Source organism: Psammomys obesus, unplaced genomic scaffold, assembly GCF_907164565.1.
Source record: "Psammomys obesus unplaced genomic scaffold, mPsaObe1.curated_primary_1811, whole genome shotgun sequence".
Taxonomy (NCBI): domain Eukaryota; kingdom Metazoa; phylum Chordata; class Mammalia; order Rodentia; family Muridae; genus Psammomys; species Psammomys obesus.
In genome coordinates this window covers 4,346,086-4,450,952 of record NW_026585685.1, presented here as the reverse complement: position 1 = coordinate 4,450,952, position 104,867 = coordinate 4,346,086, and the positions used below count along the sequence as shown (strand labels likewise).

General features: G+C 48.5%; 1 protein-coding gene and 1 non-coding gene across 6 annotated transcripts; both read right to left on the bottom strand.

The window, feature by feature from the left end:
• Positions 1–603: 603 nt before the first annotated feature.
• LOC129692668 (small nucleolar RNA U13) lies at positions 604–708 on the bottom strand. The gene has a single exon (XR_008722751.1). It is a non-coding gene; the product is annotated as a small nucleolar RNA U13 (small nucleolar RNA).
• Positions 709–22,379: 21,671 nt separating this feature from the next.
• On the bottom strand, positions 22,380–79,894 carry Syt6 (synaptotagmin 6). Of its 5 annotated transcripts, none has more exons than XR_008722671.1 (8): positions 79,732–79,786; positions 69,847–70,112; positions 67,705–68,263; positions 36,665–36,785; positions 31,619–31,790; positions 30,347–30,497; positions 26,754–26,821; positions 25,101–25,165 (listed from the first exon to the last, which is right to left on the bottom strand). XR_008722671.1 is itself a non-coding variant. In XM_055628667.1 (7 exons), the coding sequence occupies exons 1-7, from the start codon at positions 79,892–79,894 to the stop codon at positions 25,094–25,096; spliced, it is 1,587 nt and encodes a 528-aa protein (XP_055484642.1). In that variant the 3' UTR covers positions 22,380–25,093. The 5 variants fall into 5 exon arrangements, 3 of the variants coding, with proteins under 3 accessions (XP_055484642.1, XP_055484626.1, XP_055484636.1); XR_008722677.1 differs by having other exon boundaries at positions 30,368–30,497; XM_055628667.1 differs by lacking the exon at positions 26,754–26,821 and having other exon boundaries at positions 22,380–25,165; positions 69,847–70,195; positions 79,732–79,894.
• Positions 79,895–104,867: the final 24,973 nt, after the last annotated feature.

The following is a 104,867-nucleotide window of genomic DNA, read 5'->3' as shown; positions in this document are numbered from 1 at the left end:
CACACACACACACACACACACACACACACACACACACACACACACACCAAGAACCAGGGAAAGATTGGTGACGATTTCCTTTGTGGATTTTTATATGTGGTTTCCTAGCCTCGACATTTCAGGTTTATTTTTTCAGTATTTAGCTAAGGAACTTCTAACGTCCCATTATACCGGGAAGCAAATACATTAAGGAGAATGTAATTTCAGACAGTAATAAACTCCATGAAGAAAGGGAACAAGGTGATGTGATGGAGGGCAGCCTGGGGGAAGAAGAGCTAATTTATCACAACGTGTCAGGGAAGTCATCTGTTTCCCATCAGGCACCTGGGCATGAAGCTGTTTCCATCAGATGTGAACAGAATAAAGCATTCTGGGCAGTTGGAGAGGGAGGTACGGAAGCCTGGGTAAAAACAGGTTGGGGTGGACTGTGCTGAGTCAGCACAGCAATAAGAGAGTGTTGAGAGCCTTTGTGGGGTGGCTGGATGGCTGCAGATCAAGTAGGGCCAGGGTGTGATGAGAGTCTGGGCTTTTAGTCTGTCTGCAAGGAGAGTCTGTTGTGGGGATGAAGCCCAGACTGTCCGGATACGATTTGTATTTTTTATATGTCAGACAAGTAATGTCCTGATGCTATAACACAGTTTGAGAGGAGCCTATCCCTCATAGTGACACGAAAACTCAATCATCACATTTACGCATCACAAAAATGATCTCAGTGTATATTTCAAAGAGAACAATGACATGAAGACACAGGAGGAGGGCTGTTACAGAATAAAAGAGCCTGCGGGACAAAAGCAAGCACCATGTCCTGTCTCATTTACATCCTTATGGAAACCTCTTCGGAACAAACCCTGGAAACCTCAGTAGAGGTCAGTGTTCAATAATATTATTACTGATTTTTGTTAGGTGTAACGGTACCGTGGTTTTTAGGTTAAAGTCTGTAGTAGCTGGAGATACATAATGTGGAGATATTTCTGAGTGATGTGTCTGAGGTTCTCTTTGACATAGTCCACACACACACACAAAAGTAACTGTGGTTTCAGAGTCTCCCTGCTTGAGGGCTGCTTTCTTTTTTATATTTTGCTTTCTGTGTAATTGTGTGTGTGTTATGTGTGTGTGTGTAGTGGGTGTGCATGGTCATGAGGGCAGTGTTCATGGAACCCAGAATAAAGTGTCAGAGCCACTGCGTCTGGATTGGCAGGCAGTTGTGGGATGTGGGTGCTGGGAACTGAACTCACGTTCTCTGTAAGAACAGTATGTGTTTCTAACTGTTGAAACAGCTCTCCAGAGCCCTTCTCCCCAAACATAGTTCTAGGATAAGTTATAAATAAGAAGCTGTTGCATGGGGAGAATGACATGCAGGGGCCCGATATTAAAAAGGAAAACAAACTGCAAAATCAGTTTCGTCTATGACATGCTCACAACACAGATCCTTTTGTGACTCAAAAATGTGCAGGGCTTTCCCTTCACTGGCCAGCAGTAATCACTCCTGGAGCAGATTCTGCAGGAGGTCCTCTAAGTCAGTTCAGTTCCAATGCTTTCAACCTGGTGATAGCGGCAGATCTCAAAGCCCCCGGGGCTCATGCTGAAAGACCGTTCTCAGCGGAGATGCCAGCTGCCAAGTCTGGGCCTTTGGAACTTCTGATCAACTGGCTACAAACTGAAGTCCTTACAACCCCTTCTATGGGTTTGGTTAATTTGCTAGAGAGACTCAAAGAACTCAGCGATAGACAGTTACTGTTTTACTGTAAAAAATATTTTAAAGGAGACAAATAAGCAAAAGATGAAGAGACACAGGGACAGAAGTCAGGAAGCATCCTGAGCCCAAGATCTCACCCTGGAGGAGTTGGGAAGGGTGAATGAATGAATTCACCTGAATGAATTCCTGTTCATCTTCCTGTCAGCCTCCACATGTTCAGCCAACCCAAAGTTCCTCCCAGCCCTGCCTTTTGGGGCTTAATAGAGATTTCTTTGGATAAGTGGAACTGAAATATAGATGCCAATGTGGGAAGGTGATTAGACACAGAAAGGAGGAGCTAATGCTAACAGATGCAGTTGGGAAGCTGGCAGGGGTGTGTGTCCAGAATCCTCTGAGCTCCTTTTCTGTGCAGCTTTCCTTCCTCCAGGGCTGAGGGTGGGGGCCCTTCCAAAATGGACATCTCACAAACCGCTGTTAGAAAATTTTCATGTGGCCTGTTCTGAGACAGAAAGGCCTATGGTCCTCTTTGGGGAAGGGAAATTCTAACTTCAGAGGCTCGCCTTGCAGAGAAAAAGGAGTAGGTTAGAGGGAAAAACAATGCCCTCTGGACCACTTCTGGGGACTCAAACTACTTTCTATGCTGTAAAAGAAGGACTATTTTTTTCATTTTTATTGCTCTGAACCAGCTTCAGCCACTAAGCATAAGGTGCTTTTGTTATGATTCAACAAAAGTGCACACTCATTATTCTAGTCATTCAGGAAAGCAACAAGGGTTATCATGGGAACTGAGAGCCAGGACCTGTGGTAGGGAAACAAAATGTATATATCATGCTATCACACGGGGACAAGCGAGTAGGCAGAGGCTGGCTAACCGCTCTTTGCAGTAATCTAAAAAGGCCAGGGAGTGGGTAAGACTGGTAGGGGTGAGCCGGAGAAGGCAACAGTGATAGAGCTGACAGAGCTCGCAGAGCCAGTGTGAGGAACGTGATCACAGTCCTGGCAAGACTGATATGAAAGTGGCTTTGGGCACAACGCTGAGAAACACAGGTCTTCAATTTACTCATGGTTAGATCAATTATGCAAACACGTGTTCATCTCTAGAACTACGACGTCAGCATTTAGGAAGCTTTCATTCAGCCCGAAGTTTTGGACCCAGCAAAGGAACTTCAGCCTGCCTGAGGTCTACCTATTGGTGGCTGTCTGTTGGTGAGCCATTTGTTTCTGGTGTCACTTTTCTTTTCCTATCGGGACAACTGGTAATACAAATGCAGTTTGTCACCATGTACCTGCCAGTGGCATGGGTTCCCTGGACAGAACCTAATTTAATTAATGTCTTTTTCCCATGAGGCTGTCCACCCCCTGTATGGAAAGTGCTTGTGTTACTAACATGCCCTGATTTCTTAGCACTAAATAATAATAAAAACAACAACAATAGCAGCAGTGCTCTTATTGATAAAGAGGCTCTGAGTGGCGCCAGGAATCAGATAATGCCGTGAGACAAACAAATCTCACTCCTCTCAAGCAGCCACTGTTTAATCCACTCTCTATTTATTCTGCCATCCACCCTGACCCTCAATTTCCACCCTCTGCTTGGCCTACCTTGTCATGCTGTTCTCTAGAAAATCAGGTCACCCTGTACCTAACTTCTCCCTGGCCAATGATTTTTTAGCTGCTTCCTGAGCCCGCTGTGTTGTATCTGATCCTCGCTCAGCCCCAGCTATGCGCACTGCCATTAGGAACATTATAAATCACCACTTAAGGACCATGATACCTACATTAATGGTTGGAACAAAAAGTCACCCCCTCCCTGTGTCCAAGTGGCAGTTACAAGCTCCCGGAACAGGCTCTCCGCTGTCTTCTTAACAAGTTCAGCATCTTGTGAGTTAGGGTCTCAGTTTTTCACACCACTCACAGCACATCTCTCTTCAGAGCACTCTTGCTTCTCCTCTTCTCTCTGCTACCAGAGATGGGGACCCGCTTACCAACCACGGGGTTTTCCCAACAGGAACCAGACACAGCCACTTGCTAGCAGATAAAACACTTAATATATTTAGAGCACATTTTCTTATAAGTAAATAAGAGTGTTGTTTTCTTCTTTACTTTTTTCCTTAACATTGTGCCAGGGTTGGAAGACTTTGGGGATGATCCCAAAACATACTTATATCTTTCATAGGAAAAATAGGGGTCCCTATATAGTCATGAGCAATCGTTGTAATGATGAAGTATTTACATGGGGCATGTTATACATGTATGTGCGCATGCATATATGTGTTCTTTTACAACAATGAATAGCATATGCCTCAAGTATAATGATAAAAAGACAGTTTTGTATATCTTTATTATCTCCCCCTCTTTTTTTGAGACAAGGTCTGATGTAGTCCAAGGTGGTCTTGAACTTGGTATGTAGCAGATGATGACATTGAACTCCTGATCCTTCTTGCCTCTGCTTTCTGTGTGCTGGGATGATTGGCATGAGCCACCACATCCACCTAAAAAGTTCCTGTGACACAGACAGGCAAAGGAACAGGCACTTGCAATACAGAATGATAGGAACTATAATAGTAACAAGTCCTTTATGAGAACACACAGAAAGCACACTAATGAGGTTCAAGGTGGGTCAGACAGGGACTCCTGGAGAGGCTGTGGGCTTGGCGCATCTAAAAAGATGGAAAACAGGGATTCTGGGAGGTAAACAAAACAAAACAAAACAAAAAACTATTCAGACAGGGTCTATCTAAGAGTGAAGCCAAACAGGAAGGCTTAAAAGTAGGCAGAAATCACATGACAAAAGGGGCTAGAACACTGGCGTGCCACTGAAAGTTTTAAGCAGGGGACCATATAAGCAGATTTGTCTGGATGCCGCATGGGAAATATCCGTCATGAGAAAGATGAGCTAAAAAAGATCACCTGGAAGGCGGCTAGGGTAAACTAGTCAAGAGTATAATTGCCTGGTCCAAGATAGCGCTGGACGGTTGCACAGAATGACATGGGCTCAAGAGATATTTGGGAGGTAAAAATCAATAAGACTTGATGTTTACTTAGATATAAGGGCCGGAGCAGAAGAAACAGTGAAGGGCAAAACACTCATTATATTTGGATAAACACAGGGCCAGTGGTGCCACCTACCGAGATCACAGTCACGGACAGAGAAGGGGGGCTGGGAGTGGAGAGGTGATAATTTCAATCTGGGATGTAACATGGCTTGGTGGACTTTAGACTCTGTGAGATGTACATACATGCAAAGACAGCTACTGAGACATTCTGCTATTTATATTTTATGATGAATTCTTGGATGCCCATAATTCCAGAAAAAGGACCGAATTACAGGCTGTGTGGCTCTCCCATGACTGCCAGTGAGGACTAGACGTGGGACAACAGCAGCAGAAACAGCAGCAGCCAATACGCTGGCTAACCGGTAACTTGTGTGGTCAGGTTCGAGTAAATGAATGTCAACCAGTCTGTCTCTGGAGAGTTTCAACCAAGCTACCCAGGACTTCCAGACACACAGATAACGGCATGAGACTCTCCTTTGGGCTTGGGCTGTGGCAGCTGTCAGAGGGATTTGTAATTTGCTGAGATGGCAGCAAGTTGCCACCTTCTATTGTTTTCCTAAGAGACTTGAAAAGAGAAAAAGATTGGAAACCAAATCACCACCCCTGAGTCTCTGAAAGAGAAAGACACATAGACAGACAGAGACAGGAAAAGAGGAGACACCTGGCTTTTTTGTGGCTTTCAGTATCTGATTCTTTAAACATGACTAAGTGTGCACGTACATACACACTTTCTTACACGTATTACATGTTGAATACTGTGATGGTTATTTGCTTGTCAACTTGGCTACGTCTGGAATTAACTAAAACCCAAGAGGCTGGGTACACCTGCGATGAATTTTTCTTAATTACATGATTCAAAGTGGGAAGACCCTCCTTTAATCCGATCTTTGAGGTGGGAAGATCCGACTCAAATCTGGGTCACACATTTTGTTGGCGGCCTATACAAAGGACATGGAAGAAGGTAGGTCTTGTTCCTTGCCCGCCTGCCTACACCCTTGCTAGCAAGTTCATTCCTTGACTGGCATTAGAGCCTACTTCTTCAGGATTTTGGCACATACTGAAGACCAGCTGAGACAGTCAGTCTCGTGCACTGAACAACTACTGGATTCTTGGGATTTCTGTTAGATAGGCATTGTTGGACTAGCTGGTCCACAGCCTGGGGCCACTCTAATAAATCTCTCTCTCTCTCTCTCTCTCTCTCTCTCTCTCTCTCAGACACACACACATAAAACAAATACTTAATTTTTTTCACTTTAGTTTTTTTTTTTTTTTTTTTTTGTGTGTGTGTGTGTGTGTATAACCAGAGTTCTCATTTGAACAGAAATTGGTACCAACTGTGGGGCTTCAAGTGCTAAAGCCTTAACATCTAAAATTAATGTATTATCACTGGAATGATATATAATAAAAACATACTACAGGATGGGAAGTTTGCAGCCTATGATTTTTGGTGAAGAAATAAAGAATAGACACATATAAGCCCTGGAAATCCAGGTCATATGCATAGGTAAACTTATGGGAGGCTTGATGACTGAATTAACAGAGGATGCAGAAGACTGTTCATTGCCTACGACTTTAGCTAAAGGCTAGAAGAAGAGAGACAGACATGTTTCTTGAAAGCCCGTCTATCAGAAAATAAGGGCAGGGTGATTATATAATTTTGGTGCAAAGAGCCCATTTTGCCTGTAGCTGGAGCACTCTGATTACTGAGAACCAAGTTCAGAAACTAATGGTCCTTGCTAAACTGTGGTCTAGTCCTAATTTTCTGTCTCATTGAGTTTCTAGTGCCAATGCTAAATCCCTGATTGACAAAGATAGATTTTTGGGCCATTGCAAAAGGGCTGTTGGGGAGAAGTTTCTGGGCCACAGCATCCTCAAAAGCTCCTCCAAGATATTTCTTATTCTGCCTTTCCCACAAAACAAGGAGCCCCTCTTCCCTTTCACTAAGTAGCTAAGGTTAGACTGTGGATGAAAGGCAGATGGGAAAGAACACAGCCATGCCTGTCAGCTACACGGCATATATAAAATGGCATCGCCACTTGAGAGAAAGAAAGTCAGGTTGAGGAAGCTAATCCTACATTCTAAACAGCAGGAAATTTATGGGCATGATACTGGAAATTCATTTCAACTATTAAGAACGGGCAGTATCCCAGGGACACTGTGCTTGCAGAACCAGCCAAGGCTCTTTGTAGCAGTGGTATTTACTGTATACTTGAACCAAAACACTATGCTGTTGTTTGTTCCTGAAGAGCTTTTCCTTTCTCCTCTTTTTTTTTTTTTTCCCTATGCAGACAAATGTTTTAAATTCTGCCTTCCTGCTTTTACAAACTATGCTGGATGCTGGGGGTATTGCCAAGGTTAAATTTATCATTTACTTCACAAATTGAAGACAAAAGTTGCAGAATCTCACAGAATAAAAAAAAAAAAAAAAAAAAAAAGGAATGGATCAAATTTGAATATGGTGATGACCTCTTGACACCGCCTCTCAATGAAGAGCAGACTATACCTTCAAGCTGTCTTCTGTGGGGAGGAGAGGTGTGGCTTGAAGTTATAAACGTGATCGAGTTAGACATAAGCATCCCTGAAAAGTCTGGAACAGAGAAAAGGTTCTATGCGTCAGGCAGGTGTGTAGCAGAATGAAAATGCCCTGTCCAGTGAGGCTGGAAGGGACAGCCCCGTATCACATGAATGTCTCCCTCTGTAATGCCATAGCTATGGAATGTGGAAGACCTTCTGCTGGGGAGCCAGACCTGTGAATGAGCAGGCTCCTCCGAACACGCTCAAAATCTGAGCACAGAGACCTGGAGTCTAGAGAGGGCTCTGGAGTTGGAGTCTAAAGCCTGGTAGGTAACTTGGTGAGCTGAGGAAGGTGGGGGAGGAGAACAAACCAAATCCTCGGAGCTGATGACTGCTGAGGGGAAGAGACAAGGGCTTCTACCTTGCGCCTAGCCAATTTCTCTGGTTTCCAGGTCTTCTGAGGTCCTTGAAGTTCACTGCCTTTCTTCTTCTTCTTTTTTTTTTTTTTTTGTATTTTATTTTTTTCTTATCAGTTACATTTTATTAACTATGTACCCCAGCCGTGTCCCGATCCCTCATTCCCTCCCAGTCCCTCCCTCCCTCCCTCCTCTCCACCGTGCCCCTTGCCAAGTCCACTGATAGGGGGGACCTCCTCCCCATTCCTCTGATCCTGTTTTATCAGGTATCCTCAGGACTGGCTGCAAAGCTCTCCTCTGTGGCCTAACAGGACTGCTCCTCGCCTTTCTTCTTTCTTGTACTCAAGCATAAGTATAATAATAAGTATAAACTGTGAGCTCAAGAAAAAGAAGATCTAGGGGAACATACAATTTCCAGATCCATCCACATTTCCATGAACAGTGTAGGAAATTACACAGTGAAAATATAGATGAAAGAAACACTTCTAATTCTGGTCATTATAAATGCCTTGTATTACGAAAGTACATACAAGAAAGTAAACACTTGCCTTTATTAATCCTGTGGAGCCTTCTAAGCAGCTCTATGAGGTGGCTACTGCTGCTGCTGCTGCTGCTGCTATAATTTTACAAATGAGCAAAGGGATGGAAAAAGGCAAAGTTAACTATGCCTGGGCCACACAGCCTACAGGAGTAACTGTAAAAGCCTAGGATGAGTCCATCTTTCAGTTCCTTAGCAACAGAAAGGACTCTAAATTCAGAGGGCATCGCTATGTGCCCTGGGCCAGAATCTGGGGAAGCAATTCTTCTCTTAAAGGGAGTACCACTTTGTAGTCACCAGGATTGGTATGACTTGACGTTTGCAGAAATGTTTGAAGGGAGCAAATGAACGAAGGGGCGTTTATGCCCTTCTCCTTTTTCTCTGGGGGGTTCTCTTCCCCCCACTCTGCCCGCCATCACTAGCCTCATTGCTCTCCAGCCTCTCTGGAGGAGACCCGCTCATTGGAAGTGGGCAGTGGTAAAGATGTTAGTAAATAGTATTTTGTGGGAAAATTTTTGCATAGTCAAAATCTTTGGGAAACACTGAGTTGAACAAAAGAGAATGTCTGTTCCTAATGCATTGACACACAGCTCCTAGACAAGCACATGCCAAGAATGTCCCAAACATACTTGACCCCAGAACAGCTTTCTAATGTGGCAGTATTTTAAGCAGTGATGGAGAAGGGGAGAAAGACCTTGTGGAGGTGGAAGGCGGGAGGTGGGAGGCACACAGGAACATTTCAAATCCACCTCGAGGGCTTCCAACCACCCACTCTCTAGTCATGTACAACTGACCTTGGCTGGAAATCTCAACAGGTAGGTGGGGATTTGTTTGTGTGGGTTGGATGTGTGGTACAAGCAACTGTGTTTGTGCAGCCGTGCACCCACACACAAGCACAATTGCTGGCAATCAGTTCGAAGGCACGAACCAGGTTGGTTTTTTTATTACTTGGTGTTTGACGTTGCCCCTCACCTAATATTTGCTCAGGTCTCTTTGGAGACCTTGAGGTAGCTGTCGCTTGTTTGCCCTAGGTGGTGGGAGCTCCTTATCAGTCTTAAAAGTCTAAGGTCAGTTGAGGAGATATATGTTCTGACACCGTGTTCTTACCCCTCTCCTGCCCTACCTACTGAGGACATGTCTAAGGAGCCCTGAACTTCTTTCAACTTGACACCCTCTGTTTATTTTTGCACTCCTAATTACCCTTTCAACTTGCCCTGGTTTATTTTTAGAGGTTTCCCATCCACCTCATTAACATCTTGCAAAAGCTCCTGTCTCATATTTCTACCATTTATACCCTTCATTAAACACAACGGCCTTTGTTATCTCCGAGCAGGGGCCTTGTTAGGATTTAAATGGGATGACTGGAAGCTACCGCCTAACTTATTTTCAGGCATGCCTTTCCATTCCTCCAATCCTTTTGTTTGCCTGGGAGTCTAGAGCCTGTCTCCCCAGGGTTCACTCTGTTCTCGTTTGGTTGTTCTTTTTAGTAATCAAAGGCTGAGCTTGAAGAAGAGGCTCAGCTTCTGGCTGCTCTGCTTTTGTCTTGTTGATTTGGGGGGCGAGGGGGGGGGGCGGGCAGCCCTCTTTCCTCTGTTCCCCCCAGGGGTTGTGGGAAAAGAGGTGGGCGGGGGTTTCCCCCCCCCCCCCCCCCCCCCCCCCCCCGACCAAGCCTTGGCAGCCAATGTGTGAACCGAATGGTGATACTTAATTAAATGCACACCAGGACCCTGGTCCCTGAGCTTACACCTGCTGATCCTCCCACCTCATCAGGAAAACTCGGCCTAATTACCCTTTTCTGCAGGCCCAGTCAAGCCTTCCTAGTGGGACTTGCCAAAATATAGAGAGCATCCTTCATCAGAGGCACCGTATCCTAGGTACTATCCCATGGAGGAAGGGAGGCTGTCTGGGCCAGAGGAGGTGCTTTCAGTATAGTGACGCTCAATGGTCTGAACCAGGTGTTCTGGGAAAGGTTAGTCTGGGATGGAACCTGTAGTTTGACCAGAGCACAGAAAACCTGGTTAGCGACCTGTCCTTTCTGCAGGGGCCCAGTCTCTTTTGTGAGACTTCTGATGTCCCTGGCAAGAAATGAGCCTGCCATCTGTTTTACTGGCTCTGGACTGATTGGTATGGAGAGAAGGAGCCCAGGGAGTAGAGGAAGGAGAATGTGGTTAGGATCCGACTCTTCTGTGTTGGAACCTTAGCTTCTTTCGTGGCCTGGAACGCTCCTTCCTTCTCTTGCTTCCTCATATATGTGGTAGGACCATGTTGGAGGAGATATCTCCCAGGTAACGGCAGAGCATTTGTAGTAACGTATGGAAATGGACGGGCAAGGTGCCTGGCACCTCATCATCAACTCAGCAGATGGCAGCTGGTATGATTAGTGTCATTGGTAGATAGAAGCCATCCTGGCTCTAAGTGGCTTCTGGAGAACGTAAACCCAGCACCATTAAAAGCGAGCCTGGGCTGTGTGCACAGCGCAGGGCAGCTTGGGTTTATTACGATGCTGCTAACTTGGCCCATAGGAGAAGTTATCTACTCATTCTTTCCCAGTTCTCTTTAGAGAATAAACATTTGGTAAGCACCTATTCCACGCTGGATACCTATTCTTTGCAGTATGGGAAACTTCAGTTCTCCCAAACTTCAGCTCCTGGAGGGAGAGACCCTCCCTAGATTATACTCTGGAAAGAAGGCACAAGCGTGAAACTCAGAGAGGGACAAAAAGGAGCTATTAATTTTGATCTCAAAAGTACAGAACTCTGGGCAGACCTAGGAGAGATGTTTGAGCAAGAACATTCTCTTAGTTCTTTTTTTCCTGTTGCTATAACAAATATTCAAATTCTAATAATTTATTATGAAAGTGAATTTATTCAGCTCATGGTTCTGGGGGCCGAATGTCTTAAGATCAGGCAGCTGCGGTTGTCGAGAACCTTCTTTTAAGCCACAACCTGACAGAAAAGCATAGCAAGTGTAGTCTAAGAGGCAAAATGGTGACTTCACTTTATAACAACCTGCCCTTGCTACATGAGCCTCCTGTGAGAAAGACACTTCCTCCTTATGACTGCATCTCTCGAAGGACATGCGGCCACAGTGGCCGCCAAACTTCACAAAACATGACTATCAGGGAGGACAGACCATGTTCAACCACAGCGAATGTGGAAGATGACTTCTGAAGGGCAAAGGCGGGGTGGAAGAACATTCTAGAGTGAGGAAAGGGTTTTAGTGAACTCCTGGGGGAGTGAGAGCACATGGGTGTTTGGCAAACACAGCCTGAGCGAAGCGAGGGAGTAGCGCACAGGGCTCAAAGGTGTGGTGTGGGAACGCCATAAGGAAGGCCTAAGAAAGAAAACGCTAGGCACTTCTTCCCGAGAAATCACCAACTAGGACTGTGTGAACACAGATGGACAATGAGTCCCAACATTCTACTGCCAGGAAAACCCTGTCAACTTTCCCCCATAGATTTGACAGCTTAATTTCAACATTTAATACAGTGGTTCTCAACTCATGGGTCGCAACCCCCTTTGGGGTGGGGTTGAATGACCCTTTTACGGGGGTCACCTAAGACCATTGGAAAACACTTCCAATATTTACGCTTCGATTCATAACAGTGGCAAAATTACAGTTATGAAGTAGCAACAAAAATAATCTTATGGTTTGGGGTCACCACAACATGAGAAACTGTACTAGAGGGTTGCAGCATCAGGAGAGCCGAGACCCGCTGCTCTAACACATTACCTTTCTTCCTAATCACAGTTCTTTCCAACACTGATGACTTCTAGCTATGGAGAGGGCTAAGTTGGGAAGCAAGGAATAAGCAGTAGACTAGCAGGGGTCTGCACACCCCTCGGTCAGCCCCTGCGCTGCCCAGAGCCAAAACGAAGAGGCCTGAACTAAGGCATGTTGATGTCCAAATGGTGGGGACAAGTCTAGAACATTCTTTGGACGGGGGTTAGGATTTGACAAGTAGCTGGGCCAAGGAGAGGGTGAGGTGGGATGAGAGGTGCTGGGTTTAGGGTTGAGAGTAATAATGGTGCCACAACCAACAGAGGAGACACAAGAGACTGGGAGTCCGTCAGGGCTGGCATTCTGTGTAAACTTCCTGCAGAATCTGTGTGGGGCTCTCGAGCAGAAAGCCGGGAGCTCAAGAGGGAGGTTGTGGCCCTGGAGCAACTAAAAACAGTTTCTCATGGGCTGAGAGAGGTGGAGGCTCAGCCAAAGTCCCGTTCTTGGACTCAGGGGCTAAAGCCAGTGTCTGCCCAGGCCCTCACCCTTGCTTCTACCTTTTGTACCCACAGGTTCCTTATTGTCTAGCATCTATGTAGGCACTAGTGTTTTAAACTTTTCCTTATTTGGGGTTCCTAAAGCCGTTACTTCCCTTCCAACCTCCCTACCCCAAGTAGGAGAGGAAGATGGTTAGAAGGGAAAGGGGACCCCTTTACTTCTTCCAGCTGGGTAGGGTCATTGGGCTCTTCTTGGGGCAATACCAATCGCAGTCATCAGGATATCGAGCAGTCCAGGTAACCAGCAAACCAGCGAACAGTCTTTTTCTTTCTTCGAAGCATTCTCGAAGTGTTCTCTCCATCTGTCTCCCTCAAGCTGCCATGCCACCTCTCTCTGGACTCTCATACCCTTAAGAGTCCTCAAAATTCAACTAACTCAAGCTGGCAAAGACCACACCCCTGCATGAGTCAATTATCAGCTGTGGACAAACTAAAGGAAAACTAAAAACTCACACCTGGGATTAAAACAAAAACATGTTTATATAAGATAGCTGAGTTTTTAAAGAAATTCAAACTCCCATTACACGTCCGCTTCATCAAATCCTCCGGGATTTGTCTCTTGGAGCCTGTGCAGTGCTTGCTGGCTGTGGGAAGGTGAGGATTGGCTGAAGGAGATGGACAACTTGGAGCGCAGCCAAAAAGAGCTGCCAGGCCAGGGCAGTACTCCCCAACTTCCTGTTATTCCTGTTTGTCCCCAGACTGGGTTATAGACAGATGTTCTCCGTCAGGACCAACTGTCTGTCTCAGTTTTCAGTCTGGAGGCAGAAGTAGAGAGGTGGTCTTGGGAGGCAGATGGTTCAGCCTGCCATCATGGAGGCTGAGGTAGACAGCACTGAAGAGAGTAGGAGGTAACCTCCAGGATCCAGGACAGAGCTTCTAGGGTGGGCGTCTCTGCCAGCCAGAGACGCTGGCTGGCAGAGCGTCTCTTTTTTTTTTTTTTTTTTTTGTTCATCCTGTGAACAAGGGCTTCCAGACAGATGCCAAGGCAGAGGAAGTAATCACACTCTAAGACTGGGGTAGACTCAAGCCCCTCCTCTCCTGTGACTACCCTGCTGGGCAAAATTCAGAGCATAGCACTATGGGAGCTGGGGCTGGGTAACAGTCTTCTGGGGAACCACCATTCACACTCAAGTCCAGCCTCTACTTCTGAGGCCAGATGTTCCTGGATGCATGTGCCTGGACTTCACCCTGCATCGGAATGAGCAGCCAGGAGTTGAGATACAGATTGCTAGGCTCCAGCATAGAACTGCCACATTGCAATCTCTGGCCAGTGAGTTCCATTTTTACCAAGTTTTCCAGTGGTTAGGTGCACCTACAATTTCAGCACTGCTGAAATTGTGACAGAGACTTGTGACATGCTCTGAATGGAAGATGAATGCGTGTCAGTTTCACAGGAGGCAAAGCCCTTGCTAATTTTTAAAGCTCTCTGCAAACATTAATTATTCCATTCTCTTCCTGTGGGCAAGAGGGGAGTCAGTAAAGTTTCTTGGTTCACAGAGAGGTGTACACCAAAGTCTTATGGTGGATGAACTACCAGAAAAGTACGGAGAAGTGTTTGGGTGTCTAGTCGTTATCCAGGGGCCAAACATGATTACTTTGCTCAATGATGCTTTAACAAAAATAACTTAGCTGTGTTTGAGCAGGGCCTTTACTCTCTAGTTCCCCCGACCTATAATTCTCTCTTGATGTTATGGCCTTACACACCCATGCCACCAACCCAGCCCCTGCAGGTACTAGAGTTCTCAGCTCCCGGATTGGCACCAAGGAAGGTGAACAGCTGAAATTCCAAGTAGGGGAGACTGCGGGAGTAATCCAGGAGGGATTTCGTAGCTCCTAGAGACAGAGCAGGAGAGTGAGGGAAGAATGACAAGAAAGACTAAATAAACATGGCACATGGAGATTGTGGGAGGGGAGCCAAGGGTTAAACCAAGGAAGAGCGTGGCAGGAGTGCCCAGAAGGGAAGCCTGTCTGGGTACCCTGGGAGAGAACTCAAGGGGAACAGGTTGGGACTGCTTCCTGTAGTCATAAGCCACCAGTTCTGCAGGCCGGAGAGAAGGCAGCGGAGTGAATACTCAGGTCCCTAGTGAGTGTCTTTAGGAAGTGGAACTTCAGTGCCTTTGGCTTTAGCTGCAGAGCTGGCATGGACTCCCCAAACACCTGGATATAAGCCCATCCATGGAAGGGCATGGTTGCTTTTCTACCTGTCAATGTGTACTCTGTGAGAAGCTGTGCTTGGTCAAGACTGAGCTGCTACGTGGCCTGGAACCACCACAGCCCTTTGCTTCTCTAGCCAGAGAAGCTGTACTCCAGTACATGAGCCGGGGTTGCTGGAGCTCCTTTATCTGCCCAGGCCACTCCAACTTGCAGGTTGGCCAAACACCAGCCAGCTTTCTGTTTTGCCTCAGCTGTTCCTCCTACAATACCTCAAGGAGCCTGTAAAGTCAGAGAGACTGGCTCTCAGCTGGGGCCCCCAGGGAGAAGCTCACTTTCAGGGATAGGGATTGGGTGTCTGGGATGAGAACATTTTTTTGTACCAAATGTGTCTTCACATTTTCCCCTAAAGTGAAAATCCAGCTGGTGTGTTTCCCCACTAGGTCTCTGAAGCAGAATCTGGTATTTATAGGGACCAAACCAAGGGCCAGTCAGCTTCTGATGGGAATTCCGGAGCCCAGAGTTCTCTGGAGCGACCGTTGCCTGGCTTTCTCCCACTGGAGTTCAGCTAAGGTCTTCTCTGGAAAATGCAAAGCTCTGGGAAGAAAGAGAGAGACACAGAAACAGATACACAGAGACACAGAACAAGACACAATGAGACAGAGGCAGAGAGACAGAGAGAGACAAGCAGCACCAAGTGTGACCATGCTTATGCACACAGAGCCCAGAGAGGGGCATTAGGTATCGTCCTCGATGGCTTATCTCTATTACTTTGAAGCAGAATCTCTCCCTAAACCCAGAACTTGAGTTCTTCAGCTAAGTCCCAGTAACCCTCCTGTCTCCACAGCCTATTATCACTGGGGATTCAGGCTCAACTGAGACCATACTTGGCTTATTACTGGGTGCTGGAATCCGAGCTCAGGTCCCCACGGTTGCACAGCAATGCTCCTGGGCACAAAGCCCCACCTAGTCTTTCTTGATGAATGAACATATGAAAACAGGTCGTGCGTTTTTATAGTTGGTGCCAAAAGGGTGGGTGAAGGGCTCGGAGAATGAGTCAGTGGGGACAATGAACAGCGGCTCAGCTGCTCATTGAGCTCTCAAATGGGCATTGCCTCTTTCCCCTGCAGCTGGCAAGACCCTCTGCTTCTGAAATTGTGTCTAAGCTAACCCACCGGGCAGACGGCTGGCCTGGTGGTTGTTGCTCACACACACACACACACACACACACACACACACACGCACACTTTTCAGCTGCAAAGAAAAGAAAATTGTGAGATAGCTGACATTTTAAAAGACAGCTGGAATGAGTGAGATATCGACTGACGATTCATTAAATGTCACCACTTTTGTTTCTCCTTAATGCTCGGCACTTAAGTTATTCTAAATTAATTACGCAGCCACTTGATTTATTCCTCGCCTGCATTCCTCCCCCACCCCTCCTGCCCTTCCTCAGCTTCAGAGCAGCATAGTGCTTTCTCCCCTTTGTTCTCAAGTTACTCAGTTGTGAAAGGTGAGTGCAGAGAGGCCTTCAAAGACCTGGGAGGCTGTGCTGGTGTTGAGGGGCATGGCGTCCTCCTCCCTATCCATGGCCCTGCCCCTCCTCCAGAAGCTCAGCTGGGCAGTGCTGCTGTCAGGGGACACAGATGAGGCTGAGAGAGGCTCAGGGAGCCCCCGGAGAGGCTTGTCATCTCAGTTCATTTTCTGATGCTGTAACAGACTATCACAGACTGGAGAACTTATAAAGAAAAGAAATTTGGTTCACGGTCCTGGGAGCCAGGGAGCCTAAGAATATGGTGATGGCATTTGCTTGGGTCATGTTGTGATGGAAGGGCAAGTGACCACTTATGGTGGAGCAGAAAATCTAGTTCATTTTTTGTTATCAGGAATCCATCCTCAAGATAACCAGCCCATGCCCATGATAATATCCCTGATCTTTTCATGAGGACACAACACTCACGGATCTAATAATTTCTGGCAGGTCTCAGCTTTTAATACAATTAAGAGGGCAGTTAAGTTCTGACAGGAGAGTCTGGGAATGTAGCTCAGTGGTATAAAGCTCACATAGCATGCATAAGACTGGGACTCCAATCCCCCCCCCCAACCCCCCTTCCATTTCAGAGGGGACATTCAAACCATAGCAAGATCAAAGAAATCCAAGTCAGGAATTTACCCAGATCTTCTAGAAGACCCTTAGCTCCTGAGTTTACCAAACAAATTGGTATCATAGAGATGAATCCATTCCTACCAGGAAGATCTGGCAGGAAGCAACATTGCATAAGCAGGTGGCCATTGGGATTCAATAAGTTGGAGAATTCAATTGTACCCTTGCTTCATTGGTAGGAGAGTGAGGAAGCAAAGGGCATGAGGGCAGCTGTGCGCATATGGGCTTCCGTGCAAAATGAGTTAGGCATATGTGGATCATGTGAAAGAGAACGTTATTGATAATTTAAGGAAGGCGGTATCTGAAGCTTGTACGGCTCTTTGATTTCACAATCTATTTTAACTGCAGTGTGTCATTGTCAGCAATTTTCTGGGGAGATGAAAGACCAGGGTACAAAATTGGCTCTGTCCCTTTCAACGATGATTTAGCAAGTCCCCTGTCATCTCAGGGACTCACGTTTCCATAGACTCTTAGAATTTCTAGCCACAAGTTTCTCCTCATCGCTGCCCCGGTCTGAAGGGGCTGTCACAAACCTGGCTTTGACACAGACTGCAAAAGGGCAAGCCACAGAGAGAAGAAATGTTTTGTGTCAGGAAAGCCTGAGGCGCCTGCCTAGGTGGGTGTTCTTTGTGTGTCTGGATAGTCCCTGATGTGTCACCAAACTCCCCCAATCTGCAGGAGTTAAAAAAAAGAGCCACAGGGCACACAGTCATGTCTGCTCACAGGGCCTCTCCACAGCACTTGTGTCCTGAGCTGGCTGTCTTCAGCTGGCTGTCTCCTGTGGCAGGAGAGTCAGGATCTGGTACTGTGGGGAAGGGGAGGTGCGATGGCTGGAGACTGAGTGGACCTGGGGAAGTGCCTTAGCTCGAATGATTTCCCCCAGGTCCCCAAAACCCTGTCTTTCCTGATCATCCAGCCGGAGCTACCTCGTGTACAGGAGTGAGCATGCCTGTCTTTGTTGAGCTCCGTGCAACTTTCCGGTCCAGCTGCCAGGGTAAACCAAGGCTTTGCCTTCCCAGAATCATCCATCAGAGAGCATGTCTATGGGGTGATCGACTAGGGTGGCATGTGATGAGCACATCCTGTGACGTTTTATCAGCTCCTGACCGGACAAACTGCTGTTGGGGACCAAGAGGCCACTGCAGGGCTCTGTCGTGGAAAAGATGAGACTGAGGTTTCACAGTTTTAGTTTTAGAACTCTAAACGACAGACGTGTAGCTGTCTGGATTAGGCAGTCCTTCCCTGGGAGGCCCCCCAGCTCTAGTATATCCCTGGCATTACCCTTGCCATATTACAGAATCCATATTTGGATTCGGTTATACGACCTCAGGCAAGCTCTTTAATCTTATGGGGTTGAAGGAAGACTTGAATGAGAGAATGCCTGTGAAGCACTTTAAATGTAGCCTGGCACACTATTCAGTCCTTAGTGAATGCCAGCTGTTATTGTTCTTGATTGGCACATCCTCAGCCTTCACATGGCATCAGATGCTCAGTAGGTGCTCAGCCTGTTTACTCAGTGAGGAAGTAAATATCTGGGTGTTTGCAGAAGAGGTTGACCTACTATGATAGGAATTAGGGCAGCTGAAGCGGTTGAACATTTGGGCTTGAGGTAGGGCAGGAAGAAGTTGGGCTGCAGAGTTGAATCCTGTTGGCAGTTGTAGGAGATGGTTTCCACAGGACAAACAGCGGGTGATTTCATGTTCAAGGTCTGGCGAGCTGAGCTTGATGTCGGTAACTGTGCTTGGTCCTGAACCAAGGGTTACAACCTGCAGCATCCGCAGTGAGGTGAGGCGACTTGGCAGACAGAATGTGGCATATGGTACCCTGTGGGAGTCACTATAGTGCCCTCAAGAGTTGGGTTCCTGTTGGCATTACTCAGAGCAATCCACAGATACATTGCAACCCCTATGTGATATATCCTGCCAGAATATAAGTGACGTTTTCTTAAAGAAATGGAAAAACTCACCCAATATATGCACGTAAGCACATATTTGTGGTGCTGAGGATCAAACCTACAGCCTCATGTATGCTCTACCATACAGCTATAACCTTAGCCCTCAAAATAGTTAAAAAAAAAAAAAGAATAAAGTTGGAGGAATAACACTTTCTGATTTCAAAACTTACTACAAAGCTATGATAATCAAAAGAGCATGGTACTGGCATAAGGACAGATATGGGGACAATGAAATAGATCAGAGGCTCTGAAATAAATTGCTGCGTATGTGAGCAAATTATTTCAACCAAGATAATCCAAGGTAAGAGAGCCAGTCTTTTCAACAAATGATGCTGGGAAAGGGGGTATTCACATGGAAGGAATTCCTACCTGATAGCATACATAGAACAGAACTCAAGATCTACATGTAAAAAAATACTTAGAGGAAAACACCAGGAACATTGGGTTTGGCAATGATTTCTTAGATATCAAAGGCGCAAGTAACAGAGTAACAGAAGAGCCAAACAGTGAAACTGGACTTTATCAAAGTTAAAAACTTTTGGGTATTAAAAGCCATGGTCAGTAGCATTAAATAGCAGGGCCCTGAGAGACGGTTCAGTGGTTAACAGCAGTTGTGGCAAAATAACCATGATGATAGGAGTTCAGATTCCAGTACCAACCTAACAAGTCAGGGGTCCCACCTGAGATGCCTGTGGCTCAGTTCTGAGGGATCTAGTGCCCTCTTCTGCCTTCTGGGTACCAGCACCACCCACCCATCATACACACAAAAGCAACACCCAGAAGAGGAGATAATTTTGCAAAAGATATACCCGACAGATTACTAGTCTCCAGAATATGAGGAGAACCCCACAGCTCAACAACAGACCAATTCAAAATGGGCAAAGAAATTGAGTAGATATTGTTCCAAAGATGCTAAATGGCCAATTAGCGCATTGATGCTCGGTGCACTAATTACTAGAAAATGCAAATCAAAGCCATGATAAGGCTGTGGCTTTGTGGGTAGCCTAGCGCACACAAAGCCCCCAGTCTGACTGCCAGCGCCATAGAAAACAAGGCACTGTGGGGATGCCTGCAAATTTAGCAGTGGAGACAAGAGGAGGAGACGGTCAGAGCAAGTTCTAGAACAGCTTGGGTTACATGAGACCCTGTTTCAATTAATTAATCACCATACTAAGATACCATTTCACACCTAACAGCAAGGCCTCCATAAACAACAACAAAACTGCCCTGGCCAAGATGAAGACAAATCAGACATCTTATGAGGATATTAAAGGGAACTGTTGCCATGGAAATAAGGATAGTAGGTGAAAAAAATATAGACAGATTTTTATAATACTGCAATTAATTCTGCTTTTAGGTGTATATGTAAAAAAGAATTGAAAGTAGGAAATGAAATACTTTTGTACACCAGTGTTGGGGAGAAGTGTTATTCACAACAGCCTAGAGGCAGAAGAAACCATGTTCCCACTGACAGAGGAACGTACAAGCAAAATGTCCTGTCTACACATAATGAAATATTAGCCTTAAAAACGAAGTGAGTTCTAACATATACCGCAACACAACGAATCTCGAAGTCATGCTAAGTGAAATAAGCCAGCCACAAAATGGCGAACTCTACGATTCCACTCGAGTGAGGGAGCCAGACTGGTCAAACTTATAAAGACAGAAAGTAGAGTGGTGGTTGCTAGGCACTGGGGGTGGTGAGTGAGAGGTGATAAGCTTCAGTTCTGCAGGATGAAACGGGTTCTATGGGCAGATAGATGGCAGTGACAATGGCTGCAGACCACTGTGCACAGTGGAACTAAATTGCGTACCTAAAAACTATCAAAAATGGCATGGGTTTTGTTATGTACATTTTACCAGTTTTTAAAAGGCAAGGGCAGAACAGAGGGGTGAAGGGGAAGAAAAAGACTTGCAAACATGAGTGAAACGGACTTCTTCGAACAGGGCTATATGTAAGCTGAGCGTGCTGTGAAGAGCCATCTTCCAGAGCCCTTAATTGATCTGTTTTTGTTCATCAGCATTGTCATTGATCGGAGCTTCACGGCCACCTCTCCATCACGGTTGCATCGCTTTCCTTTCCCCTCGATCTCTGAAGACTGACGGTTCCTGATGAAAATCTCTCTCAGGCCCTCCCTGCCTAAATGGCACCCGCTTAGCAGTCAGCCTGCCATCTTCCCATCTCATTCCGGGTATGCAAGCTTTCAGTAATTAACATCTCGTGCCTGACCTCTCTGCCAGGCCGCATCTGGAACTGCAGCTGTCTGCTGGACTCCGCTCCCGCATCTCCAATTGTCTAGCCCGAACTGAATTTGTTCTGCTGTTCCTGGCTGGAGCGGAAGGCACAGATCACTTGGATCTCCGGTGTATATAGACATACACTAGGAATCCCTTTCCCCCTGCCTGGCTCCCCACCATCAGCCCCGTTGCTCACCCCCTCTGCGACCACATGTTTCACAGGCAACCTGGTTTCCCCGGTTTCCCCATCTACTGTTTGCACTTGGCTCCGGTCGGTAGCTGCCACACCCTCCACCGGGTGGTTACGTTCGCTGTGGTCTTCCCTAGGGCCACTCAGGAAATACTTCCTGTCTTCTTCCCCTGCGCTCTTGAACCTCGTGTGTTCTGGGAGGTCATGGCACGGGTAACTCTGGCAATGAGTCGTGAGGACCGCGTGTCGCCTTGCTGGAGCACATAGGGCAGTATGACCCCAGCGTTCTCTTCCCTCGGGCACGGTGACTAGCGAGGCTTGCGATGCGAGCTGCTCTGTCATCTCGTGCCTCTGGAGAGATATAGGGAGCAGGGCTTCCCTTGCTGACATGGTGGGCACGGAACAAGAATGAGAGATGCCCCTTTACCGTTTCCAGCCTCTAAGAGCCGAAGCTTGTCAGTGGAGCACAACCCAGCCCGGACCGATGATTACCGACCCTGTTAGTTGGTAACGCCCTTCTTAGATCCGGTGCACCCGTGGACTCTGCTTGCTTGACCCCTGCCCGGGCATCAGCGCTCCTCTCACAGCAGCTTGGCTCCCTGTAGAGCGCCAGTAATTTAGATGCGGTTGTGCAGAAATGGATGCACCCTCCAGCTGCCTCTCTACAGGCCACCTTCTAAATTAATTAGAGGCTGGAGGTGAGCAGAGAGGACATTCTGCGAAGCTGCAATGAGCTTTTAGAAACCTCAAGTCTACGATCCGACCCCAGGCTTTGCCAAGTTGTGCTTGTATGGCAGCTAGCAGTTTTTCTCTCCTGGTGGGTGAAAACATTGTGCTTTCCGGCTAGGAGTGAGACCCATTTCCTCACAGCGGCTTCAGCCTCAGTAGGGGCTGGGGGAGGGCTTCCTGTCATGCTGAGTGGCTGAGGGAACCGTCAGGCCCATGGCCCAGATGCTCTGTGAGCTGCAGTCTGACGGAAGGCAGGCGGGACCCAGCCTGATGTGGTGCCCAGTTGTCCCCTGAGCAGAGTGAAAAGCCGATAGGCCCTCTGCCTGTCTCCGACCAGGGAACTGGCTAGCTATGTGAACGAAGAGAAAAACACAAGCTCTGCAGTGCCCTGAGTGTCTGTGTATGCGCGCGCGCTGCCCGCTGAACCCCAGCAACATAAAATGACAAGAGAAATGGGCAAAAGACAGAGATTTAATTGAATAAAAACTCCAGGCTGTGACAGGGGTGGGAAGACACAAAGCAGTAATTAACAACATAATTTTTTTAAATGATGATACAATTAATTAACATCCCGGGTAAGTGCAAAGAGGAGGGGAACATCTCTCAGCCAAGAAACACTGCTAGATAAAGGAGAGGAGAACCTGGTGCCTTCAGCAAACCTCTGTGCAAATGGCCCTGGTTATCACAGCGTCAGCAAAGCCCACCACCCACAGAGCGTTTCTTGTACCAGGGGATGCCAACAAGAGAGTCAACGTTGAATTTCAGTTTATTCTGCAACAGATTTCCGTTAATTCTCATCCGTGAGGGAAGGATCCTGGCTAATAAGAGAAGCCTGTTCCTATCGTTCATGCTCTAGGACGAGAAGGAATGGTCTGGCCGCTCTTGGTGAGGACTTGGGGGAGGGAAACCCAGGAACTGGAAACCTTTCTGGAGTGGGCTTCCATGCCTGATGGAGTCAAAGTGGTCAACTCGGGTGACGAGAGGGCTGGCCATAACCAGGGCATGGTTTCCTGAAACTGTTGGGATGTTCACTTCTGGGAATGTGTAGCTGGGACATGGAAGGGTCTCTCAGACAGGCCGTTGCCATCCCGTGATTCATACAGACCACACCCTCCTCTCTAAAAGCTTATCATGGAACATCCCACCTGCCTAAGGGTTTAGGGGTGGCAGCTGGGCATACATTTGGAACCCTCTTATGGGAGGATGGAGACTCACACTAACTTCTGTGCTCCTTATGACCCAGAAAACTCAACTGTCCCCTTCCTACTTGCACTGCTGTGTGGCTGCGGGGTCCTTAGCAGTCACCTTAGTGGGGTCCATCTAGGGTCAAGAAACACAAGGAAGTTACTTGCTTGCTGATACTCTGGTCATGACCTTGTGGGTTTTCTCCCTCTCAAGAGTATGTCCAGGCAGGGGACTCCCTGGCTAGAAAGACTTATCAATTCTAAGATATTTGGGGAGAAAATCCATCTGTACAAACCAGCTCCTAGCCTAAGGCTCATACTCGGTGGAATGTCGATTCATCTGCATTTTACTAGAAAAGTGGGCCATTTTTCTTGACACAAATACCCTGTTGGCTCATGTCCAATCTGGTCATTCTTCTGGCAAGCAGACGCTACATCAAGTTAGGTCAGCAGAGAAACCTGGTGGCTTGACTTAAAAATCAGAGGGTTACTTTATTAAGTAGCTACACCTACAGCATGGGGCATCTGTAGAGAGTAAGACACGAGGTATGAGGATAGCCTTTGTGTTCTTGACCTTCTGTTGTTGAAAGAAGGACTATTCCAAGTCCTTTTCCTGAAAGTCCTACAGCGCCGAAAATCGGTACTGTGTAGCCACAAGTTGGAGTAGAAACTAGCCTTCGTGTGCTCAGAGTGCTGTTCAGACTTCAGGCTGATCAGACCAACCTAGTTACAGGGCCTGGGAGGAAGGCCATAGCACTCTGTAGAAATGTGCTGTTATAAATACAGTCATTCATTTTTGTTTCCTAAACTGAATTTGGCCTAAGGTAGAGATCTAATGGGAAAACAAACAAACAAACAAACAAGCAAAGATCTTCTCACTATGACTGAAACAAACAACACAGAATACACAGAATACTTATTCATTTATAGAACTAAAGTTTAAAGTGAATTATTGTCCCAGAGTCTATGGGGCTGAACTAGTCTCTGGATGTCTGGGTTTCAACTAAGAGAAGGCTCTTTGTAGACAGACAGACTCAAAACTGTGGTTTGGATTTCAAAATGCCCCATTTCAGAAAAGAACATGTAATCTAGATTTTTCTTTGTTCTGTTTAGGCATTTTAAACAGCGGCTTGGTACTTCGTGGAATTATAAAGCTATGTATAACACAGGAATCATTCTGGAACATATGCGCCTCCTTTCTTTACAATGAAGGTTATTTTTGAGAACCAAGATCCTGTTTTCAAACAAATGTGATCATTAACTGTGGTGTGTCGGAAAGCATATGGCATGGGTGGTTTCAGCGAGATTGCTCCTAACGAAAATGACTAAGTTCCCACAAGGAATCAAAATGCTTCCAGTTGGGGAAAGCCAACAGAGGGGAGCAGGGATCCCCCGACAGAGTCACAAACATGGCAGAGGTCTCATGATTTCAACATGGGACAAGAGGGCCACATCTTGGCTTGTGTCCCAGCAGTGAAGAGCTTCCAAGAAGAATAATTCACTTCAGAAAGGCTCCTAGATTGACAGGTTCCATTCTTGCAGGAGACTACGGTACAGCCATGGCCCCATCCTAGTCTGCCTTCTCCAGGGGTGAACATTAGGTGGAGGCACAAAATTTCAGAGAGTCAGTCTGTCTTCCCCCCCAAGACGGCTATTTTACACTGTATTTCCCAGAACCGACTTCTGGGCCCTCCAACTCTTTGTTTTGTATCTCTAATCATTGCGTTTTTCTTTCTTTCTTGACAGCAGACCCAAACAAAGTGAAAAACCACAAAAACATCACCTTGGGAGACAGAAAAGACTAAGACAGATCTGATCACACATGAAAAGTGTCGGGGCCTTGTCCTGCACGAGAGCAGTTAAGACCACGGGCTGGCAGGCAGTGGCTGCTGCGGCTGCCATCACCGAGACTGCACGAACACTGCGTTTAGACGACTGAAACAAGTGTGAAAAGAACATTGCTGAGTCCCGTCGGCTCCGCCGTGCAGCTCATGGTGTCGGAGGTGGTTTCGGAGATGGGCATGAGCTCTCACTGTCGAAGCTGGCAGCTCGGCCCTGCCACTGTAGGGAGGAGAAAAACCTGGTCATTTGTTGTCAGTGGAATCGACAGCTCAGATTAAACAGCCCATGCATTGTGTCTGCCTCTCCAGGCCTCAGGAAGCTTTCTAGACTTTTGCTGTCAGCCATGCAGAAACCTAAGGGTACAAGCTCAGAGCTTCTTGTTTGGAAGACTTGGTTTTCAGAAAAGATCTACTGCAGACCCAATTTCACCTTCCTGTACAAAAGCGTGTACAAAAGTGTGTGTGTGTGTGTGTGTGTGTGTATGTTTTAATGAGCTATGACTGGACCTTTTCTGAGTGCTTTGGCCATTTTTCACACACTGAAAATCAGATTATGTTAGCAGTGAAGAGAGGCAGTGTGTGCCCTTACTGCCAAGAACCTACGGTCATGAATTATTAGTAATTTGTCTGGGAGCTGTTAGCACAGGGGAAAAAAAAAAAAACCAAAAACCCAACCCTGATGCTGCTTTCATTGGGGCTCTCTTCTTCAGTCTTAAAGTATCCTATGAGCATTTGCACCAGCTTTGTGAAGGGGTAGGAAGTGAGGAGACACAGCTCAGCCCTGCCTCTCCCCACTCCTCTAACACCTTTCTCTTCCTCACCTCCTCCCAGGGCCCCTCTGAGCCCTGTTGAAGAGGATGATGTAATGAGGCATAATGGAGAGCAAGAGCTGGCAGAGGATGGATGGACCTATGCCTGGATCCACTAGACCCTTCTTCCGATGAAACAGTCAGTCATAACTGCGTGATGTTTGCTGGCCAGAGCTCTGACCCCATCAATATTGCTGACCTACCTGACAGTGCTCTAACTTCAAAGTGAGTCAGTGACTACTGCTCACTCACTCCTAGGGGGTCTAGGAAGAACCAGTACTCTCCCACTGCCTGCAGGATAGGCAAGAGAGAAAGAGAGAGAGAGGGAGAGAGAGGGGGGGAGGGGCAAGCCAAGTGGTCAAGATGGCTTTCTGAACCACAAACGCAGCCCCGTTCTGCTTCTCATGAGCTCTAGCGATCTTTGTTGTGGAGCTATGACACAGAGAAGGCATGCTTCGATGACCGTGGGAGTGAATCGGGGTTGGGGGCAAACATTCCCTTTCTCAGTAATTTCCAGGCAGAGCAGAGCTGCGTGAGAAGTAGACCATCTGACTTGCAGTACCGCCAGCACCGTGAATGGAGCGCCTTTGGGGTCAAGGAGAGCTGGGGGCTCCTTTCCCTTTAGCACTCCCTGTGCAGCCACACTGAAGGTTTCTACAACTAACTGCGGACTGTAGACGTGTGGATAACAGACACGGCATGCGCCCAACCTGAACACTCTCAGTGTGTCAGAACCAGAGGTGAATTTGGGACATCACCCAGTCTAGCCCTCTTAGTCTTACAAGTAGGCAAACAGAGACACAGAAAAGTCAAGACACAGGCAGTTAAGAGCAGAGCCAGGACCCAGTCGGTCTCCTCACTCTCAACTCATTGTCCTTCCTATTGTCCACCTTGCCACTGTGTGCCACCGCGCTGGCATGGGACCACGCACTAGGGGAGGAAAGAGACACAAAGTGTAACCGGAAACCTAAAGTCTTCAGGGCCACCCCAGGTACTTACTCCTAACTCCTGTGGCTGTCTCTCCGCTCGCAGCATCCACGTGAATGAAATCACAACCGAGGGGTTCCCTGGTGAGATATTTTAGATACATAAATGCCTGGTTCTTGAGCCCCCTGTGGCTTCTGGCTCCAGGGTTTCTTAAGGTGATTCCTGGCGCTATCACTCAGCAACAACGTCAAGTTTCTCCTTTACTACCTTCAGACTCTGCGATTACTGGCTTCTCCCCTGGGAAAGCATGCCACTGAGACAACCTGACCCGCAGGTCAGAGCAGAGACCATGAAGTGGCCAGGAGGAGCATCTTTTCACCTAACAGCCTGGAGAGTAATCACACAGAACAGAGCTGTTCATTTGGAACAAATGAAGAGGGAACGCTGGCTCCCCTCCTAGCCCCTGATTTTCTCCTCTGAAGATAAACAAAGGGAAGAGATGGGGTTCATGGACAATGTGAATGACTCCAGCAGGCTTCTCAGGTTGGTTCTGAAATAGCAAAAAACCTGGCCCGGCACAAAGGGAGCTTATTGTTCTGGGGCAGCTGTGTCCCACTCAGGTCCCTTGCTGTACCGAAACGGGTAATGTTCCAACCGAGAGCTCAAATCTTATGTCAGGTGATCTGAACAGGGCCTTTTGTTAATGAAGCACCTTGAGTAAGGTCACTGGCCAAATCAGCTCCCGGGTATGTGTGTGGGTGGGTGGGTGGGGCGCAACAATGACACTTAGCAATGACTAGGAGGGAAGGGATTTTTATTCATGAGGGATCCCAGTAGGGAAAAGATACCTTTCCAGTTAATTTGTTTCCCTCAACCTTAATTTTAAACCCAAAACAGTCAAGCGTGCGGGGTGCTCTCTGTTCTCATTAATTAAAAAAAAAATGATCACAGCGCTTGCAACTCTGCTAAGGGAGGTGTGAGACAAACATGGGGGGCTGAGTAGAGGTTAGGCCATGTATCATCTCAAGAGCCGGGAAGATTCCTTTCCGGGTTACACAAATACAAGATCTGAGCTTCAGGCTAAACAAAGCCCCATAGAAGGCAAGGTGGGAGGACACGGGTGAAAAGAACCCAAGGAACACGGACTGACTAGGTCATATTAGCCAGGTTGTAGGCGCAGTTTTGTAAAGGTTCTTAAGCTGTGGGTGCTCAGAGGGGCAGTGGAGACCACCCCACGAGTTCTGCCCAAACCCGAAGTTGCCAAAACAAATGCCATTTTCAGCCTCTCCTCCCAGAGACAGCCAATCCGCTGAGAATAAAACGGAGAGCAGAGGGGGTGGGGGAGGGGGGTTCTCCAAGCTGCCAGGTCAAGGAAAAAAAGTAAGCCCAAAGGATATGTATCAATTTAATCTCTTTTTTCGTTTTTCCATATACAGTTACTTTCCCTTTACCGTCTCATCAAATATTCATTTTCAAGGGCTTCTCGCCACTTTATCTTTCTTGCCTTTGTCATCTGGACTAGCCAGTTGGAGTTTCTCAAAGAAAAGGCCCTTGGACTCAATCATTTGGCTTAATTAGACAGTATTCATCATGATTCCAGGATCAAGGCCTGTCACTTTTGGGGTACCTTGCATTTCATTCCAGTCACTGCTCTGATGGTTTCTTTCTCTGCCAGAGGAAAGGGCCTGGCAATGGTGACCCACTATTGGAGAGCCAAGATAAAGAGATGCAGCGTCGGTTCCTGAGCCCTTTTGTCACTGAGCATTTGTCAGAAAGGCTGAGATGGGAGTGTCTTACCCTCTCGTTTATCAACCAGAAAACCAAAGCTCAGAGGAGGACAGGGAATGCCTGAACTGTCTCGGCCTGCCAAGGGCCTCTTAGCTCTCATTCCACGCCAGGCCCCCAAACCACCGGAAACTGGTTACTATGCCTATGCTGTTCTTACATGTCTCCACAGCATTGTAACGGGAGCAGGGATTAAGGCATTACACCTGGTGCCTGGGTTGAATCCACAAGGACTTTGGTGAGGTGTCAGAGCGGGTTCAAGTTGGCTGGCACTCTGCCCAGTAATGCCTACTTGTGACTGGAGCAGGACCCTCACCCACACCATGAAGAGCTCCCTCTGGCTGAGAGGGTAGGGCTCTACAAAGGGTGAAGGAGCCCTCAGAGACTGGTCACTCACTGAAGTGCCACAGCTGTGGTAAAATTCCCTGCAGCCACAGTCACAAGACTGGATGGAAAGACCAGAGTTGACAGGAGCTGTGGCCTACATCCGTGATACCGCCTCAGGGCCTGAGGAGGTAAACTGACTAGTCTGACTCCCTGGAAGTCACTGTCTCCCACAGATTTCAACAGGTCTCATCCCCTTCGCTTTTTCTCTTTCTCGGGGTGGCACCTCAAACCGTGGTCAGATTGCTGTACCCACTCTGAGAAGGGAAGGAGGTCTGTAGGTGCTCAGGAGTGCTGTGCCTTTTCTGATCAGAGTGGACACAGGGAGGGGCTTTTAAAGGCCATGTGACAGAAGAGAGAAATCTCTGGTTTTCGTACTGAGTTTTCTGTTTTGTACAGTTCTCTAGACCTAGTGGGTGCCTCCTAGGATGAAGGAATCATCACCCAGATTTCCAGGATGGGCCGGTGTGTATGAGACACTGAAAACGAAGCCCAAGGCTTGACTGACCACCCCATCATCCCAACACACTCAAGGAAAAGCAGCAGGCCTGGGGACCGTCAAGCTGACAGATGCCAGGATCTTCCATTTGTTGGATTTGGTGTAGATGGGACAGACAATAAATATTCCTCAAGGTTTCCACCAAGAAAGTGATGGGCTCAGGGGAGGCCAAGGTTGGAGCCCCAGCTTTGCTAGGACTCGGGCCCCCAGCTTTTCCTAGGTGTGATATCTTGACACCATACCCGCTCTGTCCCGGTGATGGGGAGACACAGCGTGCAGCAGAGAGGACTGTGGTCTCCGAATATATCATCTAAGACGTGAAAACTGTCAAGTGGCAGCTGTCTGAAACCTCGGGGAACCTACTGTTCTGACTGGGGCAGAATTTCTTGCCAATTCTGATCTCACCCTCCCCCCGCCCTCCCTCGGGGCTTTACTCCTGCAGGACTAAATTGGCCCAGGAGCTTTGTTGTGAAAGCTTTCCAGGCCCCGCACAGTAGACTGCTGGGAAGACATCTCCAGAGTTCTCACTTTCCATTAAGAACTCTGTGTTGCATTTGAACTTTGCTTCTTCTGCTTCTTCTTCTTCTTCTTTTTTTTTTTTGAGACAAGGTCCTATGTAGCCCACATTGGGCTCAAACTTGCTATGAAGCTGAGGATGACTTTCATTGAGCGTTAAACCCTCCTGCCGAGCACTGGGGCTTCAGGTGTGTGCCACCACACCTAACTTCAGGCAGTGTTGGGGATGGAACTCAGGGCTTCATGCATGGTAGGCCAGGAGCCTACCCACTGGATGACACCTGTAGCCCCGTCACTGTTACTTTTGAAATGTTCACAACTTTTGCCAGGCAGCCTCTATCTTCTCCCTCGTTTGTTCTACACTAGATGCTCCCCATGCCCCCTTTCCATTAAAGGCCGAGGACTCACAGCAGCCGCCTGCCATTCTGCAGCCCACGCCACCATGCAGTAAGCATGCCAATGACCAGGCAACCTCACCCACCTCTTTGAAGGATTTCTTTACCTCCACCAAGGAGTGCCAGTGTGCAATGGGCTTCCGTGGATATGCCAGCATCTCGTTCCAGTGGTCCCTGCCAAGGCCTTCGGCATTGATCCCCACTCTACAGACTCCTATGATCTCATTGTGGCCAACTCTGAGGGAGAAACAAAGGTCTTAGCATTCGTTGGTCATTCAAATGCCCCCAGAAAGGGAGGTCTCTTGGGGGTGGAACTCTGTTTAGTATATCTAACTCAGAACCACGAGCTCTTGGGGGTGTTAGGATTCCGGTGGCCCTGAGGCTTGGCCCAACCTCTTAAGTAAGGTAAAGGGACTTAAAGAAGACAGCAAAGGCTACAAACATATTTGAAATCTCAGGAAACAGTGGCAGAAAGCCTGGCTGGGTGTTAAGAGTCTGTCTTTTCCCTTATTTGACTTGGGAAGCATGTTATGAGTCCTCTGGAGATTCCGGCACTTGGAAATAAACCAACCTGCTCTGAGCATCATTTCTCCATACCACTATTGTCTAGGCTGTGATTTATTAACTCAGCAAGAACATAAATCATCTCTCAAGTACTTGAGTCAAGCACCTACTATGCCAGAGAGGTTGAACTAAAAACTGAGGGTTGAGGCTTTATTGTGTGATTTCTGTATCCTACAGCCAAAATGATTCAGGGAGATATGTCATGAGAGATGGAGTAGTTGAAAAAATGTTTCTGAGCAAACCTTAGGAAGTAAAAATCAAAAAAGAGGTGAAAAGGGAGGGGGGATTTAGTGGAGTGGTCATTTGGGGTCCAGAGGATGGGAGGTCTGTGCAACGAGAGCCAGTGGTGTTTTTTTCAGAAGGGCAAGACCAGGAGAAAAAGCAACCAGGCAGATGTGTTCTGAGTCTGGAGGCTGACTTAGGGCAGAGAGTGATGGGGGCTTCATCGCCATCCTACAGGAAAGGAGATGCTAGAGCTGCATTTGAAAGGACAGAAGGCAAGCAGAAGAAGAGAAGTAGTCGGGAATGAATTCAGGGAAGCTGAGAGCTAGAGTTACCCCTGATGGGACCAGGCCGGAAAGGGAAGCTGTAGCATTTAATACGGGGAGCCCGTGCTCTTTTTTTCAAATCCCCATACTAAATGCTACAGCTTCCCTTTCCGGCCTAGTCTCCCATCAGGGGTAACTCTAGGGGTCATATTTGAAGCCAATGGGCCCCGAGTAGCAGGTCTGAGATCAAGGGCCCCTGTGCTGTCTTCGAGGAGAGTGATCAGACCCCTCTGGGCAGGCTCCTACCGATCGTAGTCCATCACGGAGATGAGCAGGCTCACTTGGTCCATGTTTTCTGGAGGGATGTCAAAGATGATGGCCTCATTGTAGACGGGGTTGAGGGTGTTCTTTTTGATGGTTGTTTTCTTCTTTTTCAGCCTCCGCCCATCACACAGCAGGGAGACTTTAACATAGGGATCTGTGTCAATGAGGGCAATGCAAGAAGACAGTACATTAAGCTGATTTTTGTTCTTGCTGTTGTTTGGTGGGTTTTTGACACAGGTTCTACTCTGTGGTCCAGGCCAGCCTCAAAGTCACAACCATCTGCCTGCCTCAGCCTTTCCAAGTGCTGAGGTGACAGGTGTGAGCCATCATTAGACAGATGTTTGTAAGCAGCATTTGCCACAGAGGGACTGGATCCCTGGACCTAGTGCTGCTCATCAGACAGGATCAGTGGGTTAAGATAATTAACTCACCTTGTATTTATGTAGCACACCTGTCTCTGAGGACGCTCCACGCTTAGTAAACTCGGTCTTTAGCTACCTTTGTATTTTTGGAAGAGCGCCTAATGGAGTGTCACTAATTAGGAAAAGCAGCCCCAATTTAGACAAGACTCTTGTCAATGGTTATGTAGTTCCTCGCCCTAAATCTCAGCTGCTCTCTCTTTGGCAGGAAAGCTCAAAAGATCATTGAAGCTAACAAAAGCACTGTTTCTTTCACCTATACAGAATCATTTTTTCCTCTGGAGTTCTGCCAGCTTTGTAACCAAAGGATAAAGGGGTCAAGAATCGGATGCAGTGATGCCCAGGAGATGGCCACAAGTTAGAAAGAAGCGATGGCACCAGTCACAATGCTGTTCCTGTCCTCTCTACTCGAAGACATGATTTTGGGTCTCACTGTCCCAGTAATCTCATTTCCATTTGGAATCAAGCAGCAGGGGTGTGGCCCTGCTTTGCCACTTCCCTGGAAGCCATTTCCTGGCTACTTCTGAGCAGTGAAGCAAGGAGCAACTGTGGCCAGGAGAGGGAGCGAGGCAGCCCACCTCCACCCCCAAAGACTCAGGGCAGCTGGTTGACATTTTATTTCTCAGTGGGATCTTGGATTCTCTCCATGCTGCAAAGAGATGTCTTTTTTATTAAACTTCCACATACCTCCTAATCTTCTCTCCCTTTAGCTTTGTGAATGGGTATTTCACGGTCATCTTTTTACCCTGAAATTTTCTACTCATCCAAACAAAGGGACACCTATTATATTGCATAGCACAGGTGTCTCAGTCGCCATCATAATTATTATTTGTGCTGCACAGCTGAAGAAAGAGGACAACTCACAGGCAATAATAGCTTTGAGACCTTGATGTGTTCAGACGCCTTCTTGTCCAGAAGCCAGGGCTCATGTGAACCTGTCGGGAGGCAGGAACCACAGTCGCCCCTCTCCTGGCTCTGTAGTTCTGAGGTGTGTGGTTGTGCCTCCTGAGCCCCTGAGCACCCCCTAGGCCTTGTACCGTTTGGCGTCATGCTGGGGAAAGGGCAGATGATGGCTACAGACAGAGTAAGAGATAGAGAAACTGTACCCCTGAGAGGTGAGCCCAACCACGCTCCGAGCCTTGAAAGCATTTTCACAGACATCCAAGTGAGCTGCTGACTAACCAGTGTGATGGTGGCAGCTGCGCCTTAGCCATGGGGATGCTTGGGTTTATAGAGGAACTGGGGAGACCATGAGGAGTTTAATCAACCTCCTATCTCTGACTATATACTTTCAGGGACCCCCACTAAGGGGAGCGTTGAGAGTTTGTATGACACAGCTATCTGGTTTTCACGGGCTCCTTTCCCTATAGCTATTCTCTAGGACAACAGTCAGGTCTCCTCGAGTGAAAAGAGCCAGGCCCAAGACCCATCTTTAATATTCAAGTCTTCCCAGCTACACATTGCTTCATCTCTGGCTTTGCACCACTTTGTTCCTCTTCCATTCCTGGTTCCAGACACTCCATTCAGAACACACTTCCATGTAAGGAAAACACAAGCGTAGCCACTCCTCCCATAAGCCACTGGGCCAGTGCCTTCTTCCCCGGCTCTGTCCACCATTCCCGTAGGGAGTATCTGGTTTATAAGCAGAGTTCTTTCAGCAGGAATCAAGCTTTTGCCAGCATCCAAGAGGCTAATCAGAAATCAGAGGTGAGTGCCAGAGGCCTAAAACCCAGCACCACATTCCTGCGTCACTGTGCGGGACTCATCAGAATCCAGCATTGGGAACCTGCTCTGTGCTAAGAAATGGCCATTATCAGGCTTACTGCACATTTACAGTGTAAACCATATATCATTGGTATCTCTGTTTCATAGACAGAAAAGAGGGATTAAATGACTTGCCTGGGAGTTGGCCCCAGGCTTGACCCCAAAGGCGCTTTTGACCACTGGATATAAAGCAGTATAAACCAGAGGCAGCAGAGACAAAAGGGTTAGCCCATACTTTCACAGCCTACTGGTCTTTATTATCACTTTGTGCTATTTTTGTTGTCATGGTTCTAGGAAATAGGCTTAGATAGTTGATTCTGGGCTAGTTTAGGTCAAAGAGAACAGGAAGATCGTTGGCTTTAGAGGTCAGTGCTGTTGTGAGTCTAGAAGAGAACTTATGGAGCTCCAATTTTTTCCCGTGTTGGTCCAATGGCAGAAGGCAAGGACAACCTCAGCCTCAACAAACAGACGAGGTAGCACAAGGTGCCCTGGGCATGCTGGCATCTACTCCATCACCTTGGGCCAGACTCACATGCGCTACGTAAATTCATTCATTCACCGTTCACTCATTCGTTCATTAGTCCGTACTTAACGAATGCCTATGACGTTTCACGCATTGCTCCAGAGGCTCTGATGTTTTGCATTTACAGAACCCAGCCAAGATTTAACAGGAGATTCCAGACCCGGGAAGGGAAGAGGGAGAGCTGTGAAGGGAGAGGTTGGAACTTTTAACATTAAAAACAATGCTTTCGTCCAAAACCATCTGATTTACAGCAGCCCTTGTCATTACCTACGGCTTCACTCTGAGATCATGCTTTAGCACACCAATTTGATTACTACAGAGAAGACAGTGTTGGGGACCAGAGCAGCAAAATCCTATTTCCCTCAGCCGCCTCGAGAGTCCTTAGTGAATTTCTGTCCTCGAGTGCACTTATTTTGGTATTAAAATGAAATCTACATTGGCTGTATTTGAGGGAAGCTGGCTTGTTGTTGCCTGAGAGCTTTTTCCCATGTCAGCAGAGGTTCATGGCGCTCTCTGCGGCATCCTGATGCGAGTCAGCTGCTTGGGGGGGGGGGGGGGGGGGGAGGGGTGCGGGGGCCCGCGGGGGGGGGGGGGGGCGGGGAGGAAGAGTTCAGGGGCCCTCAGTGAGGGCTTTTGGACTGAAGTGGGCACTGCGGTGACTGTTGGAGGCTGGAGCAGGGACTTGAAAGGAATAAAAACAAACAACAAAAAAAACAAAACAAACAAGAAACAAAAGACCCAAACTTCTAAGCCTGAAACCTCTTTCTCCATCTTCATAAGGCCTAGGTCCAGAGGTTTTCAGCTGGACCATCATCTCTCTTTTCTTTTTAATCTCTGCGATGGTGGGTACTGAACGCAGGGTTTTAGTCATGCTAATCAAGTACTCTCTTTAGCATGTGCTACTGTACCTAGCTCTTGTATTTTTGTGACAGGGTCTCACTATGTAGCTCAGGCTGGCTTTGAAGTTGCTATCTGCCTAGACTGGCCTCAAACTTGCAATTTTCTTCCTTCAGCATCCCAGAAGCTGGGAATTTAAGTGTGTGACACTGTTCAGTGTCACCATCACCATTCTTATTTTCTAGCACTTGTAATCATATTCCCAGGAGAAAAAGCAATGAATGAAACACCTGGGAAATCCTTTACTGCCTTTTTATTCAAGTTCAGAGGTGCCTCCTGTGTGCTTTTACACTGATAATCAGAATGGTTTGAAGGGCCTCTGGGAAAACAAACTGAGCCTTTCCCCACCTTCAGCTTCCTGATGCAGCCCCTTCTGGTCCGGGAAAACGCTTTGGAAGGCTTCACCTCTACACACCTCCAGACAGTCTGAACTGTGGGGGAGGAGCTTTCCAGACCTCAAACCACCGCTTTGTTAACTTTCCCCTAGGACAACCTGCAAAGTGGCAGGAAAGGTCAAGCCTCCTGTACTACTTCAAGCCTGCAAGTTTCTGCTGCTGCCTTCACACAAGCATCTCCCCGTGGCTGGAACTGCACTAGATTTTTCCTTTATGCTGTGCTAAGGCCAGTGCAGGGGCTCTGCAAGAAAACCACAAATATTCGAATACAGAGACGCTTTGCTTTCCAGCACGTTCACTCCTTTGGCTGAGATTGCAGACAGTTGCCCTAGGCCTGGGTGGACCTGCCTACACTGACTGACATTCCAACTCCAGATAACTTCTGTAGGAACTGGGAAGGCAGCTGCTGCTAAGAGTGACACTAATAAAAATAGTATCTACCCAGTGCCTACAAGTTCATGGATCACTGTGGATATTCTGAATCCAACCAGCGCCCAGCATTAAATTAACCAAAACAAAACTGCTACAGTTTAGATCTTCAACGTCCCTCAAGGATATGGAAGCCTTGGTCCTGTGACAAAGTCATGGTAGAAACTCTTAGGCTCTTGTGGACATGCCCTCGAAAGGGATACTAGGACCTTGGCCCCACTCCTTCTCTTTTTGTTTCTTAGCTGACGTGAAGGAACAGGTGCTCCTAACAGGTGTCGCTGCCATGATGTACTGCGCTACCATAGGCCCAAAGCAAGAGGGTCAAATGACTGTGGGCTGAAACCTTTGAACTTGTAAGCCAAATAATCTTTTCCTTAGCCAAGCCGGTTATCGCAGATCTATGCCCACACAGAGGCAGACCCTCAGTACAGAAACCACAGCTTTACATAGGAAGGAGGCTGGCAGAGTGGGCATAGATACAGGCAGTTTGTCTTCCAAGAACAGTGGCAATTCTTGCCCTTTCTCCCTGAATTCTCCTCTAAATCCCACTGTTTGGACTTCAGGGAGGCGAAACGATAACCCCCGGGGGTAAGAGAGGTACCTGAGTAGCCTGTGATGTCCATCGCCTTGAGATTGCGACACTTGATCACTGTGAGGGTCAGCCTGCCTGCTGTGGGCAGGTAGCAGAGGGAGAACATTATCTCTCCCAAGTCCACACTTTCCTGCGAAAGAAGCAGATGAAAGAGCAGGTGAGCGGTGTTTGCTTTCTAAGTAAGGGCTGTGGGGGAACTCTGCAGCCCAAAGCGTTTGGAACTGCAGTAGTGAACATATTTAAAACCCAAGGGACTGGTCTAGTCCGGTACTTGGGAACAAAAGGCAATTACGACGATGTCCCTTCAAGTGACCACCTCTTCGTTATTGTTTCTTCTCCTTTTTCCTGCCCTTCCTTCTTCTTTCTCCTTCTTCATTTAAATTTTGAGGCCAGTTTGAGGCTGACCTCAGACTTGCTCTGCAGCTAAGGATGATCTTGAACTCCTCACCCTGCTGCTTGTACCCTCTGAGTGCTGGCCTGGCTTGCAAGCTGGCATCACCATACCTAGTTTATGAGTTGCTGGGCAAGCATTCCGCCAACTGAGCTCCAGCCCATCCTTCTCGCCTTTGATTAGATTCTGGTACTATCATTGTGTCTGTCCCTGCTGTGGATACTAGCTCTCTGTGTGCCACTGGCTGCAGACTTCTGGTGTCTTTTATGTCCTGTTACTGACCCTCTGACATCCTGCCTATTCAGTCACGTGGTCAGAACACACGCTCCAGCCCCTGAATCATCCTTCTTCCAGGACATCTGCAACTCTTTTTTTCCTCTGTTTCTCAGCTTATTTGTCTCTCAGCACCCGGCTGCCTTGGCCCCAGGCACTATCTTTCTGTCTAGAAGTAGACGTGCCGGGAACTGATACCATGCTGAGGCCATGCAGCCAACCAGCCAGATGTACACTGGTCATCCTGTGCTTTACGACCCTCCTCACATCCGCTGTCTTCTTCCCTAAAATATGATGATCCTTCAGAAATCCATGCACACTCTGTTGCCTCTCCCACCCCAGAATCATCCTGCCTAGGGATTCCCAGAAGGATTCTGAGAGAGCAGAGAATGTCCCTTCCTAGAAAGTCATAGCATCCTTCCAGAGAGATGGCAAGCATGTCCATCTGTTGTATGAGAGAGCACCTTGGCAGATTGCTTTCTATGCCTGCTTGTTGAAAGGGGGTGGGGGAGACAGCTCAGAATTCAAAGATGCTGAACTGTCTCCCAGAGGTAAGTTAGTGGGGGGAGGAGGTGAAGAAAAAAGGGAAGGTCAGAGTTTGAAGTGGTTCTGATTCTAGATGGGGCCTTCTACTTGTTCATTCATCCACCCATTTATTCAGCCAGAAATATTTATTGAACATCTGTTATGTGCTAGGTGTTGATTTATGGAGAACAACGAGACAAAAATCCCAACCTTCACAGAGCTTGCATTTTATTAGGGTCATATATACTGTATATGATTTTTTAAAGGCAAACAAGTTAGTCAAAAGTATTAAGGGGAAAAAGGTCAGGCAGAGAAGGGGATTAAGAAATAACTGTGAGGAGGAGGAGGAAATTTTAGCCAGGTAAGGACTCCCCAACTACACCCATTTGTTCATTGGTTGGTTCATTCTTCTCTTTTTTTTTCAGATTTATTTATTTATTTTTTATGTGTGTGTGTGTGTGTGTGTGTGTGTTGCCTACATGTACATATATGTAGCATGTGTATGCCTAGTGCCTGTGAAGGTCAGAAGAGGGTGTCACAGACTTTGGAACTGGAGTTACAGGTGGTTGTGAGCTGCCATGTTGGTGTTGGGAATCACCTAGGTCCTCTGCAAGAACAAGTGCTCTGAACCGCAGAGCCATCTCTCCATCCTGGGTTGGCCATTTCTTATTCGCTGAGTGCTTCCTGGAGGCATTTTTTCAGGGCTGAATGGATATAGCCCCCACACCCACAAAACGTGTATAGTCTGTTAGGGCATAACCGGTTCAAAGATGGTACTAGAATTCCCATCTTTCTCAGATGGTCTCCCGTCTTCCTAGACCCTTCATCAAGGGAGGAAGACACAGAAACTGCCCTTTGCCCTGACACCGGGGGAACATCACCATTCCCTTCCATGCCTGAGGTCCATCTGTGAGGTCACGACACATCTGGACAATGTACCGTCTTTGTCTGAAGCAACGAGATATAAGCAGAAATCTCTCTCTCTCCTTCTTTCCCTTAATAGTACTTTAAGTCTGACCCTGCCCAAAGTTCCAGAAATGGTTCCACCCCTACTACATGCAGTAACGGGAACCATCACTGTGTGCTGTTTGCTTGCCTCCTAAGTCCTTTGCTGATTTCCCTCAGTGAGCCTTGGCATAGCCCTGCAAGGTGGATGCCCCATTATGCCTGCCTCTCACTGGAGGAGATGAATGTTCCCGAAGTTAAGGACTTGCCGGAGGTTGCAAGTACTTTAGTGCCAGACATTCATATGTCAATGTCCCTGCTTAGACATCTTCAGCTCTTCCCCAGTTCAGCTTCTAAATCAAGACTTTACATCTTAGTTTGTTTGGAGGCCTTGAGCAATTGAGGCCTTTCTTACTTCCTCGTCTTTTTCTCTTCTGTATGCCAACCTCTGCTCCACACAACCTGTCTAGCTTTAGTTACTTCTGCCGAAATCCTTCTCCCTCTCCCCCTTGCTTAGATAATTCTGCACCTGATGAACAGCTTATGAGAGTCACCGAGTCACTCTCGTCCTCCATTGCGCCCTCCCCTATCATGTAGTAACTGACAATAGGCCCTTGTGGTGTGGGATCCTTGCCTTACAAAACATGTATGCTTTGAGAGAGCAGACAGCACACACGAGGACCTGCAGATGCCTGCAAGAAGTGATTTCAGCCAAAAGAATGCTGGCAGGAAGGATTCTCTGTATCCATGTCATGAGCAAGGCAGGGCCACGGGAGGACTTCTGGAAGCCCCTCTGGCTCTGCTAACAGGTAACAGGCTCTGCTAACAAAGGCGGCTGTCGCCATGTCCCCATCATTGCCATGCTACCATAGCAGGGTGACCCCTTCATCAGCTATTTCTTTCAGGGAGTCAGAGCTGGTTTGTTGATGAACTGGGAGATGGGCTTTGGCTACATGGAATCCATCTCTGTGAATAGCTCTCAAGGAGGGTTCCCTCTAGGGGAGCACTGGCCCAAAGGGCCCCCTGTTTTCAGGTGTGTCCTTTCTTAGGGGACTGTGAAGGCATGTGGGTATTGGGTTGTGGTACAGTATGGAGCCCACAGGCCCTGTCCCCAACGGTGACATTCACTCTCCACTGATGGCCCAGACAATAACGGGAACTGGCCCAGATTCCATCATGATTTAAAGAGGAAACGAGTCTGGGGCAGAAGCCCAGTTCCAGGGGCTCCTGTTGGGTCCCAGGCTGCTGGCAAGCTGGCTGTTGTGATTTAGTGGGCTGAGGGGTATTGTTCCGCTTCACAAGCAGGCAACACAGGACTGGGTTATTTGCTGAAGCAAAGCAGGTTAATTCTGAGTAAACTGAGGTGAGGTAAACAGCCAGCCAGCCTCTGCTGGAGCCGCCCTACGTGGTGGAAAGCTGGGCCACCACCCCTTCTCTGCTCTGACCTCTGTCACAGGTTTCAACCCAATGCTACACACCTTGCCAGCCTTTTATTCTTATTGAGACTCTGCCCTTTAATAAAAACCAGGGTGACAGGGGCTGCAGACCAGCTGGTGCCTTTCTGCTTCCATCTCCACCTGACGTCAGAGGCTGCCGCAGGGCAGACTAGTAATGAGCTCAGTGAGGGAGAGGTCACTGATGTCCACAAAGTAGCAGAAATGAGCCCTGCCCTCCTCTACCAACCTAGGGGCTGATAAGGCTAGTCTGAGCTCACTAGCAGCTGGCTTGCCGTCTTGGCTGAAGCAGGGAGATGGGACTGCCCAGAGAAGAGGGGAAGAAACTGGCTTCTGCCCATAATAACAGCATGCTTCAGGCTTCAGGGTCTGGGGTGCCTGGACAGCAAGATTCTGAGGCATTGTAATGTTGCTTTCATAGGCTCCACAGTGACAACCTGCCACAGATCATGAAAACATTTCTTACTCCTTGATGCACTTAATGTAGCCCTAGACATAGTAAGTGATGATGATAGTGGTGGTGGTGGTGATCATGATGATGAAGATGATAATAAATCCTATAGTGTGCTGACCAGGAAAGAAAGAACAGTGAACCACAAACCAAGAGATCTAAGCTTTTAGACCCTCTGCTGTTTATTAGCCATGAGACCTTGAACAAGTCATTTTACATCTCTGAACTCTCACCTGTGAAATGAAAGGTTGGTATCTGATGATCTATCCTGCAAGCCACAAGGCCTAAGAGTTCACCTTAGAGAATCTAACCTATCAACCATCAACTGCTGAGATGGTCCAAGGATGCTGAGCTATTGTCGACTGCCAACCTCAAGGAACCTAGCGGTTTACAGTCCAAATACTCTCAATTCTTCAGCCCTCACAGCCTCCCAAATGTTCTGCTGTTCTCCAGGGCTAACCACGCTGCTTCCTAAACAGGCAAGGAATGGCGTCAGCGCCCTAAGTCTACCTGGGGAATCCAGGCTGAGCAAAGCAAGAACGATGCCTCCCTGTCTCTTAGAGAACACTTCTATTCTCTTAGTCATTAAGTAGCTTGTCTGAATCTCTCATCATCAGCAGAGAGGCATCCACTACACTTTCAGGAGAGCCACGGGAGACCTAAAAGGTTCTTGGAGACACTGGCCAGGAAGTGCTGTTAAGTTACTTTGGGCCAAGGGGAAGGGAGGATGGAAGCCAAATTGGCTCTGATGGGTAATGAAGCATGCAGTGAGGCTGCTGAGGCCTGAGGTTTAGGGCTGACATACACACATGAATGAGATATGGAGACAGGACCCTGCAAGCCAGGCTAAGTCCCCTGGTATCCGTGTCTTTCTCTTCACCCCATTGGTCACAATGCAGAACTTGAACATTAATTTGGGGATGCTATGATGGATGCTTGTGTTTCTCACCACTGTAGGCCCTTTGAGACTAGAAACGGAATCTGGCTTCACTTATCATTTCACCTTTCATGTCTAGCCCAGGGCCTGATGGATAATAGATAAGAATATGGATTTTGGATCAGGAAGCTCTGGGACCAAGTTCTAGCTCTGATTCACGAGTAATACAACTTACGCAACTTTTCGTAGACTTGGGGCTAATATCCAACCTACCTCCTAGGGTTATTGAAAAGATTAAATAAGGTGATTCATGCAATGTGCTTGGCTTAGTGTTCAGCACTGAGTAAGTGCTCTCAGTATGGATTCGCTGTTGTAATTATTACTTTTATAGAAACTTCATGTTCCCCAGAGACAGAGGAGAGGAAGGCAGTCAGTGCTGGTTTGTGTAATAATACAGGCACAGTAACAGAGCTGTGGACCAGATGTGGGAGAGCAGAAAGAGTGGTAAACCCAGGCAGAAGTTTCAGGTCAGGCTTCCACCGAGGGGCTGATGCTCGGCATGCTCTGGGAACCTGTTAGCAGACGTAAGCAAGCAAGACCCTCCAGGCATGTGGATCTGCAGTGCGTGACGACACGGTGGGACATCAGAAGTTCTGTAAGGCCAGAGGGTGTGGCAAGGGAAAGGATGGAGATAGATGGTAGCCCAGATAAGGTGGGAACAGGAGCAGGGCCCATCCCTGTGTGCCTCCTGGCCTACACATGAGCCTTTGCCCTTGATTCTTCAGGTGATGAGAGACTCTACATCCATTTCTTCTCTTCCCTTCCCACTCCTTACTGTTGCCTTCTCCCCAGACACCACAACATAGACCATTCCTACGTGGGTCTCTATTCATCTTACAGATACGAGATGTGTGTTTGTGGGGGTCAGGTAGGGAGTGAGACGGTGTGATGGTAAGCCAAAACTAAATCCCTCTGGGTAACTGTATTGTAGGGGATGGAGGCAAAGCTAGATGAAGCCTGATGCACCCCAGGGCATGAGGGAGCCAGCGACACTATAGAGGGCAGAGAAAGGTTGTAACAGACAGAGTAGCTTTCAAAGCTAAGGAGGAGATGGTAGCCAAGAGCGGAAGGAGAGCACTCAGTAAAAGGGCAGCAGGCCAGGAGCTTATGGGCCTGGTGCCCAGAGAAGGGGCTGCTGCTTTGCCCTGGGCATAATTAGGAAGGAGGAAGAGGCTGGGGGAGGCTCTGGAGAGATGGAGGAAGCCTTGATAGTCTTCAGGTATCATCCCCTATGAAAAGCAGAGTCCCTGGAGGAGCAGAAGGAGGTGGGGGAGAATCTCAGAAGGTGGGGAAAGACTGTGAGGCATCAAAAGAGAGTGACCCTAGATTCCCACATGGTCATGCAGGACCTGTTTTCACTCCTCTAGGTGACCCTAGACCCTGAAAGGTACCCCTTCCCAATGGCACTGTCTTAGCTCTGAGCCACAGTATCTCTAGGGCTTCCTCACCACCCCCTCTGCCCACCCATCAGATCTGTCCTCTCTGGAACCAAGAATGTTCTTCTCTTACTCAATACTCCCCAATGACTCCCCACTTCACGTTTCCTGTGTAGCTGGGCAACCTCTTCTTCATGTACAGTGTTATCCAGAAGCCCGAATACCCACAACAGATGGACAGTGGCTCTGACAGGGGGTCCAGAACCTCCACCCTCCGCCTCCTGTGACCTCCTCGGAGCTTCTACGGGTCAGTGTGAAGGCCACATGTTCATAGAATCAAATGGCATCAAGCTTCTTCCTGAGCTGGTCCTGACTCACCTTCCACCATTTTCTCCCAATTGCCCTACACCCAGCCACAAAACTAGAACCTTTATAGAGAACTAAACCTTTATAGAGAACCATCCCATCCCAGGTGCCTATGTCCATCAAGCTCCATCCACAGTCGAACAAAAGCCTCATGAGATGGGCACTGCTGGCATTCCTCCCTCCCCATCTGAGTTACTCGTTCTGTTGCCATAATGAGAGACCCTAGCAAAAGCAACTTAAGGGAGAAATGGCGACCTGGGCTCACAGTTCAAGGTTATAACTCATCGTGGCAAGGAGGTCGTGACTTGTAGGTCTTGAGGCAGCTGGTCACAGTGCATCCTCAGGAAAGAAGGAAAGAGCAGTGTGTGCATGCCAGCTCTCAGCTTGCTTTCTTCACTTTACGCCACTCAGGATCCGTGTCCAGGAAATGGTCCCTCCCACAGCTACGATGCGTGTCTTCCTATATCAGTCAACTCTATCAAGACAGCCCCTTCCCAGGCATTCCCAGAGGAAAAAGCTAAATAATCCTTCACAGGTGTGTCTGGTGCCTTGCCTCCTGATGGTTCCAGATGCTGCCAAGTTTGTAGTGAGCACACCCTGTTTCCTATGTGGGCACACTGAAGTCAGAGGTGATACAAGGGGCCCCAGGACACAGTTCTCAGTGACAGAGCTAGGATGTGAACTCAGGCTAGTGAGCCCACACTTTCAGCAACTGGACCAAATTGCCTCAATTCTCTCCCCCTCCTCAAACTTTCCTCAAATCTTCTGCGCCTCAATATCATCACCTTGTTTTTTCCATTGACTAAAATGAAGACTCATTGCTTCTTATTGTCATCCCGGATAACACTGGTCCTCCCAGACCAGCTGTCCTGTGATCTCCTCTTGGATCACCTTCTGTGACCGCCTGGCCTGGTTTGAGGGTAGGTTCCCATGGCCCTAAAGACAAGTGTGGCACATGCCATAATGAAGAGGCGGGCTTCGCTCTAAGATAAAAGCAAAAGGACCTAGTGGCCCACTGGATGACGGGGCTGGTGTAGAGGGAAGTGAGTGGCACCTAGAACGCCCCACACCCGCATGGCTGGCTTGGCTTCCTGCTGAGGAAGAGCGAACCAAGGAGGTGGGAACTCTTTCTCAGGGTGACAACTGGGGCTGCCTGCTGTGAGCACCAGGCCTGGGGGATGGTTGCTTTTCTGTGTCCCTCAGGCCTGGGTTTCCAGGGCTGCAACAAGAAAGCAGAGGTGGAGAGATGGGCTGTTCTGCTGTGTTGCAGGCTCTGCTTGCTCGCCGCTTCCGGCTGGGTGTTGGGGCAGGTTCTGTTTGTTCAGAGTTCCCTGCCTGCTTTTCTCTCACAGGAGCTTCTCTGCCCCAGAGCCCTTGCAGCGTTATGAATAAATGATCAGTTAGAACAGAGGTGCCTTAAAGGAACTCAGTACTCTCCCCTCTGCTTCAGTGCGGATGCCAAGAGCTTGGGGTGGCTGTAGGGGAGCCAGTGACTCATGGGGAGCAGAGATACAAGGAGCAAGAGTGAGGTCACCCAAGCTACACTTGATCTTAGGGGACCCACTGAGAGACTAAAACACATCAGCGGGTGGCAAATATTTGAGTATCTGGACATCTTGGGTGACACCTAGGAAACTTCCTCAGCCTCTCTTTTGAACTTCCCATTGGCAAGAGGTTCAGAGTTCCACACATGCTGGGAAGGCAGCTCTCTTCCTAATGACTTCCAGAAGGTGGATGGAGATGGGAGAGGGGACATTGAGCATGGGAGGAAGGGGGCTTGAGGATAGCACAGTTTGGGGAAGTTCTGGAAGAAATGGAGGAAAGGCCTGCTAAAGCCAGGAAGATGATTTGTCCAAGAGAGGCCAGGTTGGGGGCTTCCCCTCCAAGAGCAAGATCTGCTCTTGCTACTGGTTTTTTCATTAATGACATATGGGGGTGGTAGGAAGGAGTAAATGGCAAATTAATGCTGCTAATGAAGGGAATCTGTCTTCATTTCTTGCCTGCAAGTTGTCCTGCCAGGTGGCTGTCAGTTTTCCCAGGGAGGAAGGTGGCATCTCAGCAGTGAGTGATCTCAGCTCTCTGTCCCTCACTGGGCTGTGGTGACAGGGTCTCACTGCAGGAGAACAATTGCTCTGGTCCCAGTAGACAGTCCCCTAGGGCACTGCAGGTAGGCAGTGTTTCTGCAGAGTTGCCCTGAGGTGGTAAGTGGACAGAGCTCTGGTCTGAGACGAAAGTGCACGCTTGACAGCTTCTCTGACTCCCCGGTCTCTTTGGAGATCTGGGGCGGGGTGCCCTGCCGGTTTCGGTCTTTACCAACTTCCTGTTTCTCTCACTTCGGAACCTCTTGGTCTTGCTGAGACCCTGCCTCTGCCCACTGGGTTCTCATCGTTCCTCAGGCCTGGGGAGTCTCCTCCCCTCAGGCATCATGATGCTAGTGCCTATCACTCTAGTCATAAACCCTGGGTTTGTGAGTCCTCCAGAGATCACTCCTAGACTCTAAAACAGTGGTTCTCAACCTGTAGATCAAGGCCTCTTTGGGGGTCAAATGATCTCCTCACAGGGGTCGCCTAGGACCATCTGCATATTAGGTATTTACACTCTGATTCTTAACAGTAGCAAAAATTACAGTTATGAAGTAGCAACAAAAATAATTTTATGGTTGAGGGTCTCCAGAACATGAGGAACTGTAGCAAAGGGTCACAGCATTACAAAGGCTGAGAACCACTGCTCCAGGCTGACATATCCAGCATGCGTGGTGGTCTCACAGAAACCTCAGAATTCACAGTGCTCAAGGTTGACCTTTCTATCTTTCATTTACATTTTTTTCTGTGTTTTCTCCTTATTGGTAAATGTCTCTTTCATCTGCCTCAGCGCTCCAGCCAGAAATGAGAAACTATCATGAACCGCACTTCTTCTCTTTTTTACATTGAGTTCTTTCCAAGCTTAGCAAATTCTGCCTCCAAATCTCAAGTCCCTCACCTCTCTCCATCTCCCACGCTACAGGCATGTCTACCCATGCCTGCCTGACCTCCTTGCTTCCCTTTATTCCCACGTGGGTGCCACAGTATACTTCAAAATGTGAAGAGGACTGCCCTGGCGCCTGCTTAACCCTCCAATGGCTTCCCCCGTGCTGTGGTTTGAATGTGGAGTGACCTCCAGATGAAGGCAATCCTTAGGGAATTTGTGAAACATTTAGGAGGAGGGGCTGAAGGAAGCGCATTGTTAAGGCGCAAGCAGGGAAGGCTATAGCTGGCCCTCAGTGTAACAAGCATTCTATCCCCACCACAGAATAGCTTGCTACCCTGCATTCCAGGCCAGGATGGATGGTATCCCCTCAAACCACAAGCTCAAATAAATTCCTCCCTTGTCTCTCTCAGATAAATAACAACACTTTGTGTCAGGAGAAATGCTCCCAACTCTTATCAAGACAGGTAGGGCCAGTATTAATGGTACTAACACTTCAGGCCCAGACTATTTCCGAGCTCTTCCCAGGCCCTGGGGCTTCCTGCCTCAGGACTTTGCACACCCTGCTCCTTCTGGTGTGTGGTCCTAAAGGACATGGACTTACCAGGATAGCAGAGAGGCAGATGAGGTGTTCACACACTAAAATGAACAAGACACTCACTCTTAGATTCATGTAAACCTCAGAAAAATGGCTGCCCTTTAGCTATCTTCTTCCCTCCAGCTATTTCGTTCACCCCACGTAGTTCTGACCCTATTGTTTTATTCACCACTGTATTCCCAGCACTGAATATGTGTCTGGTACATAACACATGCTGCCAAGTATTTGCCACACGACTGAGCAATTCCACCTTGCCATGCTCTTGACTGGCTAAGAAGGTAACAGGAAGCACAGTTGTTAAGTGGGCTGGGCATGTAGCTCAGTGGTAGAGCACTGGCCTAGCATATGTAAAACTCCGGATTCAATCTCCAAGCAAGGGCCAGTCAAAGCAAACAGAGTTATTGAACTGGAAGAGTCACTTGTGTCACCTTGGCCCTTGTCTCCTCAGGAGTGCTGGCTATGAGAAAGCCTCAGGGCAGAGCCCTGTAGGTGTTTCTCAACAGTGGCATGATTTCAGTGTGAAAGCCACTTCAAGAGGTGAGGTCTTAGGGCTGGCAAAATGGTTCAGTGGGGAAAGACACTTGTTGTATAAACCTGATAACCTGAGTTTGATCCCTGGACCTAAGCAAAGATGGAAAGCAAGAGAAACAATTCCACAAAGTTGTCCTCTGGCCTCCACACACGTACTATGACATGCACATACATAGATAACACACACACACGCACACACAAATGAGGTTTTAAGGGATGATTGATTCCACAATGGGATCTATAAGGTCCGGGAGCACAAACTGTTGACAAGTATTTCCTCGGTTTGTAGAGGAAGAGAGAGAGAGAGAGACCAACTTGGGAAGCCGTCCCGCTCCAGACCCTGTGCAACGCAACCCAAGTCATTGGACGCCAAGGCCGAGCAGAAGCGATTCTCCTAGACAACCCTCTCCTCTGTCGGGCTTGAACAGCTCTGCTGACTGAAGCCTCGGCTGGTCCCGGCCCGTGTGGAACAGCCTGTCCTGTACCACCCTCGGTACCATGAGGCATGCTGAGGAGTTAATCTTTAGCCAGAAAATGGTTCACCCAAGCTTAGAGGGTTTAATGATTCTTAATTCTTTATGATTTAATCATTATTTTAATGCCCAGGTGCACTTCTTTGAACACCATCCACAGCACTTGGAGCTTATCAGAACTGCCTGTCATGAGTGGGCAGGGCTCTGGAGTCTGTTCCAGCAAGAGCTAGGGATGTCAGGAATGTGACAGCCATTTCGGCTAGTCAGAGCAGAGTCCTCAACCTTCCTAGTGCTGTGACCCTCTAATACAGTTCCTCATGTTGTGGTGACCCCGAAACTATAAAATTATTTTCCTTGCTACTTCATAACTGTAATTTTGCCACGGTTGTGAATCTTAATGTAAATATCTTTGTTTTCCAATGGCCTTGGGTGGCCTCTGCAAAAGGGTCATTTAATGCCGTACCAAGGGAGTCTGACCCACAAGTTGAGAACCACTGAGTTAGAGGAACCAACCGAGTAAGGACTTTCTGGCCAGCATTTTAAAGTTCTTTCAAGTTCTTTTTGACACCTACCCTCCCCCCCTTTTAATGACAAAAATCAAAGTCAAGAAAGAGAGAGAATTTACGGTTGTGGACCGTCAACTAGGGGCCACGCCGAGAAATTAATATGTATTCGGTTCATTTCACTCAGAGGAGCCCGTTCTCACGGGCATCTTGTCTTGGGAACCAGAGGAGTTAAATACTTGCTAAGGCCTGAGTGGTCCGTTTGGATTTGGCCTCAGGTGTTAACTCTGAAGGCCTGTCTCCCCATCATTGCCAGCCTCTGGCAGGATTGCCCAGGCTTCACCCCTCTTCACCCCACCTTCCGCCCCTGGTCAATGATGATCACGAGATGCTAAGGACACAGGAAGGTGACGTGTTTTGGTGTCCTGGAAGGGAAAAGCACTGGGCTTCTTAGGCCGTTTGTTCTCCCTCTGCCTGCCTTCGCCTGTCTCCTCTTTATGCGAGACCAGCGTGGTGGCACCCTGTGTTACAGGCTGCAAGGGGACTCATCTGTTCACTTGGACAGCTAGTGTGGCACTCTAGTCTCAGCCTGTCACTTCCCATGAAAAGCCCATCAGATGTCACCATTTTTTTCAGCTGCTAAATCGTTCCTGCGGTCACTGCCTCATCTTCAGGGAAAACGGGGGAAAGCTTCTAGCAGCAGGCGGAACCCCTGCGTACCGCCACACGGTAGCTGTGAGGAAGGACCCGGTACACTCCGTACAGACCTCTCCACGGGAGCTGTTGGCATGCAGCTACCATTATCGTGTTGAGGAAGCCCATCCGTGAAGGAGTTCTGAGCAAGTGTCGCCTCCCCACAGCCCACAGAGCTGGACTTTGCCTTCTTGTTGGCTTTCTTAGGTCTTGAGGAGGGACAAGGACATAGTCTGCCATCCCCACAGGCTTCTTGGGAGAGTGGAAGGTGTCAAACCCTCAGAGATTGTTCCCTCACAGTGTGAACTCTACAGTCGGCAATGAGACCATCCTAGCCACGTGTCACTAGGCAGCGAGGCACAGCTAATCAACTCCTCCGGTCTCAGCTGGAAAGACTCATTCCCACCTTTTCCAGCAGTTTGACACCTCGAAGCTCAGGAAGCCATCATCACCTTGGTGCCCTAGACAGTGTTTCCAGCAGTGTTTATGCCCCGTTTTCCCTAGCTACTGTGTACTGTTTCATCTACTGTGCCATTATGCTTTTTAAAGCCTGTATCCATTTCTTCTCATGCAGCTCAGGATTCCTTGAATTCACTAAGGAGTAGAGGCTGGCCCTAAGTTTCTGAACCCCCTGCCTCCAATTTCCAGGTGCTGGGATTTTGGGATGCACCACAACTCTTGGGTCTTGTATCCATGTTTACTCTACCTACTTTTCTCCAACAAAACAAAAAACAAAACCTGTTTTCTTGGTTTTTAAATCTTCCAGCATTTGAGTGACTTTGACCTACACTCAGCATTAGGTGTAAACAATGAGCTTGCAACTTGAGGTTTGTTGAGGAGCTGGGGTCTTGGCCTTTTATTTCTTCCAAGGGATGGGAAGTCCACTACAAGGGGGTTGGTACAAACACCCTGAGAAGATGCGTACAGGGTTTGGGGTTCTGCTTCCCAGTGGTATAACTTAGAAGTCACCCCTCTGGAGCTCTCTGACTGTAGGCCATGGGTGCTGCTGTCATGCTTTAGGTAGCCCTTCTACTGGGCAGGTGTTCCAGGCCCCGATTCTGAAGCATATGGGAGAGCCACAGGGCTGGCCTGGCCAGCTGCTCGCAGGCAAACCACCTGTGTGGTTTGTAAACTTGCTGTTCTCCCGCCATGTTAGTTCAGCTGGTGGCTCTGTCCTCCTGGCTAGCTGTCCCATCTGTCTGCCCTGTGGGCTGAGGGGCCAGGTGTGTCCTGTGCAAGCTTGAGTCAGCACGTGGGAGAGGAAGGAGCAGCTGCTTTGGGGAGAGGGGGTTGTTCCTAGGTGGAGCATGGCAAGTAGGCCACCATCTGACCCAGGCTCCTAAAGTTGTAACTAGCCTTAGAGCCCCAGGAACGCTGTGCTGTTTTTCGGCCTCACCCATCAGACCAAATGAGACTTGCAGGCCAGGCTTCAAATTCTAGCTCAGGTTCCCCAGCAACGGATGAACTTAGGAGAAACACTAAACTGAGAGACAAGGGTCCGGGTTCAAATCTCAGCTTGGTGCTAAGAAAGCAAATGTTAGCAAGACTATGCGCGATGTGTGGCAGGTCAGCAAGCTGTTGCTCTCGGCTGTAAAACAGCTCTGGGCCAGCTGACCTCCCCTTCCCCATGAAAGGGCATGAACCGTGAGGCCAGATGATGAAAGGGTGCTCTTGCGGCCCCTTTACATGCTATGTTGTACGATTCTTCAGTCATTCTGTCACACTTTAGGCCTCACTCCTGCTGTGGAGCTGCTAGCTACGGGTGGCTTCTTCGACCTCTGAGCTGTTTTCTGACGATTTGTCACCCCTCCGTCAGAAGGCGGGGCAAGTGGAGGATAAGGATAGAGGGAAAGGGCTCAGGATCCTGAAGACACCGGAGGAAGGACAGGGCTCTTCACTGAGAGCCTGCTCTGAAGCAGGCCCCAGGCCTCCCTTCCTCCTCCTGTGAGCCTGCCTAGGAGGACATGATGAAATGCCAGATCAGCTTTGCTATTGTAACACCTCCAAAAATTATAGGCCGCATGTTCTGCCAGAGCCAGTAAATGGCACCCACTGGTGAGCAGGTGACACAAATGGTTATTTCCTTCTTTCCAGGCACTGAGTGCAGTGGCAGAGTGGTGAGGGAATGAGGCTCAGGCTAGGAGGAAAACTCGGGTGGGGAGGGGAGCAGCCATGAGAATTCTCAAGGCTCAGCTTTCCTCCTACCAGAGATGAGGCCTCAGAGCTAGCTACAGCTGGGGGTGCTGGAGTTCCTCAAAAGGTTCTGGGTCTTTTCTCTGGCTCTCAGAGGAAGTTTCTCTGCCTCAAAGGGGCATGGAATACTGAGCTATCGGCTCAGGAATAGCCCCTTCTGGCATCAAGGCAGGGTGTCCTGCGGGCCACAGCCCTGGCCCTCAGGCTGGCTATTCCTGGGTTCTCATTGTTGGGGGCAGCCTAGGCTCCTCTCCTAAGTCGGACCCAGCGTTTCCTAGCCTCCCACATAACCACCAGCATATCCTCTTTCGCCTCTCTGATGTCCCCTCTCACATCAGCCTCTCTAGCCACCCAGCCATCTCCTGTTAGTGTCCACTGAGGTGTAATCTTCCTCTGGGTTCAAACACGGGTGGAATTAATCGGTTCCCGGCAGACCCGAGTCCCTTCCTTCAAAGCCCAGTAACAGGAAATCATCTGTTCCTGGAACTGGGGTGGTTCTATAAATCTGTGACCACGCCCCGGATTTTGCTCTATTCCAGGCTGCTTCTGTTCCTGAGGGTGACAACTGGCTGTGCCTCACTGACCCTCTCTGAAGCCTGTATGGAGAGCTCAGCTCTTCCACAGCTTGTAGATTCAGCGTAAAGACTTGTCTGTGGTAGTCAGTGTTGGAGTGCCAGGTTCCTGGCGCTGACAGAGATTCCTTCTCAGCTCACACATCAGGAGAAGGCTTTGAAGGGTCACACAGCCCAGCTGATGTGAGGCTAAGTGGAGATCCCATACTGGAAACTCTCTGCTCATTTTCTAGTCCCATCTCACATTCGTCAATGCAAGGCTCAGGGCTTCCCAGGACATTCAAAGAAATAAGCCTGATGGGTGGCAGGGGAAATCTGAGCACCTTGTGTTCCAGGGCCTGCCTGCCTTAGACACAGAAGGGACATGGCCCATAAGTTAGAGAAGACACTGCTCATTGCCAGTGTTTACCTGACACTTGCTCCATGCAGGCTGCAAGGAATCCGGTGTGGGTTCTCTTCTGCTTCATCCAGCTTGGCTTTTCAGAGACCCTCCTTACCCATATAACTTCCAGAAGAGCAAACAAACAGACAGCGAGTTAACTAGCCTGCTTAACTCATCTTATGGAGGTGCAGCTTCAATCCAGGCTGCCCTGACCAAGTGCCTTCTCTTTAAGCCTTATGCCAAACCAGCCTGGTTCACTGGAATGTTTTCAATGATAATTACTGTTCATTCCACGTGCTAGCTGAAGCCCATAGCTTCTGGAATCTCAACCAATTCCACGGACTCATTAAAAAAAAAAATTCTCTTTACGATAAACTCATTTGCAAGGTGCATGTTGTCTAGGGACCCATTAATCCCAGCACTTGAGGAGGCTGAGGATAGGGGATCAAGACCAAGGCCAGCTTGGTCTGTACCAAGTTTTAAAACCTAGCTCACCTGAGCTGACAAGATGGCTCAGTGGGTAAAGCCCTTGCCACACCAGCCTGACAACCTAAGAAACACATAAAGCTGGAAGACTAGAACCAAACCAATGAAGTCATGCCTCTGACCCTCTCGTGGGTGACACATGTAGTCCACACACACTGATGACAATGACACTAAATTTAAACTGCTTTCCCCAAACCCAGCTCATAAATATGTTGTGACAAAGAGATGAAAATTTTTCTGTCTGTCTGTTTTGTGTTTTGCGCTGGGTCTCTCCGTGCAATCCTGGATGATTAGGCTCGCCTTGGTGGAGCTTGGCCTTGTCATGGTCCTTTTGCCTGAAATTTTGCTAATTGGAGGCTGTGGTTACTCCCACTTTACAGACGAACAAACCGAGTGAGCCTCAATGAGATGAGCAAGGTTTCGGAATTCAAAAACTGAGCTCTGAACATGCTGATGTGTTGTTTTCCCTTGTGCCTCCCATTCTAGAACTATTTTCCCCCCTAGCCTCTGGTTTATTTTACTTAATGGATGCTGAGTTCCATGCCCATGTTTCTTTCCCTCTCTGCGTTAGCTGCCGGATGCTTCAAGTGAAATGTGAGGCCTCCAACTCAGCAGTATCTGGAGGCAGGGCATGCCTGCTGTCTGGAGGTGCCGGCAGGATTCCATCTGCCATTTTTCCATTTATCTATTTGCTACTGTTGCATGAGGTTTTAAGCACACTTTTAATTTTGCTATTGTCTTGGGCGCTAGCTACAAGGTGACAACAAAATAAATGAAAGTTCTTATTGCCCTGCATGCTCAGACAACTCAAGTCTCTCTCTGCTTAATTGTCTCTATCTGCAGAACTGGGAATAATGCCTTGTACAAAAATTTGCTGAGGATTCAATGAAACAACACAGGTAAAAAGGTGTTGTAAATTCAGCAAGTGTACCAGAAACACACGGTTGTCCTATAGCCTGTTGTTATTGAGAGCAAGGTGGGGCCCCTTTTCCTGGAGTATCTACATCACAGTCTGACCCAGCTTGGCAAGGGGAGGCAGTGCTGGCTGCTTGGGTCCCAGAGCTGTGTCACTGAGCCGATCCCCAGAGATGCATGCTGCAAAGAAGCTCAAAGGCAGACTCAAGCCACCCATCCCCCAGGCACCGTTCAGCGGAGGCTCTGCCCGCTAAGAAGCTATCTGGCTGAAGATGGTTCCTTGCAAGGATGTAGACTTTGGGAGGGCTTCAGCCCTATCACCTGGTAAGAGGAGACCGATGGCTTAACATTTCAGAATTCCGATTCCAGGGGAACAGTAGCCGTGGCCTACGGGGGCCCCCAGCCTGGCCTAACTGCCCCATTTCTGAGCCTGCACACCCGCCCACCTTTTTTTCTGCTGCTCTTCATAGTACATTGTTCCCACCCCTCAGGCTTTCTTAAATGTACATGCATGCATGTGTATATACGTCATGTGCCTGCAGAGCCTCGGAGAGGGTGTCAGATCCCCTGGAGCAAGAGTTACAGGTGGTTGAGAGCTGCCTGACTTGGGTGCTCGGAACTGAGCTCCAGTTCTCTGAAGAGCAGCAAATGTCCTTAAGTACAGAGGTATCTTTCTAGTCCCTCTTTCCAGCATTTTTTTTCTTCAGAATTACTTAACTCTAGAAACTTCTAGGCCTCACTCAGCCAATGCATCAGCTTCACAGGTCTGGACCTTCTTCTAGAGCGTATTTTCGAGCATCCATGGGACTCTACTGCGTTCACGTGACATTTCAGCAACAGGGGATTTTGTGAAAACATTGTCTACTTTCTTTTTTCTCCCCCTTCCTCTCCTGTCTCTTTCCTTCTTTGTCTTTTTTCTTTCTGTCCAAAATATCTAAAATAAGTATATAGCCATTTACCTTGAGCCAGAGGAAGATTTTAAAAAATTAGTTTTATAGCCCTTAAACCATTCAGCTACAATCACAGCACTTATGGGGCTGAGGCAGGAGAATCGCTGCAAGTTTCACGCCAACCTGAGTAATACAGTGAGATCCAGGCCAGCCTGGGCTATTGAGTAGGACTTTATGAATGAATGAATAAATAAATGAGAAACTGATCTCAATTTTGCCTCTCTGCTCCACTGCTTTAAAGCTATGGGACTCTAGGGAATTCCCCCAGCTCTTCTCATCTATAAAATAGATTTCTTACTGAATTGAGAAGGTGAAATGAGGTGATGCACTTGGAAAGTTCTTGATAAACATATGAGGTGTCATTGTTGTTAGATTCAGGAGCAGCGAACCGTGGCCATAACCTAGGAAGCGCCTCTCCTTCTCCACCACGTTCTCCTTCGCTCTCATCTCAGGCCTGCGGCAGCTGTTGTTCTCCACATCTGGCTACTGAGGGAAGAGAGGATGCTATTTGTTGGAGGCCACACCAGCAAGCTCAGCTTGGGGCCCTGCACTGCAGGCTCTGAGTCATGCTCACCAAAGGTTCTTTAAGGGCTGGGGTGCTGGGTCTACCTCCACACCAAAATCCTTCCCAGTCTCGTAAATCCTGACTATGTCCTCCCTTGTCAGCATCCTACGGCTCAGAGAGGGGAAGAGGAATCTTTATCCTCCTCTGACTGCACTGGGGAGACCCAACCCTACGAGGATGCAGTGTGAGGTCTAGGGCCACAACTCCTAGCTCTTAATAAGATGCCCATTTCCCAGGACACAATGTCCCACAGAAATTCTCTTCCTCCACGTGTGCAGCATTACAAGGGCGTAAGCAGCCCTCTCTGGGGGTGGCGGAGTCCCCTGGAGGGAGAGAGGGAAGTGGGCTAGACTTGGAAGTAAGGCTCTCTCATAGACTCCCTAGGGGTGTGTGTGTGTGTGTGTGTGTGTGTGTGTGTGTGTGTCCATGTTTACTCTCCTTTCCTATTTCATGCAAATGGAAACAGAGTTTAAAACAAAACAAAACGTTCAAATCAGGTTGGAATATTTTTCCTTAGGGTACACTCATTCCATGAAGAGAGCTGGGTGTCTGCCCAGCCTTAGATGGGGGAGGAGGAGGAGGGAAAGAAAGAGGAAGGGGGGGGGAGAATAGCCTTGTCAGCAAGACTGAATTATAAAGGCATCCACAGCCTGCCTTTCCTGGCCTAGCTCAAACCTACCCCGAAACACCAGAAAACAGGAAGAAAATTTGGTCTTCATAATTTCCCTCTAAAAGCCACGCCGAGCCCTAACCTCCTCCCGAAGGAGGCTGCTACAGCCTGTCCTGCCTCAGCCAGCTGGCTGCAGAGGGCTCCACATCCATGGTGGCCTCTGGGTCCTTCCCTACACTTTGCTGCTTGCCAGCTGCCTCTCCGCAGCTAACAGCTAACAGAACGTGTTGATCCAGGGCAGGCTGGGCAGGTTGCTTTCCAGTGTTGCTCTCCTCACAGGCCCCTCGGGAGTGACTCAGCTGGCGACTGCTGCTCACGGTGTGGGGGCGGCATTTCCAAGTGGGTGCCTCAAGTCACAAAGCCAGCCCCATCCCTGACTTCTCCAGAAATGTACCTTGCATTGTCATGACACACCACAGGGCTGTTTTCCTCCTCCGAAGGTGGCAGAGCCCAATGTGTCACTAAGATGAGTCAACCACAGGCCCTGGGAGAGAGGATGGAGCCCCTGGCCTGTTGCAGGTGGGGGAAGGACATCTTCTCTCCACACAGGTAGCCTCCATTATTCCAGTGAGACAGAGCCTTCCAGAGGCACAGAGAGAGCTCACGGAGGCCTTCCAGGGTTCCAAGGCAGCTGGAGCTGCCTTGCCCAGCCCCAGGGTCTCCTGCATTGGCCCGTTTAGGTTTCTCTCTGATCCTGGCTACCAATACATGTCCTGTCTTTGCAACAGCCCAGGTGTAGACCCCAACCCTTCTTTGGGTTTCTGCAGTGTCTCTGGTCTTCTTGGTCTGTCCTCTCACTTTTCCCAAGCTCACCTCCACACCCGCTGTCCACATGTTCTGAGTTGATATTATACAATAGTTCTTAGAAACCACCCTCAAAGTCACCTACTGGTGATGTGTAGGCTATGTCAAGTTCAGACATGAGTGGGACAGAACGACAGACACGGACATCCTCTGAGGTAAGTCAGTATCTCTCAGGCCAAGAAAACTAAGGGAAAGGCTAAAGGTCTTTGCTGACCAGAGAAGGCTAAGGGTCTTAACATCAGGCCTGGTCCTCCGGTCCCAGCAACTGGCCTTCATCCCAAAGCCAAGTGGATTTCATGGAAGTCACTCCATCCTGAGTGTTGATACAGCCATGGAAAGAACTCAAGACCTTAGGGACTTTGTCTAGGAAGGAAGAAATGAAATATTCATGAAGAACAAGTATATGTCAACAGAGATGTGAGAGGGAAGTGTGGTTAGAGAGGGCAGCTGAGGCGGTAAACGAGAATCAGATGGTCACAGTATCTGAGGGACTGAGGGGTCGAGTGGGGGGCAGCTGCTGCAGAGAGCACACTTTCCTATATTGTTGTTGACACTTGAACACCATAAAAATATGCTAGCAACTGGACCAGCCTGACCTAGACTCTGCAGCTTGTGCCCCGTCTCCCTCAAGGTCTGAATTTTTATGCGCGAGGGAATGTTTTGAGTCGGGGGTTAGCTGGCTCAGCACTAAAGCACATTGATGAATGGCTTCTCTTTCCATCTTGTTTTACCTGCTGACAGTGCCTTCTTCTGTGCCCTTTGGCAGCTCATTGTGTAGGCAGTGAGAGGATGGGGTCCTCGGGACAAAAGCGGGGTGTTAGAGAACTCCCTAATTGGCCAAGAGAATTCCCTCTGAGAAGCTAGAATCCAGGCAGGTGTCAGGAAGGACAGAGACTGGGGCATATGAGACCTCAGTCTCCTGAACATTAGTTTTTGGAGTCACCTCGGCGTGTTGTGTGATTCCCATTGTCTTAACTTATTTGTGGCAGGTGCAACTTGAGCTAGGTCATCTTTGAGAACTGTTCCAGCTTTGACCTTTTCCAAGACCAAGAATGAGAACACAGAGTCAGAACACCACGGTTCACAGAAAACAAGAAGTCTGCCTCAAAATGGTCCCAATGCTTCAAATCTGTCACTATGCTGCTCTTTCGCCCCAAGGCCCCAGTCTCTCTGAATTGCTGTTGATCTAGGAAACACAAGACAGCCTCTCCCCCACAGATAAATCCTGGAGTTCAAAGTTGTGACAGTCTCCAGAGGGCCAAACAATATCCCTCCAGGGAAAAATGTAACAATGTGTTATCAGGCAACAGAAGAAGCAGACAAACACACGTGCTCTTTTCGGTTAAGGTAGAGGGGTGGCAGAGAAAGCGCTCCTGAGTTGGAGGAGCAGAGTCTGGGCTCTTTGTGGGAGCTGGTTGCCTAATGATTTCCCATTCATTCTTGTGTAAGGCAAAGATTAGCTATTTATTCCACCGACAGGTACAGCATACCAATGAGGGACACACAGGGCTGGGTACAGGGCAGCATGGCCTTACCCAGTCAGCTCTATGCTGCAGCAAGGTGCAAGAGAAACAGGTAGGCAGAGCTGGGTGTGCTGTGCTCGCCAGTGGGAGCTGGGCTCTGCAGCAGGCAAAGCTCCAGCAGGCAGCAAGGCTTGTGGACGCTAAGAGGCTTGTCACAGGAAGAGTGGAACTGTCTCTATTGTTCTGAGCCTCGGGCAATCATAAGGCTCTTTCCTCTAAAGCTATAAGGGAGGGCCTATTGCAAAAGGACAAGTTTAGATATAAGAACACCCACGGCCGGTAGAGCAGTTATTGAGCAACTGTGCTCAAGGCCAGGTCACAGCCCTGCCTGGACCAGTTAGCTTTGTTTTACAGCATCTCATAGGAAACCTCTAACCCCAGGTACCCAAGAAAGGCTGCTGGCTCCAAGCGGCCCAGGTGAAGGGTGTGGACTCTTTGGTGCACACCCATTACCTCTGCAGAAGGAAGAGCTCATAGACATAGGGTATGTGGCCCACCTCCTGCACGCACCCTCAGGGTCCTAGTAAAGACTGAGTATGGGGTAGAGTCCTAGTCAACATCTCTGTCTTACCCTTTCTGGGCCCTTGGTGGATTGTCACTAGTGCTCTGCTTTGAGGAATCTTGGTCCCTCAAGTGGTCTCAAAAGAGTCAAGGCCTGGCTGGCATTAGAACCTAGAGCTGGACACTGTGTGGTACATAATACCCTAAAATGGAAGGTCTGCCTGGCCAGGGTGGAAGGAATTCAGCAAGAGTGGGCACTTCCTCCCAGTGGCCCCAAGGGAGAGGGTGCCCTGAGAGGGTGCCAGGAGAGAGCAGTGCAGCCAGAAAGTAATGAGGATAATGGGGCTAAGGCTGAGGGAGCAGCGGGGTAAATGAGCATCCAAGGAAGGCAATCAGACAGCCAGCAGCTCCCACTGAGACACAAGTAAACAAGGGAATCTTGCAGCCCCACTGGTGGCCCTCTGGCTTTTGGCAAGCTCTCCCTCTCTGCCTCAGTCCTACAAACAAGAATTCAGACACCTGGGTGTTTAAGGCAGAATTTTAGGGACACCAAGGCTTTGCTGCAGAGTCCTGAAGAATGGCGTTCCTTGGCCTGAGAGGTGTTGAAAGACTCAGAGATGCTCACTCCTCTAGACTTGCCTGCAGCCATGTTTTTCTCATACAAGGGATGGCCTTGGGGGCAGACTGCAAAACCAACCTTCCTGGCCTTTGTATCTCATGTCAAAGGCCATTCCCTCTAGGAAGTTCTACAATAGCATACCCTGTCCTGTCTCCCAGGAATGACCTTCCACAGTTAGGGTCTACCAAGATGGCCCTTGCCAAGCTTGTGGTGACCTCCTTGATGCCGGACATCATGGTCATTTCCTCCATTAGTCTAAGCAGCTGACACAGTGCAGCCTCCCTCCTCTTATAAAAAAGTTTGTTTCCCAAGTCACCATACCTTTCCAGCTTTTCACCCATGGCACTGCTGCTAGCCTCCCAGCCCTTTGGCTGGTATCTGTTCATGGTTCTACATCATTGTCCCAGAGCTCATTCTTGGGTCATCTTCTCTTTCTAAACCTATCCCTACTAGGATCTCAAACAGCCTCAAGACTTCAGTTCTATGTACATGCTGTCTCTTATATTTAGTTTTTCAACGATGGCCTCACTTCAGAACTCTAGACTCTATATCCAACTTCCTACTTAACATCTCCATACAGATGTCCAAAAAGCATCTCAACTACAGCACGTCTAACTCTGAATTCTGATCACCCTTCCTTTAGCTAGGATTTCTCCACCCAATGAATGGAGACTCCATCCTGGATTGCTCAGGCTGGAAACGTTAATTCTTCTCTTTTCCCTCTGTTTCGGGCTCTATCATCCAATCTAGCAGCAGATATTATTGCTTCTCCCTTCAAAACATGTCCAGATGCCAGACACAGTAGCACATGCTTGTAATCCCAACACTCTGGAAGCAGAGGTAGGAGGAACACTCACAACCTCAAGCCTATGTCACAAGCCAAGGTCAGTCAGGGCTACATGATAGGAACCTATCTCAAAAAACAAGACCCTCCAAATAGCAACAAAATTGTCCAGAAGTTAGCCACATCTTCCATCCCTATCCTGGCCCTGTTCCTGTGGTGCTCATCAAAGCTCTGCTCTTGTTCGGAGGGTCTCTTCCCACCCCACTTCTTCTAGCTTCAGCTGCCAACCCCATCCCCTTTTCCTTTTATTTTGATTTAAGTCACTGTGTTCCTCTGCTCACAGTTTTGCTTTTCCTGCAACTTCTGTTTGAATGCAAACTCTGGGAGCAAGGGCTGTGCTTGTCCCTTTAATGCCCGGGTGTTCTAGGATCCCGGTGTGTGTCTGGAGGGAACATGAAGACATGCCGCTGGACGCAGACTTCTGAGGCTTCTCTCTTACTCCTCTGTTCAGACTGAACCTGGGAACCTGAGGTCTGCAGCAGGTGTTCTGAAGGCGAGCGCTAGCTACTGGCTAGCCTTCCCTTGGGAGGCTTCATCTCAGGGTGATTTAATGAGTCACAGCAGATCAATGAACAGTTTCTTGTTTTGCACTTGAGAAATCATTTGTGGACACGCTTGGGTCTTGACTTCAGAATGTGGGCCCGTAAAGGGGATGCCATCAGAACACTTTCATTTCTGGAGGCTAGCCTTCCCTTGACATGCTGGGCCAACAAGAACCTGTGTGTCCCCACTACAGCAGAAGGGCCTTCTTGCCTCTTCCATCAGACTGTGAGGGATTGGAGCTGAAGGCATCTTATTCCCAGCCTGTGCCTACTGCATAGTAATCACACTGCAAGTGATTATTATGCAACGAAAAGCAACCAAAACACATATAGAGAGGTTCTCTCTAGCTCTTCCAATCTGAAGACATCGGAGAAACATGCTTCCCTATTCTGATCACCTTATTGATCTCTTCCTGGTCTTCACTATCTCACCCCTGGCCCCAAACTTCCTTTTCTAGACCGATCTCACACGACTGTTCCCTCCCCCTACCGTCTGCAGTAGAGCACAGCTTGCATAGCTGTGTTGTCAAGCATCCCGAATCAGTCTCTGGCCAAGTGCGTGCCCTGTGTATGGGTGCACTGGCAGCAGGTATATTCTACCAGCCCTTTGCCCCTGGGCGCTCTGAGGTGAGGCTCTGTCTCTGCAATCCTTCCCATGGTATCCAACAAGCACCGCACGAAGCAGCTGGCTGTTACACTGTTAGCGTTCAGTAAATGTGTGTTAAGTGAGAGAGGAATGGTCATCAAAAAGCCGGTGGTTATGGGAAAGATACTGGGGAAAAGGTAAAGGAACAGCTAAAGTCACACAAAAACTGTCCCCCCAAATGATCCGATTTCAAGATAGACGAAGGATTCTAACCAGATCACAGGGAAACAACAAATCATCCGAATCCCCCGGTGAGCCCCACAATTTCAGCGTCTAGTTTCTGTACTACACATGCTGATTTCTTCCACTGAAGACTACATTCAAATCTTTGTTTCACTATTCTGTCTCTGGGTGAAATTGGCTGAGTCACTTAACCTTGAACCTTCATCCCTGTGTTCACATGCAGAGGGCAGTCATTGGGTTTAGGTGGGGGTTACCGTGAGAGAGAGCATGTTCTGGCACCTCCGGAGCTCAGGAAGTATAAGCTGCCTGTCCCCAGGAAGTGGGGACCTGCAAGGAGGCGTGTGGGAAGGAGCCCGGCAACAGCAGTGTAAGCCAGAGCCTCTTGGGGGAAGGAGGAGGAAAGCACGGCACTATGGTGACGTCTGGCTCTGAGGGAGGACAGATACACAAATTTAAGGGAGACTGAGAAACATCTGGATATTGGACCCAGTGGCTGATCATCCCAGGTTCTAGGCTTTTCACACCAGGTTCTGGGTTCTGGATTATACAGATGTACACAGCTCTATTCCATCTACTCGACGAGAGCAAGAGAGCCAGGGATCTTTCTATGTGAGAGATTGAGAAGCTGAGGGAAAAAAAATTTTTTTTTTTTTTTTCAGAATTTTGGCAAACTTTCTGGAACTGCAGCCCAGAAGGCAAGTCATTTTTTTAAGGTCACATAAAAACATATGGCTAAGGCAAGAGATGCGAGAATACGCTACTCCTTGCTTATCTGTGGCTTCCCTTTCTGTGGTTTCAGTTCTTACAGTCAACATAACCACAGACCTAAAGTATTAAATGGGAAGTTCTGGAAATAAACAATCCATGTTTTAAATTGAACGCCTTTGTAAGGAGCATTACAAAACACTACAGCTCTCGGCTTGGTCCAGCTTTGTCCATTTGTCTCATGTATCCACACTGCATACATCACCCACCCATTAGTCACTTAGATTGTCCTGGTTATGAGACAGATCAGATAGTATCATGGTGCTTTGGCCTAACCAACCTTAATTTTACACAATAGTGGCCTAATACACAAAAATAGTGATACTATTTTATTATGGCATATTGTTATTATTGATCTGTTTTATAACCATTGTTATCAATCTGTTACTGTGCATAATTTATATATTTAACTTTATTACAATGTATAGAGAGTTTGGTAGCAGCGGCATCCATAGAGGATCCTTAGAATATGTTCTTCTTGGGTGAGTGTGTGTGGAAGTGTGTGCTCTAATAGCGTCTAACTGCCGGCCATGACAGGTGGAAGACACTGAAGTGGACAATAAGGCCTGGGAATGGCAGAAAAGTGGCCCACAGGCTGAACCAGTAGGAAAGGCACAGAATAGGGTTCAAGCAGGCTTCTCTGAGCCAGCACTGGGCTAAGTATCTCAGGAATTACACTACTATTATAGATCAGAGAAGACAAATTGTCCCCAGCCTGTGGTGGGTGAAACTGAGTCACAGCCTAGATACTGCCAAGATCTCGGAGAGTGCAAATGCAGAAGCTTAGAATGCAAGGCAAGCTTGCTTGACGCCAGGAGGGAGGGGTCCCTTGCTGTACAGCCTCACTGCTTATCGTGCTTGAGGCTCTTCCACCACCAGAGGCATCCTTCCTCCCCTGCATACCAAGTGTAGGCTCCCAGAGTATCATCACCCCCAAGACAACTCTAACACACACACACACACACACACACACCTGGTAGAGACCTAAGAAAGCAGAAAGATGGCCAAGTCAGTCAGCACCACCAAACACCTGTATTTATGGCTCCATTTATAACAGGGGCAGTGACTGACATAGATAGCTTTAATACTGGGCTCCAAGGCCTCTGTGACAATAGCTACAAGACTACAAGATGTTAGCAAACCCAGTGACAGTGGCTCTATTATAATGATAAATCTACAGCTTTATATAGAAATAATGAGACTAGGGGGAAGTGGGGGAAGGAGGGAAGAGTCGAGTGAATTTAGTCAATCGGAGCTCTGGTTGGAAAGACACTGGCACACACCCCCCCAGGATTGTTTGAGAGTCTGGCCATTGGCCTTCTTCATGCCAGTAGGAGTGAGGGCCACAGAACCATGAGAGCCATGCCCCTGGCTGAAATGGATGTCATGAACTCTCTTGCTCTCTTTCCAAGGCTGGGTTTGGAAATCGCTGGAAGACTTGAGGGCTCCAACTGCTCTAACATATCCTGTCTGCCCGCTTCCCATGGGCCAGTGCTGTGTAGAGCTGGAGGCCAGGGTCCCCTGAGACTTCTGTTTGCGATCAACATGGCTAGAATATGGGATGTTAACCTCCCTCTCACTTGAGCTCAGTGACCACTGGCTGAGAGAGAGTAAGGCAGTCACCAGGCTTTGCTGCTTCAACTCGGGCACTGGGACAAGGGACCAGCCTGGTTCCATGGGTGAGGGGTGAATGTGATTCCCAGTGCACCCAAGGAGCTGCTGGGATAGCACCTGTGGCAGAGCAGGCTCACAGAGCATCCTCCTAACCCTCCATGCTCTCGGCGCCTCTTTCCATTCAACCTGTGAGCCACTGGCCGTCTGTTCCAGACTGCCTGACCAGTCACTCTCTTCACATCCCTGACGGAAGAACCCTGGACTTGAACCCTGAGTGACTGCACAGGATGTCCCTTCCCAAGTCTGGCTGTACCTACTATAAAAAGATGACTGAAACATCTCCTCCAGGAGGCCTTCTCAGATTAACCCAATTCAACCCCAGCAGAACGTCAACGGGACGTACACAGGAGGGGCCTCCCGTGACGCCAGAAGATAGAACAGGGGTCCCGGGAGGTTTTGAAAGGTGGATCGGACTGGAAGAGAGGTGGTGGGTGGGTTTGCATAGCAGAGCCTGTGGTAGGTAGTGCTTGTCAATCTGACACAAATTAAAGGCACAGGAAGAGGAAACAACCAAGGGGTTGTCTCCATCAGATTGGCCTATAGGTGCCTCTGCGGGGGCATTCTCTTGCTTGATGGTGGACGTGGGAAGGCCCAGTCTACTGTGGGTGGTGCTACCTTTGGGCAAGTGGTCCTGGGTTGTATAAACTGAACAAACCATGAGAAGCAAGCCAGTCAACAGCGCTCCTCCATGGCCTCTGCTTCAGTTCCTGTCTCTAGGTTCCTGCCTTGGCATCCCTTGACCGTGGACTGTGTGCTGTAAGCTGAAATAAACCCTTTTCTCCCGGAGTTGCTTTTGGTCACTATTTTACCACAGCATTAGAAAGCAAAGTACGACTGAGCCCTTGCCAACCAAGGCAGGACTGTTGGGCATACTGAGAGAACAGCCAGTTCTGGAGCAGAAAACTGTCATTCCAAGCTCAGGCCTGAAGCACAGCTCTGAGAACAAAATCAGGCACAGGGGAGAAACAGAACCTAGCTATTGGTTGCTTTCATCTGCCCTCCCCCGCGCCCCCTCCCCCACTGCACAGGCTACTGGACTTCATACACTCTGAGTACTCAGTCATTCCCTGTGACTGTGACTTGGGTCTCGCTGGTCCCCAAATAATTAAGTTTTCACAGCCAACACCACAACACAGGTAAAAACACCAGCCTGTTTGCAGCAGCCCTCCTTGCCTGGCCTCAGTTCTCGTCAGTGGGGTCTGAGCCAGTTCTCCAGGCCCATGCTGACTGGGGAGGCTTTGGGCTGCAAGGTCTTCACAGTACTCACCTGAAGAGGAAGGCCTGCTCGGAAAGTCTGCAGGCGAGTCCACGTGTGAGCCTGGTGCCTAGCTCTGCAGACCTGGAAATGCCTGGGCTGACCTCCCTCTGCTCATGACCCATACATCCCACTGCTCTTAGCTTGGTGGGTTATTTGTATCCATCCTTCCTCATCCAGTTCAATTCCTGTTGTTTGGAGCTCTTTCCCTTTGTCTTTCTCTCTCACGGTTTTGGAGATTATGATCGGTAGAGTATCTTCTGGCCTGCCATGAAGCTACTTGGTATAAGTCACCTGTCTCTTTACTTGGATTTTAAGTACCTGTGGGCTAAGAGGGTTGCCTCCTACCCCAGCCCCACACTAACCCTGCCCCTCATAGTCCTCTTAGGATAAGGAGATGGAAGAAGGCTCCACTCACCCTAAGGAGGACCTGCCTTCTCCTGAAGCTGGGCAGGGGCGGCAGCAACGGGACCGGGGTGGGGACAGCTGCGTTCCAGGACATGGAAAGTTACATACACGTGAGGGATGCGTGGGAACACACATCCTGCCTACTCCAGGATGAAGCACGCTCTTACACACAGGAGAAGAAAGTGAGGACTCTGGTCAGGGTCAGAGGAGGCTCCTGGGTGGACAAAATAGAGCACAGCCCCTGGCCAGCAAAGCTCCCCACCCCGGGCCATAGCCTCACTGTGAGAACTGAGCTGTCTTCCATATACCACACTGAAGGGCTGGGTCAGATGCAAACGACAGTGATTTAGGCTCCAGAGCCCCTGGGTCCATTCCCCTGTGCTCCTGCTGTTTTGGGCCACTCCGCTCCTTTGCCCCAGACCCAGTTTGTCTGCTGGACAGGCTGGCTGCTTATGACGTTCCTGGGGATGGCATTTCAAGAGAGGAAAGCACCAGGACATTGCTATCATTTCCAACCATGAGCATGGAGCGCCCCAGAGAACCTTACCAAGGCAAAAGTCTTGTTCTCCACGAACATACCACACTCTTTATCAACCAGTGTTTCCCCGGGACTCCTTCTCACAAACTCAACATAATGATATTAAGTACGGACTGTCCAAACGTAGGGTCTGTATGTGTATGGTCATCTCTGGTAAGGCAAGATTCAAGAAACCTCCAGGGGACACTCGAGCAGCACTACAGGACAATTGGAGTTTGGCTAAATCCCTCTGCAGACTTTCATCCACACAGGTGGGTGTGAGACGTACACCCTGCTACATCGGCAGGGTGCTTTAAACCACCTGATCATCTCATGCTGCTCTGGGTAGGCCTCACTAGGTCCTTCCACCAAGTTTATCCTCTACTTCTCTATAAAGGCCAACTTGAAGGGAGCAGAAGAGGTGACTCAGTGGTTAAGAGTAAGTACTGTTCTTGCAGAGGACCTGAGATCAGCACTTAGCCCTCACATTGGACAGCTCACAGCTGCCTTTACCTCTAGCTCCAAGGGAATCTGGCACTCCTTTCAGGCCTCTGCAGGCATTACACAAACAGGCACAAACCTCTCTTCTAACAGACATCCACATGCACACAATCAGATTGCTAAATAAAATAAAAAATATATTTTTTAATTAAACCTTGATTCTTTGAAACCTTTCCTGGCCAATTTCAGGTGATTGTGGGCAGGCCAAGATCAGACCTTCTCTGTGAACTCAGCCATTCTTTTAGGCTAACCTCCTGCATCTCCCAGGCCGTGCCCCAGATGAGGGCCTGTGCTATATGCTACTCATAAGTAGCTGCAGCCCTCCTTCTGGACATAGTAGGATTGCTTTGCTCCTGCCTTGTTGACATTGAGAATTGCTATGTGTCTTGTTTCTGCTAATGAAACATGAATGGAAGTGACATATGTCACTTTTGCCCGGAAGCATTAAAGAATCCTGCGTGCTCTGCCGCAGCCTCGTCACCCTGATATCCAACTGTGGTAGCACATATTGACCCAAGGCCTCTGTTTGGCTTGGGTCCCTTGGGAACAAGTCCAGCCGAACCCACAGGCAAGCTGTGAAGCACGTGTAACCCGAGCAGGAAATAAACTTCAGTTGTCTTAAGCCATAAATTCCCAGGATTGTTTGTTACTTCAGCATAAAGCTGGTTCATACTGACTGACACAGCCTGCCTGGTCTTGATCGCCAATTCCAAGCTTCTAAAACATAGCAATGACTACTAGACCCTACTGACTCGTTCAGCATGGACTTACCTTCAGCTAAAAAGAATATGTAACGTGATTGTGTAGATAACAAACTTAAACTTAGCAAGCAGAGAGAAACACCCATACCACACAACCGAATCAAAAGACACAAATTGCCCTCCTTCTTTAAGCCAGCTAGGCAGCGTTCAAGGACTTCCCCAGGGTGAACTGAGCCACTAAGAAGTTTCTATAGGTTCCTATGTATCTCCAGAGGGACACAGGTCTGGGGTCACGTCCCACCCAACTCAGAACTGCCAGTGCTCAGGTAGCCAAGGAACAGGACTGTACTCACACTGGTGGCATACTGGATGTCCTTCCAGATGGAGGTCTCCCGGGACAGGTCAGAGGCCTCAAAGAGATTGTCCAGGATGACCTCCCCGATCATGTCATGGCGGGAGAAGCGGTCAAAGTCAAAGACACTGAGATGCAGCTTGCGGTCAGCCAGCTCCTCATAGGGCACGGGGAAGTGGAAGTTCTCGTCAAAGGTGGGGTTCAGGGTCTTCCGGTGCACCCGGGTCTGCAGCTTGCACTTGCGGTCAGGCAGGAGGTAGATCTTGACATAAGGGTCAGAACTTCCACAGAAGTCCTTGGCAGGGAGGTCAAAGGCCTTCAGGATGCGCACAATCAGGGTCTCGCTCTCGTAGTCGTAGCGGAGGCTGAAGTTGATCTTGCCACAGCTCTTGGCGGCCTCAGACTTGGCGTCGTCCCCATCCACCGACTTCTGCTTGTAGAGCTCAGGCTTGATGCGGCCGATGCTGGTGGGCTGCTCCGCTGCTGGTGGCAGCTCATTGCCGTAGTCTACGCTGGAGACGTGCATCTGCCGCGGCAGGTGACGCTTGAAGGATGTGTGCCTGGCCGAAGACAGGAGGCACAAAAAAACCTGCGTCAGGCCTTCGGGGTGGGGCGGGGCGGGATAAAGGCAGATCCAACCCTGGCGGCTCATCTCCCTCTCGTGGGGGCCCCTTCCTTCCCTCTCAGAGACCCCGCTTTTCCTCTTCATGCATTTTGTGCACAACGGAGTCGGGAGCATGGCGTGTCTTAATATATGTAAAGTAGTTGGAATGGTGCCTGCTATACAGCAAGCTCAATGTTAGCCATTGTTTTAATCATCATTCCTGCTTTTCTGCCATCTGCTTTCTAGGTTTCTTTCCTGGTAGGCACGACTACTTTTCCCATTAAAGCATGAGCTTCTGTAAGAAGAGGACAATGTTTCCCACTGTCTTCATCATCATCATCATCATCATCATCATCATCATCACCACCACCACCACCACCACCACCACCACCATTTTATTAAGGATTTAGCATCCAGCAGATAGTCAAGTAGTTAAAGGCACAGGTTTAGGAGATGGACTATATAGGTTAATTTTGGTCCCGCTACTTTGAGCAAGTTATTAAACTCTCTGCACTACAAAAAAAAAAAGAAAAGAAAAGAAAAGAAAAGAAAAGAAATAAAGATAATAAAAGTAACAATTGCATAGACTTGTCTGAGGGTAAAATACATACATACAAAGCACTTAGGGCTGGGCCAGGTGGGCAATAAGCAACACCCGCTAGCTCTTGGCATTACCACATGGATTCTTCATAGGTTCCTCACAACCTTAGCAGGGTCATTTGCCCTATTTTATATTTTAGAGAAGGGAGGCTTAGAGGGAGCACTGTGCTCAGGACCATCTGGCAAACTTGGCCCGTGGGGATCTCAGCATCTTCATTCCTGGCTTCTGCTCTGAAGACCACGTCTCTTTCCCTTTGATTGGTGCCTGTGAGCCTGAGGGAACGCACTGCGGGGATCCAGGAATCTACGAGATTCTTAAATTACGAGTAAACACAGTGGCTGCCTCCCCATGTCTTTTAACAGCGTTTCTGGGTTTATTTAGAGTAGGCAGGCAGCCATGATGTCTATTGAGGGTTTGCTTTTGAATTAGATGACTGCACATTATGCAACTGTTGCCACACAGGGAACCCGAGAGGGTTTTAAAGAAATCCTCCTTCTCAAAAAGCCTGGACTCTCATTCTTTACCTCTGGCGCATGACACACTGTAGCTAGGTGGCTTCACTGTCCCAACCCTTATTACATCATGAACTTTCATGCCTCTGGGCCTTTGTGTGTACTCTTAGCCCTGTCTGAAGTCTTCCCTTTCCTCAAAACTCTCAACCCAGCTTCCAGTCTAGTCTTCTGTGTTCTCGAATTCACCCCCATGTGCTGACCACATCATGCACAGCATGTCACCTTGAAGGTTCCCCTTTCGCCACACCTCCGATGGCTACCTTCCCCTCTTGACTGCCTCTGCGGATCACACTTCCTGATCCGGTTCTCAAAGGTCACAAGCTGTTAGTTCTAGACCCTGCTTCTCAGAGGCTGGAATCTCTTTGCTGCACTGTATCAGAAAGTCTGGGTGCATGGGGCTTAGGAGGTGAGGTGTGCCCCCTTCACCTGGTGGAGGATGCTGGCTCTGTGGTCTGTCGCTGCAGCCTCGTGTGACGCATGATGTGCTCCTTGACCGACATCTGCACCTCAGCTGGGATATCTGGGGAAGTGTGGCTGATCTTCACAGCCGCCTCCAGGAAGCCCAGGGCACTGGGGTCCTTCAGCTTATCTGCCATGTTGCCTCTGGAGCCGGCGCCTTGGAGGGTCTCTGAAGCAGGATTAGCAGAAGAAGGGCTGGAGGCCTCCTTGTTCCTCCAGGGCATCCAGCACAGCTTCCAAAAGAGAAAGAGAAAAACTGCCACCAGGGCCACACCACACACAATAACTACCACTGCAAGGAGGCTGACAGAGGTGCCTGCCCTCGGCACGAGGCGGGCGGGGAAGGACAGAGACACACAGAGGTGGGGGTGAGCAGGTGAGGCGTCGGAGACGGCGCACACAGAAGGGACAAAGACGGAAGAAGAGAGAAGAATGGTTATGAGCAAGGCTGTCAAGTCACGGGAAGAAGTGACAGTTTGGGGGTTGACCGTTGATGGTCCATTTTGTTAACTCTCTGCAGCCCTGTGCTCACCACAGTCTGACTGCTTCAGCATCACCCTGCCCCCACCCTTTACCAGCATGGAGCACTGGCTGCTTGCCCTACTGCTCCTGGCTTGTGCCCAGGGAGGGGACAGAGATTTAAATGGGAGTCTAAACAAATGTGCAAATTCCTGAAGCGTTCATATTTGTACACTGTTTGAATTTCTATTAGAGCGGTTACTGTGGCCAGACTTCTAACAGGATCTATTTCTCTTTTTCACTCACTTTATTTTGGTACTGGGGATAAAACCCAGAGCCTTGCCCGTGTTAGACAAGTAATCTCTCACTGAACTTTATCTCCAGCCCCCAACAGTCACTTTTGCACACAACCTATGAAGTAGGGGTCAGATCCTGGCTAACTCATGCTCCCTTCTTTGTCCAGGCTCTGTTGGCTCTATCCTTGTTCGTTCCTGGAACAAAGCAGGAGGAGTTCAATAAACACTCAGCAATCTTCCAGGGAGAGGGGTCCAGCCGCATTTCCCTAAAAGCAGGTGTGTTAAGTTTTTGCTTTCCTAGAGTTTTCTGCCTGCTGTAGGCTCAGTGGGTGCTTGTATGAAGTTGGAATCTGATTACTGGGGTCTATATAGGTCAAAGCTAAGTACAAAGTACAAATGATTTCCATCACTGTCTTCTTCCCTTCTGTGGCTTTGTTGGGGGAAGCTTTGTTGCAAATCTAGCATTTGTGAGCAGTGTGGCTGGGTTGGAAGCAGGCCCATCAAGCCTTAACCTGTCCCCGTCCACCCCAAGGTGCTGTCATCTCAAGAAAGCTGTGCAGAATGGCTCCTCCTGTGGGGAGTTGGTAAGCGGACTCCTATCCCACTTGCTCTCCCCAAATGTAATGCTGAACCCTTGAGCCCGAGGCAGAAGTCAGAAGGCTACGAGCCAGAGGTATGCCTGGCTGGGCTGTCATGTGATCACTTGTTTGATGAACCTGCAGAGGAGCTTGCTTTGGCTAACATCATGAGTGAGGAGCTATGAGAGTCCATAAGGTCACCACCCCAAGGGTCTGGCTTTTTTCTGGAAGAGGCCAGTGACTCACTAACTTGCCTTGGGTGGGTGGGTGACTGCAGGGATGTGTCCTATCAGCTCAACCCTCTTCTCTTTTACCTGGCTAGTCTCTGCAGACCTGGAGCTTGGAGCCTCTGAACCAGCTGCTAATTGCCTTACAAATCTTAGGACTTAAGATGTGGTACTTGGGTAAAGATGGCAGCAGTGGCCCAGAAAAGGGTCTTGTAAGAGGCCATAGGTTAGACCTTGGGCCAGGGCCTAGGTGTGCACTATCCTGTTCTTTCCCCTGCGGCGATTTGTTTGTCCCAGATTAAACTCTATACTCCTGTCGGTTCGTCAGGCCTTATGTGTTCATTCATGAACCAGCATGTAAGCAGGCATACGTGAATAAGTTACAGTTCTTTCTCCTTTCAGTTCAGCTAGGCCAAACTGCCAGGTTCTGAGCTAGGCGTGGCAAAATGCCTAGGTCTTGCCAGGTACTTCTACTGTATCCAGGCCTCAGGGAAAGCTAGCGTACATCTTGAGGTCAGAACCCTCACCATTGTCATCTCAAGGAGCCCCTCCTGCCTTCCGGTCCCCAGCCCTTGCCAGGATCAGCAGCCGGGTGCCTCCATGAAAGGGGTAAAGAGGATGTTATCTCCAAGTCTCTCCCCACCACCTCTGCCCCTACCCGCCCAGCATAGAGACGTCACAGCCTTTCTCACCTAGAACAGCCATTCTCAACCTGTGGGTGGTGACACCTTTGGAGGTTAAAGGACCCTTTCACGGGGGTCCCATATCAGATATCCTTCATATCAGATATTTACATTACAATTCCTAACAGTAGCAAAATTACAGTTACGAAGTAGCAATGAAAACAATGTTATGGTTGGGGTCACCTGCAACACGAGGAACTGTATTAAAGGGTAGCAGCATTAGGAAGGTTGAGATCCACTGGTCTAGAGACTACCAGGTCTCCAGGGAAACATCCATGTATGCGAATAAAAAAAAATCCTAAGCTATTATAATATCTATCATGTTATATGAGTAGTTAAATTTTTTTATATAGGTTGATAGTGTTAAGTATTTTATTATTGGATTTAGTCAATTTATTCAACACCATTATGTTCAATTTTGAAGTAGCTTTTATATATCCAATCATGTAATCCTCTTTAATGAAACAGGTAAAATTATTGCCCTCCCTTTGCATATATGAATGTCCAGAGGATTAATAGACAGCCGGTAAGGTGGCCTCCGTGCCACCCTCAGCCATGGCACTCAGCAGTATCACTTTGGTAGAACATGTATGTAACTTGGAGACAGATCAACCCACACTGGAAGGACTTCCTCAGGTTTGGTTTTTTTTTTTTTTCTGTTGTATATTTATGATCTAAATGACTTGGAAACTGTTTCTCCAAGCCCTTACCTTCTGGGCACACCAGGAAAGCTTCCGTGGGTATGTACGTCCTTATTCTAAGTCTGTCCATCCCTGGACCCTTCATGTCTGTTCTTTGTTACACCTGCTCTGGGCCCATTTCCTGCAGTGAGTCACTTTAAAACAAAAGGTATTTCTAGGGCCGTGCTTTCCTTTGATCATGCATTTTACTTGCTCTGGTAATAATTAGAATTTTAATGAGAAGGGAGGAGGTAAGGGGGGGGAATCTGGAGAGCATAGAGTGCATTTAAATGTTCAGCTTGACAAAAAACTAAATTCATAAATGAAAGAAAGGTAGGGGGAGGGACCTGGGGGTTCATTTTTTTTCATGTAGTTGCTATTTCAATTGCGTCTCCATGTGACCTTCCTTGGTGCTATGTTCAGAGAAGGCAGAGGGTATAGATTATTGGGAATCAGTCCCTCACACTCAATACTGGTTATGAAAGAACAGGAGGGCCACCCCGTGCCTGGAGAATCTTCCCCCAGGACTAGAAGAGCCTGGGTTTTGGAATTTCACAGGCAGACCATGCAAGGAGAATTAGGTTCTGGACACTAAGAGTTCATCCACTCAGGAGGCAGAAGGTGGCAAGTAGGAAAAGCAAGCGCAGAATCAGAAAAGAGGAGGGGGTAATTGCAGAGAAATAATTAAAAATAATTAAAAGTGACCGTGGGTGGTCACGAACTCAGCCAGCCTTGACCGCCAGTGTGTTAGTCAGCTCTGTCTTTATGACAAATGCATGCGATAACCGACTTTTGAACAGAAAAGGTTCCTTTTGGCTCACAGTTTCAGAGGCTCAGTCCCACTATTTGGCTCATGGTGGTGCATCACAGTGGATGTCTATGGGGAAACCAAACCTTTTACATCATGACCAGGAAGCAAGAGAGAGAGAGAGGAGGAGGAACAGGAGGAGAAGGAGAAGGAGGAAGAGGAAAAGGAGGAGGAAGAGAAGGCTGGGTTCCTGATATCCTTCTAAGGACAAACTGCGAGACTTCCCACCAGGCCTCATTTCTGGAAAGTTCCACCCCCTCCCAACAGGCCCACTCTAGGAAACAAGCTTGCAGCACAGGGGCCTTTGGGCAGACACTACAGATCCAAACTACAGCGCCTGCTTACAGGCATATAATTTGGGAAGCAATAGCTGCTGGTCATTGAGCCACCTCTGGGAGAGAGAAAATTGTGGTAGACCTATTTATGCTTTGGAGACATAAGCCCAAGGACTTGGTCTGGAACAAAGGCATGAGGCTTTGATCCTTATTGGGAAGCTGGACTTCACAGGGTGCTCAGGATGAATCTCAGCTGGGCACCAGTGCAAATGACTGCAAAGCGCACGCCACTTACCTTGCTTTCTGATGGTTCTTCCTACCTCACCAGATCATTAGGGAAATCAAATAAGCTGAGGCTAAACATAGTCCTGATATGCAGAGAGCGACCCCCAAACATAAGCTGCTGTTATCCTCCAGGACTTTTTCTTTTTCTTTTCTTCTTTTTTTAATTAAGTATAATTGTTTACTGTGTACAGCTAGGCCTCTGGGGCCAGAGAAGGGAGACCCTAGATCAGAGAGCAAAGTGGCCTCTGGCCTGTCTTCCCTCAAAGCTCATCAGGGTAGGGCCTGCTTGGTCACCTTAAATAATGCTGTCTGGTAGGGCGATGGCTCAGGCCCTCCCCCCTCATCCCAAAATGCTAAGTTATTAATTAGCATCCCAAGGCCTGCTTATCTTCCCCAGTGACACTTCATTCTCTAAAGACAGCCTGGGTGCCCCCTCCTCTTGCCTCCATTCATAGTGTTAGGATTCATCAGCAACTCTTATCGCTTGCCATTGTTCCATTTTTCTAATGGGTTCCTATGTCAGGAAAATCCATTTTGTAACCATCACAGGCATTCTTGCTAACAGATTGTAATTGAAAAGACAAACTGGAGAGAGGAATAGCAAAGAAAGGACCAGTTCCCAGCTCACACAGGCACCAGAGAAGCCTGGCCTGGGGCCTGTAGTCACTGCTCATCCCTCAGAAACACAGATGCCCAGCTGTCTGCTCTCCTTCACATCCTACGGAGACACAGCTAAACCACAGCTCAGAAACCAGACAATAAGGGATACAGAGGTCTAAGAAAACGGAAGGAACAGCATTTAGTCTCGAGAGGGAAGAGACTCCAGGCAGAACCATTCATATTAATATTAATGGTAATATTTGCCATTCATTTCAGTGCAGCAAGCATCGTGCCTTGTATTGCTATCTCATTTAATCTTTACAGCCTCCTGAAGACATCCACATTCATTATCTCACCAGATAAACAAAGTATGGAGATGATAACTAAGGCACATTGCTCAAAGGCACAGTGTGTTAGGCAGAAGAACTGGGATACCAAAATTCAGACCCTTGAACCAGGCATCTCTGGGGACTGGAGGTGGGGCTGAAGAGCTGCAGACTCAAAGCCGCACAAACTCAAAAACTCAAAGCTCCGCTCTGAGTTTTCTTCTTCTCTGAGGGGTGCATGTCCTCAAGTTACCCATGAACTACCAGACAAATAGCCAGTGGCTCCTGCAAAGTCCAGTGATATCCCTGAGAAATACTGGAGCCGGTGGGCAGGAGGGGGGGGAGGAGAAAGAGCTTGTGTTGAGAGAACGGTAGCTGGCCCTTACTGGGGCTAACAGACATGGTCCATTAATAATAAACCCTGCTGTGGCTTGTAAATTTATTAGAAGTGGGTGTAATTAAATTCAGAGTTAGGGGGAGGGGGAGCAGAGGGCCATTGCTTCCTTTTCTTCTTCAGAGAGCCGGGCTGAGCTACCGATGGGGATAATTAGCAGAGTCCAAACAGAGAAGGAATTAATGCTCCTGAAAAAACTGTGATGAGGAGAGACAAAGCTGGGCTAATTACGGCCGCACCAAGCTTTATGACTGGGCTCCTGCTTCCACCATCATTAGAGATAAATCGGAGGCTAATGTAGAATGTAACGGTGAATGGAGCTCTGGCACTAATTCAGCTTTCATCGTCATGTCATCATCATCATCATCATCATCATCATCATCATCATCATCATTGCAGATGGTCATTGTACCTTTCTACCTACATCTTTCTACCCATTGTACCTTCCTACTTTCCTGTGTGGGTTGTTATGGGGAAGAAAGAGTTCAGTGCTCCAAAGAGAGAGTTGAGGGGATAAGGTGTTCTTTAAATCTTCAGGGTCCAGACCAGATGCCCAGCTGGCTTAGCTCTGACTGTACTTCCAAAGAGGCTCAGCATTAGAGGCCTGACCAGGGGTGATGGTGAGCTCGGTCAGATCTTGTCATCATGCTCAACCCAACTCAAGACAACCTCAAAGAAGCCTAGCCTGAGCCTGGGTTCCAGAGTCAGTCCTAATCATCTCTCCTCCCCAGCTCTGCGGGCCTAGAGGGGAAAGAAATGTTAGAGCCGTAAGAACAGAGAACACAGCTTTTGCACAGAGCTCAAAGGAATGAGCATACTAGAACTATCAGCCGCACCCGGCCCTGTCCTAGTCAGAGGGAGGAGACAACTTCCAGAGACATCTAGGAGGTTCTACAACTGTGGGAGAACACTGCATTCTAGCTGCAGCGCCGCTTATCTGTACTCCTGGCACCCAGGAGGCTGACACACGAGAATTGTTATGAATTTGAGGCCAGCGTGAGCTACATAGCTGGATCCTGTCTTAAAAAATTCAAGAGAGAGAAAAAAGTTAAGGCATGAAACACACCGGGATCAGAAAACATCACACTGGTTGTTCAGGGTAGTGCTTTCTTCCACAAATGTCAAATATAACATTCCTTCCTCCCATAAAGAAGAAGCCAGGGAGTCTGATTCTGCAGATGAGGGAATGAGGCTCTTTTTAAGAGAAATATTGTGCATTTCACTTGCCATCACACACAGGAGGAGGAAAGATAAAAAAGAAACATTCTCTGGGCTGCAAAAGGCCAACTTCAAAGCCAGGTGGTTGAATCATGGGGCATCTCTAGAGTCATTAGCAAAGCTAACAAACACCACATTTGTCTAGAGCCATAGGTAGGCTGGGAGCAACCTCTCCTGGCTTCCAGCCTACAGCACTAGGAGCAGGGCAACTTGGGTCAGCTTTCAGGATCCTGCATATTCTAGAACAGTCTTAGATTTCTGCTGCACAGTTCACCTCTGCAACTTCAACTACGTATAAAGTTCATTCACCTCTACAAGGAGAATGACTGAAAGAAAGGCCTGTTGGTGACTATGTGAGAGTATGGGGCATATAAGGAATACATTAAGGAAGAAAGCAGACCTTTGTGTCCTCAGGGTTTTTAGAGAAAGGGGAGAGAGGGGTTTTGCTTTTAGTTGGGAAGTTTCAGCACCAATGCTTCCAAGTCTGAGTCTGATCCATGGAGATTTCTGATGCAATTCTTTGCCCAGACCCTAGTCTATGGGAAGGTCTGTGCAAATGATAGTGGAATCCGAGTCTCAGCCGTTGACATTTGGGGGATTACTAGGAATTCCAGGAGCTAGGCTTTAGAGCTGTGAGAAGGCAAGGAAAGAGATATGATGAAAAAGGGAGCTGAGCTTACTCTATGCACTTGCCATTTCTTTTATTTCTCAGCATTGCTTTGGTTGGGGGATCGGATCCTAGCTGGAGTCTCTGGGGTGCAGAAGCAGGCTGGGAGGTGAAAGGTCTGGACCCCTCGTCTGAACACCGTGGCTCCCTACATCCTCAAGGCTCTAGGGCCAATTTCTTGTCGTGTGATCCGGCTCCCTGTCCACCTGCATCTCCTATCTTTCCTTGGCCCCAGGATTTCTTGGGGCTTGTGACAGACGCAGTGACAAAGTTAAGGCTCTCCAGGGCCACGGTGCATGTACAACTCAAACTCAACCTTCAGGGCAGGGTACTGAAATATCCGACTCCCTACCTCACTCACCTCAGCCTGGCCATTCGGATTAAAGGAATCTTCCAGGAGCCAGACTACCAGTGTCTCCCCCAGCATGTACTCACACCACTCCCCACCCCCACCCAGAGCGTTCTTGCCCTGGAGAGGTAGCAGGGCGCTCCTCTAAGGATATGTTCTGGCCCTCCCTAGGGCTGTCAGGCCCAGGGGGAAGGCTCCCCTGCATCCCCTGCAGAATGAGCATTTGTGGAAAAGATGGAAGGGAGCTAATGAAAGGGAGGAAGTGACAGTTGACTTGGGGAAACTGCTGTCTTGGAATCCTCATGGAGCTGGGGGTGTAGAAAGATGACGCCAGAGAACCCAGCGTCTAATATCAGCCTCATCTGTTCCGAGAAGACGGAAGAGGGAGAGCCAACTCTCATCACTGTCCCATTCTCAAAAGTTCTTAATGTCTTATCTCGGTCTCTTCTGCTGCAGTCATCAACTCATTGATTAAACAGTGCCAGAGAAAGAGAGAGGGAGAGAGGCCCCTAATGACTGATAGAGAAGCAAGGCAGGCTCCACTCACACAGGCTGGACACAGCTTCCTGGAGGCCCACGGCCTCCCCTGGACACTCCATCTCCTCCCTCCCTCAAAAGCTCTATTCCTAACCCAGCACCTACCTCTGTGTCTGGCCTTTAACCTCAAGAGGAAACTGGTAGACTCTGGAATCTGAGGTCCCCGGAGGGCTCACCCGACCTGCACCTGCTCCGGGAACCTGTCGTCTGGTCCCTGGCCACTAGTCCCTGGAGAGGCGCGTGGGGACCCCGTCCTCTCTTTCCCACGCCAGCCACACAGAACCCCGAAGCGACTCCCACTTAAGCCTCCCAGGAGACCCAGAGCCGCTGGGTTCTGGTCCGGGTCGAGGACAAGGTGCGGTGAGTCTGCGGAGCCCCAAGGAACTCTGGCGCCTCGGTCTCCGCAGGATCTCCCCACCCCCACACCGCATTCGCTCCGGGCCTCGTACTGCCCCCCGGGGCCCTTCCCTCCGGGGGGGGGGGGGGACACGACCCACGCCTGCTCCGTCCCGTGCCCTCCTAACCGCTGGACAAAGGCTCCCGCCGCAGCGGGGGAGCTCGGCGGCCAAGGCTGGTGCAGCAGGTACATACCCGGGCCGGTCGGCTGCCACGCCGCGGACACTCCCGCCGCCAGGGCGCGACACGCCGAGCCCTTGTTGTCGCGACTCCCGCGAGACGTCGCGGCTACACGCAGGACCCGGTCCCCCCGTGGGGTTCGGGCTCCGGACTCACCCTCTCCGGGGAGACTGACCCGGCTCCGGCTCCCGCCCAGACTCGGCGGCCTCCGGGGCTGCGTCGGCGCGCGGGGTCCGCGCGGCCCCGGGCAGGAGCTTCCCGCCCTGGCAAAGTCGGTGAGAGGCAGCCGCTCAGTTCAGCACCCGCCCGGAGTCCGAGTGAGTCAGAGAGAGACCGAGGGAGCGAGCGAGTTATAGGGGTGCTGGGAGGAGGGGGGGACGCCACGACACCCTCCCCACCCCGCCCCCCGGCGAGACGCAGACAGCCGCTCGCCGCGCGGAGACCTGGACACAAAGACCGCGTGCCAGCCGCAGACGCAAGTTTTCCCCAAGCCCGGAGGCTCGGCCCGCCTTCACCCAGCCACTGACGGGTCCCGGGCCTGGGTCCCCTGGGGGACACAGGCTTCCCCCTCCCCCCCCAGCAGCCTGGATGTCTCCACTCTCCCGGCCCTGGACCGTCACCCTTGGGGTGAGCCCAGAGACGCAAGGGAAACTGAGGCCCCAAGAATGCTGCATCTCCGGGCTCTTGTCATTAGTGACCCCAAAGGAGAGAAGGTTCTCTTCCCGGGGCCGGTTCGCATCTCTCCCCGCGGGCGGCGAGCCGGGGGGCTGGCCCATGCTGGGACACCAAGCTGGACTCCTGAGGCTCTGAGGCTCTTGGGCTGGTCCCTTGGGGGAGAGGAGGCCACCGGGGTGGCAATCCGGGAGTGGAGGGGGGCCCTGGGTTTCCCGGTACCTGAGTCGGCCGGGCTCGGACTCTGCTCCGGGGGTTGCAGCTCGAAGCTCCGACAAGTCTCCACGTCCAGCCCGAGAGGGGGCGGCCGGGCCCGGCACAGAGAGGCCAGGACCGCGAACGCCGCCTGGCACCGAGGCCCTCCGTTCCCCCAGATCCCGCTCATGCCCCGGACGCTCAGGCCTGCCGAGCAGTGGCTCGAACCCCCCGCCGAGGCCGGACTGGGGCGGGGCAGGAAGGCCCGGGGAAGACCCTGCCCGCAGCGGCCCCCTGCGGCTCAGCTCCGCTTTTAATCACCTCCCCGCAGGGTCCCCGCCCCTCACGTGGCATCCCGCGGCAGCTGGCAAGTCTGGCGCCTCCCGGCCGCCCCCTCCACACTCGGGGACCTGCCCGGGTCCGGGCAGGTTCCAATCCCGCTGTCCCACATCGTGCAGGATTCCAGGCCAGCTGGGCAGTCGCTGCGGGTGTGACCTTGGGCCGTTCTGGGGACGGTTTTCCTTTTTCGTAAAAGAAGTGTGGTGACCGCTGGGGCTCCGTGAGCTCCCCGGGAGTACATGGGTAGCGCTTGGGCAAACGTTGGGGCACACGAGTGGGCATCGCAGTAACACAGTGTAAAAAGGGACCCGGCCGGACTGCGTGGCGCGAGGATCCTGCAAAGACTGTTGACGGGGCAAAAGTGAGCCAGACTGGTCGTGACCAGCTTTGGAGACAGACGCATGACCCCAGGACCGCAGAGCGAGGGGAACTGGAAAGAAGACTTTCAGAGCCCCGCAGTCTTGCGGTCCTGGGCACCCGCGTGTTGCTATGGCAACAGGAGGCAGCGGCCGTCTCTCTCCATGGCAACGGGAGGGGAAAGTTTCTGGCGTATAGGAACGGGGAGCATTTCAGGAAGGGGTTCGGTTCCCACCAGGCCCACCTCCACGCACCAGGCCAAACCCACTAGAAATGATACCTATTTTCTGTGAGGCGTACATAACAAGGGCCAGAAAGGTGGAAAACTAGATAGGAGGCCAGACTGTAAAAGGAGCTCCGCTCAGGAACCGTGGAGTGAGGCTTAAAAGAAGGGTGGCTGGGAGTTTCGGGAGGCTTCACTCGGCCCCGGAAATCCAGGAGTCGCAGCCGAGGACCGAACCCCGTAGACTCCTGCCCTCCGCCTCTCATCAATGTGTTGCCTCTCTGCCATCCAGAGGTGGGATCTGGGGAAGAAACTTTAGCTGGAGCCCTGCACCCGCCACTCCGGGGCTGGTGTGTGCAAGGGAGAGTGATGGGGAGGAGGGTCTGAATTAACTCGCTAATTGGAAGTGGCCTGGGCTGTGACTCAGGTTCCAGAGGGAGGAGATTCGGAGCGCCAGCTCCAGGCGATCAGCGCCGGGCACCGTCTGCACCAGCCTCACCAGCTGGCCCTTCGAGCTGCAAACCCCGAACAGCGAGTGAACGCCGGGGGCAGCGAGGGAAAGGCCGAGGCCTGAAGGGTCTCTGGCCACAGTCTGGAGGCTTTTCCGCTCCCGGCCAGCGCCTTGTCTCTGTCCGCGGTGCTGAAGGTTCGGTTGCTATAACCAGCCTGTGCGCACCGGGTTAGGGGATGGGCGGGGGGGGGGGGGGGAGCGGGTTTGCGGTTTCCGCCCGAGTCCCTGGAGCCTGCCGTAGAGAAGCTTAGGGTCTCGGGGCGAGAGGAGTTGAGGAGACCTATCCACGGGCCCTGTGCATCCCGGTGGGGCTGGGTGGCTGTTCCAACAACAGGTAAGCTTCTGCCTCTCCGCTTGCCTTCCGCCCACCTGAGGAACCTAGACGCCCCGACACCGTCTCCTCCTTTGCCAGTGCAGACCTCAGTCCCCAGGAGAGATCGGAGTTCCGAGGCCCCAGGCAACGCGCTCATTAGCAGCTTCCCAAGCGGGGGTTTTGTGTTTATGTAAAACACAAATGGAGAGCTGCTCTCGGCCGGCGTTTACCGCAACTCTCGCTCCGCGGAGATTTCCCCCTCCCCTTCTCGAGTTCCTGGGGACGTTCGCAGAACAAAGCGCCTTGTTTTGCCTTTGCAGAGAATGGGGGAAAACAAAACAAAACAAAACAAAACAAAACACAACACAGGACCACGTTTCCAAGGGCCCAGGCCTGTGATGCAGGGAAATCACTATTTTGCTTGCACTGAGTGGGGGAATTTGCCTCTCCACTGAAGGCAAAGGGGCCTATTCGGAGCAGAGCAGGTGGCAGGGAGCTGAGAATTAACAGATAATTTCTCATTGTTCCGGGATCGCAGGCAGCTCTGCGGCTCTGGCATTTCTCAACCTAACGGAGCGAAAGAGGTACTATCCTGACAGAGCTGCAGGAGGAAGCCGGAGCTCCAAGCTCCCAGGGCAGGGTAACTGCGGGAAAGAGAACTCTCTACGCTGAGGAGAGATAGAGGAGACAGGCGCAGACACTGTGGGTGTAGGAGATACAGAGAAACCAAGTCAGATACCTAGAAAGGTACATACTCAGAAAGTGACACTAAAAATATGGTTTCTTACACTAAGGCAAGCTTCATCCTAGCTGTTCTCTTCCTGCCTCACCGGCAGGTGCTGACAACACTATGGCGAGTAGCCAGTATCAAAATAGAAGAAAAAAAAAAAAACTTCTTCCAGTGTCTCTAAGACTTCATGCCCCACAAGCCAACCTCCCAAACACATCTAAAAGTATTCCCATATGAAGAAACCCATTCATTCTCCCAGTGTGTCACTCAAGTGCCAGAGGGAAGAAGATAGAAAGAAATGGAATTGTAGACCATTCGACCCTGTAGAAAAAGACCGTGCTGAGTGCAGGTTTAGGTATGGGAAAGAGTGAAAGGGGAGTTTAAAAAAAAAAAAAAAAAGCTAAATGGCCAAACAAGGGCATGGGGGCATGGCTACTAGCTACTAGGAGGCCTGGGGCAGTCACAGCCTCTCTCTGGATTTCAATGTTCTTGTGTAGCAGGGGTCCTTCGAGGCTAGAAGAAGAGGATGGTTTTCCACATGGCCAACTCACTTTGAGCTTCTGCTCTCCCCTAGCTCTGCTATAGCTTTGGCTGGAACAATCTAAACCTGAGGGCCCCAGCCTAGACTGCTCAGAAGTACAGAATGGGGCTAGAAAGCAGGCCTGAGGCAGAATGAGATCTGAAGCAGGAACCAAAGACCTCCCATTCCTATGCCTTTGTCATCCCCTCCCTAGATAGCCAAAGTGCACATTCCCCACTCCCACCCCCATTCTCTGCCCCTGGAGCAGGCACCCACCCTACTCGGAGCAGCAGTGTCTACTTGAATTATGTGACAGATAAAATAAACGAGGACCACTTAATTTTTTTTTAAAAAATTTGAACCTTGGTAGGAAATTGCTAATGCTGTAGGCGGGAAGAGTGAGCTCCTTTGACATGAACTGATGTGTCATATCATCTTTCCATCTCAGTGCAATTTCTAAATAGGGAGCCCTCTCCCCATCCTCCACCACCCCTTCCAGAGATGTAGAGGCAGCATCTGACACTCATAGCTGGGTAGTCTGCAGAGAGAGATAACAGGGAACTAGAAGGAGGGAGCTCAGTGCTTTGTTAAGTACCCTGGAGACACAGGGGCTCTGGCCCAGCTAGAAGTGAATCCTCTGCTTTCTGAGGTATTTTCCCAGGCCAGGGACAGGCATCCAGGAGGTATGCTGTTCAGAGGCCAACCGGTGCTTGTTGGCTAGGCTAATCCATGAAAACAGCCAAACAGGAATTTATCTCCATTTAATCCTCACAATAGGGAGAACCGGTGGGCCCTGATAGTCCATCTGGAAGATGAGGTAGGTAATCAATAGGTTAGTCGATGTTGGTGAAAGCTGGGAGGTGGCAGAGAACTGGAATCCAGACCCTCTAGGCACACATCAGTGCCTCTTCCTTCTTCCTGTTGAGAGAGGGTTGGTAGGGTAGCAAGATTTTTATATGTTCCTTTAAAGGGTTTTAAATAGACTTTCTTACATGTCAAGGGTGTTTAGAAATTAATTATATAGAGGAATGGAAGATTTAGTCCTGTGTATCTTTGCAAAGATCTTGGCTCTCGGACCTTAGCCATTCCAGTTGCCTGTAGGACCCAGTTGCTAGCTTAGAAAAAAGTCAGCGTCATTGATAAAGCACAGGGTTGGAACCTGGGCTGGGCAGCTCCCCCTGAAAGCTCGCTTGACTGCTTCACTTTTGGGAGAGACTGAACTCCCAAGAAGGCTGCCTAGGGATCTGCTATACCTGGAATGGGTCCTGTGCCCAGAGCCCAGCTTCCAGGAAAGGACCTAGCCCAGATTTTTCTAAGATCACAACTCCAGTGTTTGGAATTCTCCCCAAGGAGCCTGGAGAGAGTTTGTAATCTCAAGACTCTGGCTGTTCTACTAATGAAAGGAAACCAAATAAAATGTCAAAAGTAATTAAGGTGACATGTTTGAAAAGGCCTGCCAAAGGATGTCTTAATCCTTGATTTTGATAGAGTTCAGACAGCAAGGGTTTCAAGTCTCCTGTGGAATGAAGGGGCCAGGGCCCCTGGAAAGAACAAAGCTGTTTACCAAATTTTAGCTTCCCTATATACTATGAGATAAAATTATTATTTTTTTTCTTTTTTCTATCTAAGACCCCAAGCTGAATCTATGTTTCTGCCATTTGCTAGAGTGTAGTGGCTGGCTGAGGAGTCACCTCTTCCCTTTACTAATACTTCATTTGTAAAGTGAGAGGTGTTTGATACAAGGCTGTCAAGCATCAACTCCTTCTGTACTAACAGCAGCCCAAAGAGAAAAGTGTAAGCAGGTGTAACTCATCTCCCTGGAGAGCCTTCTGAGAGAGAGGGAGAGAGAGAGAGGGAGAACAGGCCCTGGGTTCACAGTCAAGTAGTGGCAGGACCAGAACTTATGCCTGTGTCCTCTTTCATGTGCGCCCTCTCTCAGCACTTACTAAGTCCTCACTGAGCCCCGGTGTGCAGAAACCAAGACACAGTCCTGGGCTGTTTCCTGCACATGGCAATCTTCAAACACACCACACTGTATGCAGACCCCGGGCTCCGCTCAGGGCTGATATCCTGAGGGACCGCACCAGATTGCTGTCAAGAGAGGCCACAAGTGAAACTGATTTAAAATGAGTTCTCTGACCTCCGTGATGCACAGATGCTCATGTCTACAGTGACCAGGAAACGTCTGTGAATGATTCTCTCTAAATTTCCCTCCTCAGTTCTCCAACCCTTCCATCTCCTCCAGGGTTCAGCTCTATTCCCCGGGGTCTCCGAGCACTTTCTCCGAGTGGGCCCACTCCCCTGAAGAACTTCAGATGTTAAATACTATTTTTTGTTTGTTTAGCCTAGGCTAGCCTTCAGCTGGATCTGTAGCTGAGGATGATCTTGAGCTCCTGATCCTCTTGCCTCCGCTGCCCGAGGGCTGAACATACAGGCATACCACCATGCCCAGCAGCAATACTGTTACGGTTAGTGGCACTGTGGGTTCGTGAAGATGGCTCAGCAGGTGGAGATTCTTACCCAGAAGGCCGACGACCTGAGTGTGATTCCCAGAACCTGTGTGGTGGAAGGAGTGGACTGACTCCTTCAAGTTGTCCTCTGACCTCTACGTGACCACGTGGCATACTTGCGCCATACACATACACATGAAATAAGTACAATGCAATGTAACGTATGTTTTGCATATTACATTAACGTTATATGTGTACACCACACATTCACCGAGCCCTTAAGCGAGTCTAGGTTGTATGCTGCTTGCTCAGTCCTCACAACAGCCCTATTAGCTTATAGGTGCCGAGCGACAAGACTGCAACTCAGGCCACCTCACGCCAGAGCGCACGCCCCAGGACCTCTCATTCTGTGTCGCTAACTCCCTCTCAAGGCTTTTACATGTGCATATTATACTCCCAGTTCTGAGCAACCTGACCCCAGGCCTCTCCCATCCAACACATCCAAGCCCGTTCTTGTGAGCCCGTTCTTCCTCCTTAGAGAAAGTCAAAATCTGAACTGGAGTTTTACCTGCGCGCCTTGGAGTCCCTCTGATGCTTCCCTCTCCCTTGTCTCTGTGCACTCAGCCAGTCGCTGGGCCTTCTTAGTCTCTAAACTTGTTGAAGCCTTGCCCTGTTCTGACTCTGCTAAGCATCCTCACCGCCCTAGCTGAGGCACCCAGCATCTTTCCTTTGGATCACGAAGAACATGCCACCCTCTCTCAAAATTCCCCAAACTTCCTTGGCCCCTTGTGGTAAGTTTGGCTCTTTGAGCAGGGCATGCAAAGCCCCTCCAGACCCGGCCTTGTTCCCTCCCTGCAGCTGCTTCTCTATATACTTTGGGGTCCTCCACAGGCTTCCTGAGCCGTGTGATCTCAGAGGAAAAACCCCTGTGTCTTCTCCTCCCTGCCCTGCCCACCTCACCTTGCAGGCTTCTACAGTTCTTCAGGTACTCTAGGCTCTGGAACTTTGCAACCAACGGATGATACAATATTGGCGCAACTATGGGCAAGGTACTAAACCTCTCTGCGCCACTGTTTTCTCATGTATGGAACAGAGATGATGGAAGCTGCTGCCTTTTCATTAGTACTGAGCGTTCCTTATGAATTGGTAGACGGGCAGCAGACTTCAGGAACTGGCTCCAGTGTCCACTTTTGTCATCCCTCTGCACTCAACGCCCACCCCCGCCTTTGGCATGGCATTTGAAAACTTGTACTGTTGACACCTCCAAGCTCATACACCCCTTAAATCTGTCTCACCGTCTTCGTTCCCTTAGTGGCTTATCTGGTCCACATCCTACATTGCAGGATGAGGGTAGGAGTGCAGGAGGACCCCAGGGTACTCTCACGGGCCAAACGAGAGCAGGCTTCTTGGAGGGGAATTGTTTTGAGCACTCTGAGTTGTTTTTATCTTGTCTTGTTTTGCTGGGTAACTTGATCTGGAAGGGATGGGGGAACATTCCAGGTCTAAAGGTTTTGAGCCAAAACAAATACTTTTTGGGAAAGAAGGAGGCAACAGACTTCCTTGCCAGGACCACGTGAGAGAGGGGACCCCAGGACCAGATCTTTGATGCCCAGGCTCTGTCAGCTGTAAGGGAGGCCCCGGCCCAGCCTTCCACCTCAGAGGAATATTCCCACAGGAAGCTGGAGGCCCCCGTTCAGGACCTCTCAGCACGTACAGCAGAAGGCAGGACTCCAGAAGCTTCTTTCTGAGATGAAATTGCTCATTCTCTCAAGTGTCAAGCCATCGCTGTGAGGCGAGTACGTGTCTGCTGGGCCAGCTGACTGTTTGCCAGGATAAATTTCTGATAATAACACAAAGTCATTACTGTGCAATTAGCGCTGCTAATGAGGAATGCAAAATTTCCTCCCCATTCTCTCCCCCCAATCTCTGCATCCCTGATCTTTTCCCTCTCTTCTCAACCTCTTCCTTTCCAGACCTGGGGGTGAGGTGGGGAGAGAGAGCAAGGGGGGGGCATACAGAGGAGGGGCCTGTCATCAATTGCATTTTGACTGTCAGACCTGCTCCCAAATTAACAAAACACCCGTGGGCCTGGGAGAGAGGTGGAGAATGGAGGGGTAGAGGAAGAGAGCGTGTAGCCTTGGACATGAGCGGTGGTAGTATTTTAAGGGGCCCCAGCAGTGATCCATAACCCAAGAGAGCCTGTCTAGGGTCTGGATAACAGGGGCTCTGCCTCAGCATGAAAGAGGCCGCCAGAGTCAAGGCCAGGTAGCCGTGCAGAGGGAGGGTGATGCTGTGTTCCTGAGAACAGCAGCTAAGCTTGACAGGAATATATTTTGTTCCTTTCTGCATAATTGTTTCCCCTAACACACACACACACACACACACACACACACACACACACACACACACACGATTTTTTAGTCACACCCCTGAACAATACCTGACAGTTACTCTGAAGCTCTCCCTAGGGATGGGCTATCCAGCTTTTGGGCACCTTCAGCAACCCCCGAGAATGGAGTGGGGCAAAGTTAAAAACTCTGAGTTAATACAGAGGCCTCTGCCTCTGAGGGTGCTTCCTCAGGGTGGGCTGTGCTGGCAAGCAGGAAGCCAGATGGTGGGTGGAGACCACCTTAGCCCCTACGAATAGAGTTCAGGAAGGGGACAAGAAAGGAGGAAATGGCTCCCGGAGGAAGCCTCAGGGAGAAGTTGGGAACCGGGATCAGCATTCCAAGAATACTTGCAGAGAGAGCAGCAGGCCTGGGGGTGGCTGCAGGCCACAGCTCCAGAGCCCAGGGGGCCTGCAGAGTCAGAGGGCATGCCACCACAGCAGGAGGTGGATTGGATGGCCGGTGTGCCTCTATCCAATTCTTCATAATCTCGTGCATAAAAATTGCCAAAAACCAATTGTTTTCCTCACAGCTGTGCTCACCTAGGGCGGAGAGGGAGAATGGCAGGGGCCTTTCATTATTCATCCTACTAAAATGCTAGAGCTGAACAGCGCCAACAAAGGAAAGTGTCTGCTTTCCCCAGAAGCCATTCTAATTGTAACTGAGTTGGAAAAGGAGATGCTGGCCTGGGAGGCCCTGAACCGCTGCATGCCAGCACCCTGCCTCTCGCTCATGGATGGTGCTTGGGCAGTGCTTTTCTTGGGTTCCCTTCCTCAAACCTTGCTAGGACAGTTCCTTAGCCCAGAAAACACGTCCCAAGACCCGTCATTCCAATACTCATCACTTCTTCCCCCACAGGACCAGGCTCAGAGGCAGTGCATGGAGCCTTCCTCTTTGACTTCTTTTTTCCTCATTTGGCTTAGCTTCACTTAGGGTGTGCTATTTCTATTACTGTAACTGTCCTGGACAAGGACCCATAAAAGTGACTGGGTACCAGTGTCTGTTACTTAATAGGTACTCAGTCAGTTTCATGTGGGTAGGCCAGCCAAGACAGGAGTTTCACAGTGTGGGGTGGTGGCTTAGAGTCTAATTAATTCCTCCTCGACAGGAAGGGAAGCAGAGGCCACCAAGTATCTAAAGTTGAGCACAGGCCCGTTGTGCAGGGATGGGGGTGGGGGCGAGTGTCTCCCTCTTCATCTGGGATTCCTAAAGCTGAGAACAGCTGCTTTGAAGATCCTAGGAATATCTGGAGCTCTTTCTACAGAGTTGAGTTACCTAGCCTGGTACCCTCCCCCCCCCACCCCGCCCCATCTCTATTTCCTTCTATGGCTCTCTGACACTGGCCCTAGGGGCCTCCAGAGCACTTCTGGGTTGACGCTGTCCAGTGGGCTTCATGCTTGAGAAGTTTCTTCCTGAGCCAGTGGCCTCGGTTGCTTCTACCTGAGCTACTTTGGGATCCTGCTGCTACCTCCATGTTCTTCCTAGGGCATTTGCTCTATCTCTTAGTGCCCAACCCAAGTGAAGACCAAAATCCTCTTCCTCGATTATTCTCAGAATGCCATGGCAAAAAATTTCCAGAACTCTAAAGAAAGCACTACCATAATGCACTGGTGTGGTACTGGGCTGGGTAGTTCAGCTTGAGTGATAGCAGAGGATTCACACAAGGCAGAAATCCTCACTTCCTTCAGGTTCTGCCAGTTCCCAGGAGAGTTGAGCGAGCCACTCTGACTTCTCCAACAAGACAATTCTGGTTGGCGAAACACAGAGAGGCTAATCATGTGGGCCTGGGAGCCACGGACAGGCAGATCTCAGTCCAGTCTGTTTGATTTATTCAATGTCTATAACCCACCTGAACTTCCATTTCATGAACTGTAAAGTGAAGATTATATGACCACTTACTAGAACTGGGATAATTCCTGGAGAGGGTCTGGCATACATTAAGTGCTCAGTAAGCAGTAGCAGTGTGATTATCGCTTGGATTTTATAATGGTCTCCTGAAATGACCTCAGAGTTAAGAGTGTGACCTTGATAAAGTCCTCTACTGTGGGGGAACACTTAACCGGCACTTTGAATAGTAAAGACTGACAGCAGAAACTGCCCTTATCTGTTCCGGGGAGAGCACACAGCCTTCAGGTGGCCCTTTCCCTTCCACACTGAGGTGGACACTAGTGGGGAACTGGAAAGGCGGTTGATGATTAAATTGAGCCCTTTAGACATGAATTATGGATCCATGACCTTTCCTGGCTTAATTACTCCCACTGCTGTGTGGCCTGGGCTCTGGAGTGAAGCCGTGGAAGGGGGGCAAATTCCGCTCACAGCCAGCAAAGCCTGAAGCCCCAAGCTCCTCCTGCTTTTATCTGCCGTGGTTCACATGGCTATTTCTGCGGCATGGAAATTCTCTCACTGTGATGAAGGTCTTGCCCTAGTCCAGGGCAGACCCCCTCTTGACTCCCTAATCCCTTTGACCTTTACAGAATCATCTTTTTAAGCTTACTGCCGTCGGCATCAGATCATTTTTTTTTTAAGGCTGAGTCTGAGGGTTCTTAATGAAGCTGTCGCACTAATAGATCCATGGGTTCCTACTGAGCTGGTACATAGAGCACAGGGCGCTGGACAGAGGATGACCCTCACAGCTTCATGAGGGGAGAGAAAAAGTAATTGAGTTTTGCTTGACAAATGTTTTCAGATGTACGAAAATAAAAGGAAAGAATAACAAAATGAGACCCCACATACTTATCACCTACCTTCAAATATGCTGATATTCTAGCCTTGCTCATCTCATACACCAATCTCTTTAAGTTCAAAAGTCTTAAGGCAAATTCCAGACATTATATCAACTCGCCTGTCAGGTCTTCTGCATATACTTCTGATATATACACATGTGTATATGTATATATAAATATGCTTTGCATCTATGAACAACCATCATCTCCAACAAAACAAAATAATTATCTAATATACAATAAGTCATCAAGTTATTCAGTTGTCTAAAATGTGTCTTGTTGACATATTGACATATTTTGATCCATGGTACAAGGTGTGTGTGTGTGTGTGTGTGTGTATGTGTGTGTGTGTGTGTGTGATACATGTGTGTATGTAGGCTTGCATGTTTGCACATGTGCAGATGAAGACCAGAGCAGGCCATCAGTGTGTTCCTCTATTGTTCTGTGCCCTATTGCCTTGACAGAAGGCCTCTCGCTGAAATGGCTAGGCTATTTTTGGCTAGGCTGGCTGGCCAGTGAGCTTCTGAGAATCCTCCTGTCTCTGCTCTACGTTGCTGAGGTAACAGACACCCACAGCCATGCTCAGCTATTTACATGAGTGCTGGGGATTTGAACTCTGGCCTTCACACTTTGCAGAACAAGTGTCTTTACCCACCGAGCTATCACCTTCACCTCAGTACAAGGGTTTTATGAAGTAGTGCTGACTTTCTCCATCCAAATCTGATGGTCCCCAGTAGAATTTCCTAGACAGCTGAATATTGCCAGTCAGCTCACTAGTGGAGGGGTAAAGACATTACAGAACTTGGCTTCGGAGTCTTCCCAAGAGTATATGCTTCACCGTCTCACAAGTTGTAGCCATCTGTTCCATTTGTGGGCTTCTTGAGTCCCTATTCTGGGCTGGAAGTAGAGGGCAGAGACAAGGGAGAGGCCAGAAGACACAGGAACCTGCTGTCTGATACTGTAATAGCCTGGTGTCCTGAGCTCACTGTCAAGCATGTAGAAAGAGTAGTAGGCTAAGGAAGGGAGCTTGAGTGTGCAGGAGTTGGAGAAGGGTTTAGAAATGGTGACGTTGTGAGGCTGGGGAGGTGGCTTCATGAGCAGGAGTGTTTGCTGTAGATCACAAGGACCTGGGTTTGAATTCACAGCACCCACATGAAAAGCTAGTCACGGCTGTGTTCCCATAACCTCAGCACTGGAGTAGGGTGAGGGTGGGGTTGGAGCCGTTGGATACCTCGAGTTCACTGGCCAGCCAGACTAAAATGATGAGTTTCTGGTTCACTGAGAGGCCTTGTCTAAAAAAAAAATAATAAGGTAAAGTGCAACAGAGGAGGATGACACTGGACATCTTGTTCTGGCCTCTGTGAACACCTGCAACTGTGTATGTGCAAACATCTCTCTCTCTCCCTCCCTCTCTCTGTCTCTCACTGTCTCTCTCTCACACACACAGACAGAGACAGAGAGACACGAGCAGAGAGACAGACCCAGAGAGAATTTTTTTTTTTAATAAAAAAAGAAAAAGTGGTTTTCTGAACTGGTGCCACAGGTGTCAGAGTCGCAGAGAGAGTCACATCCCCAGATTCGAAGGCAGAAACAGACACAGAGACCAAAGAGAGATCAAATATCTGCTTTATTACAGGGGAGGCTGCAAAGGAGAACACAGCTTAGAGTCGAGGCCCAAAGAGACTCCCTGCTGTTCCTCATCATGGAAGATTTTAATGAACTGAGACAGGGAGCAGAGCAGATGTGGACAAGAGAAAGAAACATTAGACAAACACCACCCAGGTAGGAGAGCATTGTTGTCAACAGACCAGAGCTTACTAGGATAGGCCCTGGGGAGGGATACTGAGAAGTTTGTCTTAGACCAGATGGCCTGTTGTGAGCAGCTGTGGTCCAGCTTCAGGAAACTTTCCATCTGATGGGGGAGGATGCTTCCTCTCTGCCTGCGGCCTCTGTGTCCTCCCTCAAGGCCAGAAAAATCATTCCCCACATAAGCTGTTCTTTCAGAACTCTTCTCTTCCTTCACTTCCTGTTCTCCTCATTGGCCCCTGTAGACCATACTCACACCGGATTCTCACCACACCCAGCTCACCCCCACACTTCTTCAAACACCTGCCTCCCCAATCCTCAGGCCTTTGTGCAGCTTCCTTCACATCACGGACATGCCCACCGTTGATACTAAGTCAAAGGTTGTGGACTTCTGAATGGCTGTCTGCCTCCTTTCAATACAACAGCACCACTTAGGTGTTTACTTTTGGCAAAGGCCCATTTCTCTAATGAACATGTTCAGCTAATGACTGAATTGCTCATCATAGGGTATACAGTTGTGAAAGGGGCCAGGCTCCCAGCCTGCAGAAGAGTCTAATAGATGAGAGGGAGGATGAGCCAGCGTCAGGCAATCACAAATGTCAGGATGAAGAACTGGGCTTGAGAACAAAAGTGGAGAAGCCACAGGTGACGCCTTTGTGGGTAGCATATTCAGAAAACATTTATGAAGAGACAATATTTGACCAGAACAAAACTAGGGAGTGAGAGACATTTGATAACCAGGACAAGAAATTCCAGCCAGTGAGAGGCACAAGAACAATGGGCACCTTGTGTTTAAATGTTCAAGGAGCATCAAGGCCAGTGTGCCCAAAGCCAAACCAAAGAGAGAAAGAAGAGGCCAGTGAGCCAGCTCTGTGGGTAGAGCTGCTTGCTACCAAGCCTGAAGACCTGAGTTAGACCCCTGAAGCCCATACATTGGAAGGAGAGAACCAACTCCCAGTAGTTGTCCTCCGACCTCCACGTGTGTGCTGTTGTGGTACATACATGCTCACACACGCACACAAACACACGTAATAAATAAATAGATAGACAAATAAATAAATGAATAGATAAATAAATAAATAAATAAATAAATAAATAAATAAATAAATAAATAAATAGGAGAAAGGATAGGAGGCAAAGTTGGAAGGAATGGGAATACGTCTCATTGTGGAGCATTTGCCAACCGAAAGGGTGTGCGCTCAGTGGCTGTTACAGCAAAAGTTTGTGAATGTGTGCGTGCATGAATGAATGAACATGAGGCAAAATCAGGGCAGTGGGCTGTACTGTCCAACAGAAACAGACACATGTTGCTATTTAAATTGAAAGGAGTTAGAATGAGAGGAGCCTTAATTAATTAATCTATTTATTTTAATCAAGAGGCTAGCAAGGTGGCTCGGCAGTTAGGAGCACTGGCTGCTGCTGCAGAGGACCTGGGTTTGGCTCTCTCCATCCACATTCTGGGGCTTACAACCACCTGTAACTCCACCTTCAGGAGATCTGATGCTTTCTTTCTGGTGCCCTTGGGCACCCGAGCACACGCGGTGAACATACATACAAACACACACATAAAATAAAATTTAAAAGTCTTAAAAAAAAAAAAACATGTGGGGAGATGACTCAGTGGGTAAACGGGTCCTGCCAGGCCAGGGGACCTGAGTTTAACCCCCAGCACCTTGGTGGTGGGAGGAGAGAGAGAACTCACTCTTGCAAGTTGTCCTCCGACCCTCATATACCATGGCCATGGCGTGTATATATGTTCCCACATACAATAAGCAAATGTATGTAAAATATCTGTTTGAATTCAAATACAGTTTTCTTGGTTGCCATAGCCTTATTAGAAATGTTAACAGCTGCCTGTAGTGCCACACTGGCCAGGGCAGAGGGAGACACCTCCATCACTGCAGACAGCACAAAGCTCCGTCGGACAGAGCTGACATGGAGCTTTGCAGACTTCCATGAGAACCCGAGGATTTATGCTGAGTGATAGGAGGATCTAGATTTAGGCAAGAGTGCTCACGACCTGTTTTACATTTTCAGCATGGTGGCAGAGGTCTTTAATCCCAGCACTTGGAAAGTGGAGCTAGAAGGATCAGGAGTTCAAGTTCACAGCTACACAGTAAATTGAGGCCAACCTCAGCTAGGTGAGACCCTGTCTCCTCTTCACTCCACCCTGAAATGTCATTCTGCTTGTGTGGTGCACGCAGTATAGGACAGGGGTGGCACTAGTGACGTCACTGGGGAGGGTGAGAGAGAGGAATGGTGGGGCCTTGAACCTGGATGAGAGTGGTCGTAGCTGTAATCAAGCTTTGTTTATACACGTCATTGTCCTCACGGGTTCAAATCTTTACCCCATTAATCAGCGTATCAATCTACTGAAGAACTCATAATTTGATGGCATTATTAGAAGGTGATGGAAACTTTTGGAGGTGGCTTTTGAGGAAGTAAGGCACATACTTTGGAGGGTATATCTTGTTACAGAGCTCTTCTCTCTCGCTCTCTCTTTCTTTCCTCTCTCTCTCTATCTCTCTCTCTCTCCTCCCCGTCCTCCCTTCCTTCTTCCCATACCTTCCCCTCTGCATCCTGGCTGCAACACTGTGAGTACTCTCCTCTACACAAACTTCCGATACCAAAATGCTCTGCCCTACAGGTATGGGCTGGATGGATGGCGCACTCTTATAATCTGTGTTATAGAGATAACCTACTCCTTATGGTATAAAGGAATATGCATGTGCATGTTGTTCTGCTGTAGCATGTACACACTAACAGGTGTTGTTCAGTGTTAACTCTTTCACCACCAGCCAGCCAAACCAACAGCCATGATCTAGACTCAGGATTGGAAACAGTCCCTGAGCCCAGACAGCCTCAGGATGAGGCGGAGTGTAAAGGGCAACAAGGAAAACACAGACATCAACTAGTCTCAGAAATGGGGATGGCCACTCCAGAGGAGGAGAAAAACTGAGCCCTGAAAGGATCAGCTGCTTCTGGTCCACCCTCCACTTCCCCAGCCCCCACAATCTGCTTGCTGGAGCTGAGATGTAAGCAGTATGATGAAGATGCTAATCTGCTGCCTTAGGTTCTCCAGCTTGCTGAATAAAGTGCAGTTAGAGACTTAGTTCCTGGCACTGTTCACTGGCCGTTGTGGTCGCAGGCAGCTCTGGCAAACTCTGGCAACCCCACAAGAACAGCTTCAAGACCACCCAGAGTCGCTGAGTCAGTGAGGTCTCATCATCAGTGCTGGACGTGGGGAGCCCAGAGTTCCAGGCTGGAAAATTCTTAAGCAGCCAACAAGTGACTCAGAAACTTCTTCTTTCCCAGGTCCCTGGTACATAGATTATCTTGCCTTCATTTCATGAACTGGATCATTGTGCTTTCTGGTTCGGTGCCCAGGCGAAGGCTTGTTTGGCCTTCGATTTCAAAGCATATTCTACATGGTTTTTATTCTCAGGTTACGGCCCACATGTTAGGGCACATGTTCTGCTCTGTTCTGTCCTGTTGTCCAGCTTGTTTCAAAGTTCTAACTTTTTTTTTTTTTTTTTTTTTTTTGAGATAGGGTTTCTCTGTGTGGTGTTGGTTGTGCTAGACTCTCTTTGTAGACCAGGCTGGCCTTGAACGCATAGAGATTTTTTTTTTTAACAGAAAAGAATTTTATGTATGACTTCAGGTTCTACACAAATGATAAGGATCCCTCATTTACCCATTGGTGAATAATCTAAGAGCAAAGAGTTATGACATTTTTTTTTAACTTTGTTTTTATTTTTTTTTTCTCTCAATGCATATCCTTATTGCAGCCTCCTTTTCTCCCGGTCCCACCCTCTTACCCTCTTTTCCCTTTCCCCCTCCCCTTCTCCTCAGAAAAGGGAACCCCTCACATGACTGCCACCCCACCCAGGCACATCAAGTCTCATCAGGACTAAGCACATCCTCTTCCCCTGAGGCCAAACAAGGCAGCTGGGGGAAAGTGATCCAAAAGCAGGCAATGGGAGTCCATGTCAGAGACAGCCCCCGCTCTAATTGCTAGGGGAGCCTCATGAAGACCGAGCTGCCCATCAGCTACATATGTGTAGGGGACCTAGGTTCAGTCCATGCATGCTCTTTGGTTAGTGGTTCAGTCTCTGTGAGCCCCCCCCCCAGCCCAGGTTAGTTGAGTCTGTTGGTCTTCCTGTGGAGTTCTTGTTTCTTCCAGGTCTCTCTTCCCCTAACTCTTCCACAAGATCCCCTGAGCTCTATTTAATGTTTGGCTGTGGGTCTCTGCATCTGTTTCAATTTGACCCAAGGTAGAGCCTCTCAGGACAGTTATGTTAGGCTCCTGTCTGCAGGCATAGCAGAGTATCATTAATAGAGTCAGGGCATGGTTCTCTCCCATGGGGTAGGTCTCAGGTTGGGCCAGTCACTGTTTGGCCCCTCTCTCAATCTCTGCTCCATCTTTATCCCTGCACATCTTATAGGGAGGATAAATTCTGGGTCGAAGGTTTTATGGGTGGGTTGGTGTCCCCCTCTCTCTACTAGAAGTCCTGCCTGGCTATAGGAGGTGGCCACTTCAGTCTCCATATCGCTAGCTGCTAGGAGCCTCAGCTAGAGCCACCCCCATACCCTCCCAGGAGCCTACCCTGTCTTGGGTCTCCAGCTTGTTCCAGAGATGCACTCTCCCATCAGTTTCCCTTCTCTCTCCCAGTCCTCCGACCTCCTCTCCCTGCCCTCCCCTCACCTGATCCCCACCCTCGTTTCCCTTCCCACCCACTCTTTCAACCAGTTCTCTCTCTTCATCCACTTCCGATATCTATTTTATTTCCCCTTCTGAGCGAGAGTCAAACATCCTCCCTTGAGCCCTGTTTGTCACTTAGCACTTTTGGGTCTGTGTAGAATGGTTATCCCATCTTATATGGCTAATATAACACTTAGAAGTAATTACATACCATATCTGCTTTTCCAGATTACCTCACTTGGGATAATCTTTTCTAGTTGCATCCATTTGCCTGCAACTTTCATGATTTCCTTGTTTTTAATAGCTGAGTAATAATCCATTGTGTAAACATACCACATTTTCTTTATTTATTCTTTGGTTGAGGGGCATCTAGGTTGTTTCTGAATAAAGCTGCTATGAACATAGTTGAGCAGGTATCCTTGTGGTATGTTGGAGCATATTTTGGGTATATGCCCAGGAATGATATAGCTGGTAGAACTATTCCCAATTTTCTGAGAAAGTGCTAGATTGATTTCCAAACTCGTTGTAGAAGTTTGTACTCTCATCAGCGATGGAAGAGGGTTCCCCTTTCTTCACATCCTTTCCAATATGTGCTGTCACTTAAGCTTTTGATCTTATCCATTCTGATGGGTGTAAGATGGAATCTCAGAGTCATTTTGATTTACATTTCCCTGATGACTAAGGATGTTGAACATTTCTTTAAGTGCTTCTCAGCTCTTAGAGATTCCTATGTTGAGAATTCTCAGTTTGGCTCTGTACCCCATTTTTTAATTGGGTACAGAGCTCAACTTCATATGGAAAAATAAAAAACCCAGGATAGCTAAAAAAAAAAAAAAAAAAAAAAAAAATTCTGTACCATTAAAGAACTTCCAGAGGGATCAACATTCCATATTTTAAGTCATACACAAAGCAATAGTAATAAAAACTGCCTGGTATTAGCATAAAAACAGACAGGTTGATCAATGGTATCTGGGTCAAAGACCTAGAAATAAACCCACAAATCTATGGACACTTGATTTTTGACAAAGAAGCCAAAACCATACAATGGAAAAAGAAGAAGGCATTGTTAATAAATGGTGCTGGTCTGACAGGATGTCTGCATGTAGAAGCATGCAAATAAATACGTATTTATCACCCTGCACAAACCTTAAGTCTAAACGAATCAAAGGCCTCGACAGAAAATCAGATACATTAAATCTAACAGAAGAGAAAGTGAGGAATAACCCTGAACTCATTAGTACAGGAGACAATTCCTGAACAGAGCACCAACAATTAATCAATAATTGATTAATTAACAATTAATCAACAATTAAGATCAACAATTAATAAATGGGATTATTTATTTTATTTTCATGAAACTGAAAAGCTTCTGGAAAGCAAAGGACACCGTCAGTAGAACAAAACAGCAGTCTTCAGATTGGGAAAAGATCTTCACCAGCACTACATCTGACAGAGGACTAATATCCAATATATACAAAGAACTCAAGAAATTAAGCACCAACAAACCAAATAATCCAATTAAAAAAAACAAGTTCTAACTTTTAGAATGGGTAACAACCACACTGCTGGCAACAGCCTCTTGGAGCACACTCTGATAAATTAGTCTGACTACGCTTATGCCTCTAGTTTTAAAAAGTAGCCTATTCTATATCCCCCAAGTCATCAGGGGAGTGAATGTCTTCTGTATCCCAAACTATAGTTACAGAATTTATATAGGGAGATTTTCTGTGGATTTTCTCTCCCTTTGGCCGGTTTTCTTACACAAGGAAGCTTTCTGTCCAGCCCATCATCTTGGCCAACTCTTGCTAGAACATAATATTCTTTCTCAGACTTTTGTGAGATAAGAGAAAAAAAAATATTAAAACATTCAGATGGTAATACAGTCTGCCTAGGGTTTTCAACAAAGAAGAAAAATATAGTTTAACGATGTATGGACAGATTATATTAATTTGATATATTATCTCAAAAGTATAATGTGGATTCAAGTCTTTTAATAAAAGCTGGTGAATTTGTCTGCTGTGTTGCTCTCATATTATGGAAAGGAATGCAGTACAGAGAAAAGAGTAAGTGGGAATAAAGAGTATATAGAGAATGCTCTACGTGTGAGGATTTAATTTTTGGTAAGGAAAACCGCATAGAAAAGAGAATTTTCTAATAAGGAAGGATTGTGTATGGTAAAATAATGTTTTCTCTTTAGATAAAATGATTATAGTTTTCCAAAGTAGAAAAGAAAAAATGTGGACAAACCCAAAAGGCAAAATGTCTGAGAGAAACCACACAAGGCTTGTGAAAGATGAAACTTAAAGATGGTGTGTATAAGGTGCTTAAAGGTTATTAAAATCCCTGAAGTCGAAATTCAACACGTGGATAGAAGACTAAAATATAGTCCTCTGTTTAAAACAATGAGGTCAAAATCAAAACAAAATCATGCTAGGTGCTTGCAATGCTGAAGCAGGGAAGTCATAAGTTCAAGACCAGCCTAGGCTTTGTAAGGAGACCATATCTCAAAGCCAATAGCAAAAATGGAGTCAATTTATTTCACTCCTCACAAAAGTAACAGATCATTATGTGGAAATGATTTCTACGGCTGACAACACCGAGTGTCTTCTAGCCTTGGCTCCTACTTATATTCTGTTTATGATCATTTGTTTCTGTCTAAAATAGTTTCACACCAAGTCATAACTGCTTGTTTTTGCATGTGGAATATTCTAATATATACAGCTCTGTCTTGGAGAGTTTCATTACTGGTTAAAACGCCAGACTGATGAGCAAATCTTTCGTAAGCTGCAGATCTTATAGATGAGTCACTAGTGGAGTTTAGGATGCTAAGGGACAGGAGAGACCAAGAAGGCCAACTTTATATTCTGTATTATTGTGCTAGTTTAAATGAGAATTCCACCCCCCCATAGGCTCCTATGTTTGAATGCTTAGTAGAAAGGAATAGGACATGTGGGCTTTTTTTAAAGGCCACACTTGGAGGTGGGCTTTAAGGTTTTAAAATCCAATGTCATTTCCAGTGACGCTCTTTCTGCCTCCTGCTCATGGATGAAGATGTAAGCTCTCAGCTACTGCTCCAGGGACTTGCCTGCATGCCTGCCACCATGCCCTCTGCCATGACCATCTGATACTATAAGCCCCTATGGTGGCTTGAATGAAAATGGCCTCCATAGGCTGATAGGGAGTAGCTAGTAGGAGTTAAGGCCTTGTTGGAATAGACATGGCTTTGTTGGAGGAAGAAATTATGGAATCTTCATCCACGGGTAAGGAAAGCTGCTGAGGTCAGGCACGCATCAGGGATGTCCCTGCATGGAGGCCTGAGGAGCCACTGTGTGAAGCTGTGAAGGTGAAGCCTGGATTGCTTTAAAACTCCAAGATGTTGGAGGTGCCAGAGCTGTGAGACACTTGTCAAGGAGGTGGAACCAGCCCAAGAGAAAGAAGTGTGTTGCAGTCAGCAAAGCTGAAAGGAGTTGGAGATCCGAAGAGCATTTTGACATGAGACATGGAGATACCGATTTTGGAGTTTGCCCAGCTGGTTTTCAGCTTTATTTTGACACCGTATTTCCTCCTTATGCCCCCTTTCATCCCTTTCAGAATGGTAATATACATCCTGTGCCATTGTATGTTAGAAGTATGTGATCTGCTTTTTCATTTTGATTTTATAAGCATTACAGTTAAGAGACTGCATGAGTCTCAGAAGACACTTGAATCTTTGGACTTTTAAAGAGCGCTGATGCAGTGATAGACAATGGGGACTTTTGAAGTTGGACTAAATGCATTTGTGTTATGATATAGCTAAAAGTCTATGGGGAACGGGGAGTGGGATGGGGTGGTCTGAAAGAAAATAGTTCCCACAGGCTCATAGGCATGGCCTTGTTGGAGTAGGCGTAGTTTTGTTGAAGGAATTGTGTCACTGGGGATGTGCTTTGAAGTCTGGAGTAGTAGTACAAGGTTAATATCAGCAGAAACTAACCAGGCGAAGTGTTTTGAGATGTGCTTGAGCCCAAGGTCAGAGTGCAAGGGACAATAACAAAAGAAATGTGGATATCTCAAATCTCAGGATGGTGGCTGACCTCCAGACCAGAGGGACAAAGAGGAACCTTGAAACAACAGACAGCCTTTCCGCCCCTTCCCTACACCCCTTCCCTAGGCCCCTTCTCTCTATGTAGATAATCATGACTGGGGATGTTGTTTACTGTGTCTTAATCTACCTCTTTTCAGAGCACCAGCCTCCTGGATAAAGCGCAACTTAAAAAGTTAGTTCCACCAAGGCTCATCGGCCTTTGCGGTGACAGCCACAGCGCTCTCCCTATAGCAAGAGAAGCCGGTAGCATTGGAGCCCACAACCATGAAATGAAACCTCTGAAACATGAGCCAAAACATCTCACTTCTGCAAGTTATTTTCTCAGGAATTCTGCCATAGCAAAAAGAAAAAGAAAAATGACTTATGGTGGAGCTATTATCTAAAAATTCACAATAAATTGAAAATGAGTTTAAAATAATTTCAATAAACCTAATCTACTGCACAGAGCTGACCAATGAAATATGGACAGTTTCCTAATCATGAGAGATGTGGCTTAACACCATCCTCCTCCTCCTCCTCATCATCATTATTTTGGTTTTTTTGAGACAGGATTTCTCTGTGTAACAGAGCCCCTGGCTGTCCTGGAACTTGCTTTGTAGACCAGGCTGGCCTTGAACTCACAGAGCTCTGCCTGCCTCTGCTTGCCTCTGCCTGCCAGAGCACTGGGTTTAAAGGCTTGCACCAATAAGTATTATTTTTTGAGAAACGATCAAAATTCAAAAGTTAAAGGACAGTTTTTACTAAAGGACAGTTTTTCATCATTGAGAAATTATCAGTGGAGCCATCTTAAACCATGACTGTAAGGGGTTTTTTTTTATTATTATTTCTTGCATTTTTGAGACTATAATTACACCATTACCCTTTCCCTTTCCTCCCTCTAAACCCTCACACATACCCCACCTTTTTCTCTATCAAATTCATGGCCTCCTTTTTCATTAAGTTTTTACATGCGCACATGCATGTATACAGCTTCCTACATATAGCCCACTCAATTTCTATCATGTTTCTTATATGTATGTTTTCAGGGATGACTAATTGGCACTGGATAACCAGTTGGTGTGCCATCCTTGGGGAGGACTATTTCTCCTTCTCTCAGCATTCCCGGGCTGTCTGCAGTTCTCTCTGGAGGGTTGAGGCTTTGTGACTTTTCCTCTGTTTACTTTGGCATGTCTAACCCATGAAGTCTCATCAACATGACTGCCTAAAACAGGATGAACAAAGGCCACCTGCATTTTGAAAGTGGAATTGGGAAGGCTGCTTGTAGATCGAGTGAGGGTTGTGGATGTGAGAGGCCAATAATGCCTCGCATCTTTTTGGTCTGGGAAAAGGAGGCACTGTAATGCCATTGATAGAGCCAGTGGTTCCTGGCGGAGAGTAGCTTTGGTGGAGGGGAGGGTGGTGTGGCCACCATGTGTCCAGTTGGCAAGTGTGACATTTGAGATTCTTATTAGCTATGTGGAGATATCAAAAAGGGGCCAGATATTTACATTTGGAGTACAGGACAGAGGTCAAGGCCAGTGATAAACATCTGAGAGATGATCTTTATGGGGGGAAAGGTTGTTTTGTTTTTATTTTATGACATAAGGTCTTGCTACATAGCTCAGGCTGGCCTTGAACTCATCATCTTTCTGTCTCAAATTCCAGAGTGTTGGGAATATAGGTGTTTGCTACCTGGGAAATGATCTTTAGAGCTATGAGACTGGATGAGTCCATCTAAGCTGTTACAGTCTATATGTGCTCTTCCAAAATTTATATCCTGGAATCCTAAACCCCAAGTGATGGCTTTAGGGAGTGGGATTTGAGGGAAATGATGAATTCATGAGGATTCTCAAAAAAATGGAATGAAAGCTTTTATGAAAGAGGCCCCAGAAAGCAACCAGTCCTTCACCATGCAATAACCCAGCGGGGAAGCACAGTCTGTGAGAACCCAATTCTTACCAGAGCCTAGGCCAGTGGTGCCGCCACCATGGATTTTCCATGTTTCAGAACCATGAGGAGGGGACAAGTTGTTTCACAGGCTACCAGTCAACAGGGGTTTCCACAGGAAAAGTGAGGAAACAAGGAGAGAGGGCCCAAGACTGAGCCCTACGTCTGCAGTTTTGCTGGGGAGGAGGATGTGCAAGGATGCTTGGAAAGTAGAGGCTGAAGGGTAGAAGGGGAAGAGCAAAAGAGAGAGAGAGATCTTAGGGGCTGATTGGAATAGTCGTTTAAAGAATGAGCCATGTCAAAGGTATATGAAAGGTCTAGAACAGAGTCCTGAGATCTGGGTGCTAGGTTTGGCAAAGGGGACCTTGGCAACAGTTCCACCCATGAAGGAAGGAGCATATTTCGAGAAAGAGAGAGAGACTGTGAAGATAACAACAGTAATTACTCTTTCAAAGGAGCTTCACTGCAGAGGCATAGAGAAATCCATTGATGGAGTGGATTGTGGGGATGACTTTATTTTCAAGATGGGAGATATTATGGCATGTTTTCTGTGCTGATAAGCATGATCCAGTAAAGAGCAAAAAGTGACAAAACAGAAGAAAGAGAGGTCAGTCTGCAACCACTTTGAGTAGGGGAGAGAGAGATGTACAAATCGGAGAGTTTGGCCTTAGACAGAGGCACGGACTCTTCACTTCTTGTAATAGGAGGGCAGTGCACTGTACAGACCCAGTGTGCAGACAGACGGATGGACGCCATGGAAAGTTCCCTTGACTCAGTGAAACAATACACAAGGTCATCAGCCGAGAATGGGGAGAGGGTGACAGGAATGGGTCTGAGGAGAGAGGAGAAGACATCAACAGTTCTGAGCCAATTATCTAGGTGAGCAAAGGAGCACTCCCCACAGCACAGAGGGCTCCCCTGAGGCTCATGACCATGAATTTAAATGAAACAAATCAATATGGGTGTGTATTTTCCCAGTCATGATTGCAGGTGAGGGGCAGGCAGTGAGTTGGATTTAATCAGGACTAGAATTTTACCAGGCAGACATTAAGAATGAGACACGGGCAAGGCAGCTGATTATAATGACGCAAAGAGCAATTATAGCGGTGGAGGTGGGAGTCTGAAATGGGTATGGAGAGGAGGTAGGTGCGGGGTGGTGGCTGGGTAATGTGGCGGTCCTGATTTAGTGTGCAGTGACGTCACAGAAAATGAGGGATAGGGTTAGAGGAAGAGGGAATGCCAAAGGACAAGGAGGAGGAGGTGGAAGAGGGGATTGGAGCAGTGAGGAGGTAAACAAGCTGAAAAGGCACAGTGCTTATATGACAACAGAAGTCATTAAATATCATAACGAGTGGATGATGGGGTAACATGAACAGGGATGGATGTTGAGGAGGACGGAAGATAATGCCACCGAGTAAAAGACTTGGTTAGTATAACCTGATCCCTGTGCCTCAAAACCAGTCCAGGAATTCCAGCTGACAGTGGCAACGGGCAGAGAAGGCACTGGCAGAACATGTGTGTGAGTTGTCATTCCTGGTGCTGGGGACAATATAGGAACCAGACAGATGAGAGTCTGACTTTACAGATGGTATTCCAACTGCAGAAGCAACACGATGCCCAGTGCACTGTGGGATACTAAGTGCTAAGGAAGAACATGGAAAATGACTGGGAGGTGGGGCTACTTTAGGCCAGACAGCCTGGATGAAAAGCCTTGGGGGTAGAATGTGTGTTGGGGGTAGGCAAAGGAAAAAGGAAAAGAAAGCGCAATGGCTAGTTCAAATTTAGGGTTCAGGGCTGGTGAAATGCCTCAGCATCAGCTAAGCTGCTGCTGAGCCCAACAACCTGACTTCAATCCCTGGGTCCCACACAGTGGGAGGAGAGAACTGACTCCTGCAAATTGTCCTCTGACACATGCTCCATGCCCTAGCGTGTGTTTACATGCTTGAACAAACACACACACACACACACACACATACACACACACACACACACATATACACACTTAAGAAAGAAAGAAAGAAAGAAAGAAAGAAAGAAAGAAAGAAAGAAAGGAAGGAAGGAAGGAAGGAAGGAAGGAAGGAAGGAAGGAAGGAAG

Bases quoted from the DNA above. Each gene is read 5' to 3' on its own strand.
- Syt6 (XM_055628667.1), bottom strand. From the start codon at position 79,894: ATGAGCGGGATCTGGGGGAACGGAGGGCCTCGGTGCCAGGCGGCGTTC. The intron at 68,264-69,846 runs GTGAAGGGGGCA...GTCTTCGGCCAG, and splicing joins GAGCCAGCATCCTCCACCAG to GCACACATCCTTCAAGCGTC. The intron at 30,498-31,618 runs GTAGGAGCCTGC...TTTCTCCCTCAG, and splicing joins TCCGTGATGGACTACGATCG to AGTTGGCCACAATGAGATCA.